Source organism: Salvelinus namaycush, chromosome 25 (assembly GCF_016432855.1).
Source record: "Salvelinus namaycush isolate Seneca chromosome 25, SaNama_1.0, whole genome shotgun sequence".
Classification (NCBI taxonomy): domain Eukaryota; kingdom Metazoa; phylum Chordata; class Actinopteri; order Salmoniformes; family Salmonidae; genus Salvelinus; species Salvelinus namaycush.
This window is the reverse complement of record NC_052331.1, coordinates 28,732,796-28,846,716: the sequence shown is the minus strand read 5'-3', so window position 1 is coordinate 28,846,716 and position 113,921 is coordinate 28,732,796. Positions and strand designations below refer to the sequence as shown.

The 113,921-nt window shown below is 43.4% G+C and overlaps 6 protein-coding genes and 4 non-coding genes across 13 annotated transcripts; 3 read left to right on the top strand and 7 right to left on the bottom strand.

Annotated features, from left to right (window-relative positions):
* Positions 1 to 19,799: 19,799 nt before the first annotated feature.
* Positions 19,800 to 23,763, bottom strand: LOC120020436 (calreticulin-like). Its single transcript, XM_038964099.1, has 9 exons — positions 23,623 to 23,763; positions 23,173 to 23,274; positions 22,642 to 22,845; positions 22,397 to 22,491; positions 22,099 to 22,308; positions 21,748 to 21,861; positions 21,434 to 21,577; positions 21,126 to 21,218; positions 19,800 to 20,760 (listed from the first exon to the last, which is right to left on the bottom strand). Exons 1-9 carry the CDS (start codon positions 23,708 to 23,710, stop codon positions 20,545 to 20,547), a joined length of 1,266 nt encoding a protein of 421 aa, XP_038820027.1. The 5' UTR covers positions 23,711 to 23,763; the 3' UTR covers positions 19,800 to 20,544.
* A 1,093-nt stretch (positions 23,764 to 24,856) lies between these two features.
* LOC120020768 lies at positions 24,857 to 24,929 on the bottom strand. The gene has a single exon (XR_005472456.1). It is a non-coding gene; the product is annotated as a small nucleolar RNA SNORD47 (small nucleolar RNA).
* A 148-nt stretch (positions 24,930 to 25,077) lies between these two features.
* On the bottom strand, positions 25,078 to 25,158 carry LOC120020770. The gene has a single exon (XR_005472458.1). It is a non-coding gene; the product is annotated as a small nucleolar RNA snR60/Z15/Z230/Z193/J17 (small nucleolar RNA).
* Positions 25,159 to 25,555: 397 nt separating this feature from the next.
* LOC120020775 lies at positions 25,556 to 25,626 on the bottom strand. Its single transcript, XR_005472463.1, has one exon. It is a non-coding gene; the product is annotated as a small nucleolar RNA SNORD75 (small nucleolar RNA).
* Positions 25,627 to 25,800: 174 nt separating this feature from the next.
* On the bottom strand, positions 25,801 to 25,880 carry LOC120020769. The gene has a single exon (XR_005472457.1). It is a non-coding gene; the product is annotated as a small nucleolar RNA SNORD74 (small nucleolar RNA).
* Positions 25,881 to 26,286: 406 nt separating this feature from the next.
* On the top strand, positions 26,287 to 30,943 carry LOC120020435 (piggyBac transposable element-derived protein 4-like). 3 transcript variants are annotated; one of them, XM_038964095.1, is made up of 5 exons: positions 26,287 to 26,396; positions 27,074 to 27,170; positions 27,309 to 27,443; positions 27,751 to 28,041; positions 28,255 to 30,943. In XM_038964095.1, exons 2-5 carry the CDS (start codon positions 27,097 to 27,099, stop codon positions 30,251 to 30,253), a joined length of 2,499 nt encoding a protein of 832 aa, XP_038820023.1. In that variant the 5' UTR covers positions 26,287 to 26,396; positions 27,074 to 27,096; the 3' UTR covers positions 30,254 to 30,943. The 3 variants fall into 3 exon arrangements, with proteins under 3 accessions (XP_038820023.1, XP_038820025.1, XP_038820024.1); XM_038964097.1 differs by lacking the exon at positions 26,287 to 26,396 and adding an exon at positions 26,416 to 26,564; XM_038964096.1 differs by lacking the exon at positions 26,287 to 26,396 and adding an exon at positions 26,416 to 26,667.
* A 1,465-nt stretch (positions 30,944 to 32,408) lies between these two features.
* Positions 32,409 to 41,467, top strand: mrpl37 (mitochondrial ribosomal protein L37). The gene is made up of 7 exons (XM_038964094.1): positions 32,409 to 32,906; positions 33,106 to 33,289; positions 33,487 to 33,602; positions 33,908 to 34,093; positions 34,220 to 34,374; positions 40,858 to 41,061; positions 41,270 to 41,467. The coding sequence occupies exons 1-7, from the start codon at positions 32,525 to 32,527 to the stop codon at positions 41,345 to 41,347; spliced, it is 1,305 nt and encodes a 434-aa protein (XP_038820022.1). The 5' UTR covers positions 32,409 to 32,524; the 3' UTR covers positions 41,348 to 41,467.
* A 317-nt stretch (positions 41,468 to 41,784) lies between these two features.
* Positions 41,785 to 60,588, top strand: LOC120020432 (acyl-coenzyme A thioesterase 11-like). 2 transcript variants are annotated; one of them, XM_038964092.1, is made up of 16 exons: positions 41,785 to 41,902; positions 50,819 to 51,004; positions 53,654 to 53,723; positions 53,946 to 54,006; positions 54,141 to 54,242; positions 54,488 to 54,623; positions 56,574 to 56,727; positions 57,335 to 57,454; positions 57,707 to 57,845; positions 58,053 to 58,108; positions 58,218 to 58,284; positions 58,675 to 58,758; positions 58,949 to 59,082; positions 59,244 to 59,408; positions 59,511 to 59,637; positions 59,774 to 60,588. In XM_038964092.1, the coding sequence occupies exons 2-16, from the start codon at positions 50,848 to 50,850 to the stop codon at positions 59,951 to 59,953; spliced, it is 1,752 nt and encodes a 583-aa protein (XP_038820020.1). In that variant the 5' UTR covers positions 41,785 to 41,902; positions 50,819 to 50,847; the 3' UTR covers positions 59,954 to 60,588. The 2 variants fall into 2 exon arrangements, with proteins under 2 accessions (XP_038820020.1, XP_038820021.1); XM_038964093.1 differs by lacking the exon at positions 41,785 to 41,902 and adding an exon at positions 45,856 to 45,877.
* Positions 60,589 to 60,686: 98 nt separating this feature from the next.
* On the bottom strand, positions 60,687 to 80,334 carry LOC120019869 (protein FAM151A-like). Its single transcript, XM_038963284.1, has 14 exons — positions 80,250 to 80,334; positions 79,892 to 80,011; positions 79,038 to 79,666; positions 78,592 to 78,784; positions 77,872 to 78,360; positions 77,717 to 77,739; positions 63,984 to 64,168; positions 63,578 to 63,726; positions 63,138 to 63,287; positions 62,768 to 62,930; positions 62,247 to 62,471; positions 61,976 to 62,115; positions 61,480 to 61,614; positions 60,687 to 61,309 (listed from the first exon to the last, which is right to left on the bottom strand). The coding sequence occupies exons 1-14, from the start codon at positions 80,332 to 80,334 to the stop codon at positions 60,687 to 60,689; spliced, it is 3,309 nt and encodes a 1,102-aa protein (XP_038819212.1).
* Positions 80,335 to 83,148: 2,814 nt separating this feature from the next.
* Positions 83,149 to 88,089, bottom strand: cryz (crystallin, zeta (quinone reductase)). Its single transcript, XM_038963404.1, has 9 exons — positions 87,961 to 88,089; positions 87,574 to 87,684; positions 87,238 to 87,390; positions 86,577 to 86,740; positions 86,177 to 86,228; positions 85,841 to 85,990; positions 85,464 to 85,565; positions 85,252 to 85,347; positions 83,149 to 83,622 (listed from the first exon to the last, which is right to left on the bottom strand). The coding sequence occupies exons 1-9, from the start codon at positions 87,961 to 87,963 to the stop codon at positions 83,461 to 83,463; spliced, it is 993 nt and encodes a 330-aa protein (XP_038819332.1). The 5' UTR covers positions 87,964 to 88,089; the 3' UTR covers positions 83,149 to 83,460.
* Between the last annotated feature and the right edge of the window lie 25,832 nt (positions 88,090 to 113,921).

Genomic DNA, 113,921 nt, shown 5'->3' with positions numbered 1-113,921 from the left:
ACAAAATTAGGATTTCTCTCAGCCTAATCGAGGTGTAGATTACATCTCACATTCTAGTGTTTGAAACTTGTAAACAAGGCTGCATGGAATTTATCTGAATGCGACTGTGCAGCCAATGGCAATGTCCGCTTTAGGTATAATGGCAGGAGCTGCTTGTGGATCTGACAGCTCTAACACAGTTCCAGCTCAGACACCGCCAAAACAACAACTATGTGGATGTTGGCTAAAGCGGATCTGATTGAATTAGTTACAAGAATGGGTGTAAGATCAGACACACTCACTTTGTAGTTCCCTACATTTATCTATGTATCACTGGTCCAGGGCGTCTGAGAAAGTACATATGGATTTACATTTATATACATAGACACACATTTGTTTAAGGTATGGCTCACGCCATGTCACATTGGTAGGTGGAATATTATATAGCTAACCAGGAGGGAAAATCGGGCGTGCAAGGTCCAAGGGGTTTTAAACATTTATGTTTAATATATTTATGTTAGATACTATTGTACTGTTGGAGCTAGGAACACAAGCATTTCGCTACACCCGCAATAACATCTGCTAAATATGTGTATGTGACCAATAACATTTGATTTGATTCGATTTTAACTATTTGTATTGGCCGCAGTTGGCTTTACTTTAAACCTATTCAATTATTATTTTACAGTTGACTCATAAAGCTTGAACATAAAGAAGCTCATACCCTGCATTCTACCAACCTGGTTTGCTCACCTCCATCAAAAAGTAATGGTTGTATTTGCAGAAAGCTCAATTCCAAATGATTCACTCCACCCTTTACCCTATCCCTTGGCATCTCATATATTTCTGATAAAGGATGGATGGTTAAAGAGTTTCAAGATAAACAGGATAATAAATCCTTTCGTTTTCATGCAATTAAAACTTGAGGTTCTTAGGGATGTGGAAATGTATGTTCTCACCTCTACCTATATCTGGACCAAGATTAAATACTATATTGCACCTATAACAGGGTATAGAATGAATCAACGCCTTACAGCTGCAAAGCAACCATCACCAATTAATAACTCATAAATTAGAATGATCAAATTATGATTTTCAATGAACATATCAATCCCTTTTAAATCAATGCAATGTTGCAACCCTTGACTAGGAGTCAAGGTGAATCATGCCAGGTTGGAGAAAAGCGACTCTCTCCTTTCTCTCATTCCTTCCTTCACCTGCTTCATCTACTCCCCCATTGTTGGGCTGTACTGCAGTAGACTCATGGCCAGACTGGTGACTTCTTCCCAGGGAATGGTTCATTTGTCCAGGCTGTGTGTGCGGGAGTTGACTGGGCCGAAGGACTCCCTGGAGTTGGTCTGTGAAGCAAGAATACAAATGAAGTTACTGTCTCTGGATCAGTCAAATATGCACACATGCAAGGTCCGATTCTTAAATTATTTGTTACCTTTATTTCTTTTTTTTAATATATATTTTTTATTTATTTAAAACATTTTTAACTGTGTTGTTGGTTAAGGGCTTGTAAGTAAACATTTCACTATAAGGTCTACTGTTGTATTCGGCGCATGTAACAAATACAATTTGATTTGATTTGACATGCACAAAGAAACACACACACACATGCCTTTCTTCTACACGAACGCACAGCTACACACACCTGCTTACAGTACACCACATGCACAACCATACAGCAAACACACTCACACATCCAGTACACATGTCCCCAGAGTATCAAACAACAGAGCCACTGACCTTAACAGTCATCCAGTCAGAAACGGTGTCTACAGACTCGGAGTGGGCAGTGTCTCTCGCTCTGAACGCAAAGTTGTCTGGACCAGCAGGGTTTCCCAGTCTAGGCTCACAGGGGTGGAGCTCAGGGGCGACCTCAGGGTTACCATAACTACTGCTTCCAAACACAAGGTCCAGGTCTAACAGGTTGCTTCCAGTTGCCATGGTTTGTACTCTTCCTAATGGGTCAGACACTGTAGGATTGTTACAGTCTGACTCAGCAACACTGTTGGCTCTGCTGAGTTCCAGACCTAGGAGGTCCATTGTTGCAGTATTACTGGGGTCTGAACTATAGTGGTCCATTGATGCTGCGTTACTGAAATCAAAGCTAAAGGGGTCCCGTTTGGTTCTGTTATTGTTGTCTTTAAGGTTGGTACCATCACCACTGTGTAGGTCGACAATAGCTTGGTTGTCAGTCTCAAAACTTACGAGTTTGAAACCAAAGGGGTCAAATGTGTCTTGGTTGGTGGCATGAGAGTTTTGTCCAAACTCGTAAGGGTCGAACTTGTCTTGGGTCTCAGGTTGAGCGGTAGGCTCAAATTCATACGGATCAAATGAGGCTTGGTTGTCGGCCTCTTCATCGCTGAGTTCAGTGCCAAAAGGATCGAGAATCTCTTCACTGTGGTGTTCAGGGCTGAGTTTGAATCCATAGTTGTACGAAGTTTGACTACTGGGTTCATAGTTCAGCTCGAGACTGTTGTTGCTGAAGCTGAATTTATTGTTGTGTTCAGCAGAGCTGGTAAGAGGGTCCATCCCGATAGCACTGTTCAGCTCTGAATCAGCTGAGCGGTTGGAAGAACCTGGATCACAGCGTTCAGCTTTGGGAGTGTCTGGCTCTTCTACAAGGACAGCTGACGCTCCCCCTTTGAGGCGTCTAGGTGGACGGACCGGGCGGGTGGGCACAGGAGGGCTGGGTTCAGGAAGGTCGCATCCACCTGTTCCGGCAGGTTCTGAGTCACAGGCCTGAATCCCAACAGGGTAGCTGAGTTCTACAGAGTCACACACAACGTCAAAGTCAACCCGTATAGATCCAGGAGTGATGTCGATCTCTTCTATGTCGGAAGGTGGGGATACTGCATTGATATTAAACTCATATCCATTAGGGTCCGATTCGGTGGATAAGTTGGGCCCGGCAGCCCAGGTGTTGGCCCGGGATGCTTCACTGAAGGGTTGGCGTCCCAAAGCTAAGCCGGGTTCATCTGCGTCATCTAATTCAGTGTCCAAAGAACAGGTTTGAGCTGTGTAGATGGGCTTGAAACCCAAGCGTTCGGTCATGATCAAGGTTTTGGGCTCAACGAAGGAGAGTTCAACAGCGTCCGTGTGAACAGTGTCCAGATCCTCCCTGCTGTAACTGATTTCTATGTCACTGGATTCATCCTCGTCGGGGAACTCGGACTCAAAGCACTGGGTGCCGGTAGAGGCTTTGTTTTCAGGGCAGGAGAGGCTGTTGTCTGTGTCCTCGTTAAATCCAGGTTCCAGGCAGGCAGGGGTGTCTAGGAAAGGGTCAGTGGATGGATATGGCTCCTCTGTCCCCTCTGGAAAGAGGATGTCTGCAGCGAAGGGGTCCGTGCCTTTGAACGGGTCATCATCTAGGAGAAAGGATCAGTTGCAACAGAATTAGAGGCCTAGATAATGCTATAGCGTATCATCATAATCAATCCATCATATTGTCAAAGTTTTATATATGAACATCACTCACCAGATTTATCTGTCTTGGCAAAGAAGTTGTCATCTTTGAAGAGGTCATCTGCAAATAGAAAATTATCACCATCATCGTCATCATTATCATCACAAGCATCATCATCTTCAGTATCACTACAACAACCATCATCATTATCATCACCACCACCATCATCTTCATTATCATCATCACTGTTATCATCATCATCATCACCAACATCATCATCACCAACATCATCTTTAGCTGTACCATCACCATCGTCAAAGCATATGGAACAGAGAACAGATGCTCACGTTCAGATTCACAGTGAATGAAGGGGTCGGGGTGGTAGAAGTCTAGATCTTCGACTGCTATGCTACTGGTGGATCGTGTCTGGGAAATCTTCTCTTCCTCCTCCACTTTCTCTTCCTCTTCTCCCTTATCTATCTGCTAAAGAGGTATAGGATAAACCTTTCTCACAGATTAAGGGAGTTTTCCTCATACATCCAGCATACACTGTAGTGCTTTCCTGCAGTCAAATTACCTAGTGGCCTCATGGGTGAAATGTTATTCATATTTTTCATAATTTCATAATTAATAAACATTTATTTTATTTTATCTGGTGTTTCTATGTCAAACAGTGTTGTTATAGTTCAGTTCTCTGTGATGTATATAAAGTGTAATGTTGTGATGCAAACTCAAAATGTAATGCATTTCAACTCTATATCTGACATGGTACAGGTGTCTTCTTTTTTTAAGCCCATAGCATGTATGTGAGGTGTATACTTTCGTTTCAAAGTAGATTTGTTTAAGACTACCAAGAAACACTCTGTGTGACCCTGATACAGCCCAGTGCAGTGAAAGATTAATTTAGTCATTTGCCAGTCTCTCCAAAAGATTATTGGTTTACAATACTTTACTGAGTTGGTAGCCATACCTTTGGTGTGCTTGGTACAGGTGTCTCCTCCTCCTCCTCTTCTTGTGTATAAGACAATCCGTCCTTAGCGCGAGCCGCGCACCCAAGGTTTGCCTGTGAGAAGAGAGAATAGCCAAAATTCAAGCTATCCCAAATTGTATGGTTATGATGGACATCTTGTGGGATTTAAACCCATTTATATGACACATACCAGGATTTCAGCGTAGACAGGCAGTGATTGGCTCCTGCCCCATGACCTAGCTGGTACATCGGGTACGTCCAGAGTTCCATCCTCTGTCCTGAGGCTGCTGGGAGATGTGTCGTTTGACTCCACTTGCTGGTGGTCTGGCAGTGTTGCATCTCCCGTCCGCTCACTCCTCAGTGTACTGAACGTCTGCTCCTCCTAATCCACAGCAGACATCAACGAAAGCCACTATTCGTCGAATACATATGATACATCTCAGAGAAGTCTATATATGTGTTAGCTTTGCCCGGAACAGGAAGAGATGGAGGGAAGCCTCATGCTCCACTTGGCTCGGGGAAGGCCAAGTAAGTAAGTGGTTGGCCCTAAGTGCCAGACACACGGCTGTTGAAAGACACTATGCTTGTCTATCCAATAACACAGACCTTTTTAAATCTCTGAACCAACCAAACAGTTATCTGTTTAAAGATGATCTCTGCTACATCATCAGCAAACAAAATAAATCCAGCTGATATTAAATATTGGTCTACTACATTATTTTATTTATTTTATTTCACCTTTATTTAACCAGGTAGGCAAGTTGAGAACAAGTTCTCATTTACAATTGCGACCTGGCCAAGATAAAGCTGTCACGCCCTGACCTTATCATTATTTGTTTTCTTTATTATTTTGGTTAGGTCAGGGTGTGACAAGGGGTGGTTTGTTTAGTTTTGTCTTGTCTATGGGTTTTTGTATGTCTATGGGTTTTTGACTAGTCTAGGTAGTTATATGTCTATGGTTGCCTAGATTGGTTCTCAATTAGAGGCAGCTGTTTATCGTTGTCTCTGATTGGGAACCATATTTAGGCAGCCATATTCCTTGAGCAAATCGTGGGTGACTGTCTATGTGTTAGTTGCCTGTGTCTGCACTTTTCATATATAGCGTCACGTTTGTTTAAGTGTTTTTCGTTTCATTAAATGAGAAGATGTATTCATCTCACGCTGCGCCTTGGTCTCATCCATACAATGAACGTGACAAAAGCAAAGCAGTTCGACACATACAACAACACAGAGTTACACATGGAGTTAAACAAATATACAGTCAATAATACATTAGAAAAAAAGAAGTATATACAATGTGAGCAAATGAGGTGAGATAAGGGAGGTAAAGGCAAAAAAAAGGCCATGGTGGCGAAGTAAATACAATATAGTAAGTAAAACACTGGAATGGTAGATTTGCAGTGGAAGAATGTGCAAAATAGAGATAGAAATAATGGGGTGCAAATGAGCTAAATAAATAAATAAATACAGTAGGGGGAGAGGTAGTTGTTTGGGCTAAATTATAGATGGGTTATGTACAGGTGCAGTAATCTGTGAGCTGCTCTGACAGCTGGTGCTTAAAGCTAGTGAGGGAGATAAGTGTTTCCAGTTTCAGAGATTTTTGTAGTTCATTCCAGTCATTGGCAGCAGAGAACTGGAAGGAGAGGCGGCCAAACAACAACTTGAAGGCTTTTCTCTAAAGTCGCAGTATGATTAAAAGGAGCAAAAATCAACATGGAGGATTAATGGCACACATAACGGATCAATGTGACCAGCCTCTTCACCCTTCCAGTTCCACAGGGGGTTTGGAGCTTGTCTGCATGGTGCAGCTGCCATGACAACACAGATCAATACACTGGAGGCATGATGAAGGCTACACATGAATCAGCTGTCAGCAGGGGACTGAAATAACACAATCACCACCACCACCTGCTGGTCTGACTGAACCGTTTTATATTAGTAGTGTCATGTAACTGAGGTGGTTTGGAACCTTGCTCCTGTAATGAGTACCTTTACCTGAGACCTGAAGCTTTAGCTCAGCGGGCTAACACAGTCGCAGGAGACCTGGGTTTGAACCCCAGTCTATCACATACGCATATAGCCTGATTACACAGGCGGCTGGGAGGACGGGCTCATAGTAATGGCTGGAACGGAATCAATGAAATGGTATCGAACACATCAAACACATAGCTTCCATGTGTTTGATACCATTCCATTCACTCCATTCCATTATTTATTATGAGCCATCCTCCGCTCACCAGCATCCTGTGATACCATATTCTCATATTCGCTCTGCATCCTGGCATTCTAGGAGAACCCTAGAAGCCTGGCAAGCAAGACTATCTTATTAGCTACTGCTATCAGGCTTCCAGCTGCCATGTGAGGAGTACAGCAGGAGACACAGTGGCAGGAAAAATCTGAGGCCATGGTCCAATTCGCTTAATGGGCTTTTCAACCTTGAATGCTCTCTTGAATGCTCTCCCTTGTGACCATAGCCCAGGGCATGTATGCTGTCTTATGTGACCACTGTCCCTTTTCAAAACTGTAAGACTAGATTATTGACTGGTTACATGAAAGACCAGCCTGTCGGAATGCTGTCATCAATCCAGTGCTTCTATAGCAATCATTTTGAAGGACAATTAATTGAGTTCATAACCAGAGTGGGACATATAAAGACATACCCACCTGTAAAATCTCCTCGTATGATTGGCTGATGGACTCCTCCAGAGGAATGGTGCGCTCACCCGCCTCCTCCACCTTCCCCTGGGCCTTTCTGACCTCCATCTTCAGCTGTTTGAGTTTCCTCCTGGCCCTTGCCAGCTCCCGCTCATACTCCTCCACCTTTGTCTCCCTGGCCACCTCCTCCGCCTGCAAGGACAGGATCTGTATTGGGAAGAGTAGGGACACGGGACAGAGGAGGAGAGAAGGAGTCGACAGCAGTGTCAGAGGGACCTAACTTCGGGGGCCGTGAAGGGTAGCAAGAATCATTTGCATTTGCAAATCTTTATTCATTTGAAGATTGGAGAAGAGGTCTGAACTGACCACAAACCAACCAAGTCTGTCTATGGTTGGTAAATGTCTTTATTGTTCAGTGTCTCACCATCACAGCATAGATGACTGCATAAAAAGTACAAAATATGAAATAAACATTCACTAATAGAAATGATCATCATGCATAAAAATGGTTATTTGTTGTGTTTTATTCAGTAACAGTAGTCGTAGCAGCTGTCATCTCTGTGTGTGTCTGACCTGCTGGCTCTCCTGGACGCACTCCAGCCTGGTCAGTTTGAGTTGCTCCTCCAGTTCCACCCTGTGCTGCTCCAGCTTCTCCAGGGTCTCCTCCAGTTCCTGGCGGTCGCCCCGCTGCTCCTGCAGCTCAATGACTTCCTGCTGCACTGCATCCTGCAGGTCCTGGTGGGGTGGAACACACAGGCAGGTGGAGGGAGGGATGGATGAAAGTATGGATGGAGTGGAGGGATGAAGGGTAGGAGAGAGCGATGGAGGGACAGCAGGGGCAGATAGAGTTAGAGTAGTGAGAGAATGGAGGGATGGAAAGAACGGAAGGGCATTTAGAGAGGGAATGGAGAGAGAGAAAGAGAGAGAAGAAGGAGAGTTAGAAAAACAAGGGGCAGATGGAGTAGAGGCAGCAAAGACAGAGAAAGGAGGGAGGGGAGAGAGAGACAGGGAGAGAGAGAGAGAGAGAGAGAGAGAGAAGAGATATCAGTAGTTACTGAAAAGCTGAGGAAATAGAGGCTAGAGACAGACAACTATGCAAAGTCCCTTTCACTGCAGAAATAAAGCTTACTTGAGGCGATCCTTTTCCATTAATTTTACAAAGCAGTATCAAACGTGATCTCCATTCTAAAAAGAGGAATGACTAGAAAATGAACCGACGGGAGGGAAAACTGCCAAGAAAAGGGGAGCAGAAAGGAGCAGAAATAGAAAGGGCAAGGGCAGTGGGAAGGAGAGGAGGGTAGTGTGCGAAAGAGAGAGAGAGGCACTTCAGACTTTCCTAAAGAGTATCAAAGGCTCTACACGCATGAGTATTCTGATAATGAGCTTCTCGATACACTAGAATAAGAGGTGTTATGAATGACAATGTGCTGTACTAACACGGAAAAATCACTTTATATTCACAGGCACCATCAACACTTCAATCTCTGGCGTGTCACACTTTGAGGGTTCTATTTTCAGACTAAAGACTAAAGAGCTATGTAGTATATTTATAACTACTGAAAGAAGTAGAGCTGAGAGAAAATCTCACTGTAGTGACTTAGACCTGTATATGCCACTAGAGAGCTGCTTCACTCAGGCACAATATGCACAGCTCATCCTGACAGTTGGCTAATGTCTGGAAAGGACTTCAGCCCTTCTGCTCAAGGCCCTAAGAGTTAACAACGGGGGATCAAGTTGTAATAATTTTGGGACATTATCCCAGATAGCAAGCTGACACAGAGACAATTCAAGGCCAACTTGCTATCTTGCCAACCAAATCTGAAATGTATCTAATGTCAGTTGCTATCTTGGATGAGGGGAAGTTAATTCACTTGAGTAACCTTCACAATGCTACAATGCATCTATCATGCATTTACTACCATGTATGCATGTAGAAGCAGTTCATTCTGCACTGACTTTTGGAAAAAAATGGTGTTTGATCAAATACAAAGTTATTTTACAGACAACAAATTAACAACAGACTTTCAGCATGCTTATAGGGAAGGGCACTCAACACTGACACAACTGACTGATGATTGGCTGAAATAAATTGATAGTAAGAAGATTGTGGGAGCTGTTTTGTTAGACTTCAGTGCAGCTTTTGATGTCATTGATCATAACCTATTTCTAAAAAAATGTAGGTGTTATGGATTTGCATCCTCTGCCTTATTATGGATTGAGAGTTACCTATCTAATAGAACACAGAGTGTTTTTGTTAATGTAAGCCTCTCTCATGCTAATTCAGTTGTGTGTGGTGTACCACAGGGCAGCCGGTTAGGGCCATTATTGTTTTCTGTTTTACAAATGACCTTCCACTGACCTTGAATAAAGCCGGTGTCTATGTACACTGATGACTCAACAGTATACACGTCGGCTGCAACAGTAAAAGAAAAACTGATTCACTTAACATAGAGCTCCAGTCAGTTTTAGAATGGGTAACTAGCAATAGGCTGGCGCTAAATATCTCAAAAACTAAAAGCATTATTTTGGGGCCAAATCACTCGCTCAATGCTAAACTTCATTTAGATCTATTATTGAATAATGTGGCTGTTGAGCAAGTTGAAGAGACTAAACTGCTGGGTGTAACCCTAGTTAGCAAGCTTTCATGGTCAAAACATAGACTCAATGGTTGCTAAAATAGAAAGAGGTCTGTCCATGATAGGGCATTGCTCTGCCTTCGTGACATCTCAGTCGACCAGACAGGTCCTACAGGCCCTAGTTTTGTCGCACCTGGACTACTGCTCACTCTTCCACCCCAGGTAACTCAAGGTAGCAATAAAACCAGTGTTAAAAAACAGATAAAACAACACCTTACTGCGCAAAGAGAACTGTGAAGAGACACAGCCATTTTCAAATCAAATCAAATCAAATTTTATTTGTCACATGCGGCAATAAAACAGGTGTAGACCTTACAGTGAAATAGTTACTTACAAGCCCTTAACCAACAATGCAGTTTTAAGAAAATACCAAAAAAATAAAAAAAAGTAAGAGATAAGAATAACAAATAATTAAAGAGCAGCAGTAAATAACAATAGCGGGGCTATATATAGGGGGTACCGGTACAGAGTCAACGTCAATGTGTGGGGGCGCCGGTGTCGAGGTAATATGTACATGTGGGTAGAGTTGTTAAAGTGTGTCACGTTCCTGACCTATTGTTCCTTTTTCTTTTATTTATTTAGTTGGTCAGGGCGTGAGTTGGGGTGGGTTGTCTATGTGTGTTTTTCTATGTTGGGGTTTTTGTGTTCGGCCTGGTATGATTCTCAATCAGAGGCAGCTGTAGATCATTTGTCCCTGATTGAGAATCATACTAAGGCAGCCGGGGTTTCACGTGTGTTTTGTGGGTGGTTGTATCGCGTGTCTGTATTCATTACCACACGGGACTGTTTGCGGTTTGTCACGTTTATTGTTTTGTATGTTAAGTGTTCATTCTATTTTCATTAAATAATCATGGACACAAACCACTCCGCGTATTGGTCTGATCCTTCTCGCCTCTCCTCCTCGTCCGAGGAGGAGGATTACGACGATCGTTACAGAACCACCCACCAATCTAGGACCAAGCGGAGTGGAGAAGGGAGGCGACAGCAGTGGGAAAAAACCCAGGACTCCTGGACTTGGGAGGAGATCCTGGACGGCAAAGGACCCTGGGCTCAGCCAGGGGAATATCGCCGTCCCAAGGCGGAGCTGGAGGCAGCGAAGGCAGAGAGGCGCTGGTATGAGGAGGCAGCGCGGCGACGCGGTTGGGAGCCCGAGAGTCAGACCCAAAAATTTCTTGGGGGGGGGGGCACACGAGGAGTGTGGCAAAGCCGGGTAGGATACCTGAGCCAACTCCCCGTGCTTACCGTGGAGTGAGAGGGTGTCGTACTGGTCAGACACCGTGTTATGCGGTAAAGCGCACGGTGTCCCCAGTACGCGTGCTTAGCCCAGTGCGGGCTATTCCACCTCGCCGCACTGGTAGGGCTAGGTTGGGCATCGAGCCGGGTGTCATGAAGCCGGCCCAACGCATCTGGCCTCCAGTGCGTCTCCTCGGGCCGGCGTACATGGCACCAGCCTTACAGATGGTGTCCCCGGTTCGCCAGCATAGCCCAGTGCGGGCTATTCCACCTCGCCGCACTGGCAGGGCTACGGGGATCATTCAACCTGGTAAGGTTGGGGAGGCTCGGTGCTCAAGAGCGCGTGTCCTCCTTCACGGTCCGGTATAGCCGGTGCCACCTCCACGTACCAGTCCACCGGTGGCAGCCCCCCGCACCAGGCTGTCTCTCCGGGTTCTCTCTCCAGCTGCTCCCACCTGTCCAGCGCTGTCAGAGCCTTCCTCCTCTCCAGCGCAGCCCGTGTCTGAGCTGCCTGCCTTCCCAGCGCTGTCTGAACTGCCTGCCTTCCCAGCGCTGTCCGTCTGTTCCGAGCCGTCCAGCCAGGACCAGCCAGAGCCGTCCAGCCAGGACCAGCCAGAGCCGTCCAGCCAGGACCAGCCAGAGCCGTCCAGCCAGGAGCTGCCAGAGCCGTCCAGCCAGGAGCTGCCAGAGCCGTCCAGCCAGGAGCTGCCAGATCCGTCCAGCCAGGAGCTGCCAGAGCCGTCCAGCCAGGATCCGCCAGATCCGTCCAGCCAGGATCCGCCAGAGCCGGCCAGCCAGGATCCGCCAGAGCCGGCCAGCCAGGATCCGCCAGAGCCAGCCAGCCAGGATCCGCCCCTTAGTCCGGTGCTGTCCCTCAGTCCGGTGCTGCCCCTCAGTCCGGTGCTGCCCCTCAGTCCGGTGCTGCCCCTCAGTCCGGTGCTGCCCCTCAGTCCGGTGCTGCCTTTTGGTAGAGTGGGTTTGACATGGAGGGTGGCCATTGTGAGGAGACCACGGAAGCGGGGTTGGACTATGGTGGGTTGGGGACCACGACCAGCGCCAGAGCCGCCACCGTGGACAGACGCCCACCCAGACCCTCCCCTAGACTTTATGCTGGTGCGCCCGGAGTTCGCACCTTAAGGGGGGGGTTATGTCACGTTCCTGACCTATTGTTCCTTTTTCTTTTATTTATTTAGTTGGTCAGGGCGTGAGTTGGGGTGGGTTGTCTATGTGTGTTTTTCTATGTTGGGGTTTTTGTGTTTGGCCTGGTATGATTCTCAATCAGAGGCAGCTGTAGATCGTTTGTCCCTGATTGAGAATCATACTAAGGCAGCCGGGGTTTCACGTGTGTTTTGTGGGTGGTTGTATCGCGTGTCTGTATTCATTACCACACGGGACTGTTTGCGGTTTGTCACGTTTATTGTTTTGTATGTTAAGTGTTCATTCTATTTTCATTAAATAATCATGGACACAAACCACTCCGCGTATTGGTCTGATCCTTCTCGCCTCTCCTCCTCGTCCGAGGAGGAGGATTACGACGATCGTTACAAAGTGACTATGCATAGATGATAATAGCAGAGAGTAGCAGCAGCGCACCAGGGGAGGGGGGGGGGGGGGGGGCAGTGCAAATAGTCTGGGTAGTCATTTGATTAGCTGTTCAGGAATCTTATGGCTTGGGGGTAGAAGCTATTTAGGAGCTTCTTGGACCTAGACTTGGCTCTCCGGTACCGCTTGCCATGCGATAGCAGAGAGAACAGTCTATGACTGGGGTGGCTGGAGTCTTTGACAATTTTTAGGGCCTTCCTCTGACACCGCCTGGTTTAGAGGTCCTGGATGGCAGGACTATGGTGTTGAACGCTGAGCTGTAGTCAATGAATAGCATTCTCACATAGGTGGTCCTTTTGTCCAGGTGTGAAAGGGCAGTGTGGAGTGCAATAGAGATTACATCATCTGTGGATCTGTTGGTGCGGTATGCAAGTTGTAGTGGGTCTAGGGTTTCTGGGATAATGGTGTTTATGTGAGCCATGACCAGCCTTTCAAAGCATTTCATGGCTACAGACGTGAGTGCTACGGGTCTGTAGTCATTTAGGTAGTAATTTATATATATTGTATAGTAATTTGCACTGTACTATGTATTATACCTAGATATTGTGTGTATGTACTGATATGTAGGCTGTGTGTGACGTTTTAAATGTATGTATTTCAGTCCTTGACGAATAATGTTCTGTAATATGTATTATGTCATGTTTCATGTGGACCCCAGGAAGAGTAGCTGATGCTTTTGCAACGGCTAATGGGGATGCTAATAAATACCAAAACACCAAATACATTGCAGCTATTTGACAGCAGAAAACCCAGTGGATCAGGGACTGTATTCAGAAATGACCTAATCCTAGATCAGCACTCCTTTTTTAATACGGGCACAGTGGCATAGACATCTGCAACAATAATCTTTTTTAATAATACCACTAGCCGAGAGATAGGAAATCAGTTTTTGGTGAGATCCTGTCTGGGCCACCTCTCGGAAATTAGAGATATGCTGTTGTCGGGGGATGGAGAGCTCCATACCAGGTTGTTGCTGGGTTTCAAAAATAAAATATCATACATCACAATGTCATCCCAGCAGGCAGCAGGCAGTGGTGCACTGAAAGCGTTCAAAGTGTATAGTAGTTAACATAATGATGGTCTTTCCTATGATGCTGAAGAACACCAGTAGATATGATCTGTGTTCTAATGGCCTGATATTACTGTGTATGCATTTGGCTCTGTAAGTACAGAGATAGCCTTCTCTAAAAACTGGCAATAAGAGATGCGTAAAGGAAAATGGAATCTGCTCATTAAAGGCTACCGATTTCCCGAAGGAATACAAATACCTGTACTTTAATCTCGGTACGCCTTCCTCAATTCTTATACACAGAATCACACAACAACACAGAGGCCTCTGAGCTAACAAACATATTACATACAGTACTGTATTCTCATGTTTTAGGGCTCCCGAGTTGTGCAGCGGTCTAAGGCACTGCATCTCAGTGTTAGAGGCGTCACTACAGACCCTGATTCGATTCCAGGCTGTATTACAACAGGCCGTGATTGGGAGTCCCATAGGGCGGCGCATAATTGGCACCGTGTCGTCCGGGTTAGGGTTTGGCCGGGGTAAAGATGGCGCCGACAGAGATGGTCGCCTCACTTCGAGTCCTTAGGAAACTATGCAGTATTTTGTTTTTTTATGTATTATTTCTTGCATTGTTACACCAGGAAATCTTAAGTCTTATTATATACAGCCGGGAATAACTATTGGATATAAGAGCGACGTCAACTTACCAACATTACGACCAGGAATACGACTTTCCCGAAGCGGATCCTCTGTTTGGACCACCAAGACAATGGATCTAATCCCAGAAGCCGACCCAAAACAACGGTGCCGCAGAAGGGGCAGACGGAGCGGCCTCCTGGTCAGGCTCCGTAGATGTGCACATCGTCCACCGCTCCGGAGTATACTACTCGCCAATGTCCAGTCTCTTGACAACAAGGTAGATGAAATTCGAGCAAGGGTTGCCTTCCAGAGAGACATCATAGATTGTAACATTCTCTGTTTCACGGAAACATGGCTCTCTCGGGATATGAAGCCATCGGGCTTCTCCATGCATTGCGCCGACAGAGATAAACACCTCTCTGGGAAGAGGAAGGTCGGGGGTGTATGCTTCATGATAAACGACTCATGGTGTAATCATAACAACATACAGGAACTCAAGTCCTTCTGCTCACCCGACCTAGAATTCCTTACAATCAAATGCCGGCCATATTACCTACCAAGAGAATTCTCGACAGTTATCGTCACAGATGTGTACATTCCCCCTCAAGCAGACACCAAGACGGCCCTCAAGGAACTTCACTGGACTCTATGTAAACTGGAAACCATATGTCCTGAGGCTGCATTTATTGTAGCTGGGGATTTTAACAAAGCAGAATTGAGAACAAGGCTACCTAAATTCTATCAGCATAATGATTACACTACGCGCGGGGGTAATACACTTGATCACTGCTACTCTAACTTCCGCGATGCTTACAAAGCCCTCCCTTCGGCAAATTCGACCACGATGCCATCTTGCTCCTACCGTTTTATTGGCAGAAACTCAAGCAGGATGTACCAGTGACTAGATGTACCAGTGACTTGAGGATAATATAGTGCCACCGTCGCGGCCCACTAACAAGGACGGCCCCCCCTCTCCTTCTCCGTGGCCGACGTGAGTAAAATATTTAAATGTGTTAACCCTCGCAGGGCTGCTGGCCCAGACGGCATCTCTAGCCGCGTCCCCAGAGCATGCGCAGACCAGCTGGCTGGTGTGTTTACGGACATATTCAATCTCTCCCTATCCCAATCTGCTGTCCCCACATGCTTCAAGATGGCCATCACTGTTCCTGTACCCAAGAAGGCAAAGATAACTGAACTAAATGACTACCGCCCCGTAGCACTCACTTCTGTCATCATGAAGTGCTTTGAGGGACTAGTCAAGGATCATATCACCTCCACCTTACCGGCCACCCTAGACCCACTTCAGTTTGCATACCGCCCCAACAGGTCCACAGACATTGCAATCGCCATCACGCTGCACACTGCCCTATCCCATCTGGACAAGAGGAATACCTATGTAAGAATGCTGTTCATTGACTACAGCTCAGCATTCAACACCATACTACCCTCCAAGCTCATCATCAAGCTGGAGGCCCTGGGTCTCAACCCCACCCTGTGCAATTGGGTCCTGGACTTTCTGACGGGCCGCCCCCAGGTGGTGAAGGTAGGAAACAGCATCTCCACTTCGCTGACCCTCAACACTGGGGCCCCACAAGGGTGCGTGCTCAGCCCCCTCCTGTACTCCCTGTTCACCCACGACTGCGTGGCCATGCACGCCTCCAACTCAATCATAAGGTTTGCAGACGACACAACAGTAGCTGGCTTGATTACCAACAACGACGAGACAGCCTACAGGGAGGAGGTGAGGGCACTCGGAGTGTAGTGTCAGGAAAACAACCTCTCACTCAACGTCAACAAAACAAAGCAGATGATCGTGGACTTCAGGAAACAGCAGAGGGAGCACTCCCCTATCCATATCGAAGGAACAGCAGTGGAGAAGGTGAAAAGTTTTAAGTGCCTCGGCGTACACATCACAGACAAACTGAAATGGTCCACCCACACAGACAGTGTGGTGAAGAAGACGCAACAGTGCCTCTTCAACCTCAGGAGGCTGAAGAAATTTGGCTTGTCACACAAAACCCTGACAAACTTTTCCGGACGCACAATCGAGAGCATCCTGATGGTCTGTATCACAGCCTGGTACAGCAACTGCACCGCAAGGCTCTCCAGAGGGTGGTGCGGACTGCACAACACATCACCGAGGGCAAACTACCTGCCCTTCATGACACCTACAGCACCCGATGTCACAGGAAGGCCAAAAAGATCATCAAGGACAACAACCACCCGAGCCACTGCCTGTTCACACCGCTACCATCCAGAAGGCGAGGTCAGTACAGGTGCATCAAAGCTGGGACCGAGAGATTAAAAAACTGAAAAAACTGAAAAAGATCTCAAGGCCACCAGACTGCTAAACAGCCATCACTAACTCAGAGAGGCTGCTGCCTAAATTGAGACCCAATCACTGTCCACTTTAATAAATTGATCACTAGTCACTTTAAACAATGCCACTTTAAATAATGCCACTTTAATAATGTTTACATATCTTACATTACTCATATCATATGTATATACTGTATTTTATACCATCTATTGCACCTTGCCTATGCCGCTCGGCCATCACTCATCCATATATTTATATATACATATTCTCATTCACCCCTTTAGATTTGTGTGTATTAGGTAGTTGTTGGGACATTGTTAGATGACTTGTGAGATATTACTGCACTGTCAGAACTAGAAGCACAAGCATTTCGCTACATTCGCATTAACATCTGCTAACCATGTGTATGTGACCAATAATATTTGATTTAATTTGATTTGGTAGGCCGTCATTGTAAATAAGAATTTGTTCTTAAATGACTTGCCTAGTTAAATAAAAAAATGTAAAAGAAATGTGTGGTGCCATTTGTAAAGCCATCCCCCTGGGCAAAAACTTGTTGAATCAACGTTGTTTCCACGTCATTTCAACCCAAACAATCTAAGTGATGACGTTGAATCAACATGGGAAACTAACTGGATTTACAAAATGTCATCAACGTAAGGGCATTTTGTTCTTTTAACCTAAATCCAATGACATGGTGACATTTGTTGTTGATTTCACATTGAATTCACGTTAGTTGACAACTCAATCAAATGTAAATCAAAATTAGACGTTGAACTGATATCTGTGTCCAGTGGGAGGTGTCTTGATCAGTCCAGGAGAATATAATTAGGCTCGCACATATCACATACACCGTATGCAGTGAAACATGAGAGCACATGCACAGACTCATGCACACACCTTCACACGCACGCACACACACAGACACACATTCACACATACACACATTCAAACACACACGAACACACACACATTCAAAAGGCACACACATTCACACACACACATACACACACGCACATACACACACACACACACACAGATAACAATATAAGAAACGTGCAGCCTTACTTTGATTTCTTCAGTCTTCTGAATGACACCCGCGTCCTGTTCCACAAAGTCCTGGTCCCTGGGGGAGAAGACAGGAATGTTTGACGAGGTCTGCACCTAACCATCCTCCCTTTCCTCCATCTCCACCTCCCTCCCTCTTCCCCTCTTCCCCATCCTCCATCGCCACTCCATCCATTCTCTTTAGTATGTCAGTCATACAGACATAGCATATGGAACCAGAGGCAGGCTGTCCGTGAACACGTGTGTGTGTGTGTGTGTGTGTGTGTGTGTGTGTGTGTGTGTGTGTGTGTGTGTGTGTGTGTGTGTGTGTGTGTGTGTGTGTGTGTGTGTGTGTGTGTGTGTGTGTGTGTGTGTGTGTGAGAATATACTAACTGAGCATGTGCAAAGGGGTTGCGTGTAGATGGAGAATGAGTCAGAGAGGGCGGGAGGGAAGAGAGGGATGAGAGAAGAAGGAGAGGACATGAAAGAGAGGTGCAGTCGTATTTCCAGGGAAGACATAAGAAGCTTGCCCATCCTTGACAGGAGAATGAACTACCTCTTCCTCCTCCTACCATACCTGATTTAGCACCGTGAAAGGTTAACAATCATAAGAAATAATGGGAATGTGCCATTCCTCAAGGACATGCTGTTCCTTAAACATTTCCATGACACCGAATGTATCTGTCATTGCAGAGTTAATATCACAGTGCTGTGTTACACTTAACCCCGCGCTCTCTCTATGCCAATGACTGTTTTCTCCAAGCTGCAGTATGGGCCATGCCTATGTGCTGTGACTTTTCAATTTGAAGCCTAACTGCCAGGTGAAAATCTCAGGGCTCAGAGGGCTGTAGTAAAATAGCCTTGTTTGAGAATGACTGTAATATAAATAGGACTGCAGTGTTAATGCAACACTATTGGCTCACCTGAAGACTCTCACCAATTGTGGAGTTCAATACAATACAGTTCTATGAAAGAGTTTAAACATTTGGCCCAATGCAAATTCTACACTGCAACTTTTCTTTAATGTAGTATACAGTAGGCTTATATAAAAGATCATCATAAATGGCAGGTTTACAAAAAATAATACAATGTGCAGTTAAAAGGCTATTCATAAGCCTACTATACATTTGCGGCATCCTATTAATATTTTCGTGATGGTCAAGAATTCCATTTTAGAATTTAATTAATTCCAGTCAATTTTAAATTAACCAATTGCTGTCCCTCTGTCTAAAATACATGTTATTGCTGGTGTATGTCCGTGAATATTGCATGCATAGACCAGCTACTGTACATTGAAAAGAGGTGAAACACTCGCTGCTTTGTTGCCTCTTACTGACCATTCATAAAAAAGCATCCCTTCAAAAATGATATTACTTAAATTGCATAGATGGGTCAGAAATTAACACGAACTCACTCTATTATGTATGATGGGTCAATGTATGTAGGCCTACAAGGAGATTTTCGTCAACTAAGCATTCCCTAATCCGTTATCGTTACCAACCTCTCACTGCAGGGTGCCCGTTGCCTTGGCGTCCGCAAGCAATCCAGTACAAAACGCATCATCTCTGCGGTACTCGCTCTCCCATCGCATCCCCAGGTACCCGACTAGATCTTGGCTGCGGTCCCGTGCACAAGGTGGGATCCCAAAGCGATTATCCGATTAGGTTTGGCTAGTTCGGTTATCTACCTTGAAATAACCGTGGTTGACTCTGTTTTTAGTAAACTGGCGCTGCTCCTAAATTTGACCATTTATCCTTGCCTCTTCCGACTCCATCATTGAGAGGTACAGTAGCTGCTTTTTCATCACGTGGGGGAGTCGACCCTTGAGACGGGATGAGTTCAGAGGCGCGGTACAAACATAACTGATTTGCGCTGTTTAAGTTGTCACTGTGCTACATGACAGAAGTTATACAGACCTTTGTATGATGAAAAATGTATATTTATAACAGGCTATTATGCTGACGCAGATAAACCTCCAATAAGTCACATTTGACCAAGAGACAGGATGCTGCTGAATGTTGGTGATACAAATATGCACTTTGGAGTGACAGTAGCTGCAATAGAATAAATTAAACTGTGTGCCTTTCTCATTATCCTATAAATAGCAAGGCAATAACTCCCAACACACAGAAGAAAAAAAAACTTTCTTAGGAGATTTTATGAAAGGCTGTAGAAAAATGTCTCGAAGCATATGGTGCTACTTAATTAGCTTGGCTTCTAATTGCCTGTAGCATAAATAGTGTATTATATAGGCTATGATGATGATTTGTAACAAAGGGAACACTTTACACATGTAAAATCCAAACAACCGTCTTTTTTTTACTACTGTACAGTATTTTTGCACAACAATATCTGTAATCGTCATAATTTCCCAAATAAGGTTACAAATATCTACAAAAACAATAAGGGGGAACAAATGCAATAGGCTACATTAGGAAGTATGAGGTTACTGTGCGAGACAAAATACAACAGTGAAAACTCACAATGGAGTAAACATTTGACTTGGCTACAGTAGTTCATGGCTGAATGTCAATGGAATTAGAGGTTGGTGAATGAATTTGGCCTTGGTGAGGTTATAGATGCTACTTCTACCTAATAGTATGTCAGTATGTGACTGCATTTAGTTAGCAAATGTACATTGAATGAATGAGAAACTATCGCTATGCATGTCAAGGTTGAGTAGGATTCACATGGCGTACATATTCACTCAATGTGAATTAAGAAAACAAAACACACAAGCTTCATTCAATTAGACTTCATCTGTGATATTTGGTGGAGCAACAGACAATTAAAAGCATACTTACAAGAAATAGGTTCGTTTTGACTCACTGGTTTAACCAGTGAGTCAAAATCTAATAAGTTAAAAAAGATCAAATAAAAAATGTCACAGATTTTGCAGTAAAACCTAAATTACTTCTTCACCGCCCCTTCTCTCAACATTACTTTGAGGCCTGACTGACTGGATGGTAAAGCGAAATGACGCATAATCCCTCCCCAGGCTCAAAGGAAGATTCACCCCAATGAGAAAGTCAGTGTCCTCTAAAGTTCATCCTTTATAGAGTCTGTTTCCTCCTCTTCTTCCTCTGCTCCAGTCTCTTCTTCTTCCTCTTCACGGTCCTCTAACTCTTCTTCCTTCTCTTCTTCCTCCTCTTCTTCAGGCTCGTCTTTTGTCTGCTCTTTCCTCCCCATCTCTTCCGCCTCTAGTTTCTTCCTCTCCTGTTCCTCCTGGGACACCTTCATCTTTTTCTCTGGATCCTACAAAACATGAAACAGAGACAGCCATTTTAACAAACCACAGGAATTAGCATTTTTACAGTTTGTAGTGTACTGTTAGGCAACGTTGCAAATATGTCTTCATAAGGATCTGAAACCAAACTAGTGAATTTATTCAGACAAATAATCCTGTAACAAATTGTCAAATAACAAATTGGGGTTAGGGGAATGCGACTCAAGAGACACCAGTGTGAATACCCACTGGACACACACTGTTTGAATCAACGTTGTTTCCACGTCAATTTTAATGAAATAACGTTGAACCAACGTGGAATAGACGTTGAATTGATGTCTGTGCCCAGTGGGTATGTATTAAAGTTTGAACCTGAGAGGTGAGTACCACTGACCTTAGTCTGACCCCAGGTCTCATTGCCAACCTCTTCTGCCAGCGTAGCGTCGTCTGTGATCAGGAAGTTATCGAAGATGGTCCCAGATTTCACCTGTGACAGCAATGAACATGTCTGAATTACTCAAAATATTTCCGGGAAAAAATATTAGTTCAGGGATGCATTTTATCTTTTCAATTAAAAAGGAAAAATAGAGCCTTTGTAAATAATGATCACAAAAGGAATACTTTTCAATAAGATTCCACTCTTTAGCATTACGTGTCAATAATTAAGGTATTGAAACGACTGAATAAGGTCCTCCACAGTACCTGCCACAGGTCCAGGCCAATGACGCCGATGCTGTCGAATCTGTATATTTCAGAGTCTGCACTGTATTCTGGATTGTCAATCTCAGGATGCACCCATTTGCCCTTGTAGTCAGGGTTATCGATCTTGTGGGGTTTCCATTCGCCCTGAGAAGGCAAACAAATCAATTAAACAGCTGTTCATATGACTGAAGTGGCAATAGAGAAAACTACCGTCATACTCGATGTCTCATAATCAAAATACAAAATGTGGTCCTGTCATGTGTATAGGGCCAGGAAACACCTTAGCCCCAGTTATGAAGTGTCTGACTGCTTGCCTTATACTCAGGGTTGGAGACCATGGGTGGCTCCCATTCACCGTCCATCTCATTGTCCCAATCCTCAGGCTTCTTAGCGTCAGGGTCAGCAATGTTCTCTGGCCTATCCCAGTCCTGACAAATGACAACATTGAATCATTAACAAAGTGAAAATCATTAAAGACATTCTACTCATAAAAGATTGACAAAGGGGATTGCTTTTGCATCAAGAGTAGCTGGCTAGATACCTGGTCGGCCAGTCAGTTTCTGCCATTGTCCTGCCAATACAATAATGTGGCTTGCTAGCATTGTTGAATGCAGAAACAGCCATGGGTCTCTAGACAGAAAAGGTGTCTACCGTTATCTACCCACCTCTGGTTTCTTATCGTCGGGGTCCTCCACCCTCTCCCTCTCGTCCCAGTCATCTGGCTTCACAGCCTCTGGGTCCTTGACCTTCTTAGGAGGCAGAATATCCCAGTCCTCCTCCAGACTTCCAGACTCCACTTTCTTGTTGTCAATCTTCACCTCGTACGTGTTGTCAGGGTTCAGGATCAGAGTGTACAGATGAGTGTACTCATCATCCTGGAAAACAAAAGAAAGAACATTGATTTGATCCACCCAATGTGGACGTCACATGTCGAAAAAAGCACATTTGTGACATATGCTTTACCTTGCACCTGACGTCCTTGCTGATGAGGTGATTCCTGCCCTTGTAGTTGATAATGACATGAACTTTCTTGGTGCCTGGGCCACAGATGTCTGGACCTGGATATGAGAAAACCCCTATGATTAGCGGTACAAATTAAATATACAACCTGAACAATTTATCTACATGTTGAATGAGGGTACGGTGTAACAAGTGGTTATCAATCATTTTGCTAGTACCATCATTATCTCATTGGTAATGGACTTTACCGAACATGATGTTGTATCTGGAGTCTCCATGCATGTCTGCCTGGTCAAGGTCAGCGGGGAATAGTTTGATGTAGCCTCCCCCACAGTCGATGTTCTGCTCGTGCTTCACAGTGAACTGGATCACCAGGGTCTTGCCCTGGTTGCTGAAGGGCTCAAATCGAGCAGAAGAAGAGTAGAAGCGGGCATCCTGGCTGGTCTGGAGACCTGAGGGGAATAAGATATGTTTTGGACTGTTTCAACTTCGGAGTTACCTCCTGCTCCACAGTCGAGAGGAAAAGCAAAAATGTGTAAGAGACTGATTCTGAAATTCTCAGAACAATGGTGGGGTCACGAAACTGACTGACCAGATGAGGTGTAGGCAGTCATTGTAAAATAAGAATTTGTTAACTGACTTTCTCTGGATTAAAAGTTTAATACAAATATTTTATCACATGGTCTTAATGTCAGAGGAATCAAATTATTGGACAAGCTTATCTTTAGCGTGCAGACCTTAAACTGCATGAAGCCTCAGGTTCATGACACGATAGCTACCTTTGTCTTTCTCTGGATCTCCATAGAATTTCCCAGGTGTCAGGACAAATTCCCCGTAGTCAGACCTATGGCTGGATTCAACCCACCGGGTAGTCCAAGCATCTGACAGCAAAAACAGAATCAAATACTAGAAAGGCCACAATATTGGCATAGTTGAATACAAATTCAGCTAACGTTAAAGGTTTATTCAAGCACTAGGCTAGCGTCACCCGTTGGCTAGGTAGATACATTTAATTAGCTGGCTAACTTGATAGCCAGCCATCATTTTGTAAGCGACTCAGTGTGGATAAAAAGCAAACTAAACATTCATTGGAGCTAACGAAGCATAGCTAGCTATTGTCGTTTCATCATTATGGTTAGATTAGCTCACTGACAGTTAGCTTGGCTAGTTCGACATTTCCAGATGAATTTTGCAATAACGGCAGCCTACACGAAATTAATGGAACTCACCCCCATCTTCAAACTGCTCTTTAAAATACAGCGATGGTTCAGCACTGGCTAGTGCAATCAGTGCACTGAATAGCATCGACCCTCGCATGACGTGGCTTGCTAAATTTAAAATGATAGTTGACTAGCCTGCTAAACGCAGTTTCCCCACTCCCTGTCCGTCTGGCCAATCAGTCTACTCTGAACAAATGTCCGATTTTCATTGGTTGACAGGGAAGCTGAGGTACAGCTCATGTACCATACTGTATTCAATATACTACACAAATTTGCCAAACTCAATTTGGTATTATTGCTTGCCTGAAGCATCAAACTGCACCCACCACTGATATATAGGAACCACCTTCAAGTCATTTTCTCAGCTAATAGTTAATGTAGCAAATATGAAAAAATGGCACAGATCGATTATGTACAAATTCCTTTATTGGTTCTGGACAATGAAGTTAAGACACATACTGGTTTTATTTACCAAGCTAAAGTAGAACACATGTACAGTTTAATGAAGTTTATTTTTTTTACATGTCTCCAAACAAATGGCTAAATTATAAATTCAAGCCAGCGATGCACTGCTTTCTTCAGGACAACTGTAGGTCAGTGGTAATGACAGTTCCTGCACACCCTCCTGACCAAACACTGGAGGGAAGAAAAAAAGACAAGTGAGCAAAGTAAAGTCACTGGTAGGCTGAAACATTAGGAATCATTGGGGAGAGATCAGAATTCTTATTGTCATCAAGATCTCAGGGAGAGAGTTCAAGAATTGAATCATCATTTGCTAACCCCACAATATAACTATGGTTCATACAGACCAGAGGGGTATACTACAAAGCAGGATCAGCAAGTTAGCATTACCCAGCTAACATTGATATAACTATATTGACAGGTCCATCAAGCAAGCTAAACCTGATATGGGTTTTTGGTTGCAGTCAATTACAGTGCCCATTTCAAGCTGATCTTGAAATGGGCACAGTAAAGTACTGAATATTTTAGGTAAGATTGCAGACCAACTCATTGAGCCCATTGAAATATGGCCCTCGTGTAAAGGGTAAGACACTGAATCAGTGGCAGATACTGAAAAATGCTTTCTGCATGCGTAAAATAACATACCCGCTCAGTTGATTATCACGTGTTGAGGGAATTTATTGCATATTCATCTCGTCCTCCAACACACCCTTGAAACCTGGAGTGGGAATAAGCAATGGGTTCAGGAGCAGCACACCAAGAACAGATATTCACCATTAAAACCCTCAGAAATAAATGGAACGGTTGGAGTATAATCAGTGTACTCATATGGCAGAATATTTTCATCACTGGCTGTTGAAATGTAAAGGCAGTTTTGCTCAAGTGCTTACTTTTACTGGTGTCACAATGTTGACATCAAAAACCAGGATCAGTCAGTCCCACCTCACCATGCCTGAAATTGGGAAATTGTCAAGAAGCCATATTTAAAATCAAATCTAATAGCCAATACATCAGATAGGAGCAAAAGACAATGCTGATAGTTCTTCATGTTTAATCTGCTGAACTATGCAGTCATTGTATCAGCCATGGTTGAAAATTATGCTTGCAGCCAAAGTAAACAGGACTCACCATCAATGGTTCCTTGATCATTATGGCTGGAAGTTCAGACTATGGGACTCCAGCTGGAGGCAAACCCGAAACAAAGTTTGATCAAGATTGTTTGAGGGGTGGCATTTTAGAAAATTATAGTAGCAGACCATTTCATGGATCTAAGATCCTTCACATAGTTTCAGATTCCCAATGATACTTTAAATCAACGTCATACCTAGCAAAAAATTAACAGCTAAGGGTTTCCATGAAAACATACCAGGATTGAGCGATCCCCTGGTTCCTCAGGGTCAGCAAGAAGTTAAGCTAAAAGGAAAACGTTCACTATTAAATTCGTCCAGTCATAAAATGTCAATCACATAGTTTAATAGATAGCCATCAGTTTGAAAATGTGTCAGAAATCACTTCTGTCCACTACTCTTATTCAAATATTCATCACAGGCTAAATATGAATTATAATGAGTTATCATCAATGTGTGCCATACCTGATTGTAAACCATTAGGCAGATACATTAGTTATCCAGGATCACGTGTGTTGTACTTCATAATCTGAAAATTTAGAGGGACGGTTAGATGTCACAGGCAACGTTTTAGTGGAATGAAAAGTTGTATCCAATCCATGTCTTGTCAGTAAAGTTGGCGTTTCCTCAGACGTCTCAGATGTCCCTACCAACATGTTCTTCATCACATCAGACACGGATTAAATTCCAGACAATTTACTTAAATATTTAGAATGTGTTGATTCTGAAGTAAAGTAGAACTAAAGTCGGCTGTTGTGTGAGAGATGTAGCCAAGCTATAGTAGTCAGTGTCAACAAGTTCTTGCACACATGGCAGGCCACGCATGAACCTTGACTTAACGTTACACGCAAGTAAAATACTAATAGCAAAGCTGGCCACCAAGCACAATGTTAATTTGATACCAGTATATAGTTCCTCATTTCAAATTAAACTATTTGGTAAAAACATAATCGAATAGTTACCCTTTTTTGAAGAGCACAATATGACCACATTTCGACGGCTGAGTTCAGCGCGGAAAAGAATTTCAGACGGGGTGACGTTGGTATTTGTACTGTGCCCCCGCTGGCTTGTGGGTAAAATTGGCGTCACATTACATGACGTTGTGCGCTATGTTGTTTATGCTTTGTTGAATGCTATTCTGAATCCTTGGGACGTCCCAACTCTGACGTTGCCCCATTGAAGTAAATGGTTACGGTAAGGGTTAACGTTAGGGTTAGGCAAGGGTTATGGGTTAGGCAAGGGTTATGGTTAAGGTAAGGGCAGGAGTTAAGGTTAGAGTAGGGACGTTCCAAAGATCCCGGGTCAACCGCCATTCCACTCGCTAGTGCTTCGTTCCATCAGATAACCTTTATGGTGCTTCTGGTATGGCGTCTACCATGTAATGCCATAATTATACCTAAACACAGCTATCCACCTAAACGTGGAGAAACGAAATACATGGTTGCAAGCCGTCAGCACTAACCAGGTAGCTAAGTGAACAGACAGTAAATGTGTTAGCTAGCTAGGTGGGGTAGCTGGTTAGAAATCTGCATGGGGTCCCACTGTGGGGGCATTGCTTGACAGACCTGATAAACCTAACCACGGCCACAAATGAAAATCATAGCCAAGCCAGCTAGCTCACAGATAAACAATAGCTTGTTTTGAATTGCTGTTTCCTAAATCCCTAAAAAGCCTAATATTAGGAGTGTGTAGTCTATTGTCAGACAACCATTTCAAGTCATCTGTATTTATGAACTCAGAAATCTAGCTAAAGTTATAAAAAATCTATATATGTTGGAGAAAGTTTCAGTGCCAACCGAAATGTGGTATTGTTAGCTGGGTAACTCAATGATCTAAACTTACCCCCTGGTGTGTTTGTGTTGTGGTTTCAGGCTGTGGAGATAGCCAGTGGGTAATGATGGAGCAGGAGGAAGTGCGGGACACAATTGGTCAGGCCAGACACTCTCTCTTTGGATGCAACAACAAAAGGTTAGTGTGTGCTAATGAATGCTTTATAGATGTTGTCTAGTGCTCTTCAAAATCATTACCATGTCACTCATCACTGTTCAACAAATTGGGCATGATCTTCTCACCCTTAATTGAATATTTGATTAAAATGGCATACAGGGGGGATAAAAGGCAACGAGAAAACAGCACTGACGAGGATAGAGGGGAAGTACAAGAGAATGACTGGGATGAAAACTATGAATGTGACAGCAACATATCATATTTCGAAGATGAGATGGATCGACTTTTGGACCCGTAAGTACAATAAGTTTCACTATTACGACTTCTCTCACGTCATTCCTTGACGACTACAGTACTGATACATATCATAGCTAGCTGTATGTGCAAATCTTATGGAATGCAGCATACACCTTGAATTATGTGTTTGTGTTGGGCCACTCATTCTCAGTAAGCATGTGATATTGTATATTATTATTTTTTTTATCACAGAATTGTATTTCTTGACTATTAAAGATGAAGGGCTATTCACTTGTGCTAGGGATGTCACAATAAACATATTTTGCTTCACCCTGACTACATTTTTTAATTGATTTGTTTTCAGAGAGGAAAATAAAGACTGTTGGACAGAACCTTCAGAGACTGTAGACGGCAATGGGGCAGCAGTTACAGAGACTAGAGGGAGGGAAGACTCCCTGTCCAATGGAACAGAAGTTATAGAGCTTAGAGTGGGCAGTGATTCTCCTCCCTGTAGGACAGCAGTTATAGAGACTAGAGGGAAGGATGACTCCCCTCCCAAAGTGACAGTCTCTTCACAGTCCAGAGTAAGGTTTCCCTCGTCTTCCTCCTTAATAGATTCCGATTTCAAAGAAGAGTTGGATCAACTTATGGACCAGTGAGTTGAATCAGTTTCAGTATTATAACTTGTCTCATAAAATGCAATCCCTTGACCACTACATGTGATATTATGCCTTCAAATGATGGTATGATTATTATTTTCTCACACATAAATTTGTTCCTTGACTATTATATATTTGCATGTACTAGGGATGTCACAATTAACTGATTTTGCTCACTCTTATCCTATTTTGTCTTTGATACGTTTCAGAGAGGAAGATGAAGACGGTTGGACAGAACATTCAGAGACTGTAGACGGGAATGATTCCCCGTCCAATGGGACAGACTCTTCACAGCCCAGAGTAAGGGGTTCCTCCCCTCTCTCCACTGAGGCTTCAGAGTCCAGTGAGGAGGATGAAGACACATTTTCCTTTGAGACAGAAGCCATAGAGACCAGAGCTTCAAAAAAGAGAAAAACCATCTCCAGCCCTAAAGGAACACAGAAAAAGGGGCAAAAGAAGGCCAGGCCTCCATCCTCTCCCCTCTGGTTATCCAGCCCTGCCAAATCCAGAAGGAACGCTCATGCAGCCACACCTCTTATCATTGTGTCAGAGAGGAGGTGGAAGACTGAGGATGAACCAGACCAAGAGCCTAAACTGTTCCCCTTCGAACCAGCTAGGACTCCTGGACCCCAGCTAGACACTTCAAAGAACTACACTGTTCTAGAGCTCTTCCAGCTCTTCTTCAGTAATGACATTGTTGATACTCTCTGCTCAAACACCAACAAGAATGCCAAGAGAAGACATGAACAGGGATTTAAACCTGTATCTGTGGAGGAAATGTACAACTACCTCAGCATTGTAATCTATATGGGTCTGCTGAATGTGCACACTGTATCAGACTACTGGGTCCCGAACAGGTTGTATGGTATTCCTTTTTGCCGTACAGTCATGACTATGACAAGATTTCGGGCAATCACCTATTCACTGCACATGAGTGACCCAGCAGAGGATGAGGAAAACGACAAGAAGAAGGGGACTGCAGGGTATGATCGGCTCATGAGAATCAAACCTCTCAAAGACCAGATATTGGCGGCATGCAGGGCCTTCTACCACCCATTCCAGAACCTTTCCATTGATGAGCGTGCGGTGCGCTCCAAGGCCCGCCACGGCCTCAAACAATACATTAAATCCAAGCCCTACAGGTATGGATTCAAGCTGTATGTTTTAGCAGATTCAAGAAATGGCTATACCTGCGACTTCAATGTCTTTATGAGCAAGAACCCATCTGCTTCAGGAAAAGGGGAGAGCTATGACGCTGTCATGGACCTGTTGAATATCCCTCACTTGGGCACTGGGTACCACATTTACGTTGATAATTATTTCACCAGCGCCACTCTCTTCCGTGACCTGTACAAGAACAAATTAGGAGCTTGTGGAACCATACGTGAAAACCGTGTGGGCCTCGCTGGTGTTCAAGAGAACAGTATGCCACCCAGAGCAAAGAGAGGGACCATCCGCTGGCTTCGTGACGGGGAGCTGCTCTTCACCAAGTGGATGGACGCACGACCAGTCATCATGTGTACCACCATCCATAAAGCCTTTGCAAAGGAGCAGGTCCAACGACGCAAGAGGTTAGAGGATGGCACCTGGACAACAGAGCCTGTACCCGCCCCAGCGCCAATCAAGTCCTACAACAAGTATATGGGGGGTGTGGACCTGTCTGATTCCCTTATCAAATGCTACAGTGTGGCCCAGAAAACCATGAAATGGTACAAGACCTTCTTCTACCACTTTGTAGATGTTGCTGTGGTGAACAGCTGGCTCATGCACAAGGACATGGCCGTGACTAAGAACACAAAGCCCATGGCCCAAAAACAGTTCAGGGAGAAGCTGTGTTCGCAGCTTGCTGATATTGCACTGAAAGGGGATGTTCAGGAGGAGAGGGGCGAGGAGCAGAAGGAACAACCGAGCGAACAGCGATTGGAAAAGCAGGGTGAAAAGCATGGTGAAAAACAGGATGAAAAGCAGGGTGAAGAAGAGGAAGAGGTGGAAGTTGGTTTATTGTGCTGTCCTGTGCCCACAAAAGATCCCATCACTGTTGCGTTGTGTAATAAAGCTTCTGAGGGAAGGAGGCAGTGTCATTTGTGTAAGCACAAGACCATTTGGCAGTGCGAGTCCTGCAAGGTGGCACTCTGCATAATACCAGATAGGAACTGCTTCAGAATATGGCATGTGAAAAAAGACAATGACGAGCAAGATTCAAGTTAGTAGTTTATTTTCGTTCCAGGGGTTAGGCCTACAGGATTTCTGAATTGGTGGGATGTATAGGGAATTGTTGCGCCTATATATTGTCACACATTGGGCCAGTAACCGAAAGGTCGCTGGTTTGAATACCTGATCCGACAAGGTGAAAAATCTGTCGACGTGCCTTTGAGCAAGGCACTGTACCCTAATTTGCCCCAGGGGCGCCATACGACTATGGCTGGCCCTGTAAATCAACAGATTTCACTGCACCTATCTGGTGTATGTGATGACGAAACGATATTTTTTATTTTTTATTCAAATGTATTTGTGTTCACCACAAATGTTTGCTTATGGTTGCCAATAGTTTTGTGCGGTAAACACATGGCTTGCTATAACTGCCAAAAGCTCAACAATGATTTCTATATCACATATCAGGAATTGCTGAACAAAAAAACATTGGAAGACATTTTGCTGTCCATTAGAAAATTAGCAACTGTTTTTTTTATTGATCATTTTGGAAATTGTTTCAGATCATTCTGAATTTGTTGTTCACCTTTATGCTTTGGAATTGCCACTTTGGGAACATTTCAGCTTGCCTGCTTTGGTTACCAGGGTTTGTGTTAATAAATAAAAACATCTATAACATTCCCTCTGTATTCTTTCCATTTTATTTAATTGTTTCATTAAATTAAATTTTGAAATGTACGCAACGAATTGAACTATGTTTCTTTTTTTAGGTGTCTTGTTTTGACATATTATCTTATGTCTCCAATAATGTACCATATTAGTGGGGAATAGTATCTGATGGATTAACAGAATCTGATAGGAACAGTATATAATTGATTCAGTTTGGACACAAATATTATGATTGACTTCAAAATATGTATTTAGATAGAACTTTCACATGAGCATTCTGGAGCTGGACTTCTCACAGTTCTCCTGAGATCATCTTCTTTGACTCTTGTATTGATCCAAATGATTATCGCCTCCTTGGAGTCTGTTTCCTCCTTGTCATAACTGTACCAGAGACATTTGAATCTGTCCCTGCTGAGTTCGGCAGCAGCAGGGCCAGTATGTTAAAGATGCACTATTCAGAAATTGTTCTGGTATTTCCTGGTTGCTAAAATTGTAATAGTTCACCTAATTTTAGTTTATTCTAGAAAAAACAAGTATAGTGTAGAGAATCATTGTACAATCTAAACCACAATGAAATATATTTTCCATAACCAATAATTATGTTCAGCTGTTTGAAGCTGGTGTACAAAACTGAAAGTAAAAGACACAAAAACAAAACAACCACAGACCACGTGTAACCACACCAGCCCAGGACCTCCACATCTGGCTTCTTCACCTGCGGGATCGTCAGAGACCAGCTACCTGGACAGCTGATGAAACTGAGGAGTATTTCTGTCTGTAATAAAGCCCTTTTGTGGGGAAAAACTCATTCTGATTGGCTGGGCCTGGCTCCCCAGTTGGTGGGCCTGGCTCCCAAATGGGTAGGCCTGCCCAGTCGTGAAATCCATAGATTAGGGCCTAATTTATTTATTTAAATTGACTGATTTCCTAATATGAACTGTAACTCAGTAAAATCATTGAAATTGTGGCATGTTGTGTTTATATTTTTGTTCAGTATATTTTTGTGATGTCAGTGTTACTTTTGTCTGAAAAGGTACAGATGGTTCTGAAGCAGCAATTTTTTCCTGATTTCCTGATATTGTGTGTCTGTAAAAAGTGTAAAAACTAGGCTGAGCCTTGCCCATCTATATGAAATACTACAAACCTAAACTAAAGGTTAAATAAAAAATGATGTTAATTTTTGTTATGTCAATTAAGGAACATGAACATACATGACTCTGATTGTGTTTGACATCATGACTGGAATTACATTTATCAAATGTGAAAATTCTGACAGTACAATGTCACCAGACTTAGATCAAATTATGTTCTCTATTTCCATCCAAAAATATGAAAAGGCCATACTTCTCATCAAAGTATTCACATATTTGATATGATTGAACAGATAAACGAATACACTATTTCTCACCTGTCAAATGCATTTTTCCTTCCACCAAGTATTGGGAAAGTAGTAAAAAGGACGCTTTCATTTTTGGCCTATTTTGCATGTGGGTTCCACTCCCATCCTGTTGGAGGCGGTAGTATACCACACTGGTCGTTTACCAATTGCTTTGAACCTCAGTACTGGTGAAAAAGATGGCGGCGCCCTACGGTGATACGTGTAACGAGAAGATGCTATAGATAATTATTACTTTAAAAAGATAAATAATACTTAGCAAAATGTTTAAAGAAACTGCACAACTTTTTAAAGCCGCAGCTCCTTTGCTTGCGAAAACGACGCTTTTGAAAGAGGTAAGAATTAGCTCGACACATGGGGGGAGCAGTGTCCACGGGCATCGATATTTCAATGTCACCTGCAGTTTATGTGCGAAGGTACCGCCGAGAAAAAAGCCGCGAGTCAAGGTGGACATACCCGGACTCGAGCGCATTACCTATGGCGATAGAATGCACTATGTCCCTGGGTTGGCAAAGCCCTCTTTCCCTACCTGGGTGCGAGACTGGAACGACCCCTCTCATTATTATGCGCCGAAAGAGGAAGAAATGCCACTCCATAAAGAGAAGTCTTGCTTCATATTTAACCAAAGGACAAACGCACTTGAAGGTATTTTATATTAAAGTTCAATAAACTGTTGGCTCCTATTATTGATTCTGTATTAGACAAATGGAAGATATCAGTCAACAAAAGAGATGCCACTAAATGTCAATTGGAGGCCAAAATATAGAAATAAAATAATTAAAAAAAAATACATCTAATGAATCAATTGTGTGTATTCTCTTTAATATTTATTCCTATGTTACAGGTGTCAGGCAAGCACTGTGGCTCACTAAATCCAAGCTGACACAGGGACTTCCGGACCAGGTTCTGTCATTGGCTGAGAACGAAGCCAATCAGATTGAAAACCAGGATGAGCGAGTTCAGAATGCCATCAGGCATGCTCGCTTCTGGGACACCACAGAGGAACGACCGTCCAGAGACAATTTCTGGTGAGTAGTTGACCACTACTCAGATGAACGCAAACTAACTAGTCCATGACCCATAATTGTCTTTGGCTGGTGTCACAGGTTTTCATTCACATCAGAATCACAAAATACATGGCTGGGCCAGCTTGGGTCTCTGAACATTAATTCCACTGTCTCTGTGCTGACATGTGGCATCTCTCTTCTGTCCTTTGTCTCTCTAGCGTGGCTTTGCTGAGGAACCTGATCCACCTGTGTGGGAGCCTGCAGGTCAGTCATCCTGGGCTTGGCAGGAGGATCCTGGCGGAGAAATACAGTCTGGCTGCCACATGGAGCAGAGGTAGGCCCGTGACCCCTGTCCTCATTCAATAGCATTATGCAATAGTGGTAAATACAGTATTATACTGGACTTTGAATGTATTTGTTGTTTTAGTGTTACTGAAATAACACTATTGCCCATCTCATCAAGTTGTACCCAGTCCGAAATCAACCCCTAAGCCCCACTAGTAGGTAACGTGTCCAGGGCCCATTATTTAAAATCTATGAGATAGACAGGATAGCCACAGTACATAGGCTACTACTACACACCATTGACCAATAGCTTAGCTGTTTTATCTCACCTCTTCCTGGCCACCTGTCCTCCAGGTGAAGACTTGTTCCAGGTGCGAGGGCAGAATGGGTTGCTGCTCAACAGCATGGCCCCTCTCCCAGTGCTTGCTGGGAAAGAGGAGGTCCAGAGCACGGCCGACCATGTCCTGGAGACGTTCTACCCGATCTCTCCCACCATCGACCTGCAGAGTGTCCAGGTCTACAAGGAGCAGAACCATACAGGCAATACTACTGTTTGTCAATCAACCAGTCATTACAGCTACAGATCCATACAATTTGTATGTAGAACAATGGAAATGTTGAATTCAGGTCAGGAATGAACTCACAATAAAACCTCTGTTCCTTCAGGCTTCAAGGAGGACTACCCTTACCCTCATGCCCACACCCTCTTCCTCCTGGAGGCAGGAGACACCCCTGTCACTCTCCTTCCTGAGCAGCTCCGTGCTAAGATGATCATGTTTGCCTTCGGGAATGCCCTGGCTCGTGCTCACACACTCCACGGGGTAAAGGCTGTTTGTAACCTTACACATAAATTAATTACATAATGGTATAATGTCCAATACTTTATTACACAGGGGTAGTAGTTACACATTTGTAACAGAAATTATAAAAAGTGATTGAATGGGATAGAGATTTGATCAGTATTTCTGCTTGGCATAATGAGCTGATGGTTGCTTACAGTGGCGGACTTACAATTTGGCAGAAAAGGCAATTGCGACAGGCCTCACATCAGCAAGCCCTCCCCCATGCTCTGCTCGAGGCCCCCCAACACGAGACAAACGCTGTCGTGGGCTGCTCAGCTCATCGCTCTCATTCTGTCTTGCTTCAGCAGGTTGGTTCAGCAGCAGCAAAATCTGCCCGAATCTTTAAAGTTGCGAAGGAAATGGGGAGGGATAGGGTTTTTGCCTGGGTACTGTGCCCAGGTTAATGAGGCCAGCCACATTGTTGACAAAAAAGGCCTCAAAAAAGTTTGTGAATCCATACAGATGAAAAATAATTAATAAAATATCAAAAATGTATTCCCATACATATATTTCATATCAATATTAATGCAATTCTAGTTTTTCTTATACTAGTAGAAACAAATGCCATTAATCACCCACGGACTGGTTCATAATGGTAGAAACAAATGCCATTAATCACCCACGGACTGGTTCATAATGGTAGAAACAAATGCCATTAATCACCCACGGACTGGTTTATAATAATGGACTATTCCACCCCGACAGAGTTCCCGTGCATTGTTCCACACAATATGATTGCAAACGTGACTTTCATTGAAATTAAGCTGCAACAATGAACACATCCTCCACTGATTTCTCCCTCCACTGATTGTGTATGTGGGTCACGTGTCTAGTCTTGAGCGATTAACCTACATTTCTGTGATTTTTTTTTTTTCTCTCCGTTTTAACAACTAATTGACCGATGTCTGTTCAGTTATTTGAATTCCATTTCATTCTGTTTTTTTCTGTCAGCTCAATGCGCACATTGCACAGTTTCTCTAGAGATTAACTGTGCAATGTAGTAGGGAGTTTCCAACAGGCCAATATTTTTCACAGTTTAGCGACAATGACCACAATTCATTGCGCATCTTCTTGTCCAGTCTGATTCTTTTACGCCTACTACAGAAGAGACCGAAGAATGCATGATCGTGAGGTGATCTAGAGAGCAGCTGTTGCTTCGTGAGGTATCTCTACCTGAAAATATATTATCGAAATGATTGATAGTTGGTATTCAGGAGTCATATAAGTATGCCTTATTTACTATGAAGAACTACAAAATAGTGATATGTCAGACAGCACACAGTAGGCAGCAGCTCTATAGAGATGATGACTTGGAATGAAATAATAAAGTCATCAAATAAAACAAATATACAGAACAAATGAAATATTTTATTAAAGTAATGTGAATAAATTATGGAAATCACGGGCTACAAAAAGAAAACCAGCCACGTCACGGACACCGACGTCACGCTTCCAGACAAACGAAACACTTTATTTGCCCACATTGAGGATACTACAGTGCCACCGCCGCGGACCGCTAACAAGGACTGCGCCATCTCCTTCTCAGTGGCCGACGTGAGTAAAACATTTAAAGTTGTTAACCCTTTCAAGGCTGCTGGCCCAGACGGCATCCCTAGCCGCGTCCTCAGAGCATGCGCAGACCAGCTGGCTGGTGTGTTTACGGACATGTTCAATCTCTCCATATCCCAGTCTGCTGTCCCCACATGCTTCAAGATGGTCACCATTGTTCCTGTATCCAAGAAGGCAAGATAACTGAACTAAATGACTACCGCCCCGTAGCATTCACTTCTGTCATCATGAAGTGCTTTGAGAGACTAGTCAAGGATCATATCACCTCCACCCTAGACCAACTTCAGTTTGCATACCGCTCCAACAGGTCCACAGATGATGCAATCGCCAATGCAATCGCCCTATCCCATCTGGACAAGAGGAATACCTATGTAAGAATGCTGTTCATTGACTACAGCTCAGCATTCAACACCATACTACCCTCCAAGCTCATCATCAAGCTGGAGGCCCTGGGTCTCAACCCCACCCTGTGCAATATTGGGTCCTGGACTTTCTGAAGGGCTGCCCCCAGGTGGTGAAGGTAGGAAACAACATCTCCACTTCGGTGATCCTTAACACTGGGGCCCCACAAGGGTGCGTGCTAAGCCCCCTCCTGTACTCCCTGTTTACCCACGACTGCGTGCCCATGCACGCCTCCAACTCAATCATCAAGTTTGTAGACGACACAACAGTAGTGGGCTTGATTACCAACAACGATGAGACACCTCACCTCCTCCCTGTAGGCTGTCAGGAAAACAACCTCTCACTCAACATCAACATAACAAAGGAGATGATCGTGGACTTAAGGAAACAGCAGAGGGAGCACCCCCCTATCCACATCGAAGGGACAGCAGTGGAGAAGGTGGAAAGTTTTTAAGTTCCTCTGCGTACACATCACAGACAAACTGAAATGGTCCACCCACACAGACAGTGTGGTGAAGAAGACGCAACAGCACCTCTTCAACCTCAGGAGGCTGAAGAAATTTATCTTGTCACCCAAAACCCTGACAAACTTTTACAGATGCACAATCAAGCATCCTGACGGGATGTATCACAGCCTGGTACGGCAACTGCACCGCCCTCAACCGCAAAGCTCTCCAGAGGGTGATGCAGTCTGAACAATGCATCACCGGGGGCAAACTACCTGCCTTCATGACATCTACAGCACCCGATATCACAGGAAGGCCAAAAAGATCATCAAGGACAACAACCACCCGAGCTACTGCCTGTTCACCCCGCTATCCAGAAGGCGAGGTCAGTACAGGTGCATCAAAGCTGGGACCGAGAGACTGATGGCATTGAGATAGAAACTGTTTTTCAGACTTCTAAACAGCAATCACTAACTCAGAGAGACTGCTGCCTACATTGAGACCCAATCACTGGACACTTTAATAAATGGATCACTATTCACTTTAAACAATGCCACTTTAATAATGTTTACATATCTTCTGTTACTCATATCATATGAATATACTGTATTTTATACCATCTATTGCACCTTGCCTATGCCGCTCGGCCATCGCTCATCCATATATTGTCACGTTCCTGACCTTATTTTCCTTCGTTTAGCTTTGTTTAGTTGGTCAGGGCGTGAGCTGGGTGGGCAGTCTATGTTATTTGTTTCTTGTGTAGGTTCATTTGTTAATTAGCCTTATATGGTTCTCAATCAGGGGCAGGTGTTTGACGTTTCCTCTGATTGAGAACCATATTAAGGTAGGCTGTTCACACTGTTTGTTTGTGGGTGATTGTCTTCCGTGTCAGTGTTTGTACCACACGGGACTGTTTCGTTTGTTTAGTCTGTACCTGTTCGTGCGTTCTTCGTTATATGTAAGTTCACATGTTCAGGTCTGTTGACGTCGTTTGTTGTTTTGTATAGTTTGTCAGTGTTCTCTGTTTCGTCTTCTTTAAAATAAATCAAACATGTATTCTCCACAAGCTGCGTTTTGGTCCAATCCATGCTCCTCCTCAGACGAGGAGGAGAACAATCGTTACAGAATTACCCACCATACCAGGACCAAGCAGCGTGATACAAGGCAGCAGCAGCGAACGCACGACTATAGGAATTGGGAGGAAATTCTGGACAGCGGAGGACCCTGGGCACAACCGGGAGAATATCGCCGCCCTCGTGAAGAGCTGGAGGCAGCTAAAGCCGAGAGGCGGCGGTATGAGGAGGCAGCACGGAAGCAGGAGAAGGATCTGGGCTATACAACCTGGGAGGAGATCGACAGGTGGGCGATCGACCCAAGGAGAGTGCCGGAGCCCGCCTGGGATTCGATGGAGCAATGTGCGGAGGGATACCGGCGAATGGAGGCAGCACGACGACGCGGTAGGAAGCCTGTAAGTCAAGCCCAAAAATTTCTTGGGGGGGGGGATAAAGGGTAGTGTGGCGAAGTCAGGTAGGAGACCTGCGCCAACTTCCCGAGCTTACCGTGGGAAGCGAGAGTACGGGCAGACACCGTGTTATGCGGTAGAGCGCACGGTGTCTCCTGTACGTGTGCATAGCCCGGTGCGGTACATTCCAGCTCCTCGTATCGGCCGGGCTAGATTGGGCATTGAGCCAGGTGCCATGAAGCCGGCTCAACGCGTCTGGTCTCCAGTGCGTCTCCTCGGGCCGGCATACATGGCACCAGCCTTACGCATGGTGTCCCCGGTTCGCCAACACAGCCCAGTGCGGGTTGAGCCTGCCCAACCTTACCTGGTTGAATGCTCCCCGTAGCCCGACCAGTGCGGGGAGGTGGAATAACCCGCACTGGTCGGGCTACGGGGAGCATTCAACCAGGTAAGGTTGGGCAGGCTCAGTGCTCAAGGGAGCCAGTACGCCTGCACGGTCCGGTATATCCGGCGCCACCTCCCCGCCCCAGCCCAGTACCACCAGTGCCAACACCACGCACCAGGCTTCCTGTGCGTCTCCAGAGCCCTGTTCCTCCTCCACGCACTCTCCCTGTGGTGCGTGTCTCCAGCCCAGTACCTCCAGTTCCGGCACCACGCACCAAGCCTCCTGTGCGTCTCCAGAGTCCTGTGCGTCCTGTTGCTGCTCCCCGCACTAGCCTTGAGGTGCGTGTCCTTAGTCCGGTACTTCCAGTTCCGGTACCACGCACCAGGCCTACTGTGCGCCTCAGCCGGCCAGAGTCTGCCATCTGCCCAGCGCTATATGAGCTGCCTGCCTGCCCAGAGCCGTCTGCGCTGTCCGTCTGCCCAGCGTCGCCTGCACTGCCCGCCTGCCCAACGCCGTCTGAGCTGTCCGTCTGCCAAGCGCCGCCTGCGCTGCCTGTCTGCCCAGAGCCGCCTGAACTGCCCGTCTGTCCTGAGCCTTCAAAGCCGCCGTCTGTCCTGAGCCTTCAAAGCCGCCCGTCTGTCCTGAGCCACTAGAGCCGTCCGTCAGTCAGGAGCCGCCAGAGCCGTCCGCCAGACAGGAGCAGCCAGAGCCGTCCGCCAGACAGGAGCAGCCAGAGCCGTCCGCCAGACAGGAGCAGCCAGAGCCGCCCGCCAGACAGGAGCAGCCAGAGCCGCCCGCCAGACAGGAGCAGCCAGAGCCGCCCGCCAGACAGGAGCAGTCAGAGCCGCCCGCCAGACAGGAGCAGCCAGAGCCGCCCGCCAGACAGGAGCAGCCAGAGCCGCCCGCCAGACAGGAGCAGCCAGAGCCGCCCGCCAGACAGGAGCAGCCAGAGCCGCCCGCCAGACAGGAGCAGCCAGAGCCGCCCGCCAGACAGGAGCAGCCAGAGCCGTCAGCCAGCCATGACCAGCCAGAGTCGTTAGACAGTCCGGAGCTGCCCCTCAGTCCGGAGCTGCCCCTCAGTCCGGAGCTGCCCCTCAGTCCGGTGCTGCCCCTCAGTCCGATGCTGCCCCTCAGTCCTGTGCTGCCCCTCAGTCCGGTGTTGCCCCTTAGTCCGGTGCTGTCCCTTAATCCAGGTGGGTTAATTTGGAGGGTGGCCATTGGGAGGAGGCTACGGAAGCGGGGATTGACTATGGTGGGGTGGGGACAACGTCCAGAGCCAGAGCCGCCACCGTGGACAGATGCCCACCCAGACCCTCCCCTATAGGTTCAGTTTTGCGGCCAGAGTCCGCATCTTGGGGGGGGGGGGGGGGGGTACTGTCACGTTCCTGACCTTATTTTCCTTTGTTTAGCTTTGTTTAGTTGGTCAGGGCGTGAGCTGGGTGGGCAGTCTATGTTATTTGTTTCTTGTGTAGGTTCATTTGTTAATTAGCCTTATATGGTTCTCAATCAGGGGCAGGTGTTTGACGTTTCCTCTGATTGAGAACCATATTAAGGTAGGCTGTTCACACCGTTTGTTTGTGGGTGATTGTCTTCCGTGTCAGTGTTTGTACCACACGGGACTGTTTCGTTTGTTTAGTCTGTACCTGTTCGTGCGTTCTTCGTTATATGTAAGTTCACATGTTCAGGTCTGTTGACGTCGTTTGTTGTTTTGTATAGTTTGTCAGTGTTCTCCGTTTCGTCTTCTTTAAAATAAATCAAACATGTATTCTCCACAAGCTGTATTTTGGTCCAATCCATGCTCCTCCTCAGACGAGGAGGAGAACAATCGTTACATATATTTATATGTACATATTCTCATTCACTCCTTTAGATTTGTGTGTATAAGGTAGTTGTTGGGAAATTGTTAGATTACTTGTTAGATATTACTGCACTGTCGGAACTAGAAGCACAAGTATTTCGATACACTTGCATTAACATCTGCTAACCATGTGTATGTGACCAATAATATTTGAAGTGATCAGCAGTAATGGGCAGTCACTACCATCATGAAAATTGTATTAATTGTTTTATTCTGTGTTATAGCATTCATCCCACATAATGCATAGTGCATAAAAAATAGATACAAATATAATCGAACCAAAACCAAACCTTAAACGCTCAGCACTATGTTGTTCAACCTCTCTTCCCCCTCCCTTCAGACTAAGCCTGGGGTGCTGGAACAGCCCATAGTGGTCCAGTCGGTGGCCACCAACGGCCGGATGTTCCAGTATGTGGTGTTCCAGCTCAACACCACAGACCTGCAGGCTGACGAGGGGGTCAAGAACCAGGTGTGGGTGGAGAATGACCAGCTGCTGTATGACTTCGCCAAGGTTCGCCCCCTCATCAAGAAGAGGGTGGTGCAGGTAAGAACTACTTTGTTTTTTTCTTTGTCTCTTTTCAAAAGTTATATAATCAAACAGTTATAAAATACACTGTACACCCTTATAGGGTCCCACATCTGAAATGGATAGTAACAGGGAATCCATTTTACTTAGTAGCTTAGATTTTATACAAATGGTATTTCAAACATCATTATGACCAGGTTTTGTTCTCTCTGCTTTGCCCCCGCAGATACCACCAGGTCTATCTGGGTACAAGCCTGAAACCTTCCAGAAGTTCCTGTCCCTCTATCTGCATGGAGCTGTGTGAACTAGCTACATTAAACAGCACCAAAACAACAATGTTCCACTATTCATAACCTTCCTATTTCTACTGTCAGTACTGTAATATCTGAAAATAAAGAGACCCTAGATACTCTAGCTCATCAGAGTCAAAAGTTTCATTGCGTTTCTCTACCTTCGGCTCAGTTTTGATTTACATCTGTAGAAGAGGATTGTGATCCATATCTCTTATTGCTTAAGAAAATAGCATTGTGGAAATGTAGCTATGTATGTCATTATGACAAACACATTATTTTGAGATGCTTAATTTGTTTCCAGAATTTATTAAATGTATACAGATGTCACACAATTAAGGTGGATTGTATGTCATACAATGACATGTGCTGGTGAAATGATCCATTCCACCTTAAAATGTGGTTTGGGTGGGAGGTGGTGTTGGCAGCAGTAGCCATTTCATGCTGCACCATGTCCTATCACGCTGTCATAACAAGCTGAAACGCGCCCGAGATAGTCTACACTGTACATAGAGTGCACATTCTAAAAAGCCCAATGCGATATTTCTGTGCGTGTTATAACTTTTGAGGTAAGTTCATCGACAAAAGCACCAGACTGTTCTTTGTGTCAATGCTCTGTTGCCATTTTGTTGATTTGTTACGTTTGGTCTGGTATGATATTAATTTGTGGATGTGCATCATCCATTTCGTATGATATGTTACGAATTCCAATTTGTTGTGGCTAACGTTAGCTAGATGCATGGGTCATTCCTATTCACCGGTGCCCCTAGGAAATATCACCTTATTTAGTGTAAAATGTGGATTCCAAAGGGCTTTAAATATCAAGTTAGGTGTCTTTACTATAAAAACGCAAATATATGGATGTCGAAGTGACTTTTATGCATTTTGTTTTTAGTGTGTGTCGGCGTTTATGCCATGTCCCCGGCTGCTATTCATCAACTTATGAAAAATATTAGCTATTAAATATACTGAACAAAAATGGAAACGCAACATGCAAAGTGTTGGTCCCATGTTTCATGGGCTGAAATAAAATATCCCAGAAACTTTCCATACACACACAAGGTGTATTTCTCTAAAATGTTCTTCACAAATTTGTTTACATCCATGTTAGTAAACATTTCACAGGTGCACCTTGTGCTGGGGACAATAAAATGCCACTCTTTAATGTGCAGTTTTGATACAACACCACATATGTCTGCAGGAATGCCCACAAGAGCTGTTGCCAGATAATTGAATGCTCATTTCTCTACCATAAGCCTCAAACGTTGTTTATTTAAAAAAAAATGTCAGTTTGTCCTCACAACTGCAGACCACTTGTAACTACGCCAGCCCATAACTTCCACATCTGGCTTCTTCACCTGTGGGATTGACTGAGACCAGCCACCCGGACAACTGATGAAACTGTGGGTTTGCACAACTGAATAATTTCTGCATAAACGGTCTCAGGAAAGCTCATCTGCATGCTCGTCATCCGCATCAGGGTCTTAACCTGACTGCAGTTAGGCGTCGTAACCGACTTCAGTGGGCAAATGCTCACCTTCGCTGGCCACTGGCACGCTGGAGAAGTGTGCTCTTCACGGATTAATCACGGTTTTAACTTTACCGGGCAGATGGCAGACAGCGTGTATAGTGTCGTGTGTGCGAGCGGTTTGCTGATGTCAGCGTTGTGAACAGAATGCCCCATGGTGGTGGTATGAGCAGGCATAAGCTACGGACAACGAACATTGGATTTTATCAATGTCAATTTGAATGCACAGAAATACAGTGACGAGATCTTGAGGTCCATTGTCGTGCCATTAATCCGCCGCCATCACCTCATGTTTCAGCATGATAATGCACGGCCCCATGTCGCAAGGATCTGTACACAATTCCATTGAGCATGTTTGGGATGCTCTGGATCGATGTGTACGACAGCGTGTTCCAGTTCCCGGCAATATCCAGCAACTTCGCACAGCCATTGAAGAGGAGTGGAACAACATTCCACCAGCCACAATCAACAACCTGATCAACTCTATGCGAAGGAGATGGGTTGTGCTGCATGAGACAAATGGTGGTTACACCAGATACTGAATGGTTTTCTGATCCACACCCCTACCTTTTTTTGAAGGTATCTGTGACCAACAGATGCATATCTGTATTCCCAGTCATATGAAATCCATAGATTATTCTACATTGTAGAGTAATAGTGAAGACATCAAAGCTATAAAATAACACATATGGAATCATGTAGTAACCAAAAACGTGTTAAACAAATCAAAATATATTTTATATTTGAGATTCTTCAAGATAGCCACCCTTTACCTTGACAACTTTGCACACTCTTGGAATTCTCTCAACCAGCTTAATGAGATAGTCACCTGGAATGCATTTCAATTACAATGTAAAAATTAGTAAAAATAAAGAAAAACCCTTGAATGAGTAGGTGTGTCCAAACTTCTGACTGGTACATATATACTTTTCCTAAAAAACGTGAGCACCAAAAGGCACTGCATGGTAGGAATGACCAGGCGAACGCTAATGTTAGCTAGGTGGCTAACCGTTAGCTAGGTTAGGGGGTAAGGTTTTTTATTTATCTAAGCAAGTCAGTTAAGAACAAATTCTTATTTACAATGACAGCCTAGGAACAGTGGGTTAACAGCCTCGTTCAGGGGTAGAATGACAGATTTTTACCTTGTCAGCTCAGGGATTCAATCTAGCAACCTTTAGGTTACTGGCCCAACGCTCTAACCACAAGGCTACCTGCCACCCCAAGGTTAGGAGTTAGGCTAAAGGGTTAACCCTCTACTGCACACAGTTTGTTTTTTCATTATTTTTTATCCATCTTATTTTTTGGAAGATTTAAGCTTTCGGGTAATGTATCAATAATAACAAATATATACTTTGACCCCAAACACCAATATTATTTTTTGCCTCAGGGAAACGCTGTGCCATAAGGCTACTAAAAAACCAAGGAAAATCTGATATTTTCATAACATTTATTAAGTGAAATATAAATTAAGCAAAAAAAGAAATGTCCTCTCACTGTCAACTGCGTTTATTTTCAGCAAATTTAACATGTGTAAATATTTTTATGAACATAACAAGATTCAACAACTGAGACATAAACTGAAAAGTTCCACAGACATGTGACTAACATAAATTGAATAATGTGTCCCTGAACAAAGGGGGGGGTCAAAATTAGAGGTAGACTGATTTATGATTTTTCAACGCCGGTACCGATTATTGGAGGACCAAAAAAAGCCGATGCCAATTTTCATATATATATACAGTTGAAGTTGGAAGTTCACATACACCTTAGCCAAATACATTTAAACTCAGTTTTTCACAATTTCTGACATTTAATCCAAGTAAAAATTCCCTGTTTTAGGTCAGTTAGGATCACCACTTTATTTTACGAATGTGAAATGTCAGAATAATAGTAGAGATAATGATTTATTTCAGCTTTTATTTATTTAATCATATTCCCAGTGGGTCAGAAGTTTACATACACTCAATTATTATTTAGTAGCATTGCCTTTAAATTGTTTAACTTGGGTCAAACGTTTAGGGTAGCCTTCCACAAGCTTCCCACAATAAGTTGGGTGAATTTTGGCCCATTCCTCCTGACAGAGCTGATGTAACTGAGACAGGTTTGTTGGACTCCTTTCTCGCACACGCTTTTTCAGTTCTGCCCACACATTTTCTATAGGATTGAGGTCAGGGCTTTGTGATGGCCACTCCAATACCTTGACTTATTTGTCCTTAAGCCATTTGCCACAACTTTGGAAGTATGCTTGGGGTTATTGTCCATTTGAAAGACTCATTTGCGACCAAGCTTTAACTTCCTGACTGATGTCTTGAGATGTGCTTCAATATATCCACGTAATTTTCTTTCCTCATGATGCCATCTATTTTGTGAAGTGCACCAGTCCCTCCTGCAGCAAAGCACCCCCACAACATGATGCTGCCAGCCCCATGCTTCAGGGTTGGGATGGTGTTCTTTGGCTTGCAAGCCTCCCCCTTTATCCTCCAAACATAATGATGGTCATTATGGCCAAACAGTTCTATTTTTGTTTCATCAGACCAGAGGACATTTCTCAAAAAATGATGATCTTTGTCCCCATTTGTAGTTGCAAACCGTAGTCTGGCTTTTTATGGCGGTTTTAGAGCAGTGGCTTCTTCCTTGCTGAGCAGCCTTTCAGGTTATGTCGATATAGGACTCATTTTACTGTGGATGTAGACACTTTTGTACCTGTTTCCTCCAGCATATTCACAAGGTCCTTTGCTGTTGTTCTGGGATTGATTTGTACTTTTCGCACCAAAGTACGTTCATCTCTAGGAGATAGAACACGTCTCCTTCCTGAGCGGTATGACGGCTGTGTGGTCACATGGTGTTTATACTTGTGCACTATTGTTTGTACAGATGAACGTGGTACCTTCAGGCGTTTGGAAATTGCTCCCAATGATGAACCAGACTTGTGGATGTCTAAAACAAATTTCTGGGGTCCTGGCTGATTTCTTTTGATTTCCCCATGATGTCAATCAAAGAAGCACTGAGTTTGAAGGTAGGCCTTGAAATATATCCACAAGTACACCTCCAATTGACTGAAATGATGTCAATTAGCCTATCAGAAACTTCTAAAGCCATGACATAATTTTCTGGAATTTTCCAAGCTGTTTAAAGGCACAGTCAACTTAATGTAAACTTCTGACCCACTGGAATTGTGATACAGTGAAATAATCTGTCTGTAAACAATTGGAAAATTACTTGTCATGCACAAAGTATATGTCTTAACCGACTTGCCAAACTATAGTTTGTTAACAAGAAATTTGTGGAGTGGTTGAAAAACGAGTTTTAATGACTCCAACCTAAGTGTATGTAAACTTCCGACTTCAACTGTTTGCCTGCAATGAGCTGTATTGGGCTAGGAGATGGCTGTAGTGCTGTGCAGGTGGAAGTGGGAGGTTGTGCTTTGTCTGCCTCTGTTTGTTGAATTATCACAGTCTGTGGGCCAAAACAATCACATAGATATGGAGTTGAGCAGAAACAACTTAGAACCCTCCATGTGATTTGTCCTGCGATGGCAGTGACGATCTTTAAACGGACAGAATATTTCTTAAATGAATGAACATCCAGGAAATTTCTAACACGTTTTGTTGAGTAATTTAAGTGTTTACTGGAAGTGTTTAGATAATAAAAATATAGTGATTTGATATACATTTTGTCATAAAAAATCTGTAGTTTTACATTATAAATATTACCTGGTGTATTTTCCGTTCTTCCACAGATCGTCTTGAGACAATCTGGTAGCAGGGGATCCATTTTCTCAATCTCTTGCTTTGTGACGTAAAAGAGCTTCACATTTGACTGTTCTTTGGAAAGATCCTCGTAGATTACGTTTCCATTCTTAAGGTTATTTCCTTTTGCCACCATGGAATCAGCTTTTCTCTTCACAGCTGTACCGATTCCATCCGCAGGACCTTTCCCATGTCCAGCCTCCAAAAAATCCAATGTGATCTTCTCAAACCCCTGAAATGATCCTCCCCCCCCCCCCCCCCCCCCATGAAATGGAATTTTGCTCAGGTAGAATAAATTATTTTAGGATCTGTACAGTGTGGTTGGTCCATCACTTACAACTCACGGAGGTGGGAGAGAATTTTGTAGAAATGTGCCCAAATTGCCGAGGGGTCATGACGCATTGATGAGCTGACTGAGCACACTGACACAACACCTTCTTTAGTGTATACAACCCCAGTGTGAAGTGCTGTCTGCTGGTGAGAGTCACCAAAATGCACCGCCTGTATTTCAGAGGCATACATGCACAGGTAGTTCTCGGCCAAATCCACATGAGGGATTAACTCATCTTCTATAAGAAGTTTTCTGAGACTTCTTAATGTGGAGTACTGATGTCTGATATTGAAGACATGTTTCCCAAGTGTGTTCTTCACATTGGATGTAAAGTCTTTCAGTAGAGTTTGAAGGGTACCGTACACCTTCTCCTTTACAGTCAAATGGACAGAAAACGTATCTTTTGTTCCATCTTTTGTTTTCTTCTTTCTCTCTTCTGCCTTTCACTCAAACCACTCTTTCTCTTAGCAAAGTGAGCACTCTCGATACATGCACTCTTCGGTCGTCTTCTCGCAACACAAAGACCCAACCAATTCTTCAATGTGTTTTAACCACTCTGTGATATAACAACTTGTCTGCCATGAACTGAAGGTTGGCATGTGTCTAACATTGGCATGTCTACCTGTCTTTCACTGGTGGATGGACAATCCAAAAGGGGCGTCTTTTGGTGAGCTCTGTGTGACAGCTTGACCTCTGGTAATTCTATATTGAACTTCTGATGGAGTTTTGCCAGTGTGTCGTTCAGGTATCTCTTCTGCATTTTATTCTTGTGTCTTGTCAATGTTTCCCTTTTTCCTTTTGATGCTTGACTGTTATCATCACGTTCAAATAACCTTTGTAAACTTCCGACTTCAACTGTATATATAAAGTCAAAGTTTTGGAGTGACCATCACAAAGTCCTGACCTCAATCCCATAGAAAATGTGGGCAGAACTGAAAAAGCGTGTGCGAGCAAGGAAACCTACAAACCTGAATCAGTTACACCAGCTCTGTCAGAAGAAATGGGACAAAATTCACCCAATTTATTGTGGGAAGCTTGTGGAAGGCTACCCAAAACGTTTGACGCAAGTTAAACAATTTAACGGCAATGCTATCAAATACCAATTAAGTGTATGTAAACTTCTGACACTGGGAATGTGATGAAGGAAATAAAAGCTGAAATAAATAATTCTTTCTATTATTCTGACATTTCACATTCTTAAAATAAAGTAGTGATCCTAACTGACCTAAAACAGGGAATTTTTACTGGGATTAAATGTAAGAAATTGTGAAAACTGAGTTTAAATGTATTTGGCTAAGGTGTATGTAAACGTCCGACTTCAACTGTATATATATATATATATATATATTGTGGCAGACCAGGGGGTTTGGTCAAGACGTTTACACAGATCAGACACGGACAGAGTAGGATTAGCTCGGTTTCAAAGGTGTTTATTAAATAATAAATCAAAAGAAAAGGATAGGTCTCCCCCATGAGACCCTCTCCGGGATACCGTCTTCTGTGCTCCGGGTCTTGCTGTATCCTGTCGGGCACACAAACGTGTAATTTGCTAAAAATCGAAAGTTTTCAGTGATGAGATTCAAACACACAACCTTTGGGTTGCTGGATGTTTGAATTGTACACAACACCCATCCACCCTCCTTTTCATTTTCTCCTTTCAAGTAAACCTCTGTCTTCTGTCACCACAGCGAATGCAACATACACTACCAAAAGTATGTGGACACCTGCTCGTCGAACATCTCATTCCAAAATCATGGGCATTAATATGGAGTTGGTCCCCCCTTTGCTGCTATAACAGCCTTCATTCTTCTGTGAAGGCTTTCCACTAGATGTTGGAACATTACTGCGGGGACTTGCTTCTATTCAGCCACAAGAGCATTAGTGAGGTCGGGCACTGATGTTGGGCGACTAAGCCAACAACCCAAAGTTGTTCGATGGGGTTGAGGTCAGTGCTCTGTGCAGGTCAGTCAAGTTCTTCCTCACCAATCTCGACAAACCATTTCTGTATGGACCTCGCTTTGTGCACAGGGGCATTCTCATGCTGAACAGGAAAGAGCCTTCCCCAAACGGTTGCCACAAAGTTGGAAGCACAAAATCGTCTAGAATGGCATTGTATGCTGTTTCCTTAAGATTTCCCTTCACTGGAAACAAGGGGCCTAGCCCAAACCATGAAAAACAGCCCCAGACCATTTATCTTCCTCCACCAAACTTTGCAGTTTGTACTATGTATTGGGGCTGGTAGCATTCTCCTGGCATCCTGTAAACCCAGATTCGTCTCCAGATGGTGAAGCGTGATTCTTCACTCCAGAGAACGTCTGTCCACTGCTCCAGAGTCCAATCATGGCGAGCTTTACACCACTTCAGCCGACGCTTGGTAATGTGCCTTGTGGTCTTAGGCTTGTGTGCGGGTGCTCGGCCATGGAAACCCATTTCATGACGCTCCCGACGAACAGTTCTTGTGCTGACGTTGCTTCCAGAGGCAGTTTGGAACTCAGTAGTGAGTGTTGCAACCGAGGACAGACGATTTTTACACACTACGCGCTTCAGCACTCGGTGGTCCAGTTTTGTGAGCTTGTGTGGCCTACCACTTTACAGCTGAGCCGTTTTTGCACCTAGACTTTCCACTTCACAATAACAGCACATACAGTTGACTGGGGCAGCACTAGCAGGGCAGAAATTTGACGGACTGACTTGTTGGAAAGGTGGCGACGATGCCACATTGAAAGTTACGGAGCTCTTCAGTAAGGCCATTCTACTGCCATTGTTTGTCTATGGAGATTGCATTACTGTGTGCTCGATCTTATATATCTGTCAGCAACGGGTCTGGCTGAAATAGCCAAATCTACTCATTTGAAGATGGTGTCCACATACTTTTGTATATATAGTGTATCATACTAATTTGAGTGTCCCAGATTTTAGTTTACTATGTTACATCTAACCTATGAGACCAGACTGGTACTTTGGAGTGAACTTTTCTCTGTAGTTAGCAACCTGGCACCCCGAGTGAACTTCCCGTTCTAGCCAAGTACCTCAAATCCACAATGATTATTTGAGCGCAGACCAGAATTTGTAAATTCTTAAGCCTTTACCGTGTACCTATGTTTGTCCTCTGTTTGCCTTTCTTGGATTACTGAAATCCATACTCTTTAATAAAACGTTAATCAAATACAACCTCCGACTGTTTCCTCATTACTGTTACTCTAAGATGGCAACTCATCGCGAATGTGCCAATTGAATCTTAACAAGGTGAAACAGTCGGTGGTTGTATTTGATTAACATTTTATTAAAAAGTAGGTATTTTAGCAACAAAGAAAGGCACACATCTACAGAGGACAAACATAGGTACACAGTAATGGTTTTAGAATTTAAATGTTTTTGTTATTGACTGCATGGTGCCTCGGAGTCGAAGGTTCATAAAAAAAATTATAGTCTACTCTCAACTCCGTACGTGGAATCTTCGTAGAGGTGAGGTACTTAGCTATGCCCATTTATGCTGGTAGCTCAGATAGCTTAGCTATACACTTATAGTCTTGATATGAAAATATGCTGCTAAACTTTATACGACGGTACTTTAAGCTGTCAAATGGAATGAACTAGCATTGCTATTTAGTTGGCAATGTTAGGGGAAGCTCCTATTCCAGAACAAGATTTTGCAATCACTGTGCAATAATCTGTCACATCTCCTGTGTAGATTTGAGGTCGGGTATGTCATGGGGCAGGCAAGGGCTACTGCCACAGAGTTTTCTTTGCTATTGCTCTGTATTCTTCCTAGAAATGTATTATTCTATAGCCACATTTTGCATGGATAACATGTTGGTCACTAGGTCACTCAAATGAAATGCATTTTCATTGATCAACGTTATATTACCTTTCTTAGAGAGGAGACCTAAGATCTGAGACCCTAAGATGAGCAGACCCCAGGATGAGGAGGAGGAGGAGGTGTTCAGGAACCTTACAGAGGTAAAGAAGAGCCAGATAGTGATGCCCTGCCATGCCAACCACCGGCAGGAGCTCAGTGTGGGTCAGCTGCTCAAATGGATGGACTCTACAGCCTGTCTTTCAGGTGTGTGTCTGTCTGTCTGTGTGTGTTCTCACTCACAATGGGCCTGTGGGAATAGGCCTATTGATCCAGTTTTGGATTGAAAGATATCTCATACACACCCGCATCATGCTCAGTAAGTCCTTTGCATAGACGGAGATGGCATAGTTTCTCACTATGAAACATAAACACAATGTAACACATTGCATTTTGTTCACAGATAAAAACAGCTGAGATGTTCCTAGGACGTCTGAATACTTCACTGTCACCTAAACTCCTGGAGTAATAGACTGTGCTGATGATAACAGATTAAATATTATTTTAGAGTTGTAACTTTTGTTACTTGGTTTAAGGGAAAAAATATGAACAGTATTTAGCGACTGAAAGACCATACTGTTCCTACTGATGTGTTGCTGTCACGTAAATGGCTGTCATGAGAAAATTACTCTTACACTCACTAGAACCAACACACTTCGCACACAAGGCTAAGTGTGTTGTAATGTTGAGCAGTAGTCCATACAGTATTAACTGTAACATATCTGTTATTATATCTTGACTTGGCTCATCGTGCTCTATCACTCCCTGTGGCGGGCCGGGTACCTGAAGGCTGACTTTGGTTGTCAATTGAACAGTGTTTCTATCAGAGCTAAGGATAAGACCCAGATGCAGACAGTTGAAACCACAGAAGTGTATTTACAGAACAGGAGGCAGGCAGAGGTCGGTAATACAGGGCCGAGTCCGTAAGCTGCAGGCAGGCTCAGGGTCAGGTCAGGCAGAATGGTCAAAACCGGAAGAACTAGAAAACAGGGACAAAAGAGAACACGAGTACGGAAAAAACACGCTGGTAGACTTGATGAGACAAGGAACTGGCAACATACAAACAGAAAATACGGTATTTTTTTATTTCACCTTTATTTAACCAGGTAAGCTAGTTGAGAACAAGTTCTCATTTACAACTGCGACCTGGCCAAGATTAAGCAAAGCGGTGCGACAGAAACAACAACACAGAGTTACATGGAATAAACAAGCGTACAGTCAACACAATAGAAAAAATGAAAGTCTATATACAGTGTGTGCAAATGGCATGAGGAGGTAAGGCAATAAATAGGCCATAGTAGCGAAGTAATTACAATTTAGCAGATTAACACTGGAGTGATAGATGAGCAGATGATGATGTGCAAGTAATGATACTGGTGTGCAAAAGAGCAGAAAAGTAAATAAAAACAATATTGGGTGGGCTATTTACAGATGGACTATGTACAGCTGCAGTGATCGGTTAGCTGCTCAGATAGCTGATGTTTAAAGTTAGTGAGGGAAATATAAGTCTCCAGCTTCAGCGATTTTTGCAATTCGTTCCAGTCTGGCAGCAGAGAACTGGAAGGAAAGGCGGCCAAAGGAGGTGTTGGCTTCGGGGATGACCACTGAGATATACCTGCTGGAGCGCGTGCTATGGGTGGGTGTTGTTATCGGGACCAGTCAGCTGAGATAAGGCGGAGCTTTACCTAGCATAGACTTATAGATAACCTGGAGCCAGTGGGTCTGGCGACGAATATGTAGCGAGGGCCAGCCGACTAGAGCATACAGGTCGCAATGGAGTATTGGAAGCTATTTTGTAAATGACATCGCCGAAGTCGAGGATCGGTAGGATAGTCAGTTTTACTAGGGTAAGTTTTGCGGCGTGAGTGAAGGAGGCTTTGTTGCGAAATAGAAAGCCGATTCTAGATTTGATTTTGGATTGGAAATGTTTGATATGAGTCTGGAAGGAGAGTTAACAGTCTAGCCAGACACCTAGGTATTTGTAGTTGTCCACATATTCTAGGTAAGAACCGTCCAGAGTAGTGAAGCTAGTCGGGCGGGCGGGTGTGGGCAGCGAACGGTTGAAAAGCATGCATTTGGTTTTACTAGCGTTTTAAGAGCAGTTGGAGGCCACGGAAGGAGTGTTGTAAGCTCGTTTGGAGATTAGTTAACACAGTGTCCAAAGAAGGGCCAGATGTATACAGAATGATGGCGTCTGCGTAGAGGTGGATCAGGGAATCACCCGCAGCAAGAGCCACGTCGTTGATATATACAGAGAAAAGTCGGCCCGAGAATTGAACCCTGTGGTACCCCCATAGAGACTGCCAGAGGTCCGGACAACAGGCCCTCCGATTTGACACACTGAACTCTGTCTGCAAAGTAGTTGGTGTATAAATGCACAGGGCATAATGGGGAAAATGGGTGACACCTGGAGGGGGGTGGAGGCAAGCACAAGAAAGGTGAAACAGATCAGGGTGTGAAAATTTCCTCCGACACATTGGTGCGGCTGGCTTCCGGGTTAAGTGGGCAGGTGTTAAGAAGCGCGGTTTGGCGGGTCATGTTTTGTAGGACTCATGGCTCAACCTTCACCTCTCCCGAGCCCGTTGGGGAGATGCAGCAATGAGACAAGATCGTAATATCATGAAATTGGGGAGAAAAAGGGGGTAAATGTATTATTTTTTCAAATAAAATAGTAACACGAGGAATAAATACACAGTGAATAAAAAATAACAATAACGAGTAAAAATAACATGGCTATATAATGGGAATACCAGTACCGAGTCGGTATGCAGGGGTACGAGCTAATTGAAGTAGCTATGTACATACACCCTCTAGACGACAGAAAGTGACAAGTCACTGTGTTCTTACTCACCACAGCTGAAAGGCATGCTGGGTGTCCTTGTGTCACAGCCTCGGTCGATGACATCCACTTTGAACACACTATTGGGTAAGTGTCTGTGTTGTTGATTCACCTTCCTTATTATAAGTCATCAAAGTCGTTCTGGACTTTGTGTTCTTTGACAAGAAGCCTTGGTCCGGGTGGTATACCTTTACACATTAGACATACAGTAAAGAACTGAAGCCACAGCTTAGATTCTGGATTTGTTATTTTTACCATGCCTAGTGTGGTTGACATACACTAGTGGAAATGGGTGTGTGTGTTTTTCAGGGTTGGACAGGTGGTCAACATCAAGGCCAAAGTCAACCGAGCTTTCAACACTAGCATGGAGGTCAGGCCATGTTCAAACCCTATAACACCTTAATACAACCTATAGGTTTATCCTAACGGATGGATTTCCGGGCTGGACAAATAGTTGAATTCCTGTGATTATTATCATTTGTGATGCTTTGTGTGTGTCTCAAGGTTGGCATCGTGGTGAACTGTGAGGACCTGTTCAGCGATAGCCACTGGAGGGTGTGTCAGGCATTTGCCACGTTTGTCACCCAGCGCACTACGGGAGGAAAGGTGAGATTTGATTGGGAACATAGTGTGTGGAACAACATTAATGAAAGGATACAGATGGTGTGATGGTGTGTAAGAGTTGATGTTGAGTAATGTTGAGTTGACTGTGTGTGCATATGCTCTCAGGTACTATAATAACCTGGTGTGTGTGTGTGCGTGCATTTGTGTGTGTGCGTGTGTTTGTGTGCGTGAGTGCGTGCGTGCATTTGTGTGTGTGTTTTGTGTGTGCGCGTGTATCCATTCCACAGGTGCAGCTGCGTCCATTGGTCCCACGTACCCAGACGGAGCAGGTGGAGCACAGCCTAGCAGCTGAGAGGAGGAGGATGAGGCTGGTCCACGCTGACATCATGAAGGACCTGCTCACCAACAGGGCCTTTCAACAAGGTCAGTCGCCGTGGCAATGACCTCTGCAAGAGGACTATCATCACTATTGGAACTGTAATGGTGTATGACACTTTATGCTACAGTGCATTCGGAAAGTATTCAGACCCTTTGACTTTTTCCACATTTTGTTAGGTTACAGCCTTGTTCTAAAGTTGACTATAATAATGTATTTTTATCTACACACAATACCCCATAATGACAAAGCGAAAACAGGTTTTTAGAATTTTTTGCAATTTTATACAAATAAAAAAAAGAAGTAGCTTATTTGCTCCCGAGTGGTGCAGTGGTCTAAGGCACTGCATATCAGTGTTAGAGGCGTCACTAAAGACCCTAGTTCGATTCCAGACTGTATCACAACTGGCCGTGATTGGGAGTCCCATAGAGCGGCATACAATTGGCCCAGCGTCGTCCGGGTTAGGGTTGGTAGCCATCATTGTAAATAAGAATTTGTTCTTAACTGACTTGCCTAGTTAAATAAAGATAAAATGTACATAAGTATTCAGAACCTTTGCTATAAGACTCGAAATTGAGCTCAGGTGCATCCTGTTTCCATTGATCATCCTTGAGATGTTTCTACAACTTGATTGGAGTCCACCTGTGGTAAATTAAATTGATTGGACATGATTTCGAAAGGCACACCTGTCAATATAAGGTCCCACAGTTAACAGTGCATGTCAGAGCAAAAAACAAGCAATGAGGTTGAAGGAATTGTCCGTAGAGCTCCGAGACAGGCTTGTGTCGAGGCACAGATATGGGAAAGGGTACCAAAAAAATTCTGCAGCATTGAAGGTCCCCAAGAACACAGTAGCCTCCATCATTCTTAAATGGAAGAAGTTTGGAACCACCAAGACACTTCCTAGAGCTGGCTGCCCGGCCAAACTGAGCAATCAGGGGAGAAGGACCATGGTCAGGGAGGTGACCAAGAACCCAATGGTCACTCTGACAGAGTTCTAAAGTTCCTCTGAGGAGATGGTTGAACCTTCCAGAAGGACAACCATCTCTGCAGCACTCCAGCAATCAAGTCTTTATGGTATAGTGGCCAGACGGAAGCCACTCCTCAGTAAACGGCACATGACAGCCCTGCTTGGAGTTTGCCAAAAGACACCTAAATCCTCTTAGACCATGAAAAACAAGATTCTCTGGTCTGATGAAACCAAGATTGAACTCTTTGGCCTAAATGCCAAGCGTCACGTCTCGAGGAAACCTGGTACCATCCCTACAGTGAAGCATGGTGGTGGCAGCATCAGGCTGTGGGGATGTTTTTCAGCGGCAGGGACTGGGAGACCAGTCAGGATCGAGGGAAAGATGAACGGAGCAAAGTACAGAGATCCTTGATGAAAACCTGTTCCAGAGCGCTCAGGAAGACTAAGACTGGGGCCAAGGTTCACCTTCCAACAGGACAACGACCCTAAGCACACAGCCAAGACAATGTAGAAGTGGCTTCGGGACAAGTTTCTGAATGTCCTTGAGTGGCCCAGCTAGAGCCCGGACTTGAACCCGATCGAAAATCTCTGGAGAGACCTGAAAATATCTGTGCAGCGACGCTCTCCAACCTGACAAAGCTTGAGAGGTTCTGCAAATACAGGTGTGCAAAGCTTGTAGCGTCATACCCAAGAAGACTTGAGGCTGTAATCACTGCCAAAGGTGCTTCAACAAAGTACTGAGTAAAGGGTCTGAGTACCTATGTAAGTCTGATATTTCAGTTATCCATTTTTTATAAATTTGCTAACATTTCTAAAAACCTGTTTTGCTTTGTCATTATGGGGTATTGTGTGTAGATTGATGAGGGGAAAAAACACATTTGATAAATTTTAGAATAAGGCTGTAACGTAACAAAATGTGGAAAAAGTCAAGGGGTCTGAACACTTTCCAAATGCACTGTAAGTAATGTTGAGTTTGTGTGCTGACAGGTGCTGTAATAACCTGTGTGTTTCTGTGTGTGTGTGTTAGTGGAGGTCCAGGAGACTGAGAAGGCGGTGCCAGCAGAGAGGACGCAGGTAGAGAGTGTAGAGTTGGTTCTCCCTCCTCATGCCAACCACCAGGTCAACACGTTCGGAGGACAGATCATGGCCTGGATGGAGAACGTAGCTACTATCGCTGCTAGGTACCCCACACACACACACACACACACACACACACACACACACACACACACACACACACACACACACACACACACACACACACACACACACACACTTTACATTGACCCAAAACCCCACCGCCCTCCTCTGTTTTTACACTGCTGCTACTCCGTTTATTATCTATGCATAGTCACTTTACAAATTACCTTGACTAACCTGTACCCCCGCACATTGATTCTGTACCTGTACCCCCTGTATATAGCCTTGTCATTGTTATGTAATTTTCTTGTTACTTTTTTATTACATTTTTTAACTTTAGTTTATTTAGTTAATATTTTATTAACTCTTCTTGAACTGCACTGTTGGTTAAGGGCTTGTAAGTAAGCATTTCACGGTAAGGTCTACACTTGTTGTATTCGGCGCATGTGACAAATAAAATTAGATTTGACACACACACACTGTTAAACAAGAACAGAAAACACCACACAAGCAGAGTGTGATAAGAATGTAATTACACAGTATTGTAACATCCTCCTCCTCATCTTCCTCCTCCTTCTCTCATTCCTCCGCTCCCTCTTCTCACTCCTCCTCTTCGTCCTCTTCGTCCTCCTCTCCACTCCTCTCCAGTCGTCTGTGTAACGCCCACCCCACCCTGCGGAGCATTGACATGTTCCATTTCAGGGGTCCCTCACACGTGGGCGACCGGCTGGTCCTCAAAGCCATCGTAAACAATGCATTCAAGAACAGGTGAGCTTCAGATCATATACTGTATAAAACAAGGCTATAAATTGGTTTGACTGTGACAGTTTTTTGTATTTGAGTCTTTCAAATCAATGGTGATAAGGATCGGGAGAACTTGTGCTCACATTATTGATTGATTTATTGAGTAATTGTTTGATTAATCTTGAATAAGTTCAAATTTCAGTCATTAACTTACATTGGAATGTTGAGCTGACCTGAGATGGTCATGTGATTGGCTGTGTCCCTGTGATGTCGCAGCATGGAGGTGGGTGTGTGTGCAGAGGCCTATCAGGGGGAGGAGCCTCTGAGGCACATCAACAGCGCCTTCATGACCTTTGAGGTCTGCGACAGGGATGGCAAGCCCTGCACGTTGCCAAAAATACAACCTGAACCCCTGGTTAGAGTCAAACAGTTCTCATTCAAATTTTTGTGAAATTAGATAAAAAATTCTATACATTCCTATTTAGATTTTTATTATCAGTTAATGAACAGTAACTACCTAATATATTATATATATAATATATAATATACCTAATATATATAATATACCTAACATATTTCACAATATGGTCCTTCTGTCTTATTTAACCTCTTTCACTGACAGGAGGGAAGGAGACGGTATCAGGAGGCCATCGCTAGAAAGAAAATACGACTTGACAGGTGAAGAGAAGGAAACTTCCTGAGTAACTTTAATCGTGACTGCAATGTAGCCTGCAAAGTGTGTGGTGCACACAATAGAATATTGTAACAGATCTGTGTGTCCATTCAGGAAGTACATAATATCCTGCAAGCAGACTGAGGTGCCCTTATCTGTACCGTGGGACCTCAGCAACCAGGTAAAGGACGACGAGAGACCTTAACATCAAACAGTACTGAATACACCCTCTGGTTCTGGTTCTCACTCAACGTAGCAGTTGAAACAGTTTAGAATAGTACAGAGGTTAGAGTTAAAATGTTGATTAAGATCCAAGATTGATCTAGAATGATTAGCACATCTTAGTCCCGAGTAAGACCAAAGGTCATACATGCATGGGCCGATTTTATAGCCTGTCCAATCACTTGGGCCTTGAAATCAATGATAAAATGTATCGCCAGGTGATAGCGTGAGTGCTAAAGTGCTATGTCATGTCTAACTCTCCCAATTAACACATTGTGCTTACTGTGTTTGAAGGTGAACAAGTGTCAAATGGGAACAATAACCTTGAATGTATTTTGAATGGCTGCAGGTGTACCTGAGCTACAACAACGTGTCTGCTTTGAAGATGCTGGCTGCCAGAAACAACTGGGTGTTAAACTCTGAGAAAAACAAGGTGAGCTGGGTTGAGACTTTTATTTAGGCCATCCACAAGGCATAATGGATAGGGAGCCACTGTGGGACACAGGCTATGGCCACGAGGGCCCAGAGTTTTTCTCGATCACAGTGCCAAACTAGGAAATACTCTGGGCTCATGTTAAATTCAGGACTAATCATGGCTTATGTAATCCCCCTCTGGCCCACAGGTGAGCCTGTACACCCTGGAGCAGAAGCAGGTGTTGAGTTTTAAGATTGAGTTTGAGGCAGACGTCCCGGCTGAGAGGGCCTTCATGGTGCTCTCTGACCTCAGCAAGAGAGTGGAGTGGGATCCAAACTACGAGTGGGTATCTGTATGCACAGACAGACAGACCGACACCCACACACAAACACAGGACCCTCTCTTAAGTGGCGTATAAGACCTCAAGAGTATACACAGCAGCCTCCCGCACTGCATAGTATGTGTCACTGGCTTCTCCTGATTTCATGACTTTCCCTGTGTAGGAGGTGTGAGCTGATTCGTAGGGTGGACGATGATGACTTTCTGTACCGCGTGGTGACTCCCTCCATATGCCGGGGTGGGGTCAGTAGCAGCTCTTCAGCCAATCAGGGAGGGATGGTCCAGGACTTCATTCTCCTGGCCTCCAGGAGACCGCCGTGTGACAGCGGGTGAGTGGCAGACTGACAAGCAGGCAGACAGACAGGCAAGCAGACAGACAGACAGAAAAATAAAGAGACAATGTGATAGAAAGAGATTTTTCTCTTTTCAAGGGACCCTTATGTTATTGCTCTGCGTTCGGTCACTCTACCCACACACCCTCCTACAGAGGGCTACAACAGAGGGGAGGTGCTGTGTGCCGGCTTCAGCATCATGGAGGTCTCCAACACTGTATCCAAGGTAAGAAAGTGTACAACCAGTAACAAATTGTTTGCCCAATGTGTTTGTAGTCTCTTGAATTACCACTGGTAAAATGACCATGACCGATGGCAACTTTAATGATGAGGACAACTCCTATCCTGTTTGGCCCTCCTAGATCTCCTACTTCAACCAGGCGTCTCCCGAGGTCTTGCCCTACATCTCCACAGACATCGCCGGGCTCTCCTCCAGCTTCTACGGCACCTTCTGCACCTGTAGTACCTTCCTCCAGGACAACAGGGACAACCCTACCCCCAAAGACCAACCACCCTCCACACTGAATAGTACACTACTGTAACCCCCTATCCTCACCACACCTGACCACCTCACCCTCGATGAGTATTGTGCTGATGGATTTAACAGACTGCCATTAGATGCTGTGATGAAGTTCAAGACTTCTTTTATTAGAGTGAATAATGTAAGGAGCCTGTTCATAAATCTGTTTGTGCTGTCTTGCCAACTCCTATGGCCATTGACAATGACCTTAAAATATATCTGGGACCAGGCTAATGAAAGAGGAGCATCTACAGCAAACATTTTTGGGGGCACTGATGGTTTTTAACAATGTTTTGCATCTCCAATTATAACATGTGAAAATTATATGAGACAGAAATGTAAATTGTATTTTAAGTTTTCCAGAGAATGAATACTAACGAGATGTTTTTTTTACTGAGTAGAGCTCTGTATTGTTTTATAAAGGGTCAGAATACAGAAAGTAACACTGCATTTGATGTCAGATATGTTTCATGATGTTTTTTATGACGAGGCATTCAAATGTTTCAGCCAAGTTACACATAAGATAAGAATATCATATCTTAAACTACAGGCATTAAAGTTTTATATATATATATATAAAACAATTGAAATTACAAAGATGATTGTACAAAATTATTGCTAACAATTTTACAATAAATATATTACAATTAAATTGAATGGTTGTTTTTCATTTACTTTAAATACAACAAAAGATTAGATGAAAATGTAACTAATTTAAGAGGTGATCATGTCTTCACATCTTAGACCAGTAGTTCTCAGTTATAAAAAAACAAGCTTCTGTCTTTGCTCCCAGAGAGGTTGGCCATGATTGCCTGTGGTCCTGCCTCATCAATCCCACTTTCTATCCCGGTCTCCACTGTAAGTGAGTACCGTGACTGCACCTCCCGAATCCTCCTCTGTCCCTCCACAGATCTCCCCAGTGGCTCCGCCCTCACCTGCAGGGACACAGCCTGCCACGCCCCCTTCAGTAAAACCTCCATGTCATCCACCATGGCCCTGTTATACCCCTCCCTCAGGACTTCAAGAGGCCAGCTGGGGGCCAGGGTCACATAGGGGAACACCTGGTTGACTGTGTGGAGGAACTCCCTCCCAGAGATGTAGCCCTGGGTCTGGAAGGCTCCATGGGACAGAGCCATGTTGACCCAGACGGGGCGGTACAGGAGGTCGCTGTGGTAAGCTGAGCTGAGGAGGTGGAGAGAGGGTTCCAGCTGGCTCTGGGACTGGATCCTTAAGTAGATACCAAAGGGTTTTGGAGAGGCCAGAACCAGGTTCAGGGAGTCCTGGAGAAGGAACTCTGGACGGGAGCCCTCCACCACTGGGACCCCAGGCTGGGCGGAACCAGATCCTACTGGAATGATGAGCATGCCACTGGCACTGTCTGCAACAGATTATGAATCCATCAGGAGATTTGACCGCTGTATTCAATATTCAACTCTAGACAGTATGAATGTCACTGAACAAAAAACAAAAATATCTGTATAAAACCTATCATTGCAATTCTAAGGTTGCCATTTTGGTTACACCCCCACCCTTCATCATCACTCCTACCTGACAGCAGAGAAAGCAGTGAGGCTCTGTCTGTGACTGTGTTCCACTGGATGTACAAGCCATCTCTATATTTCGGCTGGAAATAGTCAATCAGGTCTCCTCCAGGGTAGAACCTCCTCTGCCGATCTCTTTGCTCTACAATCACACAAACAACTCAGTCCTGTTTACATTAATATCAGGATGGACTGGTTGGAAATACCATTTGGTTTTACGAGTTGTCGAGAATTATTTTGAAATACATTTTCAAGACAGGAATGTAGAATGGTAATACTAATAATGAATAAGCTAATGATAATGATTCGTATGACTGTACAGAAGTCACAGATGGTTCTCAAAACTCTCCTCAGGGAACCCCAGCTGTTCCATGTGTTTGATCTATTCCCGAGCTAGCACAACATGTCAACTAATCCTGAATCGGGTTAACTAGTTCAGAGCTACAACAAAATTCTGAAATGTCTGGGCGTCCCAGAGGAGAGTTTCACAGGGTTTGACTTACTGGCAGCTTCTTTAAACTGGGACAGGACAGGTTCATAGATGTCATAGTAGACCCGCTTAGGGTTGGTGTTGTCTCTGACGAACAGCAGGTCATTCACACTGGGGTTCTTTTCCTGGCTCTGCCACAGAGTCAGACTGAACCTGTACACAGGGACAGACAGCTTATCTCATTGTCCACCATTCAGACAAGTGTAACCTTCATCAGTGTGATTGGAAGATATGAAAGTCACGACTAGATCAATTACTGTATAGGAACTAGCTGTTCTAGTTACTTTGGTGACTGGCTGAGTAGCCAGCTGATGTGAGGCCATCCGTTCTTGGCCATGAGCGCGTGGATGGGGAAGGTGACTGTCTGAGGGACATTTTTGATGATGGCGTACATGTCCTCCACCATGGCCTGTGTGTAGGTGACGTTTGGGAACTGGGGCAGATACAGAACTGCCCATCCAGGAGAGATGGTCACGTCTGGAAAACTCTGATGGATCATTGCCAAGAACCTGCATGGAGACAGGAAAGTTGGGTATAATTAGTATGAGACTGATTCATACTCTGAAATCCTGTTAGATCTCCAAGTCAGACAGTGACATGTAATAAAGCACTGGTACCTTAAATTGAATAAGAAAAATCTATCTGGTCATGATTATTGTGAAAGAAAAGGTTGAAACTAAATTGTACTTGGCAATCCATCCTGCTTATACGAGATCTGTATTGTAAAATTAGTTTGCTGAAGCATAAAGCAAAACATACAGGTCTGGGATTTGGCTAATACGATTGCTCTTTCCTTGTTACTCACTCAGGTCCGTCGATGACAGGCCAGAAGGCTGGGACGTTTGGCCCAGGGAGGATGTCAGCGTTCAGCCACACCGGCCGGTTGATGCCTTTAGTCTGGTTCTTCATGCTCAGGATGCCCAGAGAGGGAGTCACCGCCTGGATGCATTTGAAGTCCAGCTTTATGCCTGAAGGAGTCAGTTGTATTACAGACATGTTGTACGTAATACGAAAGTACATCAGATTTCATGTGATTATGCATAGCTTAGATCCTTTTGGATAATTGATTGACTTTATAGATTGGTACTAAAGGACCAGAAGAAACTGTTTCACTAGGCTCTAACTGATATTTAGAGTTGAATTGATATCTTAAGTTGTATTGCTAGGTTTGCTACCTTTCTTTGACTGGAGCACGGCATCCAGCCACTGGTCCAGAGTGTTGTCACTGTAGACAGCAGGAGGATGAGCCATGATGGGGATAGTGGTCACGTTGACCGTAGCGTATCCCTGCACAGTCACATCAGCCTCCAGAACCATGATACAACCTAGAGAGGGGGACAGAACAGGGTTGTGTTCACTAGCCAACAAACAGATTAAAACGGACTGAAACAGGGAGGGACTACCTGAACGTGTCCAATAAGAAACACTCTTTTTCATTTTCCATTGGGAAACGTTTTGCTACGGTGTGTCCTAAGTGAATGCTACTGCAAATCCCCTCTGTATACTATCAAATGTAGACTTAATGTTGACACTTTCTGTACCATACCTGCTAAGGTTACATAGAATTCATAGAATTCACGAGAACAATGCATCTTTTTTTATTTTTTTAAATTACTTTGCAGTGCTATGTTCATCTCTGACTTGTTGTTGGCACGGTGATACCAGGTGGCGTACAGCGCGTCTCTCTCCCTGATGTCTCCAGTTTGGACGAGGAAGTCCAGCATGTCTCCATCAGTAGGGAACGGCAGGATCGTTTCAGATGCCCTACCAGTAGGCACAGGAACAGTTATTATCTTCTCGTCACAGATGATTAGCTATCGTAACCTGTAGCCCTTATCGATATGGAAACTGCAGTTATAGTGATCAAGATACAAGCAAGGCATAACATGGGTTACAGTAGATACAAACGCCATTTCAACATTATTTAAAAAAATATTGAAAGTGTTAAGATCAACAGATTATATATTTCAATGGATTATTATGCTGATTAATTTGTATTCTGGGATCAGTAAGTAAATAACTGTTGATTGCATTTTTTTTGAGAGAGATATTTACCTCCATTTTGAGTCAGGAGAACAGAGGTGATGATGATGACCAGAAGTAGCACAAGCAGAGCAACACAGACACACAGCATGATCAACTGTTCTTTAGTAAAGTATCGACAATATCTCCTCAGGTCTTCATTCTCTTCTTCCTCTTTCTCTTTCTTCTTTCCTTCTTCATACATTTTCTCTGTCTTTTCCTCCTCCATGAGATCTCAAAGCTGTGACAAGTGCAGTCAGATTCAGTGCAGACAGGCAGACAAGGACTGTTGGACTGTTGTCGAGTGAGAGAAAGTGTAGTGTTTTATAATGAGTGAACACGTGTGTGTGTGTGTGTGTGTGTGTGTGTGTGTGTGTGTGTGTGTGTGTGTGTGTGTGTGTGTGTGTGTGTGTGTGTGTGTGTGTGTGTGTTATCTATGCACCAGAGATCACAGTGATTTCACAGAGCAGATAAAGAGAATACAGAGCACTATCTCACCTCTCTCATCTCATTCTTATGACTCTCTACCCATGGATTCCGAGAGAACTAGCCTATTGTTTTTTCACGGGTCAAGGATGAACTTAGAAGATAAACGTGTGGTGGCCTAATGATTTATAACCAAATACATTTCTCAAACTGATGGATTAATTATTTATACACTTTTATCTGAAGATATTTATTGATAACTACAGGTGTGATATGGAGTTGATTGTCCAGCACATCGTATTCTAATGTCACATTATCAGAACAACATTGTTATTGTCCAGACAACAGGGTTGTGTTTATTATGGCATGCAACAGAAAACGTTTTCAAAGTAAAATATTTTGCAACGTAAAACGAAAATGTACGTTTCTAACTGGACTAGTCAAGGTAATCCCTCACTGTTTCAATACCTTTTCTTCCATTTGGTGCCTAATGAACATGACCCAGTGCTTCACTGCTGAACCCTGTGAAGGACAGACAGTCCCATACTGCACCGACAGCATACCCACTGGGCACACACTGGTTGAATCAACGTTGTATCCATGTAATTCAAACAAAACATTGAACCAACGTGGAATAGACGTTGAATTGACATCTGTGACCTGTGGGTATTTTGACCATGCTAAACCAGCCTGGTCTCATAGACTAGATGTATCATATTAAATGCAAACCTTAAGTTAGAATGATATGTTACGTTTGGTATGGTTATATAACACAGAAGCTCCATCAGTAGGAGCTTCTGTGTTATTATTATTATTAGTTATTCCTCTATTCAATCAGATCCGCTTTAGCAAACATCCACATAGTAGAGACTAAAATAACCTTAAACTTTTTTTTCAGCTTTTAATATGTTTTTAAACATTTATTTAATAAAGCATTTGATGTCTGGATTTCACTGTTTTGCGCAGTTTTTGTCCTTTCTTACACCCACACTTTTGACATTCTGGTACGTTTTATACTTACAAAAGTCTTGATAATTGATGCAAGATGGCGCCGACAGAGATGGCCACCTCGCTTCGCATTCTTAGGAAACTATGCAGTATTTTGTTTTTTTATGTATTATTTCTTACATTGTTACCCCAGGTAATCTTAAGTCTTATTACATACAGCCGGGAAGAACTATTGGATATAAGAGCAACGTCAACTTACCAACATTACGACCAGGAATACGACTTTCCCGAAGCGGATCCTCTGTTCGGACCACCACCCAGGACAATGGAACTGATCCCAGTAAATGACCCAAAACAACAGCACCACAGAAGGGGCAGACGGAGCGGTCTTCTGGTCAGGCTCCGTAGACAGACACATCGCTCACCGCTCCCGAGTATACTACTCGCCAATGTCCAGTCTCTTGACAAAAAGGTAGATGAAATTCGAGCAAGGGTTGCCTTCCAGAGAGACATCAGATTGTAACATTCTCTGTTTCACAGAAACATGGCTCACTCGGGATATGTTATCAGAGTCGGTACAGCCACCCAGTTTCTTCACGCATCACGCCGACAGAAACAAACATCTCTCTGGTAAGAAGAAGGTGTGTATGCCTTATGATTAACGAGACGTGGTGTGATCATAACAACATACAGGAACTCAAGTCCTTTTGTTCACCTGACCTAGAATTCCTTACAATCAAATGCCAACCGCATTATCTACCAAGAGAATTCTCTTCGATTATAATCACAGCCGTGTATATCCCCCCCCTGAGCAGACACCTCGACGGCCCTGAAAGAACTTCACTGACTCTATGTAAACTGGAAACCATATATCCTGAGGCTGCATTTATTGTAGCTGGGGATTTTAACAAAGCTAATCTGAAAACAAGGCTCCCTAAATTTTATCAGCATATCGAATGCGCGACTCGAGCTGGCAGCATTCTGGATCATTGTTACTCTAACTTCCGCAATGCATACAAAGCCCTCCCCCGCACTCCTTTTGGCAAATCTGACCACGACTCCATTTTGTTGCTCCCAGCCTATAGACAGAAACTAAAACAGGAAACGCCCATGCTCAGGTCTGTTTAACGCTGATCCGACCAATCGGATTCCACGCTTCAAGATTGCTTCGATCATGTGGACTGGGCTATGTTCCGGATAGACAACAACATTGATGTATACGCTGACTCGGTGAGCGAGTTTATTAGCAAGTGCATCGGTGATGTTGTACCCATGGTGACTATTAAAACCTTCCCTAACCAGAAACCGTGGACTGATGGCAGCATTCGTGCATTCGACCCTGGGTCTCGACCCCGCCCTGTGCAATTGGGTCCTAGACTTGACAGGCCGCCCCCAGGTGGTGAGGGTATGAAACAACATCTCCACCACGCTGATCCTCAACACTGCGGCCCCACAAGGGTGCGATCTCAGCCCTCTCCTGTACTCCCTGTTCACCCATGACTGCGTGGCCATGCATGCCTCCAACTCAATCATCAAGTTTGCAGACGACACTACAGTGGTAGGCTTGATTACCGACAATGACAAGACGGCCTACAGGGAGGAGGTGAGGGCCCTCGGAGTGTGGTGTCAGGAAAATAACCTCACACTCAACGTCAACAAAACAAAGGAGATGATCATGGACTTCAGGAAACAGCAGAGGGAGCACCCCCCAATCCACATCGACGGGACTGTAGTGGAGAAGGTGTAAAAATGTAAGTTCCTCGGCGTACACATCACGGACAAACTGAAATGGTCCACCCACACAGACAGCGTGGTGTCTGTGAAGAAATTTGTCTTGTCACCAAAAACACTCACAAACTTTTACAGACGCACAATCGAGAGCATCCTGTCGGGCTGTAATACCGCCTGGTACGGCAACAGCTCCGCCCACAACCGTAAGGCTCTCCAGAGGGTAGTGCGGTCTGCACAACGCATCACTAGGGGCAAACTACCTGCCCTCCAGGACACCTACATCACCCGATGTCACAGGAAGGCCAAAAAGATCATCAAGGACAACAACCACCCGAGCCACTGCCTGTTCACCCCGCTATCATCCAGAAGGCGAGGTCAGTACAGATGCATCAAAGCTGGGACTGAGAGACTGAAAAACAAGCTCTATCTCAAGGCCATCAGACTGTTAAACAGCCATCACTAACATTGAGTGGCTGCTACCAACATACTGACTCAAATCTCTAGCCACTTTAATAATTAATAATTGGATGTAATACATGTATCACTAGTCACTTTAAACAATGCCACTTTATATAATGATTACATACCCTCATTACTCATCTCATATGTATATACTGTACTTTATACCATCTACTGCATCTTGCCTATGCCGTTCGGCCATCGCTCATCCATATATTTATATGTACATATTCTTATTCATCCCTTTACACTTGTGTGTATAAGGTAGTTGTTGTGAAATTGTTAGATTACTTGTTAGATATTACTGCATGGTCGGAACTAGAAGCACAAGCATTTCGCTACACTCGCATTAACATCTGCTATCCATGTGTATGTGACCAATAAAATTAGATTTAATTTTGATTTGATTTGATCATTAGAATATATTTAATGCAACTGTTAAAAAAAATATAGTAAAATAAATGGAAACTATACATATTAGATGTGCATAAGCCATTTGTTACTTTTTTTTTACACAAAATACAGTCTGTCTCTAAGTATTGTGTCATAACACCACCACAAGCAAATTACATGACAATAACATGTTTTCAAAAGTTTATGTACTTGGTTACCATGGATATGAATAGTGACAGTGGAACACATGGATGTCATGGAAGGAGATTCACATTTTAATGCTGGGAAAGGATAGAAAAATAAAGGTAAATATGATAAGATAATATTTTTACTGTACGTCATTACCAAATAGGCTATAATAGGTTTTAGAAATTATGTTTTAATTATGTGTATTTAGGATACATTGTATGCTAGCTGTTCAACAGTAGTTAGCATGCTAGAATCCCTGCTATTTATGACCAAATACTGTAAAAATGTCATTCCCACCAGACGTCATTACCACCACATAATGAACTGTGATGGTATGGACAGAATGTGGTGGTAATGACAAAATGTATTAGTTAATACATTTTTACTTACATTAAGACCTGAAAAGGCACACAAATTACATATATGATTATGGTTAAGTTGAAATTGAACACTTATTTGCTACATAAGACCATTACATTTTGTATTTTGTTCGGATGATTGAGTGATTTTGATGTCCATTTGTAACTTACTATGGTTATTACTGACTTTAATTATTTATTAAAAATGTTTCTATAAGTTGCCCCCTAAATCAACCAAGGAGAGGACAAGGACATATATAAACAAGATCCTATAAGTTACCAGGAGTATCTTCAGAAACAAAAAGATACCTAAAGATACCTCAAGAGAAACCCAAATCACAACTTTCCCAGTGATAAAAAAAGAAAAAAAGGAGGTATTGGAAAATAAACTAAAGAAACAGAAGATCAACTATCCAGAAATGAGTGGTTATGGAGTCATACCTGTCAAGGAACATACAGTACCACCAAACTCACCTGAAGTCTTACAGCTACAGAATGATGATCTACCTGCCCCTCAAATGGCACCGGATTCCCCCTCTTGTTAAAACTCGAAAACCTCAAGATAGAGAGGCCGTAGAAAGGCACAAAAACCCCCAGATCCAAAGTCTACAGGAATCTATATATGGCCAATATGAAGATGGAGGCCACGGAAAAAGAAAACTGAGAAAGTATAAAAAAATATATGATCGTTTGTCAGAGAAGATCCAGATTTTGGTTTTGCCCAGAACCAAAACAAAACACCAAATGCGGTCAAAGCCACAGAATCTGAGAAAAATACTTCTGTTCCATAACATCTCAGAGCTGGGAGAGAAATACTAGAAGCAACAGAATACTAGAAGCGAAAGACCAATGCAAGGTTTTGGCTGGGAAAATACTGAAAAAGTATTACATGGTGAAAATGGCTCAAAGCGAATTTGGGTTCTCTGCGAAGACAATGTGGGCAAACAACAAACAGCCAAACCTGTCTACAGTACTCAAGAAATAAACATTTGAATGCAATCAGCCCAACAATAGAAGATGAAATAAAAAGGTTATTTGAACGTGATGATAACAGTCAGGCATCAAAAGGAAAAAGGGAAACATTGACAAGACACAAGAATAAAATGCAGAAGAGATACCTGAATGACACACTGGCAAAACTCCATCAGAAGTTCAATATAGAATTACCAGAGGTCAAGCTGTCATACACAGAGCTCACCAAAAGACGTCCCTTTTGGATTGTCCATCCACCAGTGAAAGACAGGTAGACATGCCAATGTTAGACACACCTTCAGTTCATGGCAGACAAGTTGTTATATCACAGAGTGGTTAAAAGCAGCAACATTGAAGAATTGGTTGGGTCTTTGTGTTGCGAGAAGACGACCAAAGAGTGCATGTATCGAGAGTGCTCACTTTGCTAAGAGAAAGAGTGGTTTGAGTGGAAAGGCAGAAGAGAGAAAGAAGAAAACAAAAGATGGAATAAAAGAGAAGTTCTGTCCATTTGACTGTAAAGGAGAAGGTGTACGGTACCCTTCAAACTCTACTGAAAGACTTTACATCCAATGTGAAGAACACACTTGGGAAACATGTCTTCAATATCAGACACCAGTACTCCACATTAAGAAGTCTCAGAAAACTTCTTATAGAAGATGAGTTAATCCCTCATGTGGATTTGGCCGAGAACTACCTGTGCATGTATGCCTCTGAAATACAGGCGGTGCATTTTGGTGACTCTCACCAGCAGACAGCACTTCACACTGGGGTTGTATACACTAAAGAAGGTGTTGTGTCAGTGTGCTCAGTCAGCTCATCAATGCGTCATGACCCCTCGGCAATTTGGGCATCTCTCCAAAACTCTCTCCCACCTCCGTGAGTTTAATCCATCTGCCACTGTCCTCCATGTTGTAAGTGATGGACCAACTTGTCACGCCCTGACCTTAGAGAGCCTTTTTATTTCTCTATTTGGTTAGGTCAGGGTGTGATTTGGGTGAGCATTCTAGTTTTTCTATTTCTTTGTTGGCCGGGTATGGTTCCCAATCAGAGGCAGCTGTCTATCGTTGTCTCTGATTGGGGATCATACTTTGGCAGCTTTTTCCACATTTAATTTGTGGGATCTTGATTTTGTATAGTTGCTGTGTAGCCTGCAGAACTTTACGTTCGTTTTGTATTTTGTTGTTGTCGGTGTTCATTTTAATAAAAGTAAGATGTTCGCCTACCACGCTACACCTTGGTCTCCTCATTCAAACGACGAGCGTAACACAACCACACTGTACAGATCCTAAAATAATTTATTCTACCTGAGCACAATTCCATTTCATCAGGGGTTTCAGAAGATCACATTGGATTTTTTGGAGGCTGGACATGGGAAATGTCCTGCGGATGGAATCGGTACAGATGTGAAGAGAAAAGCTGATTCCATGGTGGCAAAAGGAAAGAACCTTAAGAATGGAAAAGTAAATGTGAAGCTCTTTTACGTCAAAGAGCAAGAGATTGAGAAAATGGATCCCCTGCTACCAGATCGTCTCTGCTACCAGATCGTCTCCACCAGACCGTGGAACAACAGAAAATACACCAGGTAATATTTATAATGTAAAACTACAGATTTTCTATGACAAAATGTATATCAAATTGTACATTTTCAAATCACAATTTTTTCATTATCTTAACACTTCCAGTAAACACTTAAATTACTCAACAGAACGTGTTAGAAATTTACTTGATGTTCATTAATTTAAGAAATCTTCTGTCCGTATAAAGATCGTCACTGACATCGCAGGACAAATCACATGGAGAGTTCTAAGTTGTTTCTGCTCAACTCCATATCTATGTGATTGTTTTGGCCCACAGACTGTGATAATTCAACAAACAGAGGCAGACAAAGCACAACCTCCCACTTCCACCTGCACAGCACTACAGCCATCTCCTAGCCCAATACAGCTCATTGCAGACAAACAGTTGAAGTCGGAAGTTTACATACACTTAGGTTGGAGTCATTAAAACTCGTTTTTCAACCACTCCACAAATTTCTTGTTAACAAACTATAGTTTTGGCAAGTCGGTTAGGACATCTACTTTGTGCATGACACGAGTAATATTTCCAACAATTGTTTACAGACAGATTATTTCACTTATAATTCACTGTATCACAATTCCAGTGGGTCAGAGGTTTACATACACTAAGTTGACTGTGCCTTTAAACAGCTTGGGAAATTCCAGAAAAGGATATCATGACTTTAGAAGCTTCTGATAGGCTAATTGACATAATTTGAGTCAATTGGAGGTGTACCTGTGGATGTATTTCAAGGCCTACCTTCAAACGCAGTGCCTCTTTGCTTGACATCATGGGAAAATCAAAAGAAATCAGCCAAGACCTCAGAACAAAAATTGTAGACCTCCACAAGTCTGGTTCATCCTTGGGAGCAATTTCCAAACGCCTGAAGGTACCACGTTCATCTGTACAAACAATAGTGCGCAAGTATAAACACCATGTGACCACGCAGCCGTCATACTGCTCAGGAAGGAGACGTGTTCTATATGAACGTACTTTGGTGCGAAAAGTGCAAATCAATCCCAGAACAACAGCAAAGGACCTTGTGAAGATGCTGGAGGAAACAGGTACAAAAGTGTCTATATCCACAGTAAAACAAGTCCTATATCGACATAACCTGAAAGGCCACTCAGCAAGGAAGAAGCCACTGCTCCAAAACCGCCATAAAAAGCCAGTCTACGGTTCGCAACTGCACATGGGGACAAAGATCATACTTTTTGGAGAAATGTCCTCTTGTCTGATGAAACAAAAATAGAACTGTTTGGCCATAATGACCATCATTATGTTTGGAGGAAAAAGGGGGAGGCTTGCAAGCCAAAGAACACCATCCCAACCGTGAAGCACGGGGCTGGCAGCATCATGTTGTGGGGGTGCTTTGCTGCAGGAGGGACTGGTGCACTTCACAAAATAGATGGCATCATGAGGAAAGAAAATGATGTGGATATATTGAAGCAACATCTCAAGACATCAGTCAGGAAGTTAAAGCTTGGTCGCAAATGGGTCTTCCAAATGGACAATGACCCCAAGCATACTTCCAAAGTTGTGGTAAAATGGCTTAAGGACAACAAAGTCAAGGTATTGGAGTGGCCATCACAAAGCCCTGACCTCAATCCCATAGAGAATTTGTGGGCAGAACTGAAAAAGCGTGTGGGAGCAAGGCCTACAAACCTGACTCAGTTACACCAGCTCTGTCAGGAGGAATGGGCCAAAATTCACCCAATTTATCGTGGGAAGCTTGTGGAAGGCTACCCTAAACGTTTGACCCAAGATAAAAATTAGGCAATGCTACCAAATACTAATTGAGTGTATGTAAACTTCTGACCCACTGGGAATGTGATGAAAGAAATAAAATCTTAAATAAATAATTCTCTCTACTATTATTCTAACATTTCACATTCTTAAAATAAAGTGGTGACCCTAACTGACCTAAGACAGGGAATTTTTACTAGGATTAAATGTCAGAAATTGTGAAAAACTGAGTTTAAATGTATTTGGCTAAGGTGTATGTAAACTTCCGACTTCAACTGTACATGAGGGACTGATTGGAATGTGGTGTGTTGTGAAATATGATGAAGACCCTTATCCTGGTATTATACACGATGTTGATGCAGAGAGCTGTGCTCTAGTCAAGACGATGAGTTGTGTGGGAAACAACCGATTCTTTTGGCCAATGAGACAGGACATTGTATGGTACCAACCAGAGAATGTGCTTGGGCTTGTCCCTCAGCCTCATCTAGTGACAAAATGGCATATGATGCTTGATGGCGCAGTCTGGGAGGAAATTTGCTATCTCGTTAAGCAATAGAGAGCATTGAGGGCAAAACCTAATCTTGAGTGAGCATACACCTGTCTCATGAGTCTGAATTAATAGACTGCAGCCAGTGAACAATAATTTGTTTAATGTCAACCAGTGTTTCCAACCTTGTACCTGTATTTCTGCGTATTGCATTGAATCCCAATTTGTTTTCTGAAAGATGCTTTAAGTTCTTGAGGTTTGTTACCTTTGTGTTTTGAGGTTTTGAATGGTGTGTTCTATGTCTTCAATCAAATTAAACATGTACAACTGTGATATTAAAATGTTTAATGGTATTTTTTATCAGTTTTATATGAAATGTCATTTCCATCACACTCTGTCATTACCACAACGCTAAGTCATTACCATCACGGTACATATTTTTGAGGAAAAGGTGTATTAAATTACAATTGATATTGATGATTTTTCCCATATGTGAACCTTATATGCTTGTTCTTAAGATTATTTTTGAAATTATGTAAAATATTCTGATTTTGATGTAGTAAATGCATATGAGTATCATCAAGGCATATATGGACAATTAGACATGACAAATGCATATAATTAAGAACTTCAAAATAGTAAAAAAAAACATGATACATTTTTTTTTTTTAAACATTATATAAATACCTTAGGAACAATTACTGCAATTTCCTTTTCAACTAAAATAGCACATTTTATGGCATGTTGGTAATGACATTTCCCCTCGGGTATTTGGGGAAACCAATAGAAATCTTTATATTCTTGAAAAGTATGGTCTCAGCCACTATTAGATCTTGTTTCCAGACAGAGTGAAGAAAATATTCAGAAAGATAAAAATCAGTTTCAAGCGGTTTCATTTTCAAAAACATTTAACATCCAAAAGTGCCTGTATTTGCAAAATCAACCAATTACACTTTCTCATTCTGAACTTCTAACGCGAGTGGAACGGGTATGGCTTCGTGACAATGATCAAGAGCAGCTGCTCACCGATTTGACAGCTCCAACACAGTTACACATCCGACAAAACATCTCTTAACCTGCTACATTAATCCTCCTAAACTGCTACGAAACACTCACTTCGGTATCGAAGTGCAGTGAAAAGAGTGTTTCCCCCACAACATCAGTTATGCGGGCGTCGGGTGTTGAATATCGCCGGTTAGCGCTTGATCTGATTGAATCTAGGCCTTATTAGTGGGCCAAGTAAACAATGGTGTAAGTGACTCTTGTCATTACAGTTTTAGGCTCAGGTGCAAGCTGGTAACAACAGCAGACTGCTTTTTTCATTATTTACACACAACCAAGGCTGAGAGGTTACTAGGTCAACATTTAGAATTTGTATTCCAAAATCTTCACCGCACTGTTCTACTCATTCATAGTTTACCTGAAATTAGAGCCCATTGCTCTAATGCAGAGCCTTATAATGAAGTGTCAACTTGTGTAAGCCTAAACCCAATGGAGTGCAATTAGGGGTCAGTAGGGGTTTCAAACTAAACCCATACTGCCATGTGTCTACCCTGCGCCAAATGTAACCCAAACCTGTGCTAAACTGACTTTATAAAAATACAAGTAAGTCACCTACCAAGCCACACACTTGACAAACATTAAATAGTTTAGAACGCTTTGAGTCAGGTATTAACAATAGGAAGACAGGTTGAGTTCCATGTACATTATGAAGAGAGATGCTTAGGACTGACATAGACAGGATCATTTTAAGTTCACTTGAGCATTAAGATTAAGTGTTATTTTTGAGTCATCCTTTTTTGAGTCCATAAGAAAACCCAATTGGACAATTCAAATCCACTTATTATCGGATTTTCCTCTCCAGAGCAGTTGGCGATCTGTTAGTGGCTCTCTCAGGCAGCACTAGTCTAATCCTTCTGGGTGAGCCTTCTGCTGAGGACAGGTACTCCTGTAGAACAGGGGCGACTGCGGGGTTCATACTGTTGTTGTTGGAGAGACTCTCTACATTTAGTGAGCCTGGACCTGAACTAGAACCCTGAGCAAGCTGAGACATATTATGCCCATTTAGTGATCCAGGACCCTGAGCAAGCTGAGACATATTCTGCCCATTTAGTGATCCAGGACCCTGAGCAAGCTGAGAGACATTCTGCCCATTTAGTGATCCAGGACCCTGAGCAAGCTGAGAGACATTCTGCCCATTTAGTGATCCAGGACCCTGAGCAAGCTGAGAGACATTCTGCCCATTTAGTGATCCAGGACCCTGAGCAAGCTGAGATATATTCTTCCCATTTAGTGATCCAGGACCCTGAGCAAGCTGAGACATATTATGCCCATTTAGTGATCCAGGACCCTGAGCAAGCTGAGACATATTATGCTCATTTAGTGATCCAGGACCCTGAGCAAGCTGAGACATATTCTGCCCAATTAGTGATCCAGGACTCTGAGCAAGCTGAGACATATTCTGCCCATTTAGTGATCCAGGACCCTGAGCAAGCTGAGACATATTCTGCCCAATTAGTGATCCAGGACTCTGAGCATGCTGAGAGATATTCTGCCCATTTAGTGATCCAGGACCCTGAGCAAGCTGAGAGATATTCTGCCCATTTAGTGATCCAGGACCCTGAGCAAGCTGAGAGATATTCTGCCCATTTAGTGATCCAGGACCCTGAGCATGCTGAGAGATATTCTGCCCATTTAGTGAACCTGGACCCTGGGCAAGCAGAGTAAGATCTCCCACTCTTTGGGGTACTGGAAACTGGGCTGGCTGAGAGCCGATCATGGCCCCCTGGTTGGAGTTGCCTCGAACTGACTGTGACAACAGCTGAATCAGTGGATTTACAGGTGAGCTCCCTGCATTGTCTGTACATAGTGGGGATGTGGGTGGGATGTTAGTTAGTAAAGATGGCGGACCTAAACTGCCTTGTCTACTCAGATTTTGAGCCTGTGAGTTGCCACCATAAATGGTGTTTGGTGCAACAGTGTTTTGTAATAGTATAGAGTTTCCTCCCTGGACAGCAAGGTTACTGTAACTGGAAGTCCTTTCCATTGCTTTGAGGGGCTTTGCAGCTGACAGTTGTGGGCTACTCAATGTCCTCTGAAGAGTCACTCCATCGCCTAGGTAACCGGGGGGTTGGGGCACCTCAGGGATCGGTGCTTGGCACTGTCCATTTCTGTATTTTTCCACCTGTTGCCCATTGGCTGAACTCCCACCAGCTCTGTTGAGGTATGACTGGTAAGGACTCACATTACTTGGTATAGGTGCTCCACCAGATTCCTCTGTTTCTCCTCCAGTTTTATTTTGTGTGACGTCGGTTTTCTGATATGAATCAGCTCTACTCTTCTTGGAATGGTCACCATTCGAGCCCTCCTGATGTTTTGATTTTGAGTTTGTCTTTTTTTCCTTGGAGGATGTATTGTTTTCCTGTGGCACTGGATCTTCTTCCTCTTGATCTTTATTAGTTTCATCAGTTTCTTTAGACTTGCTGGTGGTAGATTTATTTTTGGATGACTGATTGGCTTTGTTTTTGTGAGACGAGTTTCCTTTATTGGATTTGTCTGTTTTTTCTTTAGACTCTTCCTGGTTGTGCCTTTTGCCTTTGGCATCTTTATCCCTCATTTTCAGTTGCTTTCGGTTCTTGGAGTCAGTTCTTTCTCTATCGCCCTGTTCTAGTCTCTTGTGGTTGTTTTTCCTTGGATGGACCTTGCTTTTCTTAAGAGGGTTAAGGTTGAGCTTCACTTTTAGTAAACCATCTGACTGGGCTTTATGTTTATGCCTTTTGGAGTGGTCCTCTCTTTCAAGACCATTACTCCTCACAGATCGTCCAATGCTTTCATAGCTCAGGATCTGTTTATCACCATTTTCCGCTTTCCTAGAACTTTTAATCCTGTCATGTTTATCTTCCCTGTCATTGTTCATCCTTTGTACATCAACGACATGCACTCCAGATCTTTCCAAGTCAAAAGTCACACTCCTCTGCTTGCTTGCAGGCTTTGCATAGATATCCATATTAGACTGGTTGTAGTTCATGCTCCTTCGGGTGTTTAGCCTTGTAAGTGGGTTGTGGTTGGGAGAACCATCATACCCAGCAGATTCTCTTGCACTGATGTCATACAATACATCTCTGACTTTCTCCCCTGGCTGTCCATACTCATAGGTTCTGTAACAGTTCACACAGCTGACGGTTTGGGGTTGACAGTCAGGTACAGTTCTACCATGCTCTGATTGGAAGTCCATTTTTGACGGTCTGTTGTCAAGGCCTATGTGATTTCCAGGTCTTACCATCTCATCTTTTAGACTTTTATGTGTGGGCATGTTTCTATGTGCAGGTGAATAGTAACTCCTGCCACCCAATAGCTGGTTGTTGCCATTAGAACCATCATGGCTTTTTATATTTAAACTCTGCTGGTGATAGAGTAACTCCTCCTGACTAAGAATATGGTTGCTCTGACCCTGTAGTGGCCCGACCAATGAGCTTTGACCGCTTAGATCTGTGAATGACAACAGGGAAAGAGAGTTAGACATATGCAGTGTGTGTGTGTGTGTGTGTCTGCCTATAGTCTCATCACTGATATAATCCTAATCAGTCTATGCAGTGAAATATTAAATCAAAACATGCTCACCTTCTGTCTTTGATATCAGTGCTTGTTGGGGCACATGTCTCTTCCTCTCATCGCTCTCCTCTGTCATGGCCAGACTCTCCATCTTGTTGGGCTGGCCTCCCCCTTGTCTGAGCATGTGCAGGGGTGCCCCCAAGTGTCCATCTCCTACCCCCTGTTCCATTGCAGACCCACTGACTGCAGGGCCACAATGGGGGCATGTAAAATGGCCACCATCTTTGCCTATTCTCAGGTCAAACATGGCTCTCTCCCTGTCCCAAGGCTGGAGGTGGCTATTGGGAATGATCAGCTTGGTTTCCAGTCCCATTTGAGCCATAGGTAGGGCCTCATTCTCCCTGCTCAGATCCCACTGGGTGACTGTTTGGGTGGGAGCTGTCCTCCCATTCTCATCCTCCTCAGCTCCAGTCCTGTCTCTCCAGACCTTCAGGCTCTTGTTCATCCCCAGTTTGCAGTAAACAATGTACACCACAGCTAGGGTGAGTCCAACGCCACCTGTACGTTATTAGTATAGTTATGAGTTACAGCCGACTGACTTAAGCTTTATGTAGTGGGATAAAATGATAAACAGTCTTTATTTTAAGTGTTGATACACTTTACGGAGTTGCATGATACAGAAGTCACATTGTCCTATACAATTTCATATATTTTTTCACTATTTGAGTAGAGAAAAGTTACGTGCGGCTAGAAAGTGGCCATGGAGGATCTAGTTTCTGAGGTACTGACCAGCAAAGCAGAAGGCTGCAGCCAGAGCCAGGTCTCTGGTATAACGCTGAGAGGAGATGGCGTTCCTAGCCTCAACCTGCACTGTGATGTTCTGATTTGTTGGAACACAGTTGGCCTCTGTCAGCTCCAGCACCGTCTTCACTGCCGGGTTGTCAGCACTCACACACACCATCCTACGCCCGTTGAACAGTACCTGAACAAGAATGTTGTTATTATAGTAATCATACTGTTACAACGATAACACACATCTACATAGCACCTTTTATACAATATAGTTTATATACCATAAAAACCATATACCATAAAGCACCTTTCTTATAATAATTGCAGGCAGCCAAAATATGTGTTAGCCCTAATTCAAAATAATAAAACATATTGGTTAAAAAAGGAATACAATAAATCAAAGTATAAAAAGAAAAGAAGAAAAAAAAGCAACAGAAGATAACCTTATCCGGAGCCTCCATATAGCTGGTGAGGAAAGACGCCAGCTTCCTCAGCTCACATGTACAGTTCCACCAGTTTAGTTCCAGGTTCAGACTAGACATCCACGATAGGTACGAAAACACCTCTGGCGGGGCACTCTGGAGCTGATTCCTGGACAGATCCAGACTACGCAGCCCCAGCAGACCCCGGAAGCTATCCCTCCCCAGATATGTGATCAGATTATCGGACAGATCCAAGGTCTCCAGCCCCTGGAGGTCTGCCGAGGCAAAGGTGGTGGCGTCCAGCCTGGAGAGGCGGTTCCCTTCCAGCTGCAGCGTCCGCAGGGCCCCGGCGGCATGGAACCAGGAGCCGTTGACTTCCCCGAGGGCATTGTTCCCCAGCTTGAGGATCTCCAACCTGGGCAGCCAGGAAAAAGTGTCCCTCCCCAGGGCCTGGCTGGAGAGGTGGTTGTGGTCCAGGAGGAGGGTGTGGAGGACGGTGAGGTTCTGGAAGGCGTCGTGGGTGATGGTGGTGATGGCGTTGTGGCTGAGGGACAGCACGGTCATGCTGGACATGTCAGACAGGAAGTGGCGGTCCACGGACACGATGGAGCCGTCGGTCAGCATCATGGCCTTGGTGGTCTCAGGGGCCTCTAGAGGTGGAAGAAAACACAAACCTGGTTGTCAATCATTACTGCTTTAATAGGGCTGGCTACACAGATAGGTGTTGGCACAAAAAGTCAGCGTCTTTATGATAGCCATAGGCTAGTGTGGAACAAGACATTCCAACAAATCTTGTTCAAATGAATGCTATCATAGATCATTAGTAGAGGGTGATATTTCTTAATCTCAACTCGGCAGTCAATGCTCCTTCTTACCTAGGATGTTGGAGAGCTTGTAACAGATGACAGCATCTTCAGAACACACCACACAGGAGGCTGGACATGAGGAGAGGCTCTGGGTATGTGTGATTGACAGCATCAGCATCAGGAGAACACCTGGGGTTCACCAAGGGGACACACACAGCTGGTTAGCTTGGGAGGGGGAATGGTACAGTATATCAACATTTCGTGTCAGTATATTTAATATCTTAGCTGTTCACACATTCAATAGACCTATATTGTGAAGCATTAATCCAATACCTGAACAGCATGAATATACCTTTCATGTGTTGAATATTGACAATTCGGTGTTGAAATGTTACGGTAGACATACTTCTCATGGTTTGTTACTGGCCAGGCTGCATGGTGTGTTGGCTCTCCCATGTAAGTGGTCTCAGGGTCTCATCATCTTGTCTCAACTCCTTCCCATGTCTGGTCATACTGCTCCTACAGATATAAAAACCATAGTCTCATTTTTTTTTTTTTTTTTTTTTTTTATAAAAACACATTCAGCTCAGTAACACATTTTTTTTTCACCTTTATTTAACCAGATAGGCTAGTTGAGAACAAGTTCTCATTTACAACTTCAACCTGGCCAAGATAAAGCGAAGCAGTGCGACACATACAACAACACAGTTACACATGGAATAAACAAACATGCAGTCAATAATACAGTAGAAAAAGTCTATATACAGTGTGTGCAAATGAGGTAGGAAAAGGGAGGTAAGGCAATAAATAGGCCATAGTGGCAAAATAATGACAATATAGCAATTAAACACTGGAGTGATAGATGTGCAGTTGATGAATGGGCAAGTAAAGATACTGGGGTGCAAAGGAGCAAAATAAATGTAATAAATAACAGTATGTGTGATGAGGTAGTTGGATGGGCTATTTACAGATGGGCTATGTACAGGTGTGGTGATCAGTGAGCTGCTCTGACAGCTGGTGCTTAAAGCTAGTGAGGGAGATATGAGTCTCCAGTTTCAGTGATTTTTGCAGTTCGTTCCAGTCATTGGCAGCAGAGAACTGGAAGGGAAGGCGGCCGAAGGAGGAATTGGCATTGGGAGGTGACCAGTGAGATATACCTGCTGGAGCGCATGCTACGGGTGTGTGCTGCTATGGTGACAAGTGAGCTGAGATAAGGCGGGGCTTTACCTAGCAAAGACTTATAGATGACCTGGAGCCAGTGGGTTTGGCGACGAATATGAAGTGAGGGCCAGCCAACGAGAGCATACAGGTCACAGTGGTGGGTAGTATATGGGGCTTTGGAGACAAAACGGATGGCACTGTGATAGACTGCATCCAATTTGCTGAGTAGAGTGTTGGAGGCTATTTTGTAAATGACATCGCCTTAGTACTTTGCTCATTTAGCTTGTGTTGCTAAGAGACCAAACAAACTGGGTGGAAAGTAATGGTAACAATCGGAGATGAATGAAACATGCATGATGACCCCCCTGGAGTCTATTCAGATCACCCATGTTACCTATGAGTGTTTATCTGAGTCATACAGTTGAAGTCAGAAGTTTAAATACACCTTAGCTAAATACATTTAAACTCAGTTTTTCACAATTCCTGACATTTAATCCTAGTAAAAATTCCCTGCCTTAGGTCAGTTCGGATCACCACTTTATTTTAAGAATGTGAAATGTCAGAATAATAGTAGAGAGAATGATTTATTTCAGCTTTTCTTTCTTTCATCATATTCCCAGTGGGTCAGAAGTTTACATACGCTCAATTAGTATTTGGTAGCGTTGCCTTTAAATTGTTTAACATGGGTCAAATGTTTTGGGTACCTTCCACAAGCTTCCCACAATACGTTGGGTGAATTTTGGCCCATTCCTCCTGACACAGCTGGTGTAACTGAGTCAGGTTTGTAGGCCTCCTTGCTCCCACACGCTTTTTCAGTTCTGCCCACAAATTCTCTATAGGATTGAGGTCAGAGCTTTGTGATGGTCACTCCAATACCTTGACTTTGTTGTCCTTAAGCCATTTTGCCACAACTTTGGAAGTATGTTTGGGGTCATTGTCCATTTGGAAGACCCATTTGCGACCAAGCTTTAACTTCCTGACTGATGTTGTGAGATGTTGCTTCAATATATCCACATAATTTTCTTTCCTTGTGATGCCATCTATTTTGTGAAGTGCACCAGTCCCTCCTGCAGCAAAGCACCCCCACAACATGATGCTGCCAGCCCCGTGCTTCACGGTTGGGATGGTGTTCTTCGGCTTGCAAGCATCCCCCTTTTTCCTCCAAACATAACAATGGTGATTATGGCCAAGAAGTTTTATTTTTGTTTCTTCCGACAAGAGGACATTTCTCCAAAAAGTACAATCTTTGTTCCCATGTGCAGTTGCAAACCGTAGTCTCCTTTCTGAGCGGTATGATGGCTGCGTGGTCCCATGGTGTTTATACTTGCGTACTATTATTTGTACAGATGAATGTGGTACCTTCAGACGTTTTGAAATTGCTCCCAAGGATAAACCAGACTTGTGGAGGTCTACAATTTTTTTTCCTGAGGGAAATACATCCACAAGTACACCTCCAATTGACTCAAATGATGTCAATTAGCTTATCAGAAGCTTCTAAAGCCATGACATAATTTTCTGGAATTTTCCAAGCAGTTTAAAGGCACAGTCAACTTAGTGTATGTAAACTTGACCCACTTGAATTGTGATTTCAGTGAATTATAAGTGAAATAATCTGTCTGTAAACAATTGTTGGAGAAAGGACTTGCGTCATGCACAAAGTAGATGTCCTGACCGATTTGCCAAAACTATACTTTGTTAACAAGAAATTTGTGGAGTGGTTGAAAAACTAGTTTTAATGACTTCAACCTAAGTGTATGTAAACATCCGACTTCAACTGTACATATAAGAAACATTATCCAGATCAAGTCTTACCTGCAGGCCTAAATGGACCAGAGAATCCAACCATACACCATCATTGACCACTGACCATCCACAGATCAGCTGCGAGTCCATTACAGGTGAATACATTACTTCTACAACCAGTCCAATATAACATCATATAAGCACTCATTGTGCTTCAACATTTCGATGTTGACTAGCCCAGGTTACGGTAGTCACTTCTACTGTTTCACAGTCAACTGTCTGTGTTCGTATTGGAGAGGCTGGGTAAGGTTACCTGTGCTTCTCTGAGCATGCTCAGTTCGCAGGGCTGTTACTTGAGATGGCACGACGTCACACTCACCCCTGACTTAACTTGTGCCTGACTGAGGTAAAAGACTGCACACTTCAACGCTATTATTTAATTTGGAAAAGGAGGCATTCCCTTTGTAATATTTTACAAAAATGGCATTCAATTAAAATATTGTTATTTCACAACATTTTTTCTTGTTGACCCAATGCATTGAAATGACAACAACTTGGTTTAGAAATGCACATGATTAATCACGAAGATCACCGAAAGTGAGCCACACCATCTTTGTCTGTGGCAAGATTTTAAGCAATTTAAATTCCATATGCATGAAACACATGTAAAGTAATCAGAATTTCATCCCAATGTAAATCAGTAACATTTCACAGTAATCCTACAGCTGTTCCATTCACATGGTCAGTACCATCTTCCCAGAAGCCCCAGGGCAGTCTATGATGTCAATATGGGCCTGGGAGGCCATGTCCAGGGTGTACTGTTTTCCTACAGCAGGCTTCAGCCAACCAGCATCCATCCCTGCAAACAGGGCCGCGGCACACTCAGCCTTCTCTTCCTGTAGAGACAACAGAAGATACACTACCGTTAAAAAATTTGGTGTCACTTAGAAATGTCCTTGTTTTTGAAAAAAACTAGCTGGAAACTGCAGATTTTTTTATGGAATATCTACATAGGCATAAAGGCCCATTATCAGCAACCATCACTCCTGTGTTCCAATGGCACATTATGTTAGCTACCGTAATCCAAGTTTATAATTTTAAAAGGCTAATTGATCATTAGAAAACCCTTTTGCAATTATGTTAGCACAGCTGAAAACTGTTGTGCTGATTTATAGAAGCAATAAAATTGGCCTTCTTTAGACTAGTTGAGTATCTGGAGCATCAGCATTTGTGGGTTCAATTACAGGCTCAAAATGGCCAGAAACAAATAACTTTCTTCTGAAACTCGTCAGTCTATTCTTGTTCTGAGAAATGAAGGCTGTTCCATGTGAGAAATTACCAAGAAACTGAAGATCTTGTACAATGCTGTGTACTACTCCCTTCACAAAAAAGCGCAAACTGATTCTAACCAGCATAGAAAGAGGAGTGGCCTAATTGAGCAGGAGGACAAGTACTTCAGTGTCTAGTTGGAGAAACAGACGCCTCACAAGCCCTCAACTGGCAGCTTCATTTAATAGTACCCGCAAAACACCAGTCTCAACGTCAACAGTGAAGAGGCGACTCCGGGATGCTGGCCTTCTAGGCAGAGTTCCTCTGTCCAGTGTCTGTGTTCTTTTGCCCATCTTAATCTTTTATCTTTATTGACCAGTCTGAGATATGGCTTTTTCTTTGCAACTCTGCCTAGAAGGCCAGCATCCCGGAGTCGCCTCTTCACTGTTGACTTTGAGACTGGTGTTTTGAGGGTACCATTTAATGAAGCTGCCAGTTGAGGACTTGTGAGGCGTCTGTTTCTCAAACTAGACACTGAAGTACTTGTCCTCCTGCTCAGTTGTGCACTGGGGCCTCCCACTCCTCTTTCTATGCTGGTTAGATCCAGTTTGAGCTGTTCTGTGAAGGGAGTAGTACACAGCGTTGTATGAGATCTTCAGTTTCTTGGCAATTTCTCGCATGGAATAACCTTCATTTCTCAGAACAAGAATAGACTGACGAGTTTCAGAAGAAAGTTATTTGTTTCTGGCCATTTTGAGCCTGTAATCGAACCCACAAGTGCTGATGCTCCAGATACTCAACTAGTCTAAGGAAGGCCAGTTTTATTGCTTCTTTAAAATCAGCACAACAGTTTTCAGCTGTGCTAACATAATTGCAAAATGGTTTTCTAGTGATCAATTAGCCTTTTAAAATGATAAACTTGGATTAGCTAACACAACGTGCCATTGGAACACAGGAGTGATGGTTGATGATAAATGGGCCTCTGTACGCCTATGTAGATATTCCATAAAAAAATCAGCCGTTTCCAGCTACAATAGTAATTTACAACATTAATGTCTACACTGTATTTCTGATCAATTTGATGTTATTTTAAAATGGACAAAAAAAAAGTGTTTTTCTTTCAAAAACAATAACATTTCTAAGTGACCCCAAACTTTTGAACGGTAGTGTATAATTTACACTACAGAATGTATGATTTATAGAACGACCACTGCCTAAACCAGCATCAATATTATACTAGGAATCTAGACTCTTACAACAGTAGCGTAGGGTAAGGCAACACCAATGATGCTGGACTCTTTGGCCATGGTGTCTCGAGGGTTGATTTCAATGGGGCCTCTACTGCCAACAACCTAAACAACAAAAGAGGAAAACTGAGTAAGAATTAACAATGAATAACCAATACATATTCAAAAGTGGCTCTAAAAGTCTAAAATAAATTACACATGCTAACGTAACATATACTGACCGTCACTCTCCCCCCGTAGGCCAGCATCTGCAGGTCATTGCTGAGGTTCACGTTAGACAGCATCTCCACAATCACATTTACCCCTTGCCCCTTGGTAGCATCCTGTAAAAAACAATTGCCCAGACATAACTTATTAAGACAACCTGTGTTTACAAAAGCGTCACCCCAGTTCTTAACTTATCCTAGGCTAACATGTTAGAAATTTTAATATTTTTTATCTGTAATAACAAACATTTTATTATACCCCCTCTGGTTTAGCAGCTAATCGGTGTCAAAGTAGAGCATAATAGCAGTCACCCACTGGGAGTCATACACAAAATGTCCTTAAAATGTATTCAGGTCTATGGAGACCGCAACTATGACTCCTTCCCACCTACCATGATTTTGCTAGTGTATCCTTCATTTTTGTGGTTGAAGGCCTGGTGAGCTCCATTCCTCAGGACCAGCTCCAGTCCTTCTGCGGTTCCTGCTGTCCCCAGGACCCTCAGACCCAAGGCTCTGGCCATCTGACACGCTGCCACCCCCACCTGAAAAGATACACACCACCCAGAAAAAGGTCACAAACACTGGGCCCTAGTAAATCAACCCCCCAATAATACTTGTCATTAAGCAGTGCAATAAAGGTAATTTGGATTCAGTTGATCTTAATTAAATGAAAATGGGGGAAAATAACTATAGCACAGACATTAAACAGAAGAGGGTATTGATCTTACCCCGCCGCTGGCTCCATGGATGAGTACTGTCTCGCCTGCTTTAGCATGTGCTCTGCATCATAAGACACAATGGAGCATAAGACTCAGTCACTCATTATACTGTACACACCCCACAATCAAATACTTTATTAGTAAATAATAGACATACAGATTTTAATAATATGTCTTCGTTTGCAGCAGAGTCGGTGAATCTCAACTTAATTGAACATCATATCAATTGTGATGCTGAGTCTGTCTAACCATGTCAAATCCAAAGAACTCAACCAAGACATTGGTGTAGGACCGGTGAGCCCTACACACTTATACCCGGTCTCCCTGCTTCTGCACCCATTTGTCATAAAAATAATCCGTTCAGAATTCCGTTCTCCTTAAACAAAACAAAAAAATGCTGGTGTCTTACTTATGGAAGAGAGCTCTGTATGCTGTGCAGTACGGGATCCCAATGGCAGCTCCCTGTTTGTAGTCTAAGGGGTCTGGCAGGCGGTGGACACAGTCCTCAGACACAACAGTGTATTCAGCATACCCTCCTGTCTCTGTGGCGGTGGTGAACACACGGTCACCAGCCTGAATGGTAAAATAGACCAGACTTCCACTCCAGAAACTAATAGTATAGTCATACACAAACTCAATATGAATACATTCATACAATTAGTACAATAGTACTTCAGTCTATATAATCAAGGAGTGTTCAAAGCAAAATGTTGGTAAGCAATTACTTTCTCACAAACTACACATGCCGCATTCAAATAGTTACTAATTACCATCAGTGATCATAATGTTACTGGTAGCCTAGGGATGGATGGTACAGTAAGAGTGTAACAGTATAACTTTAAACCGTCCCCTCGCCCCGACCCGGGCGCGAACCAGGGACCCTCTGCACACATCAACAACAGTCACCCACGAAGCATCGTTACCCATCGCTCCACAAAGGCCGCGGCCCTTGCAGAGCAAGGTGCAACACTACTTCTAGGTTTCAGAGCAAGTGACGTAACTGATTGAAACGCTAGTAGCGCGTACCCGCTAACTAGCTAGCCATTTCACATCCGTTACAAGAGCAGCACCTGTAAGAGTTGGACTCTGTCTCCGACAGCTTCCACAACCCCTGACACATCAGTCCCTGGAGTGTAGGGCAGGCTGGGCTTCCTCGCGTAGGTCCCAGAGCGGATGTAGGTCTCCACAGGGTTCACTCCACACGCATGCACATGGATTAGCACCTGGATAACACACAGGCTGTTTCATACATAGAGAAACTTCTGCAGAACTAGAATTAACTAACATAATACAACGTATAAAACAGCTACAGGTGCAATACAATATATGTAAAAGGTATCCATTGTCCTTTGCACTTTACAGTTAGTAATAGTAAGTTACTAACGTTTTTGAATGATTTTATTTACCTGTTTCTGACCTGGATTTGGCACAGGTACGTTGGAGCAGAGTTTCAAAACGGAAGGTCCTCCAAACTCACCCACTCGAATGGCTCTCATTAACTTGGGCGTTGTTGCCATCTGCACACAAATAGAGTAGCTAACCAACTAAAACCTTTACATGCAGCTTACATTAGCTGACAAGTAGTAACGTTAGTAGACACACGAGTGGCTTATGGACTTTGGACAGTGCAGTGGCATTAGCTAGCTAACGTTACCAAACGAGCCACTGCACTGTCTGGTTACCTAGCTAACTTATCACTTCAGCAGGACATTTGAGTACAAATACTATAATGTTTCTAAAATACAACTAGCATAAACTTTATATCAAGGCAATAAAAGTCGAAACGGACTCACCATTTATGCAAGGAAGCTGTCAGTGATTTCTGTCCCAAAATAACTATCCGCACGGTGGCGACAGCATGACATTATAAACATCCGAATTTACTCTCCGCCACCGTAAAACGCTTTTCTCATTTGATACATATTGCACTTCATTCAAAACATTAGGCAGGAAAGCGGAAGTGGATGTTGAGTTCGAATCAAGCAGCGCGTCGGGCAAATTTGGCGACGGATAGTAGTATCGAAAACAGGAACAAACATGAAATTGTCTAGATTCCAGTGAAGGTTACGTGTGTGAATTATAAGGAATCTCATCTTCTTGGGATCCATATGTGGGAAACCCATTTGAAGTGTCGAAAATTTTAAGGTATGCGCTTGGAAAGTGGAGTCTGTGAGAGTGACCAGGAGTGGGCTTATCTTGATTCATTATATTTTTGAAGAACAGGAAGATTGCAGTGGGCCTCAAAATAATCCGGACAACAGAAGTTTTGAATTTTGGAGTAGAGCACCCGTAAAAAGGAGTCATCTCAGGGGTGACGATGGATGTTCATGTTCAAAATTCCTGGTGTGGTTGGTGCCCGGTGCCATGTAAAACTCCCCAGCGTGAAATAGTTCCCAATCGTTTTGATCGTGTTCTGATTGTGATGTCATGCTGTAAAAAGCGTCTGACCCGCTGGGTGAATGGAGCAAAATAAGAAAGTCTGGAAGTCCTGTTGTTTTTTTATAAAGAGCAAATACCTATGCATGTGAAGCTTGGTTATGTAAGATACGCTGTAAGAGCTATCTTTCCAAACCACTGTAAGAATTGTAAAGGATTTGGCCATGTTTCAAGTGAAGTGCAGACGAACAGCGTATACTGAATAATGGTGTGTAGAAGGACGGAAGGTGTTCCAATTGTGGTGGGGATTATTATCCTGAGTTCATGGAGTGCCCTGTGAAGGAGATTGAGGTGGCAAAAGTTAGTGGTCAATTTAATCTCCTTAAAATAATTGAGAAAACAAGTGAAGCTAGTGAAAATATGGTAGTGGATACACCACAGCCTGTAGTAAATGTTTGCTGCCAGACAAAAGATAACCTGTGTTTTAAAAATTTGAATTTTGTTCTGTTCATTGCCACAGTTATAAAATGGACAGCACAAGTCTCAAAGAAGTCTACGAAACTGGACATTATTGTGGCTGCGGCAGAGAAGTGTGTGGGATTTAAGGATTTTTACATCTGAAAACTTGCAAGGGGTACTGGCGCTGGAAGACCCGCATAGTAGGTGGCGGGATGCACATTCAATTGTGTAATCCCCAATATACCATAGCAGAAGAAACATTAGTCAAGCATGCTAGCTGGCATTAGTTTACGATGTACATTATAGATGGTACGGAGTAATATACTCACAATCTGTTAGTTGAGATGGAAAATACATGTATCCAATGGAAAAAACTATGTCTAAACAAATAGATTTTAGCAATAAGGGACATCTCACAAGGTGGGTATAATTTGTGGAACGTTCCAACAGAGAATCTGTAACAAAAACTTCGTAAAGTACAAGGTTGCCAACAAACAACGCATACAAAGCATGATCAACTCACCACGTAGTTTATTCTTAATGTTTGTCCATAGGCTACCAGAGTGAGCACAGACATGTTTTGGAATAAACGTGGTGAGTGGAAAAACGTAATGAAATATTGCACTCCCTACCTGGTATTTTATTTTGCCGCTATACAACTTTGGATGCGTTGTTTGTTAGCAACCTTCTTATTTACTGGCACGAGAATTTTCAATCCCAATGATAATAACTATCAATCAATCAATAGCTTTGACCAATCCCCGAGGTTTGTAAGACCATGGGTTTAATAATAATTAGTCAAAGACTCAGCTTATGCAAAAGGCTAGTACAGTTTATTCAGAGAACGTTCTAAAGTCAAGAATACAAAAACATCAATTTTATAGCTGCGCACATACTTCCACACAAACAGTAGGTATCCTACGCACATACATACACACAAACAGTAGGTGAGTTTTATCCTTCTCCACAGGTCGCACCAATTTGTATCACTACCCAGCCGACAGTTCCATTCCCCCGAGATTAGGGAGACCTTGAGAAGTACTCCCTGTCCTCTCCCAAGTCTCTCAGAGGCCTAGCCAAGTCCGTCCAAACACAGTTTAATTGTTCTTCTGTATTTTACTAGGCACACACACACACACAAGTTCAAATCCTAAACTACGCCTTGCTCAGACAGTCTGTGTTTTCCCATTATGCAGATACATTGTTTAACCTAATTCCGACTAAACCTACACACATCATCAGATTATAATTTTATGATTCTAATCAATTTCATACAGTGAAGGTTTCAGAGTGGAATTATTTTATCATTATCTTTCACATATACATTATTTTATCATTTACGAAGTTATTGGAACAGATTCCTGTTGAAACTTCCACAAATTATACCCACCCATGGGGTGAGCTTTTTGCTAGCTTTTGCATTATTTCAGACACTAAAGCCTGAAGTTTGAGCCTATTGTGCTTCATGTCTAATGCAGACAGCTTGATCAAGCCCAGTTTCTGGTAAGTCAGATAACCCTCCTGCTCTAGTTCTCATTGAACATATCAAACTCTCCAGACTAGTTGACAACATATCACAGTTGCCTTTGTATCCTTGCTTATATTGAAACTACTGTACCATGACATTTGGATTGACCTTCATTTGTTGCCAGAAAAACACCGCTGTGATTGTTCATGTGAGCTGATGTTTATTTTACAGTACACTGGCAATACATTCTGGCTAAAATGTGATCAAAGTTAAGTTTATGACTTGATTTACAAAAAGTGCTCTGAATTTATTGGAATTGAAATCTTCTCAGGCCTCAATGTTCTCAGACTCTCTGCTAACGCACGTCAAGCGGTACCGGTGCATGTCTGACAGCAACAGCCTCTTGAACAGCTTCTATCCCCAAGCAATAAGACTGATAAATAGCTACACAGAGTTAACCTTGTATCTTTATTGACTTTTTATTTTTGTACTGTCTATGCATACTCACAGGGCCCTACACACTCACAGATGCACTCACTCCATCATCTGCTCACTCATCATCTGTATTTGTGCTTTGTATTTGAGTACAGTCAGCTGCTCTCTGATGGTCTCTTTGCCTGTGAAGAGAGAGATGTTAGCACTCATTAGTACGGGGTATGGCGTAATACATCAATGGACCACCGAGCACCTTTTTCATCTCTGACAGTGGCTCTGATGGGGATATGGCATGCGGTTAAGAGCCCATTTCCTGCGGATCAGAACCCATTCAGTCAGGTTCTGTACAGGCCCGGTTGGTTCTTGCATGCTTCATTAGGGAGACCCGCCTCATTAACCAGGAGGAACTGCACCGGCTCTGCTTTGAACCACCAGGAGGCCCAGCTTCACTTCAGGGTTTCCCCTAGTGTTACACAGACATATTTCAATAGAACATGTTGATGTCAAAGGCCAGTTACGGTTCAGTGTTTCACCTACTATTATTTTGGTGTGCCCCCCCGCCTAACTTAATAGCCCACCTGTCTGAATAAATTTTCCTTGGTAGTGTTTAAAAAAATGTGGATAACATGCTTGGGGCAGCAGGTAGCCTAGTGTGGGGCTAGTAACCGAAAGGTTCCTTGTTCGAATCCCCGAGCCAACTAGGTGAAAAATCTGTTGATGTGCCCTTGAGCAAGGCGCTTATCCCTAATTGCTCTTGAATAAGAGCATCTGCTAAATGACTAACATGTTGGAGGGTGTTTTGCTAATCTGCAGAGAGCTGTATGATATGGGTCACACTGCAGCTTCCATGTTTGGACTTGGCCTCAAGAGGAGGCTAGAGCGCCTTTTAATCTGCGTGCTGCAGTATAAACACTTGGCTGGCCAGAGACCTCAAGGTGGATAAGACAAATAACCTGTAATTGATTTTAACCGAGGGAGAAATTGTAGACACCTGCATGTATCATTATTCAGCATGCACCCTTCACTGATAGAGCCTTGTAGGTCCAGGGTGGCTCGTTGTGAGAGATTAGGATTGGCAGTGTGTCTCTAGGCTGGGGGGTTGGATTGCTGGACGTCCCTTCAGTGGCTGGATTGGATAGCTGCGTCTGCTCCTCAGTCACCAAGTAATTACTGCTCTTACTGTAAATCTGACCTTAGTTGGACAATCTCCTCCCCCTTTGTCTGACAGAAATTGGCTCTCATAGAAAAGAGAGAGAATTGCCTGGTACTTTAAAGGGCATATAGAATTATCATTGTTCCTTCCAGGGATAAGCAACATAATAGGTCGCTTAGGGCCCCCGGCCGGTAGGGGGTCCTCGACCCAATTTGAAAAAATATTTAGTTTTTCTCTTATGTCAGTCACTGACAGTCACTCCATTAGTCATGTCGGCTAACAATTTTTTAATTGGCAGTTAGCCTAGACAGCTATCTAAACTTGTAGTAATCATGGCCGAATACCGACCAGGCACTTAGGGCACATGCCCAGTGGCCCTGACCTCCAGTGGGCCCCCATTGATTTTGTTAGTCATTCTCACTCAGATATCATATTAACACGGCATAAGTCATGTGTAAATGTGTAGAATTGCAAATATTGCTCCTCCCCATGGCAAAATTAGTAGAATTGCATGAAATTTGTTATAAAACTGCAAAAGAAAATCTCTCCACCCATGGCAAAATGTGCAGAATTGCTGGAAATTAACTTTAAAACAAAAAATTTCTCTCCACCATCAACTAAAACATTTTTCCGCAAGGTGGAGGGGCCCCCCTACCAAATCTCGCTTAGGGCCCCCCAAAGTGGAGTAGAGCAGAGAATTGGTTCCTTCCATGCACGCACCCGATTAGCTCTCATTTCAATACCACAGGTGAATGTTTTTATGTCAAATGTATAAGATTTTTGATTGGAGCAGATTGACAAAAGTAAATATTAGAGTCACACAGGTAAGGGTCAAGAGAGTCGAGCAGCTGATAGTCAAGCAGTGGTACTTCTACATTAGGCTTGGCATCAAGACTGTGGATCTCATCAAAGGTCAACACTGGAACATTATGAGGTCAGATTGTGATGTAAAAATGAGTTAATTCTGTTTGTGTAGAGATGTGAATGTGTTTGGCTTCCCCAGCCTCCAGAACCATTTTAACAAACAACCTAAAAAGTGAAGGATTTGCGTCGTTTTATGTTTTGGGAATGGCACATCAAGTCTTATATCTAAAGGATGAGGGTGGTATTTGAGTGTGCGTGAGTGTGTGTGTGTTTGTTTGGCCACCATCTCCTCTTGTAACAGCCTCAACAAGGTTGTCACTAGTTACCACAGCCATAAAGTCAAAATTGGCTATATCATAAAAATATATGAAAACAAAAATGTGCTTTTTGATCTTAATTTAAGGGTAGGGTAGACATAATAACCTTATGCCTATCCCTACCCTTAAATTAAGATCAAAAAGCACATTTTTGTTTTCATATATTTTTATGGGGTTAGGGTTAAGGTTAGGTTAGGTTTAAAATCAGATTTTAAAAAGATACATTTTAGAAATAGGCAGGGTTTATGACTATGGCTGTAACTAGTGACTGTCTATCTTCATATATGGCCTATCTGGGCTAAGAGAGATGGCTATATCCCATATCTATGAGGGTTCATCGGAGTGGCATATAGAGAGAGATAGAGAACTCATCTTTATATCTGTGCCATTATAAGGTCTATGACAGCATGGGCAGCGCCATTGAGGCTACAACCCATAGGAATCCCCACCCAGTTAACTACTTTAAAATGGCGGAAGCATAGTGGAAGCACTCAATGATGCTGCCATGCTAAAACAGACTTGTGGCCTCTATTATTCTCTCTGATTAAACAGGAAAAGACAAACTTTAGCACAAATTTTAGTTCTGGGTAAATTATAGCAGAATAAACTCCAGTTTCTGATGACTCCACCAATGGAGTGGAGCAGAGACCAGGCTTTGTGGAATCTAGCTCCAACTACACCGATTCACCCAAGGTCAATACTTTAAAAAAATATATATTATGAAATGCCTACCTTGTACCTATGTTTGTCCTCTGTAGTTGCATGTCTTTTTTTGTTTGCTTAAATCCATACTTTTTCAATAAACGTTAATCAAATACAATCAACTGTTTCCTTGTTGAGATTCAATTGACACATGCACATTTGTGCTGGGCTGCCATCTTAGAGCAACAGTAATAAGCAAACAGTTGATGGTTGTATTTGATTTACATTTATAGAAAAAGTATGGATTTAAGCAAACAAAGAAAGACATGCAACTACAGAGGACAAACATAGGTACAAGGTAGGCATTTCATAATATATATTTTTTTAAAGTATTGACCTTGGGTGAATGGATGTAGTCGGAGCTAGATTCCACAAAGCCTGGTCTCTGCTCCACTCCGTTGGTGGAGTCATCAGAAACTTCCTTCACCATGGAGTGGACTTTAGTCTGCTAGGTAAATTACAGCGCTTCAGAGGGTCAAGGTTAGGGTGAGGTTCAGGGTTTGACTTGCTAGACGTACAGTAGTAGTCGCCCTTGACCACAAAGCTAGGATCAGATGTCCCTACTCCAATCCTAAAGTTAAACTTTAGGATGTTGAAAAATATCTGACCCTAGTATCAGTGGTTAGGGGCAACTTCTTCTACCTACTCAGTCCCCTTCAGACAGAGCCACCCTCCTCGCGGCATGCCTCGAGTTGTCACCTGACCCAAACAGGAAGTGTCTCTCTCGTTTGATCCTGACAGCTATGATATTCATTAATTGCCTACATGAGTGGCCCGTGGTGGTCCCTCCACCTCACGACTTACAGTAGAGCTACCAGCAGCCGTTTACAATTACAACCAAGTCTGAGGTAGTGTGTGTGACACAGGAGGTTGGTGGCACCTTAATTGGGGAGGACGGGCTCGTGGTGATGACTGAAGCGGACTAAGTGGAATGGTATCAAATACATAAAACACATGGTTTCCATGTGTTTTATTTTTTTACCTTTATTTAACCAGATAGGCTAGTTGAGAACAAGTTCTCATTTACAACTGCAACCTGGCCAAGGCAAAGCAGTGCGACACAAACAACAACAACACAGAGTTACACATGGAATACACAAACATACAGTCAATAATACAATAGAGAAAGTCTATATACAGTGTGTGTAAATGAGGTAGGATAAGGGGGGTGAGGCAATAAATAGGCCATAGTGGTGAAATTATTACAGTATGGAAAATTAAACATTGGGGTGATGGATGTGCAGAAGATGAGTGTGCAAGTAGCGGTACTGGGGTGCAAAGGAGCTAAATAAATAAAATAAAATACAATATGGTGATGAGGTAGTTGGATGGGCTATTTACAGATTGGCTATGTATAGTTGCAGTGATCTGTTAGCTGCTCTGACAGCTGGTGCTTAAAGCTAGTGAGGGAGATATGAGTCTCCAGCTTCAGTGATTTTTGCAGTTCTTTCCAGTCATTGGCAGCAGAGAACTGGAAGGAAAGGCGGCCGAAGGAGGAATTGGCTTTGGGGGTGACCAGTGAAATATACCTGCTGGAGCGCGTGCTGCGGGTGGGTGCTGCTATGGTGACCAGTGAGCTGAGATAAGGCAGGGCTTTACCTAGCAACGACTTATAGATGTCCTGGAGACAGTGGGTTTGGCGACAGATATGAAGCGAGGGCCAGTCAACGAGAGCACACAGGTCGCAGTGGTGGGTAGTATATGGGGCTTTGGTGACAAAACGGATGGCACTGTGATAGACTGCATCCAATTTGCTGAGTAGAGTGTTGGAGGCTATTTTGTAAATGACATCGCCGAAGTCAAGGATCGGTAGGATAGTTAGTTTTACTAGGGTATGTTTGGCAGCATGAGTGAAGGATGCTTTGTTGCGAAATAGGAAGCCGATTCTAGATTTAATTTTGGATTGGAGATGCTTAATGTGAGTCTGGAAGGAGAGTTCACAGTCTAACCAGACACCTAGGTATTTTTAGTTGTCCACATATTCTAAGTCAGAACCGTCCAGAGTAGTGATGCTGGACGGGTGGGTAGGTTTGGGCAGCGTTCGATTGAAGATGCCATTCCATTCACTCCATTCCAGCCATTATTATGAGCCATCCTCCCCTCAGCAGCCTCCACTTGTGTGTGTGTGTATGGGGGGGGGGGGGGGGGGGGGGGGTCTGGTATGAATGAATTAAACTCCACAGAGAAAGTAGAATAACTCGACATTGCTTTCATCTCAGCTGTCGGGAGGCAGCCCAAACCTAGGGTCCCTGACTTGCACGGCTACACTCCTGGAGAAAATGGACGGAAAATAAAATAAACAGTTGTGCTCTGGGTACTGTATCATTATCACAACAAAGCGAGGGGACGGGGAGCCCTGGCATCGGAGGGTGGGCACATCTGGAGTTCATTAATCAGCCGGTGAATGACGGATACCTTCTATTCAGCCGCCCGACACATGCAGGGCCGGCTGCAAGTCGCTGGTGACTAGTGGAAATGACATCATCAGGATGAATTGGCCTTTTCCTGGGCTGGAACTCATTTGGGTTGAGGGTGGCCCATCTTAGTGCCCTGAATAAGGACATGCTGTCCACTCCAGACTATTAGTTACCTAAATTGCTCCCTCTGGCGTGGTGGTACAGTAAAGTTTAGTAATATTAGGAAATACACATAGTTTACTGGAATGGTATATGTCTAAATGAGAATAGACATATCATCCGTTTTGTATATTGACATCTGCAAGTTTCTAATGTTGGCCAGGCTCCTGCATGGATCTTTGCAAGTGGCATCACAGTGGAGTATTTGCCATAATAATGTTACCTGTGACTACCATTCCAGTTGTTCTTCCCTACCTGTTCCTGTGTGGTCGAATCATAACCTGTGGACTTCTGTCTCTATCAGGCCCCTAGTCAATTTACCTTCTCCTCCAGCCCTCACCCACTCACATCTACCCCTCTCCAACCCACTCCTCTCTTGAAGGGTGCTGTTTTCCCTGTTTGCCGGTGGGCCAGCAGTAATTATTCAGATCCCCTGTCATTTCCTGGAGCCCTCTGCAGTGGTTAAAGAGAGGGAGAAGGAGGAGAGGAGGGTTGAGGGGATACATAGAGGGGGTGGCAGAGAAGGAGGAATGGAATGATGAGGGGATGGAGGTTTGGTGAGGGTACATGCATAGAGGTGAAGAGAGTAGAGCAGCTGAGCTGACTCCGTCTCCATTTGCCTTCATTTAAAAATGCCTAAAGGAAGCAATTACATGGGAAGTAGAGAGATAGATGTAGAAAACAAAATCAACAGCAGGTTGGCCATTATCAACAACTTTTGAATTGATCAGAGCTATCAAGGGGCTAGATAGAACATTGCAATATGAAGTCAGAGGTTGGGTTAGCGTTCCCGGTTTGGAATAGTTACAACTTGTTACATAATGCTCACCCAAAAACAGCCCAAATTAATGAAAGCAGGCAGAAATAATTTGAATATCTTAAGAAATTAATTCAGAATAAAGGTTTCCATCTAAAATGTAAAAATATCCTAATTAAAAAAACAACTTTTCTTTCAATTCAATTATGGGGAAAAATAAATAAAACAAACTATTTGAAGTTGCGGACTCATCTGATTTATAAAGGAGGTAAGAATATTAAACAACATCAATACAATAATTGACTTTATTTTGACCTGGCTTATCAAAATCCACCCGTTTCTCTACACGTTTAAATCGTCTTGGCATAAATCCTTAATTGGTGAAGAAAGTCAGTCAGTCATCCTTCCAAAAGCAACACACCAACTCACTGAGGCTAAACAGCATGCTGGAGCTCTGTGAAGATGAAGATGTTTATTTAAACCTGTTTAGGCCTCCCGTCATTCCGACCTTACAGACACAAAGAGTCTCTGATGTTGCTTTTCATGTAGACTAGACTATTCACCAAATAATACACTGTAGACACTGTAGATTATTATATTGATGAAAGCAAAACATTGTGAAGTAATCATGCCCAATTATTTTTAGGGAAGGAGGAGTTGTGGTGGATGCACTTTATTGCACACATAAGTAAGTAATGTACTTTTAATGTGTACTCAATCAACCAACAGCTTTGATTTCAATGAGTGATGTGACAATTGTTTTGTGGTGAGGAGGCTAATCAAATTATCCAAATTAACAGAACTTGCAGACCTCTGTAGATCCAAGTGGTCAAACTGTATATGCCTGTTTTCTGCTAAGTTAATGGGTGTGTTTCACAATATAGGCTAGTACAGTACAGTAGGGAACATACCTATTCTCTCTAGCAAAATAGATTTTAGCTCAATGAGAATACAATATGGATAAATAAAGGTTGAATTGAAATACCTTTCCAGATCATTGAGTTTCCGCTACAGTGGTAAGCTACCTACAACTATGAGGCCCCACACAGTACATCTACAGTATACCACCCATTTACTCCACCTACCACCCAGCATCACCACTACTGATAGAACCAAACATCGCTACAGCACTGTATAACTGCACGGATGCTACAGTTCCATGTTGTTTCCCACAGGGCCCGCGATGTGATTGGCCTAGAGAGCAGTGTTATTGCAGCAGGGGAAGATCTGATTGGCAGGTCCTTGCTGTTGGCAAGCCGGGTGGCTGTGGCTGTCAGACCTGTGAGTGGGGATGAAAGCATGGGGAGCGGAGTGCCATGTTGCCAGATGGATCCACTGATAGCAGCCATTCATCTCCATGGGGCAGAACGAGGCAGAAAGAGAGCCAGGCACGCTAGGCTTTTTATATCTTCTAACTGCCAGGAGGCCCCAGACTAAACCAGATGGAAAATGCTTCATGGCTTCATGTTAGCGCAGGTCTTGGAATAGTCACTGTTACTGACATACAGTGAGTCTCGGTGAGGAAGAGGCCACTGTTTGGAGACCTTTAGGAGCTCTCCAGAGAGCTGTGTGATGACATACTGCTCAGGCAACACTTAGATCCCTGCCTTGACTCAGCTGGTGATAGAGTGGTGTTGTGTGTGTGTGTCTGCTCCTATGCGTAAAAAAATACCTCATAGGACAGACCTGTGTTTTTTTTAAATTCCTAACAGTGAAAGTTCAACAAAGATCACCTTTCAGTAGCTACATAGTTGTGCATGATTGTGTATGACGACTGTGCTTCCCAATAGCTACTGTAATTGTGCATGATTGTGTATGCTGACTGTGCTTCCCAATAGCTACTGTAATTGGGCATGATTGTGTTATGCCGACTGTGCTTCCCAGTAGCTACTGTAGTTGTGCATGATTGTGTTATGCCGACTGTGCTTCCCAGTAGCTACTGTAGTTGTGCATGATTGTGTATGCTGAATGTGCTTCCCAGTAGCTACTGTAGTTGTGCATGATTGTGTATGCTGAATGTGCTTCCCAATAGCTACTGTAGTTGTGCATGATTGTGTTATGCCGACTGTGCTTCCCAATAGCTACTGTAGTTGTGCATGATTGTGTTATGCCGACTGTGCTTCCCAATAGCTACTGTAGTTGTGCATGATTGTGTTATGCCGACTGTGCTTCCCAGTAGCTACTGTAGTTGTGCATGATTGTGTTATGCCGACTGTGCTTCCCAGTAGCTACTGTAGTTGTGCATGATTGTGTTATGCCGACTGTGCTTCCCAATAGCTACTGTAGTTGTGCATGATTGTGTTATGCCGACTGTGCTTCCCAGTAGCTACTGTAGTTGTGCATGATTGTGTTATGCCGATTGTGCTTCCCAGTAGCTACTGTAGTTGTGCATGATTGTGTTATGCCGACTGTGCTTCCCAGTAGCTACTGTAGTTGTGCATGATTGTGTTATGCCGACTGTGCTTCCCAGTAGCCACTGTAGTTGTGCATGATTGTGTTATGCCGACTGTGCTTCCCAGTAGCTACTGTAGTTGTGCATGATTGTGTTATGCCGACTGTGCTTCCCAGTAGCTACTGTAGTTGTGCATGATTGTGTTATGCCGACTGTGCTTCCCAGTAGCTACTGTAGTTGTGCATGATTGTGTTATGCCGACTGTGCTTCCCAGTAGCCACTGTAGTTGTGCATGATTGTGTTATGCCGACTGTGCTTCCCAGTAGCTACTGTAGTTGTGCATGATTGTGTTATGCCGACTGTGCTTCCCAGTAGCCACTGTAGTTGTGCATGATTGTGTTATGCCGACTGTGCTTCCCAGTAGCTACTGTAGTTGTGCATGATTGTGTTATGCCGACTGTGCTTCCCAGTAGCTACTGTAGTTGTGCATGATTGTGTTATGCCGACTGTGCTTCCCAGTAGCCACTGTAGTTGTGCATGATTGTGTTATGCCGACTGTGCTTCCCAGTAGCTACTGTAGTTGTGCATGATTGTGTTATGCCGACTGTGCTTCCCAGTAGCTACTGTAGTTGTGCATGATTGTGTTATGCCGACTATGCTTCGCTAAGAAGGACTAAAATTGATCCAGTAAAAAATTCTAACACAGCCAAAAAGATGAATTTACAAATCTGTGTTCAAATACACTCTTAATAATCCATCAAAAGCAGGATTTACTCTTGCAAGCAACTTTAAGTGTTGATAGTTAAGGGGTAGCTTCAAAGTGCTTTCTGTCATTTTTATTGACTAATGCACTTGTCTTACGAGAAACGAAAACCTCAAAAGGCACATCCTAAGAACTTTGTTATGCTTGCCATTGTGCCCACAGTAATCTTTTAAGCTCATGCACTGTTACTGTTTGTTTATCATATCTTAAACTGCTTTCCTCTCAAGTCCTCATCACTCATAAACTCATAACAGTGAGAGAGGAATGTCTTTGAAGGGAGGACAATTTGGCTTTCTTGTCCATTCATTCTGTGTCTATTTCTCACTCCCTCCATCTCTCTCTGACTCTCTTTGACATGTCATTCTGCTTCCTCTGATTCTTGAGACAGAGTAACTCCAGTAAAATCTTGTTTTTGTATTTTTGTCCTGTTTTACGTTGGTCTGTCCCGGCAGCTAGGGAGTCATGTTTGCCGGCACGCTATTGAAGGAAATTGGTAAATAGCAGGTGCTAAGTGACAGGCTATTTCAGGCCTGGCAAATGGTCTAAACAAACTGAGATAATCGGGTAAACCTCTGGGTTACTCACAAATAATGTTTCGGGTGTATGGCTGCTTGAACAAAAGCGTCAGTCAACGGGAGAGGGGACAATGTCAGTTAAACACAACTCGGAAGTCTTTGTGTCGACTGTTTTTACAGTTGCCCAGACTACTCATATCATTACTCACATTGACCAATCTGATCAAATGCATATGGAGAAGCCTATTTAATATTATTAAAGTACAGGGTTTGTGCTTGTATTTTCAGCTATGTGTGTGTTAGTAGTTTGAGTCTATCTGCATTTTTTTACATGGTGAACTTGAAGACCCTCTTGACTATATCTGCAAACTCTCAGGCACACACATTGACAGATACACGCATTAATACGAACACACAGATATCCAGGGTGTTTGTGTTTGTCTACACTGCTGTTGACTCTGAAGGTGTATGAATGAACAGGATCGCAGGCTAGAGGGTCAGAGGTTACCCTGTGTTGTCATGAGGGGTTAGAAAATAATGTTTTGTCCCACTCCACTGCACAGTCTTTTCAGAGGGAAGAAAACCTGGTCCTGGTTTGAGTCTTTTCAACAGAGATGTGGAATTGAGTCACGTGACTTAGACTGGAGTACTATCCGAGTCTCAAATTTTGACTTGGCAAAAAGAAAAAGTACTTGCCACTTGACTTCGACTTGAGTATCTATGACTTGTGACTTAACTTGGACTTGTGCTGTATAACTCGAAAGACTCGTTTTTCATTTCGCACACTATGTAAGCCTATATGTGCTTTATATCAGAGTGCTGCAGGTTCTTTGCGTTCTGTTCTGTTTCTTGACCAATCAGATTCACGGAAATCACAGGTTGTACAGGCAGGGCACAAAGCAAGTCATCTAGCAAAGTGTGCACTGCTCCACTGTCCTCCGGTATTTATTTAGCAAACTTGATAACACATCACACCCGATATACACAAGCAAGAACTCTTCACAAAAATATTGCAGCAGCATACACTAAACTGTTTGGGAAGAAAACAAGACGATTTCTCAGTCTGATCAACTAGGCTACTGATAACGCCCTGTCCTCACTTGCCCTCTGGCCAGGGTAAATGAAGTGGTAATGTTATGTAGCCTATTTATTGCCCATTTATTTGTGTTTGGAGAAAATGTGAACGTGATCAATTTGGTTTAGGCTATATGTAAACTGCGGCTGGCTGAGTAGGCTACCTTTACCTTTTCAATCATATTATTAACTGAAATTAATCAGACAACACGATACAGATTACATAAATAGACTGTGTGAGTTACTTTTTAATTGCAGTTGCATAGGCCTATATGAGGCAAACCTGCACAAAGCAAGCTCAGCCTTGTGAATTCTATTGTCTAATTGTGACTGTGTAAAGGAAAGTTTTAAAATATAATTAATATTGACAAGTATAAGGTTGCTGCAGTTTGACAGGGTTTCCTCCCTAGGGCCAGGAGTTTTTCCAGAATGTCTTTATGTGACCTGTTTAGAAAATAGCTGTATATCTAGGGGGCAGGTAGCCCAGTGGTTAAGAGCGTTGGGCCAGTAACTGAAAGGCCAATAGTTCAACTCTCCGAGCTGACTAGGTGGAAAATCTGTCTGTGCCTTTCAGTATTGCTTGATGTTTGGGGTTTTAGGCTGGGTTTCTGTATAGCTCTTTGTGACATCTGCTGATGTAAAAAGGGTTTTATAAATAAATTTGATTGATTGAGCAAGGCAGCTAAGCCTAATTGCTCCTGTAAATTGCTCTGGATAAGAGTGTCTGCTGAAATATAAATCTGGTCCCACTCCCATCATTGCCCATGTAAAAACGACTGTTAATTAATCACAGTTAGATTACCAGATTAGGAAAAACTCTGTGGTGCCACCTCTGAAATTGGCATAACACATTTAACCATTGACTTGAGGACTGGAAACGCAAAATTAGGGACTTGTGAGTTGACTCGACCTGAGCTGTGGACTTTACTTGAGACTCGCCTATTATTACTTGGGACTTGACTCGAGACTCGAAGGTTAAGACTTGAGACTTGCTTAGGACTTGCAAAATTGTAACTTGGTCCCTTCTCTGATTTTCAATAAGATGTGCATTGTTATACCATGACAACAGTAAATAAAACTGGTGCATGTTAAACCAGTCAATATTACAATTCGTCACTTCATAGTCAATTTGCGGATTAGTTGTTTTCTCTGCTTTCTATTCAGTGAACCTGCCATCTGCAGAAAGCTGTGTAAATCATTCATGAACAACAGTTTGGCTAACTTTGATTAATTTGCAGCAATAATACTTCAAGGCCCAGTGAGGTCAAAAACATGATTTTTCTGTGTTTGATATATAAACTCAGAAAGAAAAGAAACGTCCTCTCACTGTCAACTGCGTTTATTTTCAGCAAACTTAACATGTGTAAGTATTTGTATGAACATAACAAGATTCAACAACTGAGACATAAACTGAACAAGTTTCACAGACATGTGACTAACAGAAATGGAATAATGTGTCCCTGAACAAGGGGGGTTCAAAATCTAAAGTAACAGTCAGTATCTGGTGTGGCCACCAGCTGCATTAAGTACTGCAGTGCATCTCCTCCTCATGGACTGCACCAGATTTGCCAGTTCTTGCTGTGAGATGTTACCCCACTCTTCCACCAAGGCACCTGCAAGTTCCCAGACATTTCTGGGGGGAATGGCCCTAGCCCTCACCCTCCGATCCCAGACGTGCTCAATGGGATTGAGATGCGGGCTCTTCACTGGCCATGGAAGAACACTGACATTCCTGTCTTGCAGGAAATCACGCACAGAGCGAGCAGTGTGGCTGGTGGCATTGTCATGCTGGAGGGTCATGTCAGGATGAGCCTGCAGGAAGGGTACCACATGAGGGAGGAGGATGTCTTCGCTGTAACGCACAGCGTTCAGATTGCCTGCAATGACAACAAGCTCAGTCCGATGATGCTGTGACACACCGCCCCAGACCATGACGGATCCTCCACCCCCGGTGAGACAAAACCGCGACTTGTCAGTGAAGAGCCCTTTTTGCCAGTCCTGTCTGGTCCAGCGACTGTGGGTTTGTGCCCATAGGCGACGTTGTTGCCGGTGATGTCTGGTGAGGACCTGCCTGGGAAACAGTGTTTAAACCCTTTACAATGAAGATCTGTGAAGTTATTTGGATTTTTACGAATTATCTTTGAAAGACAGGGTCCTGAAAAAGGGACGTTTCTTTTTTTGCTGATTTTTATTTCCACACTAGGTTGGAATAATACTGTGAAATTGTGAAAATGATTGTAATGCCATTTTCGTGTAAGAGCGGTTTGAAAGCGGTTTTTGGTGGGATAAAGTTTTGGCCTGTCTGGTGACATCACCACTTTTGAAAAATAAATTAATCTATTTTAACACTGCCTCCTTGAATCTGAGGAGAGTCCTGGAGAGAAACGATCCCTTTCTGACAGCTAACCAACATTCTGCTGGGAGCCAACTCCTGTGCTCATGTCCAGACATGCCACCCTTTCCCCAAAACTGTTTCGACAGATGGCAGCTCATGATAAATGAGATGAGAGTTTTTTTCATACTAAAATAAATATTTCTCACAGTTCGGAGTAAGCAACAGAATTACATGTGCATGCGCGTTGAACTGTGAACAATGGCTATATCAAAGTCACTGCAATGTGAAGACTTACAGTGCCTTCAGAAAGTATTCAACCCCCTTCATTTATTTATGCACATTTGTTTATGCAAATTAAATATCTAATTTACATAAGTAGTCAATACATGTTAGAATCACCTTTGGCAGAAATTACAGCTGTGAGTCTTTCTGGGTAAGTCTCTAAGAGCTTTGCACACCTGGATTGTAAAATATTTGCACATCATTATTAAAACAATTCTTCAGCCATTTTCAAGTCTTGCAATAGATATTCAAGTCAATTTAAGTCAAAACTGTAACTAGGCCACTCAGGAACATTCAATGTCATCTTGGTAAGCAACTCCAGTGTATATTTGGCCTTGTGTTTTAGGTTATTTTCCTGCTGAAAGGTGAATTTGTTTCCCAGTGTCTCTTGGAATGCAGACTGGACCAGGTTTTCCTCTAGGATTTTGCCTGTGCTTAGCACTATTCCGTTTATTTTTATCCTAAAAAACTCCCTAGTCCTTGCCATAACATGATGCAGCCACCACCATGCTTGAAAATATGAAGAGTGGTATTCAGTGATGTGTTGGATTTGCCCCAAACATAACGCTTTGTATTCAGGACATAAAGTACATTTCTTTGCCAAATGTTTTGCAGTTTTACTATTGTAGTATTTTAGGTTTTATCACCTATAGAATAACTTATAACAACTGGACAGGAGAGAGGAGCTACATTTAGTAACTTATAACAACTGGACAGGAGAGAGGAGCTACATTTAGTAACTTTACTGATCCAAAACATGGTAGTACAACACAGGGGCATGTTTGAGGCAGCACGTTCTATCAACGTATCAAAGTTAATAGGTCACAGGATTAACCAATCAGGTAAGTGATAATTGTATCTAAGCATATTACCATGTTAATAGACAAATCTATTACACTTTTTCCACATTTTGTTACTTTAAAACCTTATTCTAAAATGCATTAAATTGTTTTTTTCCCCTCATCAATCTACACACAAAACCCAATAATGACAAATGAAAAACAGGTTTTTTGAAATGTTTGCAAATGTATTACAAATAAAAAACTGATATCATATTTACATAAGTATTCAGTACTTTGTTGAAGCACCTTTGGCAGCGATTACAGCCTCCAGTCTTCTTGGGTATGACACTACAAGCTTGGCACACCTGTATTTGGGGAGTTTCTCCCATTCTTCTCTGCAGATCCTCTCAAGCTCCGTCAGGTTGGATGGGGAGCGTTGCTGTACACCTATTTTCAGGTCTCTCCAGAGATTTCGATCTGGTTCAAGTCCAGGCTCTGGCTGGTCCACTCAAGGACATTGAGAGACTTGTCCAGAAGCCACTACTGCGTTGTCTTGGCTGTGTGCTTAGAGTCGTTGTCCTGTTGGAAGGTGAGCCTTCAGCCCAGTCTGAGGTCCCGAGCGCTCTGGAGCAGGTTTTCATCAAGGATCTCTCTGTCCCTGCCACTGAAAAACATCCCCACAGCATGATGCTGCCACCACCATGCTTCACCGTAAGGATGGTATTGGCCAGGTGATGAGCGGAGCCTGGTTTCCTCAAGACGTGATGCTTGGCATTCAGGCCAGGTAGTTCTATCCTCGTTTCATCAGACAAGAGAATCTTGTTTCTCATGGTCTGAGAGTCCTTTAGGTGCCTTTTGGCAAAGTTCAAGTGGGCTGTCATGTGCCTTTTACTGAGGAGTGGCTTCCGTCTGGCCACTCTACCATAAAGACCCGATTAGTGGAGTGCTGCAGAGATGTTTGTCCTTCTGGAAGGTTCCCTATCTCCAGAGAGGAACTCTGGAGCTCTGTCAGAGTGACCATCGGGTTCTTGTTTACCTCCCTGACCAAGGCCCTTCTCCCCCAATTGCTCAGTTTGGCCGGGCGGCCAGCTCTAGGAAGCGTCTTGGTGGTTCCAAACTTCTTTCATTTAAGAATGATGGAGGCCACTATGTTCTTGGGGACCTTCAATGCTGCAGAATTTTTTTGGTACCCTTCCCCAGATCTGTTCCTCGACACAATCCTGTCTCGGAGCTCTGCGGACAATTCCTTCAACCTCATGGCTTGGTTTTTACTCTGATGCACTGTCAATGCACTGTCAACTTTTGGACCTTATATAGACAGGTGTGTGCCTTTCCAAGTCATGTCCAATCAATCACCACAAGTGAACTCCAATCAAGTTGTAGAAACATCTCAAGCATGATCAATGGAAACAGGATGCACCTGAGCTCAATTTCGAGTCTCATAACAAAGGGTCTGAATACTTATGTAAATAAGGTATTTCTGTTGCCAAAAGATTTTAAAAAAGTTTTTGCTTTGTTATTGTGGGGCATTGTTTGTAGATTGATTAAATTATTTATTTTCATACATTTTAAAATAAGGCTGTAACGCAACAAAATGTGGCAAAGTGAAGGTTTTTGAATGCACTGTACGCAGGCTACGTTATGGTACTCCTTGAGTTTACTGGAGCTGGATTTGGTACCTTTCAAGTGCTGGCTGCGCAACTTGACTTGGGCTGAGGTTGCTTTCTGGGAACGTTGGTGAGCGGTCAGGACTAGAGCTGTCCGTGGGATATCGGGGATGTCCTCTGGGGTTGACAACTCATTTTGAAATCGGAATAGACCAACTGGTGTCCATTATCAGAGACGATTTCTTTGCACAATCCGTAGGCTGCGAACAGGCGTTGTAGCTTTTCAACGACATTCGATGATGTCATGTGAAAAACTTCCAACCCCTTTGAATGGCTGTCAATCACTAAAAAGTACTTCTTGTCCTTTACAGCGAAGTCGATGTGAATTCTCTGTCACACCCTTTTGGGGTATCTCCAAACATGAGGTGGTGAGACAACTGGCATCTTCTGTACTGCTTGGCAGATTTGACAACTCTGCACTTTCTTCTCTATGTCACTGTCCAATCCTGGCCACCAGATATAGCTTTGGGCTAAGGCCTTCATCCGACAGATGCCAGGATGTTCATGGTAAAAGTCCTGCAACAGTCTCTATCTGTGTGCTGGGGGTATGATCACTCGCAAACCCCAGAGTGCACAGCCTTGATCTTCAGACAACTCGTGTCTTCATCTGTCACGTGACTTGGCCACCCATTGGGTCCCAAGATAGCCAGCAAAGGCTTGTGATTTGTGATTAATGTGAACTTTCTCCTTATAGGTATTTCTTGAAATTCTTGACTCCAAAGATAATTGACAGGGACTCTTTTTCAATCTGGGTGTAATTCTTTTCTGCGTCTGATAGCATCCGTGAAGCAAACGCAATGGGTTTTTCTTCTCCATTGTCCATGATGTGGGAGACCATGGCACCCACAACATATGTTGATGCGTCGCAGGCAAGTCTCGGGTCGTTGGGTGTTGTAGTGCACCAGGACATTACTCTGTAGAAACAGCTGTTTGCTTTTCTCAAACGCTGCGTCGCATGCGGCAGTACAACTACAACGTTCTTCTATTCTCAACAGGTTGTGCAACGGCTGGAGCAAGGTGACAGGTTTGATAGGAATCTGCCATAATAGTTTAGCAGGCCTAGGAACGACTAAAGTTCTGTTACGTTGGTTGGCTTGGGTGCTTTGATGATGGCTGCAACTTTTACATCTGTGTGATGCAGTCCTTCCTTGTCAATCTGATGACCCAAGTATTCCAAGATGTTTTGTAAAAGTGTGCACTTTGAGAGTTTCACTCGTACCCCGTACTTCTTCAGCCGTTTGAGCACTTCATACAGCTTTTTCAGATGTTCCTCCTTAGAACCAGCCGTGATGAGGATGTCATCCAGGAAACGGGTGACATGTTCGATTCCTTGTAGGATCTGGTCCATGACCAACTGAAAGATTGAAGGAGCACTTGAGACACTATAGCTGAGGTGATGATACCTGTACAACCCACAGTGAGTGTTGATTGTCAGATATTTCTCAGAATCTGTGTCCAACTGGAACGGCTGGTAGGCGTGCGAGAGATCCAATTTGCTGAATGATGTTCCTCCAGCTAGTGTAGTGAATAAGTCCTCAGTGTTTGGTAAGGGGTAAGTCTCCTCTTCCACGCTCTGGTTAATGGTGACCTAACAAGTGCCACATACCCAAGGGATTTGTCACTCCTTGGAACGATGACTATTGGCGCGCCCAGTCACTCCTTTCGACTTTGGTGATGATCTTTGTCTCCTCGAGCATATCCAACTCTTTGTCCACTGCTTGTTCAATGCGTATGGCACTGGTCTTGCCTTCTGAAAAATGGGATGAGCGTCAGCACGTGTTCTGATCTTTGCTTGGAAATCTTTGATGAAATTTGTCCCTTCTGAAAACACTACCTGATGGCACTGTAGTACAGCTTTGACTGCCAGTCTGTGTCTGTCACAGCCCTTTCCACTGAAAAGATGTTTAACTGTATTTCCTCTAGCCAGTTATGGCCCATCAGTGCAGGTCTGTCTCCTTTAACAATTATCAACGGCAAAGTCACTTTATTTCCTGTACTGCACTGGCACTTTAACATGCCCAAAGGGATTTTTTCACCTGAGTAGGCAGTCAGCTGTAACTGCGTTTTCTTTAACATTCACTGACATTCACTGTAATGCCCTTTTTCCCATTGTAATTAGTGTTAATTATATACACCCCAAACAACTCTGAATCATCGTCAATACTCTTGTCATTGCTCTCAGCAGTATCAACATGCTGTGTCTGTCCTGCTCTGCGGTTCCTACATGCATGGGTTATGTATCCAACTTCAGAACAGACATGGCATTTCTCATTTTTGAATTTGCAATCACGAGCAGAATGTTGTCCTCCACTCCTGTAGCATGGTTGCTGACCAGCATTCTTTTGCCTTTTTTTTGCCTTGGATTCTTTTTCTCTCAATTGTCATTGCTGCTGTTGAATTGTCCTTTTTACACTCCTGGGAAATGTTTTCGCATTTTTATTCACTGCATTTACTGATTGAGCCGCTTTTGCTTTCCCTAAAATCACCAGTGGTTTTGGTTTGTAGTGAGCTAGCAACACTAGTTTCAGTTCGTCATACGGCAACGTACTTAGTGTATCAGGTGTGATCAGATTCTTTAATAGTCCATCTGTTTCAGCATCAATCACAGAAACACACTGAGCTTTTTGTTGTCTTTAATATCATTTGTAAACATCCATAGCTTCAAAGGAGGTGGATAACTTTCAAAATCCTCCCGAGATTATTTGTACTTGTCACATGTGCTCCCTCTCCGGCTTCTAGGTCACCAGGCTGCTCGTTATGGCGCACACCTGTCACCATCGTTACGCTCACCTGCGCATCATCAGACTCAACTGGACTCCATCACCTCTTTGATTACCTGCCCTATATATGTCACTCCCTTCCTTCCCCAGGCGTCACTGTTTCTGAGTCAGTTTCCTTGCTGTTTGTGTTTCTTGTTTTGTTCATTTGTTTATTAAATGATGCACTCCCTGAACTTGGTTCCCGACTCCCAGCGCTCACGTTACAGTACTAGTCCACTAGAGGTTGACACGGCTGACGCTGGAGGATGAGGACAGAAACCACAGCAGGATGGTCTGCTCAGCACAGCTCCTGCATAAATCTGAGCACTGTGCACATATGAACATTTACAACACATCAACATTTACAACATGAACATGAAAAATAAAATAAAAACCTGAGTGGCAGTACTGCATAGGTCAATCAATTTTTATTTCACTCTTCACCTCAGGCACAGGTTTAGTTAAATACACGAAAAATTGGTCTTGAAGGTAAAGTTGTTAGGAGTAGAGCAGCTATGCTGCTTCAGGTTGTCTCCGGTTGGTTGCCTATTTGATTAAACCACAGCATTTTTTACAAGTTCCTTCCTTGTCAAACACAACTCCGTCTATTTTAGCTAAAACATCGCTCTTTCCTTTGCTCTAATGTTAATGTTAGTGATGGGTCCTTGGCTGCTACAAGACATTGCAATTCCTTGACAGCTTCATCATTTAGGCTACTGAGGTAGGTTGTTATCTGAGGTAGCCTAGTGACTGGCAACAACTGGAGCGAGGCGCGAGTGAGCCCATGTTTTAATTTATTTTTATTAAGTGAACTATATTAGGCCTAGCTTACACTGTTGTTGTTTTAATGAAATGCTCCACACATGACATATTTGCTCCCCCAAAAAACACTTTTTATAACTATTCCTGTAATGCCCATTCCTGTAGACTGTTGATCCGGTCCTGAACATGACTCTAGAAACATCACTCCCATTCCTGTCAGAATCCTGCGGGACCCGCAAGACCTGTGGGAGTCCTGTTCCCGTGTCAGCTTCTACATGTCCGACTTGCAAAGTAGCCATTCCTTCGTCGCTACTGTTATCTGGGCTAATATCCTCAGTGGTAGCTAGCTCTCCTGCCTCCGGCCGTGAAATATCAGTTGCACGGCTGCTCCATTTACAATCCACACATTTGTTCATTTGAATCCATAGTCGTATTTGAGGTTTTATAACCTATAGAATAACTACTAATAACTGGACAGGAGAGAGGAGCTCTGTTTGTTAACTTTACTAATCCAAAACATTGTATAGGGTCATGTTCAATGCAGCATGTTCCACACTACATGACCAGAAGTATCGTCTAATATTTAATTGCAAAATCATGGGCATCCGTCCTGTGCTGTTGTAACAGCCTCCACTCTTCTGGAAAGGCTTTCCACTAGATGTTGGAACGTTGCTGCGGGGACTTTCTTCCATTCAGCCTCAAGAGCATAAGTGAGGTTGGGCACTGATGTTGGATGATGTTGGGCAATTAGGCCTAGCTTGCAGTTGGAGTTCCAATTCATCCCAAAGGTGTTCGTTGGGGTTGAGGTCAGGGCTCTGTGCAGGCCAGTCAGGTTCTTACACACCGATCTCAACAAACTATTTCTGTATGGACCTCGCTTTGGGAACTGGGGCATTGGCTTGCTGAAACAGGAAGGGCCTTCCCCAAATTGTTGACACAAAGTTGGAAGCACAGAATCGTCTAGAATGTCCTTGTATGCTGTAGTGTTAAGATTTCCATTCACTAGAACTAAGGGGACTAGTCCGAACCATGAAAAACAGCCCCAGACCATTATTCCTCCTCCACCAAACTTTACAGATGGCACTATGCATTGGGGCAAGTAGCGTTCTCTGGCATCCGCCAAACCCAGATTCGTCTGTATGACTGGACTGTCAGAGAACACGTTTCATCTACTCCAATGGTGGCGAGCGCTACACCACTCCAGCCGACGCTTGGCATTGCGCATGATCATCTTAGGCTTGTGTGTGGCTGTTCGGCCATGGAAACCCAGAAACCCAGAACGAAGAGTTCTTGTGCTGATGTTGCTTCCAGAGGCAGTTTGGAACTTGGTAGTGAGTGTTGCAACCGAGGAGAGACGATTTGTACATGCTACGCACTTCAGCACTCTGCGGTTCTAAAGATAGAGATAAAATTAATCACTAACCTTTGATGATCTTCATCAGATGACACTCATAGGACTTCATGTTACACAATACATATATGTTTTGTTCGATAAAGTTCATATTTATATCCAAAAACCTCAGTTTACATTGGCGCCATGTTCAGAAATGCCTCCAAAATATCCAGAGAAATTGCAGAGAGCCACGTCAAATAACATAAATACTCATCATAAACTTTGATGAAAGATACATGTTTTACATAGAATTAAGATACACTTGTTCTTAATGCAACCGCTGTGTCAGATTTCAGCTTTCAGCTAAAAGCTTTACGGCAAAAGCACAATATTCAATAATCTGAGAACAGCGTTCAGCCACAAAAGGAAGCCATACATTTACCCGCCAAATTGTGCAGTCAAAAAACCTCATAAATAGCATTATAAATCTTCACTTACCTTTGCTGATCTTCGTCGGAATGCACTCCCAGGACTCCCACTTCCACAAGAAATGTTTGTTTTGTTCGGTAATGTCCATCATTTATGTCCAAATAGCTATTTTTGTTAGCGTGTTTGGTAAACAAATCCAAAGTCAGGAAGCGCGTTCACTAAAAGCAGACGAAATGTCAAAAAGTTCCGTAACAGTCAGTAGAAACATGTCGAACGATGTATTGAATCAATCTTTAGGATGCTTTTAACATAAATCTTCAATAACGTTCCAACCGGAGAATTCCATTGACTTAAGATGTGCGATGGAACAGAGCTCCCTCTCATGTGAAGGCGCATGGTCAGCTCATGGTAGACCTGACTCATTCCTGTCTCCTTCGGCCCCACTTCACAGTAGAATCATCAGGCAAGGTTCTACAGACTGTTGACATCTAGTGGAAGCCGTAGGAAGTGCAAACTGATCCATATCCCACTGTGTATTCGATAGGCGAGGACTTGAAAATCGACCAACCTCAGATTTCCCACTTCCTGTTTGGATTTCTTCTCAGGTTTTTGCCTGCCATATGAGTTCTGTTATACTCACAGACATCATTCAAACAGTTTTAGAAACTTCAGAGTGTTTTCTATCCAATACTACTAATAATATGCATATATTAGCAACTGGGACTGAGGAGCAGGCAGTTTACTCTGGGCACCTCTGGGCACCTTTCATCCAAGCTACTCAATACTGCCCCTGCAGCCATAAGAAGTTATGAGGTTAAACTCTTTAACTGTTTTAAAGTCACCATTGGCCTCATGGTGAAATACCTGAACGGTTTCCTTCCTCGCCGGCAACTGAGTTAGATGGGATGCCTTTATCTTTGTAGTGACTCAGTGTATTGAAACACCGTCCAAAGTGTAATTAATAACTTCAACATGCACATTTTTACTCCTGAATTGATTCAGGCTTGCCATAACAAATTGGTTGAATACGTATTGACTCAAGAAATTTCAGCTTTTCATTTATAAATCATTTATAAACATTTCTAAAAACATAATTCCACTTTGACATTATGGGTTATTGTGTGTAGGGCAGCGACACAAAATCAAAATTTTATCCATGTTAAATTCAGGCTGTAACACAACAAAATGTGGAAAAAGTCAAGGGGTGTGAATACATTCGGAAGGTACATTGACCATTAAATAATGGTCATGGGGACTGGTATTCACAAAGTATTCTGCATGACAGCCTCTCTTCTCCTCCCCTCTCTCGACCCAGGTATGCCAAGATAATGTTCTCAATGGGGATACCTGTGATAGGCATGTGTTGGACACTACAAAATCCCAGTTCAAACGAATCGATAATTATCAAGAGCCAGTACCCTAAATACGCTGCCCCACACGAGACCAGTCCAGGGGTGTGAGGGGAAGTAGATGGGAAGTAGATGGGGCCTCCTCTGTCTGGAGAAGTGCAAGACGACTCCCTGGCAAGAATTTCACCTTATATTAATTTATGCA

Excerpts from the sequence above, each read along its gene's own strand:
- LOC120020436 (XM_038964099.1), bottom strand. The coding sequence starts at position 23,710 with ATGCGAGGGTCGATGCTATTCAGTGCACTGATTGCACTAGCCAGTGCT. Across the intron at positions 22,309-22,396 it reads GCAAGGACGTCAGGTGCAAG|GATGATGAGTACACTCATCT; the intron begins GTAAAGCATATG and ends TTTGTTTTCCAG. Across the intron at positions 21,219-21,433 it reads TTGGCCTGGACCTGTGGCAG|GTGAAATCTGGGACCATCTT; the intron begins GTACTGTGGAGG and ends TTGCTGTCACAG.
- LOC120020435 (XM_038964095.1), top strand. The coding sequence starts at position 27,097 with ATGATGGAGCAGGAGGAAGTGCGGGACACAATTGGTCAGGCCAGACAC. Across the intron at positions 27,171-27,308 it reads TTTGGATGCAACAACAAAAG|GGGGGATAAAAGGCAACGAG; the intron begins GTTAGTGTGTGC and ends AATGGCATACAG. Across the intron at positions 28,042-28,254 it reads TTGGATCAACTTATGGACCA|AGAGGAAGATGAAGACGGTT; the intron begins GTGAGTTGAATC and ends GATACGTTTCAG.
- mrpl37 (XM_038964094.1), top strand. The coding sequence starts at position 32,525 with ATGTTTAAAGAAACTGCACAACTTTTTAAAGCCGCAGCTCCTTTGCTT. Across the intron at positions 32,907-33,105 it reads AAGGACAAACGCACTTGAAG|GTGTCAGGCAAGCACTGTGG; the intron begins GTATTTTATATT and ends CCTATGTTACAG. Across the intron at positions 34,094-34,219 it reads CAAGGAGCAGAACCATACAG|GCTTCAAGGAGGACTACCCT; the intron begins GCAATACTACTG and ends CTGTTCCTTCAG.
- LOC120020432 (XM_038964092.1), top strand. The coding sequence starts at position 50,848 with ATGAGCAGACCCCAGGATGAGGAGGAGGAGGAGGTGTTCAGGAACCTT. Across the intron at positions 57,846-58,052 it reads AAATACAACCTGAACCCCTG|GAGGGAAGGAGACGGTATCA; the intron begins GTTAGAGTCAAA and ends TTTCACTGACAG. Across the intron at positions 58,759-58,948 it reads TAAACTCTGAGAAAAACAAG|GTGAGCCTGTACACCCTGGA; the intron begins GTGAGCTGGGTT and ends TCTGGCCCACAG.
- LOC120019869 (XM_038963284.1), bottom strand. The coding sequence starts at position 80,334 with ATGACCAGACATGGGAAGGAGTTGAGACAAGATGATGAGACCCTGAGA. Across the intron at positions 79,667-79,891 it reads CAAGCTCTCCAACATCCTAG|AGGCCCCTGAGACCACCAAG; the intron begins GTAAGAAGGAGC and ends TTCCACCTCTAG. Across the intron at positions 64,169-77,716 it reads TAAGCGGTCAAAGCTCATTG|AAAGAGAAAGAGGAAGAAGA; the intron begins GTCGGGCCACTA and ends GAAGGAAAGAAG.
- cryz (XM_038963404.1), bottom strand. Across the intron at positions 85,348-85,463 it reads CCTACGGGGGGAGAGTGACG|GTTGTTGGCAGTAGAGGCCC; the intron begins GTCAGTATATGT and ends TTTGTTGTTTAG. Across the intron at positions 83,623-85,251 it reads CCTTACCCTACGCTACTGTT|GAAGAGAAGGCTGAGTGTGC; the intron begins GTAAGAGTCTAG and ends TTGTCTCTACAG.